This window comes from Schistocerca gregaria, chromosome 6 (assembly GCF_023897955.1).
Source record: "Schistocerca gregaria isolate iqSchGreg1 chromosome 6, iqSchGreg1.2, whole genome shotgun sequence".
Taxonomy (NCBI): domain Eukaryota; kingdom Metazoa; phylum Arthropoda; class Insecta; order Orthoptera; family Acrididae; genus Schistocerca; species Schistocerca gregaria.
Genome location: NC_064925.1, coordinates 103,766,812 through 103,910,990, shown reverse-complemented (window position 1 = coordinate 103,910,990; position 144,179 = coordinate 103,766,812). Strand labels below are relative to the sequence as shown.

Here is a 144,179-nt window from a genome sequence, read left to right as displayed (position 1 = left end):
CTAAATAAAAGATTCAAACTACGGAAGGCACTAACTACTGATAGGTATAGGTAGCAAATGAAAGATTTTAATAGAGAACAAACAATGTATTTACCTTAGTAGTCATAATATATATATATATATATATATATATATATATATATATATATATATATATATATATATATATATATCACTTCATGACACCAATTCTTACAAATTTCAAAACTTCGCCATCTCTCTCCCCACGTCCACCACTGCTGGCGGCTCACCTCCAACTGCGCAACGCTACGCGCTGTTAGCATCCAGCTGCCGCTGCCCGACACTACAATGGCAGACAACAATGAAAACTAGCCACAGACTGCGCACAACACAGCCAGTGATTTTTCATACAGAGCGCTATGTGGCGTTACCAATAAGAAAACCTAAACAGTCTACTTACAAAATGTCTGAGGAAAAGTTTTCTAATGGAGAGCTTATCAATAGCATTCTATAAATTATGTTTTTTCTTCATAAACTCGTATCCTCATAGATCCTCAGGATCACAAAATGTGATTATTATACAGTAAAATGGTGGAATGTTATGGCCAGTGAATGTGTGTGGGGAACTTGAAATTATGACATTTTTAACCATCGTTTCAAAATCGACATTGAAATAAACATGAATGTCTCATACCGTTTTTTGAAGGAAATACGTAGAATACACTGAGGTGTCAAAAGTCATGCGGTACCTACCAATATCGTATAGGACCTTCTTTTACCGGCGAATATTCCTCAGTAATGCGCATCAGGTGGGCGTGGCACATGAGACGTCACTCAGAACTGAATGTCACGTGAAAGTTTCTTGACAACAGACATCCACTGCCTCAATGAGGAATGGGGATGTAGTGGACGTCGCGTTCAGTCAGCACCAGTAATGAGAAAAGGTCTCTGTCAGTGTTACCTCACCTACTCGGAGGACAGGTATGGCAGCTGTCTTTCACGGCGCGCAGTTGCTACGCAATGCAACTGGGCCAAAGTCACCCGACTGACCGAGCTGACGGGGGACTCTGCCTTACAGTTAGCGACAGGAATGTATGACGTGAGCATTGCACAGTGAACTGTCGCCGCTGTGTACCTTGAAAGCTGCCCACTTCTGTCAGGCCGTAAAGCACGCCAATCATTGAGAGAAGTCTGAGGGTCGCCACCTTGATAGCTCTACTGACTCTGCTCCAGTCTCTTACAACAGATATTCACATGTGTTACATAATAACTATAAAACACCTACATAATTGCCTTAACAGATTACAATAAATACCTGAATATACACTGAAGCACCAAAGAAACTGGTACAGGCTTGCGTATTCAAATACAGAGATATGTTAACAAACGCTACGGCACGGCGATTCGCAACGCCTATACACGGCAACAAGTGTCTGGCGCAGTTGACAGATCGGTTACTGCTGCTACAGTGACAGGTTGTCAAGATACAAGTGAGTTTGAACGTGGTGATATAGTCGGCGCACGAACGATGGGACGCAGCATCTCCGAGGCAGCGATGAAGTGGGCATTTTCCCGTACGACCATTTCGTGAGAGTGAAATGTCTAGATACGACTCTGACAGATGACGCGGACGTAAGCATCCTAATCATCTGCAACCATTCAAGACCATTGTACATTCCGGCAGATTTAGGCAAGTGCAGAAGGACAATGCAACTCCCCACATGTCCAGAACTGATATAGAGTGGCTCCAGGAGCACTGATCTGAGTTTGAAGACGTATCAGGAATCCGATAAAACATCAAATATCCAACATCGCTGCGGCCGGAAACAGATCCTGAAGGACGGGACCAACGACCACTGAAGAGAATCGTTCAACATGACAGAAGTGCAACTCTTCCGGAAATTGCTACGGATTTCAATGCTGGGCCATCAACAAGTGTCAGCGTGCGAACCATTAAACGAAACATCATCGATGTGGTCTTTCGGAGCCGAAGGCTCGCTTGTGTGCCCTTGATGACTGCACAACAGAAAGCTTTAAATCTCGTCTGGGATTGGACTGTTGACATGTTGCCTGGTCAGACAAGACTCATTTCGAATTGTATCGAGCGGATGGACGTGTACAGGTATGGAGACAACCTCATGAATCCACGGACCCTGCATGTCAGCAGGGGACTGTTAAAGCTGTAAAGGTGTGGGGCGTGTACAGTTGGGGTGATGTGGGACTACTGATATATCTAGATACGACTCCTACAGAAGATACGAACGTAAGCATCCTGTCTGATTACCTGCATCCATTCAAGTCCATTGTGCATTCCGATGGATTTGGGCGATCCCAGCAGGACAATTCAACACTCCATACGTCCAGAATTAATACAGAGTGGCTCCAGGAACACTGCTCTGAATTTAAAGACATCCGCTGGCTACCAAAATCCCCAGAAAGTGTATCTGAGATGCCATGCAACGTGCTGTTCTGAAGAAACCGTCACCTCTCGTGCTCTTACGGATTTATAGACAGCCTCGCAGGATTCATGGTGTCATTTCCCTCCAGCGCTATTTCAGACATTAGTCTAGTCAATGTTACCTTGTGTTTCAGCACTTCTGCGTGCTCTAGAGGGTTCCATACAATATTAGGCTGATGTACCAGTTTAATTGACTCTTCGGTGCAAAAGAAACACGATAGAGCCTTATAAGCATGGCTAAAATGTATTAGAAAAACTGCAAAATTATTTACAGTCTCTTTAACTCTGAGTAATCTATCATAACGTAACAGAATCATCCACTTCAGAGCTGAATAAATATATATGGTTTCTAACTGGTAATGAAATCGCAAAAGTTCCTTGGATCTAAGTAAATACAGTTTAATACAAAGGAGAAAATACCCACATCAGAGCTTTACAGATGTGCATGGTCCCTAACCGATGTTGAAATTTCAAAACCCTTTAAAATCATAGAATGAAGGCTTTCACGGCAGGTGTTGTCATAACTTTAATTTAAAATAATAATGCACTAAATAAATAAATAATAATGCAATAAATGAACATCAGTACGAACGGAAAACAGAGCAACCACTACAAAGTTTTTACAAGTTCGAGTGTTCCCTAGCCGACAGTAAAAGCGCAAAAACGTTCCAGATCTCTGGAAATTTAAAATAATATTCATTCTACACAATGCTCCACATCATCTAGAACGATATAAATGTTGTCCCAGCAAATATAATTTGCTATTTTGTGTATAGGGCTGCCACAGCTAAAAATGTAGATTGTTAAGACTCTTCAAAACCGTTTTTTCAGAAAAAAAGAGTATTGTGAATTAATGGGGGGTCACAGTGAATGAAGATTCTTCAAGCCACTTCATCTGTAGTCTTTTATTGGGGTCACTATCGGTTTCGATCCGTTAGATGTGCAGCCTCAGGTGATGCAATATAGCTCTCAACCAACCGTCAAATAAGGATGACCAATAGTTCAGTTTTAAATCGCAAATGTTAATCCTTTATAAGCTGTTTCGGAGGTAAAATTGGCTTTAAGCAGCGGTAGGTGAATGTCAAACTGGACACATGTCATAATACGATATACACTCCTGGAAATGGAAAAAAGAACACATTGACACCGGTGTGTCAGACCCACCATACTTGCTCCGGACACTGCGAGAGGGCTGTACAAGCAATGATCACACGCACGGCACAGCGGACACACCAGGAACCGCGGTGTTGGCCGTCGAATGACGCTAGCCGCGCAGCATTTGTGCACCGCATCATGGTGTGGGGAGCGATTTCCTACACTGGCCGTACACCTCTGGTGATCGTCGAGGGGACACTGAATAGTGCACGGTACATCCAAACCGTCATCGAACCCATCGTTCTACCATTCCTAGACCGGCAAGGGAACTTGCTGTTCCAACAGGACAATGCACGTCCGCATGTATCCCGTGCCACCCAACGTGCTCTAGAAGGTGTAACTCAACTACCCTGGCCAGCAAGATCTCCGGATCTGTCCCCCATTGAGCATGTTTGGGACTGGATGAAGCATCGTCTCACGCGGTCTGCACGTCCAGCACGAACTGAGGCGCCACGTGGAAATGGCATGGCAAGCCGTTCCACAGGACTACATCCAGCATCTCTACGATCGTCTCCATGGGAGAATAGCAGCCTGCACTGCTGCGAAAGGTGGATATACACTGTACTAGTGCCGACATTGTTTATGCTCTGTTGCCTGTGTCTATGTGCCTGTGGTTCTGTCAGTGTGATCATGTGATGTATCTGACCCCAGGAATGTGTCAATAAAGTTTCCCCTTACTGGGACAATGAATTCACGGTGTTCTTATTTCAATTTCCAGGAGTGTAGTATAAAAAAATAATTGCAGGCATTAAAATTTATGACTAAAGCGTCTAAAACATTACGTGTACACAGTGCCCTGATGTCTAATATTTCGATCATGTGCTGTTCTTCGCTGCCATAATGAAAGCCCAGTTCTCGTTTAGTCGCTCATGACCCAGTCTACCGCTCGCAACCTACAACAGTTTTGCCACGGATGAATCCCGTACTGGTCCCACGTCTGTCGGAGCAAATATCTGTTTTAGCAATGCTTTTACTTGTTTTATACTTTTATGAAGGTTACTCTGCAAAACCCTTCGGTACATATAGTTGCTTTCATTTTTTGGCACTTGCCAAGTGGTTCGGTGGCGTAGGTGCATTCATTTTCATATTTTCCATGATTGCGAATCGCGTGATTTATGGCGTAAAACTGGGGGTAAACGTTTGTCAATATGAGTTTGTAGTACAACACCACCAATTACCGGTCTGTAGAATTGGCACAGTAAACTGTCGCTGTTTTCACATTTGCTTAGGGGTGAGTGATCCTTAATGCAATTAGTACTTTTGGCAGGTGATATTGCTTACTTCCCTACAACCCACTGACGTTACATACCACCAACATTTTTGGCGCCTTAGCCATAAATTTTAATGGCAGTAACTATTTTTTATACTAGGTCTTATCACCACATGTGTCCAGTTTGACAGTGACATACTGGCGTTTAATGCCAATTTTAGCGCTGAATACAGCCTGTGAGGGATTAACGCTTTTGCTTTACAACTCAGCTGTGGAACATCGTAATTTCACGATTGGTTGAGGGCTGTCCTGTGAGTAATGGTTTTAAAAAATCAAAAATTTTTCAGTTGCTGCTTTTCGAAAAATATTTAAGAAATTTTATAATTTTTTCCCCTTTTTGTTAAATATGATTCTAAAAATCGCATTTTAATTAACAGTGCATCACCCGAGCATGTACCTTTAACGATCCGAAATTGGTAGTGTTCGTAATAAAGGGCTACAAAAGAGCTAAAGCAGCTTGAAGAGACTTCATTCATTGTGAATCGCATTAACCGTTTTTAGTAAAAACTGTATTGAAGATTCTTAAATATTAACAATGTATAAAATAAAGACATAGAATAACAAACGAAAGTTTCAGTGGCACTATTCATCAGTATCAGGACACTCTGTAAAGAATTGTAATGTAAAACTAGCATCCCTACTCATTCGAGCACAGTGCACATCTTCTACAGACCAACAGTCACATGTTGCACAGTTAACTACAGAAGGAAAATACGTTCCATACATTCACGACTTCGTTGTCCTACTGCATAATCCAAATAATTTTAACCTCATACTACGAAGTACTACTAAAGTTCACCTTTACATACATGTAGTTACTACCCAGAGCTCACCAACTGTATGCAACACCATACATAGTCTATTATCTAATAGTCTAACCTATTTTCCCCAAAATAAAAATGGTTATTACCTGCTCCACTACAGAACTATATCGTACACAAGAAAAATATATCAAAGTGAGCCTAACAAACATATCATTAACAGAACTCAGTATTTCTCATGTAAGAAACTACACGTAATTCTTCCATGATCACTTACACCTATTACAGTATTTACCAGTGATCTTATCATTTACTGATTTTGAACTTTTCTCTGATCAGACACATCTGAGATTTTACCCGAGATTGCTTTCTCCTCTTTGTCTCACAAATGTAACAAAACCATCTCTTTTTCTTCTCTCTTCTGTAATCTTTCCATTTCGTTCTCACAGGACATCATTTCTCATAGTCTTTCTAATCGTCCTTGTCTGGTTTCCTTTGATTAACATTCATCTAGAACTCAACATCAAAATAACATTTACGTAAATGCACAAAAAAGGAATATCACACCATAATACATAGCATTATATAACTAGTTGTGAAAGACCAGCTTCGCAAGGTTTTCATTTTCATTTGCTTTCTGCACAGCTATCCCAGATCACTTGGGAACCTTTTGGAAAAATAGTAAACACAAACATTCAAATAAACATAAAACTATGAGTATACCACGCTAAAAGTGTTCTAGAATGTCCAAAAATACCCTCCAGTGCTCTTAAATCCACAGAAGTAGCCAGCAATACCATAACTTGCAAAAAAGTACTTTGAAACTGCTGTAAGGGCTCATTCACACATTTTGGCCTATCAGTTTCAGGAAGCATTGTGTTGATTTGCCTCGAGTCCAAAATTAGCCCTATTGTTGCATCCCGTTTTGGCGTGGTTACCAACGGACTTTTATAGGAAGACACCACACTTTCAGTCAGCTCTTGCCTCAGCATCCCCTGAGTCTCACTTTCTTCGTACTTCTTTTACGAGGGACTGTAGGGAACCTCATGAACAACCTTTTATGTTACTTGACTCAAAACCCATAAATAAAATTTTTGATAGCATCTGTCGTCTCTGAACACAACTTACCATACCTCTGTAGGACTAGGCATAGCTCCTCTTGCTCTAGTTAAGACACGCTCCCTACGTGACAAGTAGTCTGTCTTACAGTATCTGCTCTCGTATGTCTTCTTGTTGCACAGACAGCAGGGAATCATGGACCTGGATACGGCTGACAGTTCCCTCGGACTCCTTAGGCAAACTTGGTTATGCAGTTAATTCCAAAATACTCATCTCTAACTCTTTCCTCTTCATGAAATCTTCCAACCAGGTACTTACCATAGTGCTGCTCACATTCAGTCCAACCACTCCTCCAACCATGACCACTATTGCTTTTTGGGAAATCAGGAAATCTGTGCCCAAAATAATGTCAACACTCAGTTAAGGCACTATCAATAAATTAAACTGTAATTCTGTTCCATTACACTTAAAAACTATCCGCGTTTGTCAACACTTCTATCAGATTGAAACCTTCCCGTCTAATATTGGATGTACGTTTGCTTGCTGACTGAACGCTGCGTCTCTTAAAATCTTTTAACTGCTGCTCTGTCAAGACTACCTGCTGATTATTACGACGAAACATAAAATGTGTTGTCGCCGTGGCCCTCAGTCGTTACCTGAAATTATTAAGACTGATTCTTACCTTTAATTATTTATACTGGATCGCCATCTGACTGCTACAGCAAACTGTGGAATGAATATACTTACTTCTCTTTAACATAATTATAAGCTGCTGGTGGAGTTTCATAATACTTTGTGACTGGAATTCTTTAAGTTGAAGTTAATTTAGATTTGATAAAAGCTGAAGCTCAGTTTAGACTTTTCTTTTAAGATAACAATAAATTCCGTAAAGCATTTACGTGAATGATTTTGGGATAGAAAATTCTTAATGCATTTAATCTGGTAGAAGTTAACTATATTCTGAGAACGATCTTGACAAACAATTACAAGGGGTATAGTTCTTTACAAAAATTCTTAAAAAGTAGCGTTGCGCTACATACCTAATTTTCCATCAAAATTACATAACTATATTCTGAGAACGATCTTGACAAACAATTACAAGGGGCATAGTTCTTTACAAAAATTCTTAAAAACTAGCATTGCGCTACATATAGCGAGTGGCTGGCGAGCACACCGCTTCTTTCAAAGTGTTAATTCATACCTCGCTTACAGCGACCTCCTCTCATGTCTCGCTAGCTACGACTGCCTCGTCTCACATCTTACTCGCAACTGCTCGCTTCCAACGCTCAATGCTACTAAAGTGCGGTCTCGCCGCCAACAATGGTTTTTGGTGCAGACAATCCCTGCTACCATTACAGATGTATTACTGCGCGCTGTTTCCCGCTCTTTCTCAAAATGTATCTATGCGCGGTTTCCCGCTCTTTCTCAATAATACACAATGCAATTTAATTAACAAAACAATTTAAATAAGAAACAGTTCAGATAATTACATGCTAAAACAGTTTAAATACGCCTATTACATAATTACAAGATATTGGCCTTCTTACATGAATGCCCTGCAATCGTAACGCTCGCCATGTTCGTGCCCTTTCACATCTCTCAAATCCACTTTCGCTAATAATGGAGAATGGAACCCCCATGTCTAAAACACAGTGCAAAGCTAGTGAACCAACGGAGACGATATGCGCCAGACTCGTGGTTCCAATTCTGGTCACGTGAGTGTAGAAAAAAATCCTCCCAAAAGCCACCCTCTTGGATAATGGTAGTTGTGTCATCAGCTGACATCACAGCAGACATTTTGGATAACGGTACTCGCGTGATCAGCTGACGTCACGGCTTTCATCTTGGATAACGGTACTCGCATCATCTACTGACATCGCCCTTCCACCATCTTGGATAGCGGTACTTTGGGGCCGTGTCGCCCTTGCCCCACTACATACACGCAGATATTTTATACCTATCTGACAAGTTTTCCAAAGATTTCAGTGACTAATACACAACCTGGCAAGATCACCATGTATGGGTTATCTCTTATGGGTAGTATTACTTGCGTTCGAAGAACTGCACTAGAAAAACCAATGAGGTTGTTGCGGAAGAGTAATGTGACAATGTAAATAGACCAGACTTTCATCAGTAAACTATTTGTAAAGAGTGAATCGCCAGACAGTACATACTGCCGTGCATTTGATTAATGGCGTAAAACGGAAGAGACATTGCCTTTAGCTCCCCCTATCTTCCATTGATTGCACTCTGAATATGCACCAGACAGTTCGTTGGTATGCATGTATTGAATTCACTGAACCAATAATGTACCCTTAAATAAACTTGGGACTCAACGTTCAAATTGTTAAAACGGAATATTGATTGGCTTACGGAATCGTCAAATCGGATTCAAAGATTAGTGATAATTCAGACTTGGGGTTTATTCATCATTAACTCGACAAATATCATCACGCAATTAACATACATATTAAAATGAATAAAACTGGTTGGTTATAATAATAAACACTTACACAACTTTAAGTGGGATCATACTACTATCTCTGCACATGATCATGGCGAACATATACAGCATTGTTCGGATACTCGGTTGAGAAACATGTGAAAAACCAGACATTCGCACATGTTTTCAATGAATCACTTAGAAATAGTCGCTCTGTTATAGTTCTACGGCATGCGATACTATGAAACTAAGACAGTGAGGTACTACAGCACCAACAAAAGGAATAAACTAAATTTCTGAATATACAATATATCTAAGAAGACAGTGAGGTTGGTCCTCTCCCACGATTGCTCATGATTGATTAATAAATACGAGAAAGAGAATTATGTCTTACCATTGATACTACGGATGCCTGCGGATTGTCTGAAAACATGTGGCCATTCAGCGTTGCACTGTCGAAAGAAACTGGTTAAACTTCCTACATAAAATGCGTGATAGGATGTATCCTATGAATAACTTGAATTATTGAATTCTCTGCTAACAATTTATCCTCACTCAATATAATCCACACAGCAGCACTCATTAAGAACTGATCGTTTAAAGACACTGAATTTCTAAGTTCGATTAACCAAAAGGGAACATAAAGTGTGGATTCGACTGAACATCTTAACTCACATTAATAATTCTTAAGAAACGAGGGTGTACTTCATACAATAAACGTTGAACGAGCGTCCACTTCGTTTGTGTGATCAGAAACTCCGTAGTCTGAATGGTCACTACACATGGCCAACAGTTCGACGCACAAAATAATCTTACGAAAAAACCAAAAGTTCCCTAAACGCATTATTTATACACATCTGAACACTGAAACCTTGACTGATATGTAAACACTGAAAGGAGGGGATTAGGAAAGACGATAACACTAAAGTAATAATTCGAATGCCTTCACGATACAAAACATAGAGAGCAGCGTATCCATGACTGTCTAATCTAGAACCCAGGCGGCAAGTGCTGTTTGAACGCGGTTACCTTTCGCTGAGCGCTCACGGCAGTTGGTGGGTGGGTGGGGGTGGGGATTCAAAGAAGCTTAGCTCGCCCTGACCAACTTTCGGAAACACCCATTGCCTGCTACGTCTAACTAGTGTTTCTCAAAGTGTGTACCAGGGCGGACTAGTGCGCCCTAGAACATTTTCGGGTGCGCCCTATAATATTTTAGGAAAACATCGAACCAAATATAAAAGAACATGTAGATACTCAATTTTATCCATTGTACGACAGGTATAATACGAAAAGAGTTCTTAAGTTTTGTAGAACAGTTTGGTTTGGTTAAAGAAATAAGGTGGCTTATTCTCCATGTAGTGTAGACAGTATTCGTAACGTTCCATAACGACTGTCTTCTCTCTTCCATTGCTGCTGATCTTAGCTGTCTAACAATAGCGGCTGTTTGGGAACTGGGCAAAGGTACTTCAAAATAATGAGTGATGATAAAGCCGTTGCTGGCCCACCGAGAAGTGTAAGACATTCTAGGGAAAGTGTAATTCGCAGTGGGGCTAGAAAAATATTTATTCGGATGGCAGAATGCTGCGGTCTAGAGAAACAGAATGGTCAGATAATTGTCACCTTGCTACAATCATAACAATATGCATTGGTGGGAGTGATTAATTCTTTTAATAATGAATGTAACTGTATTTATAAAGGTAACACTTTATCTATGGTACAGTCTGGTGTGGCCAACACATTAACTTATTTTTATGTTGTAAAGACTTGCAGCCTAAGACTGGACTCATGGACTGCAAGTTTCTTACAACATAATGCTTCATGATAACTCATAATTAATTAATGCTTCAAATGACATTTACTTCAACTCCTTGCACTAGAACTGCGTTACAACAGCCCTACGGTCATTTTCACAGTTTTTGATAGAAATAATGCTCTTATAGCGAACCTTTTGTGTGTGAAATATAACTATCTTAGTCGCTTGTCAGTACCAGGTGCACAGACATCCCTGGATGACTAGTACTGATCGTGAAATTTTCCTAATCATCGCCCCTCTCACAATTCTTCGCCCTATAGGCGACGAGCAGATTATTTTCGCATGCCTCGTTCCGTGCCTTCTTCCTGTAACCAAACGGTACGATACATGTGCAATCTTGAAGTTTGTAAATGAACGCTGAATTAATCCACGGTGTTGTCAAGCGTTAATGGGTTTCTGGTCAGATCCAAAAGTTCAGAGTAAGGAGAAAACGGCGAAAAAATATTTGACGACAGACGGATTTTTCCGACAAAACACTTACTGATATTATCTGCTTTTGTTTCGCAGTTGATTTGGATATGGACGTTTTTCTTTAATGATGGTAGCCATGATGGAATTGAGCCTTGTGCGCTATGCATGTGATCACAACTTATGCATGGAATTCGGGAGGTTTCGTGTAGTTCCCAACGATTGCGAACCTGTTCCACCTAATTCCGAGTGGCGCTGCAATAGCATATAGAAAGTGAATAGCATATTATTATTATTGGCCATTATGACCTATTTAGGTACCTCGACAGTGTATAAAAAATTATAAATAACATCTGTAATCAGTCACTTTTTAATAATATTTTATTGAAAATGCATACCTTTCAGTTGTCAATAAAATATTATTATTATATAGAGAAACTGAGAGAGGAAATTATCTATGAGAGCCACTTATTGCTTGACCCTGAGCTGGCCGTGACTAAAAGAATTTCATTTCATATTCTTTGCTACAGACGATTATCACACGTGAACATGATCGTCATTGTTCATGAAACCTTGCTGCTTCTGACCATCATTACCACTGCAGTTTAGTGATCCAGCGGATTCATGACAGATTCTTCCACCACGCTTAACGGAACCTGAGCTTCGTCGTTGGCAACACTGTTAACCCATGGAGGCACAAGAATCAAAGTCCGTAAGGAAAACGCGTTTCCGTTGTTGTGCGCTTGACGTCATCGCACATGTTTCAGGTGATATGTCAGTGGGTGGTGTTAGCGTATGTGGGGCTCGTCTTTTGTGTACAGCGTACTGCTAATTTTCAAAGCGCAAAAAGTGAATCTTATATGTAAAATACAATCGAATAAAATGGACAGATTTCCGTAAAACAAGCACGCCGTCGAAAAATCTGATTCTGGAAGTGAACAAACGCTAAGCGCAAGAAAAAAGCAAAACTGAGGCCTACTCGTAATTACAATGAAAGCTACTTAAGTTATGGTTTCGCTTAGACCTGGAGTGAAGATTATCCTTTCCGCCTAAGGTTAATATGTGGGTATAAAACGGCAATTGAATCTCTGGTGCCTAGTAAACTGAGCAAACATTTTAAAACAATGCATTCACATTTGCAAGATAAACCAGCAAGCTATTTCAAGAGATTGTCTCAGCAGCAAACAAGGGCAGCAAATTCTTTTAAAAGTGTAGTGTCAGAGAAAGCTCTGATCGCTTCCTACCAAGTCTTGTACGAGACCTCATACTATAGGTGAGTCACTTATTTTGCTTGCTTGCAAAAAAAAAAATGGTCATGCCAATGCTAGGAAATGAAGCAGCTATGAAAATAAACAAGATTCCTTAGTCATGTGATACAGTTCATAGGGGTATTATAGAAATGTCTGCTAATATTGAGAAAAATGTACGCAGTAATAAACTCAAGCACTCAAACTTTGCACTGCAAGTTGCTGAATCAACAGACGTTACCAACCAATCGCAACTCTTAGCGTTTGTCCATTTCATTAATCAAAATAAAAAAAGTTTCTTTTTTGCAAAGAATGAAGTGTATCTGCTAAGGGTAAGGACGTTTCCAACATTTTAAATCATTATCTTAATAAGTAGCAGCTAAGATGGAGTCGTGTGTAGGCATTTGTACAGATGGCGCCCCTTCAATGATAGGCTGTGTTAAGAACCTTATTTCTTTTGTAAAAAGAAACAAAATAAAGAGGTTATCGTAACTTACTGCTTTCTTCATAGAGAGGCCTTAATAGCAAAAACAGCAGGAAAATTGAGAGCAGTCTTAGATGTTCAGATGTCCAATTTTATTAAAACTAGACCTATCAAAATCCGTTTATTCGAAAAACTTTGTATCGATATGGAGTCAGACCACAGACGGTTGTTTTTACACACAAAAGTCAGGTGCTCGTCGAGGGTGAAAGTACTTACTCTTGTTCATGAGCTACGACAAGAACTTCTCATGTTTTTCGAAGAAATTAAACATTTACATTTTTGCAACCTCCTTCAAAGTCAATTTTGGATTGCGAGACTACAGTATTTGGCCCATTTATTTCAGCAGTTCAACATTTTGAACAATAGCATGCAAGGGAAAGAAGAAAATATCCTCACATCCAGCGACAAAATTAAATGCGTTTCACAGAAAACTACAACTATGGGAATGATGTTCAAGGTAACTTGGAAATGTTCCTCTTGATGAGGAGCACTTGCATAAATGAAATTCTTCCAATAGTAGTAAATTATTTAATAAGTTTAGAAAAGAAACTGAGTTCATATTTTCCATCTGTCAACACTGAACAGTACGACTGGACGCCAAATCCATTCATGGAAACTTCAAGTAATTTCGTCTCAGCATTAACTGAAGAAGAGAAGAAGAAGAAGAACTGGCAGCTATATCTAGTGATCGTGGACTGATGATTAAGCATAAAGAACTGTCTCGAAGGCTTTTGGATTTCGACGTCATATTTGTGTGAATTAGGATTTTCTGTCCTCACCACAATTAAATGTAAAAAGAGAGGAGCTCTTCAATGTATTGACGAGGAAATGAGTGTCTGTCTTGCAAATATATCTCTAAACATTGAAGAAATCGCGAGGACACACCTGCCTCGTGTTTCACATAAACAATATGAAGAGTCTTCAACATCGCAGTTTATGGTGGGTCATGGACCATCGAACATAGACCGGTGTGAGGTGGAGCGTACACTATTAAGTTAAGTAGTGGTTTTCACTTTGTACATATGTGCTGTTTGTGTTTTCCTTTTTTTCGTTTATAAATGTATAGCTATGGTGTTCTTTTAATCATTGACAAACGTGTTCTTAGGCACTTGTTGGTTTTATTGTTGTTCTGGAGAATGTGTAGTTATCTACGCCGAAACCTGGGTTAAAATTTAACACTAGGTGCTTTTTTCGCAATCTAGGCGGATTTTTAGCTTTTTAACTATTAAGAGTAGACGTAAGGTACGTTTCTTTTGTATTGCATTATTACTTTTCTCTATAATTTGAATTAATGGTTAGTTTTATTGGATAGTTTCATTTCAATACGTTTCACTTGGTAGTTACTCTTGGCTTTCGTCTTGGCAGGGTACGAGTCAAAAGGACGCTCGGCCACCGCATTTGGGTGACAATCGAGCTTCACGAATATCTCACATTTTTATAGAAAAATTATTTCTTCATATGTATTTTATTATTTTAAATTGTATTTTCTGTTGTCTGGACGCGAATTTCAAAATAAATTGACTTAATTTTTGTTTTATCACAGTATTTCCTGTTTTGACTATTATAAAATATTCCTCAGAAATGTGTACATAGTGCGCCTACAGTTATTTGCGGCATTTTAAATGCGCCCGAAGCTTATAAACTTTGAGAACCACAGGTCTACGCACCAGTGCTCTAAGACTGGGAAATCTGTGTAGCAGAACATACTCCAGTCAACCATACAAAGCACGCTTGAAGACTTTCAACATAAATTGATGATGAAATCCCATACTCCTCGGCAGAGAGTAGGGGACAATGCGGGAGACCCGCACAGCTGCACTAGGCAAAGTCCTAGCGCAGGTGGTTTGCCATTGCCTTCCTCCGACCGTAATGGGGATGAATGATGATGATGAAGACGACACAACAACATCTAGTCATCTCGAGACAGGTGAAAATCCCTGACCCTGGGATCGAACCCGGACCCCGTGTTCGATAAGCGAGAATGCTACCGAGAGACCACGAGGTGCGGACCAAGACACATTGATCTCCACAGAAACACGGGAGGTTGAAAAGTGGGAATAAAGATATATTCATTCACTCTGTAATACATTCATATTTACATACGCACCGATATGGACAGTACTAAACATGCTTATAATATTCATATCGGATCTCCAGCCTGGACATAACGCCATCATGACGAAATATTTCGGCGGTCCACTTAGCCGCCGTCTTCAGGTGATTAACCCGTCGCGCTAATTCGCCGCAACAGAAGTCAAACCACAGCGGCGGTTCCTTTGTATACCGCCCGTAAGTCCACCGCGCATGCGCTGACATAACTGCCCTCTAGCGCAGAAACCCAAGGCCCAGCAGCGCTCTAGTCTTAGCTGACGGACGAAATACACTTTTAATGTCAAATTTCTTTCAAATTCTTCCACAACCACGATCCCTCCCGGTGCGTATATGCCTTCAATGTTTCCTCAAATCTGCTCTCTGATCTGTGTTTCACAGTGAAATTCCCAATGCACTCCTAATGTAGATGCCCTTGTACTTTTCTATATCGTGATCAGTTCTTCCCACGACCATTTCTTCATCGATTTTTTCATATTTTTCCTGAGCCATTTCGCCTTGGAGATGTGCTTCCCGCGAAAGATTGGAACGCCACCGATTTGCCTGTATCTCCTTTTGGTTCCTATGAACGTTCAATTTGTACAGCATGACTGATTTGTCGGTATAACCATTCTGCTTGAATAATGCTTTTAAATGATCCAGTTCTTTTGTCAAACTACCTGCATCTTAGATAGCATAAGCTCTTTTTACTGACGTACGTAGGACACCTTTGCTTTGGTACGATGGATGACAATTTGAGGCATAAAGATGACCGTATGATTGGGCTTCAGATAATCACTGTGTCCTAATATACCATCATACCTCTTGTAGCCCAAACAATCTAAAAATGGAAGATTTCCATTTTCAAAAATAGGAAGAATTTTAAAGGGATGTGATATTAAAAGTGTATTTCGTCCGCCGGCTAAGACTAGAACGCTGTTGGGCTCAGTGAAGGATGATTTGGGTTTGAGGAAACCCATTGCCTACAAAATTCCCTGCCATTACGGGAGAGCCTATATTGGGCAGACGATTCGTACTGTCCAAGATCGACGCGGGGAGCACCATAGCCGCACGCGTCTATTTCAGCCAGAAAAATCTGCGATACGGAACATTGTCGTACTGAATGTTGTCCAATGAGACAAGTGGTTCTCAGTGCATGGTTCTATAGTATTATAAACAGAGACAAGAGAGTATCCATTAGGTGAGACTGAGAATCCTGTTTTGTTTTACATTAAAAAAACAATGCTCGTTCTTTCGGTCATCACAAGGAGTCAAATTGATATTGATTTATCGTTTCCGTGAGTTTTCAACACCGGTGCGGTGTCGTGCTTTGCGCTAGAGGGCAGTTATGTTCTCTCAAGCGCGGTGGACCTACAGGCGGTAAGAAAAAGGGGGGGGGGGTGTTCGATTTTAGTTCAGCAAGATAATGCAACGGCTTAAGCACTCAAAGACGGCGGGCAGGTGGAAAGCTGAAATGTGATAAGGTGACAGAACGCAGCATGTCATTCTCAATGGAGAGAAGTCTTCCGAAGTAAGAGTGATTTCAGGTGTGCCGCAGGGGGGTGTCATAGGACCGTTGCTATTTACAATATACATAAATGATCTGGTGGATGACATCGGAAGTTCACTGAGGCTTTTTGCAGATGATGCTGTGGTGTATCGAGAGGTTGCAACAATGGAAAATTGTACTGAAATGCAGGAGGATCTGCAGCGAATTGACGCATGGTGCACGGAATGGCAATTGAATCTCAATGTAGACAAGTGTAATGTGATGCGAATACATAGAAATATAGGTCCCTTATCATTTAGCTACAAAATAGCACGTCAGCAACTGGAAGCAGTTAATTCTATAAATTATCTGGGAGTACGCATTAGGAGTGATTTAAAATGGAATGATCATATAAAGTTGATCGTCGGTAAAGCAGATGCCAGACTGAGATTCATTGGAAGAGTCCTAAGGAAATGCAATCCGACAACAAAGGATGTAGGTTACAGTACGCTTGTTCGCCCACTGCTTGAATACTGCTCAGCAGTGTGGGATCCGCACCAGATAGGGTTGATAGAAGAGATAGAGAAGATCCAACGGAGAGCAGCGCGCTTCGTTACAGGATCATTTAGTAATCGCGAAAGCGTTACAGAGATGATAGATAAACTCCTGTGGAAGACTCTGCAGGAGAGACGCTCAGTAGCTCGGTACGGGCTTTTGTTAAAGTTTCGAGAACATACCTTCACCAAAGAGTCAAGCAGTATATTGCTCCCTCCTACGTATATCTCGCGAAGAGACCATGAGGATAAAATCAGAGAGATTAGAGCCCACACAGAAGCATACCGACAAGCCTTCTTTCCACGTACAATACGAGACTGGAATAGAAGGGAGAACCGATAGAGGTACTCAGGGTACCCTCCGCCACACACCGTCAGGTGGCTTGCGGAGTATGGATGTAGATGTAGATGTAGATGTAGCCAGATCGCTGGTCGATCATCAGCGATCGGCTTGTTATCTTTGGCGCGTCCCCGGTCATGAGCATCTTTGCGTTTTCGGCTGGGGCCAGCGTATCGGCGAGAGTCAGTCGGTTTGGGGCGGCCGGTGAGACTGGTGGAGTTGTGTGATGTCTGTTACTCTGGGGCTGTTTGCTAATCGTGAAACTCCTGCGGCTGTTACTGGTTGCCTGGAAGGCATTTCATAAAAACTGTGCCAAGCCTCGCAGTGAGAGGGTAGTCCGGAGTTGGTGTTGGCCTAGATGATTGTGCGAATTGAGGAGCCTGTGTGAGAAGAACGGCGTCGGCCTGTTGTTTGCTTCGTCCTTCTGGCAGCCACTGCAAGCGATGTTCGGCCAGAATGTCTACAGTTTGTGGTGAGCATAGTGTGAACAAGTTCTCGTAGGATGTGCTCCCAGCCTGACTCTTAGCCTGTGTTATTTGTGGACGCAGACCCCTTGTCTGTTACTGCTTCCAGGTGTCCTGTAAGATTTCACAGCAAAAATGTGTGTTTGGGGATTTCTGGCTCAGCCTCTGCCTAGAAAGGGGAAAAGAGTTGTGCCTCAACTGAAAAGGGGGGGGGGGTTAGATTGGACATCTTTTGGAACTCCTTAATGCTGTAGTTAAAACATATAAAAAAATTGTTCTTCCAGAATAAGCGCGGGTTTCTTTGGGACACCGTAGTTCAAACAGGAGTGGCGAAATGTTAACGAGTATTTGTTATTCGTCAAATGGTGTATTTAATGTCTTACTGTTTTCTGGGGCACGCAGCTGTGTTATTGAACTCATTTTGAAGTGTTCTGTCGCGTAAATGACTGCTCCCCACTTCAGTGTATTCTTTTGAGTAGTATTGTACGGATTTTTTGGATATTTGTCAGTGGGGTGTATTGATTCAATTTTGCTTTTCTCTTTTAAATTTATCTGGTTATTGGCTTAACTGGCGCTTCACGCACTAAATCAGCTGATATTGAAATTTTTTTTATTCCTGTTTATTGTCAGGCAGATTCAAATGTAACTTTATTTATGTTATTTGAAATAAATGTGTTGAATTGACCTTAATGAATTATGTGCAATCGAAGTAAGGGATCCAGTCCTTCATTAGTGCTTAACAGCGGCGCGTGGTTCGGGTTGTGAGCCCCGTGCTCGGACGAGTGACATTATTTTACTGCTGGAGAATCGATATGAATATCATTTACTACGCCGGAAAAGTTTACGGAGCCACAATGCTGCTGGTACTTTTCATAGAGTGGAATGAACCACACTCCTTTTCTGCAGGTACGCTACTGTCACAATTGGGCAACGATGGGCAGAAACGACTATACAGAACGCTTAAAAATTATGAAAGAGTTCTAAAGGACATAACTCAGTCTTAGGACATGTCATATGACGTGTCCCTTCTTGTTGGCGGTATTTTCCATATTTTGCTTTCTTAGCCGATTTTTCGAAGAGCCTCCTCATTCCTCAGATTTTCAGTCTACCCCTAATATTCACCATCGTTCTGTAGCACCATTTCGATGCTCTTTTATTCCGGTACGCTCACAGTCCATGATTCACTACTATACCACTGTCGGGTTCAAAACGTACCTTCTTCAATTAAGCCAGACTTCACTTTTGGCCAGTAACGGTCTCTTTGCCTGTGCTAATCTATTGTCGTCCTTGCTCTGTCCGTTATGTATTACTACATTTCCAATGTGGCGATTCCTCAACTCTGTGGTCCTCACTATTGATTTTGTTTACGGCGAATCTCGTATTTCTGATTGCTTTAGTTTCCTTTTTTTATTTTACCCTGAGTCAATTATCTCTACTCATTAGTCTGTTCTTTCTATTTAAAACGTCCTGTAATCTTCTTTGCTTCCTCTATGGTTAGAAGTGCCAGCAAATCTTATCATTGATATCTTTCGCCCAGATCTCTTTTATTTTATTTCTGTCTTTGATTTTTCTAAGTATAAACTGGACGGTAGGAGCGATGGTTCGAATCCCTGTCTTAAACTATATTTAATACGTACACTTTCTTCCGGATATTCGAGTCTTTAATGTTCCTCCTTGGTTCTTGTACGTATTGTGTATTAGTCGCCTCTCATTATAGCTTGCTCCTCATTTCGTCAGACCTTCGAACAGCTTTCACCATTTTCCATCGTCGAATGCTTTCTCCATGTCGACAAATCCTATGAACGGGTCTTGAGTCCTCTTACTTCTATTAACAACAGCAACGTCAGAACTGCCTCTTTGGTGCCTTTACCCTTTCTACAGCCAAGCTGACCGTCATCTAACAGATCCTTAATTTTGTTTTCCATTCTTCTGTATATTCTTGTCAGAAACTTGGATGCATGAGCTGTTAAGCTGATTTTGCGATAGTTCTCGCACTTACCCGTGCTACCTGTCGTCGGAACTGTGTGGACGATGTTTTTCTGAAAGTTTTCTGGTATGTTTCCAGACGCATTGACTCTGAATACCGACTTGAATATTTGCTTGGTTGGTACTTCTCCCAGTGACTTTAGATATTCCGAAAGAATATGTAGCCTTCCGTGTTATTTGAGTGCAATCCTTTGTGGGTCGCTATGTCTTTCATATCGACTCCGTTCCTCCCTCAGTCAGATCACGCAAGTCCACACCCACGATCCTTCCCGGTTCGTAGATGTGTTCAGTGTATGTTTTCCTCAAAACGTCTCTCTCATCTGCGCTTAACAGTGAAATTGCCAATGCACACCTAATGTAGATGCTCTTGCACCGAATGTTTTGAGTTTCCTGTATGCTGAATAAATTCTTCCAAGACCATTTCTTCCTTGATTTCTTCATATTTTTCCTCAGCCACTTCGTCTTGACATCCATGCACTTTCTATTTGCTTCATTACCAAGTGACATATTTCTGTATTCCTCAATATCCCTGAACATGGCCGGTCGCGGTGGTCATGCGGTTCTAGGCGCTCAGTCCGGAACCGCGCGACTGCTACGGTCGCAGGTTCGAATCCTGCCTCGGGCATGGATGTGTGTGATGTCCTTAGGTTAGTTAGGTTTAAGTAGTTCTAAGTTCTAGGGGACTGATGACCACAGATGTTAAGTCCCATAGTGCTCAGAGCCATTTGAATCATTTTTGAACCCTGAACATGTATTTTCTTCCTTCTTTCGTGGATAAAATAAAGTATTTATTCTGTAACCCAAGATTTCTTTGCAGTTCACGTCCTTGTCTATGTCCATCAGCACATCAAGGACCCTCTTTTTTGCACATTGATTCTTCGTGACAAGTCTATTACACTCTAGCCTACTCTTCATCATTACTAGCTAGTCATCAGAGGCTACATCTGCTCCTTACAATTTCAGTGTCTGATTTCGTCTGAAGCGTAGTCGCATTTCTCAATTAGGCATTCTCTTCTTCCATTCCTGCTACCAAATCCGTATTCGTCTGCTGCTCTTTCTCCTATTCATCCTCCTACTAAAGCGTTCCAGTCCGTCATGTTTGTCAGACTATCATTTACTTTTACGTACGGAAATACACTTTCAGTAATCTGACATTTTCTCCACCTGTTGATCTCCTTGTGACGTCGGCATACGTACCCGAACAGTTATTGGCGTCTGTTTGCTGGCAATTCTGAACAGAACTAGCCTATCACTGAAATCTTCTCAGTAACGCCCTCTGTGCACTACTTTCCCATTCATACCGAATCCTACTCTCGTTGTACCATTTTCTGTTTCTGTTGATGTGTTGATGTTACCTTTTATTCGTCTGACCAGAAATCCTTATGTTCTTTCCATTTCACTTCACCGACCCCCACTATATGTAGACTGAGCATTTGCATTACCCTTTCCAGATTTTCTAGCTTCCCTACTACGTTCAAACTTCTCCGACTCTTAGTATGTTACTATTTCGTTGGTTATTCAGTCTTCTTTTCTCGATCACTTCCCATTTGGCAGCCTCCTCTTTGCGACACTAACAAGGAACTAAAGTGGAATCTTTTGCCAGTGGCGAGATTATCATATCACTTTTTCTATTGTAGAGCACAAGTCCTGTGGATGAACATTGTGCGTCTTTGCTTCCTGCATCCTCGTGTGGCTGGTGACTGCCCACCCGTGGGGCAAATGTTCGCCCTGAAACTGTAACCGCTACGCCGTCCTCTTGACACGGCCGTTTGTAAAATGACGCTGACTGCTTATATCAGGAGTCTTTGGCCGCTATTGCTAGAAATTTTTATTAAAATCTGTAGCAGTGGTGTCTTCGAATCAGGGACTGATGCGTTGTGATCGTTTGTCAAAGACGTTTCCCCTATACCGTGGGTTCTAGCCCAGTGGTCGTCAAACCGCGGCCCGCATGAGGCCCGAATCACGTATTCGTGTGGCCCGCGATTCTCGGCCGTATTTTATAACAATATGCATCTGACAACTAACAGCCGAATCCAAACCGCCACCTAACGTTAAGAGCTGTAATTTTCCTGCTTAGTAACGAAAAATACTTGCACAGCGAGTTCCGATTTCAAGATATGATCAATTTTAACCGATGTTCATGAATTCGTCCATGAGCTAAGTAAATCTGACCGCTTACCTCAGGGGTACAGGGATCAAGCAGCGCGGCCACTGCTGTGTTACAGAGGGAAATTTTAATTGTTTTGTCTTGCAGTACCGATAACTCTCATGTGCGAGCGTCTCGTAGCGATCAGCTGCTACGGTATTAATTTTGAGATGGGAGTAACATGAATTTGCGAATGCTTGTTACAGAGACTGTCATCTTCAATTGTGATACTTACCTGTAGCGAGGAACAGTACATTAAAGATCTTATAATACACTGCAATGAGTAGTGGAAAACTGACACTCAAATCATGTCATAGTGTCTCATATTGAATAATGCTTTGAAACATAAGTACAGTTAATTTTATTAACCAAATAACCATACGTTCACACAGAAAGCACAAAGGAAGTGGTCCGAATGGTGCCGATTTTTAACGATCACTGCATGGGGACCAGCTGTCAACTTATCGCGCCCTTACCACAACTACTCTACTGCACGCCTGCAACACACCAATGTGTATAGCTTACCATTTAATAATAAGATTGGTACATATGCGGCCCGAGGTGTCATTTCTCAATGTTAATCCTGGCTCTTGAGCAAAACTCTTTGACGACCACTGATCTAGACTTTTACGTAAAAATGAACGATGGTGTCACTACATCAAAAGATAAAAACTCGAACAATGGTTGTTACTAGGCACACGATAACAGCGCTTATACTTCCTTTGTTCACCTGTATGTAGCTTCTTCATCTCCAAATAATTAATTTTCGATTGGTTTTCTGCTTAAATTAGCGAACACTAAGTAAACATTTTAAATATGTGATTGGGAGGAGGGATATTTACTAAATCTACTATTAAGCTCTAAATTAACGCAGCAGCAGTTGCCTCAGTATTGAATTGCATGAGGAAGATAATCACGCAATCTGAATCGCAGAGGTTTAACGTGATAGCTGAGCTCTTAGTCGTGCAGCACCCGCTTTGGTGAGCCGCCCTCTGCGGTAAATGCAACTTAATACCTTACAATTTACATAATTTCTCTCCTTTCGTTCGCTTGCAACGTAATTGCTGGCGTGGTGTCGGAAACTCTGTCTCATACTCTAATTTAATTGAACAAGTTTAGCTATGGCTTCCCGCATTGCAGTGTCACACCACATATAATAATTCAACTATTCGTTTGTTATATTGTAGCTTGGCATGGTTTTGAATCAGAATAAAACAACGATTTCCTATCGTGAACATTTCTGTGTTTAATTTATCATTGCTCATAACTTCGACAACCGCCACCTGGAAACTAATGCTTTCGCATTTACCGGCGTGATGTGTGGCTTACGAGCAGCCGCTCGACCGTGAAATCCGAGCTTCCTCACCTCCCGCCTAACTGTCGGAGTACTTGCAAGGATTTTGATGCAGTTAGGAATTCCTATGTGAAGGTGTGGACAGATGTCTGCCTATTATACATTGCGATCCTCTACAACTGTCGACGGTCTCTGTCAGTCAAGAGACGAGGTCGGCCTGTAAGCTTTTGCACTGCACGTGTCCCTTTACGTTTCCACTTCACTGTCACATCGGAAACAGTGGACCTAGGGACGTTAAGGAGTGAAAACCTCGCATACAGACGTATGACACAAGTGACACTCGATCACCCGACCACGTTCCAAGTCCGTGAGTTCCGCGGAGTGCCCCAGTGTGCTCTCTCACAATGTCTAATCACCACTGACGTCGCTGATGTGGAGTACCTGGCAGTAGGTGGAAACACAAGGCACCAATATGAAAAACGTATGTTTTTGGGGTGTCCGGATACTTTTGATCACATAATGTGCGCCGTTACACGTCTAGTAATATTTATAAGGTAATACATACAGTCTCCTTATCTAATCCATTGTTTTGTCTTCTCTCTAGGTACCAATGTACCTCACAAGTAGCTGTTTGTCTCTCCTCCCATGCTTAACTGTTACAAGGCTTTCTTGAAGAAATTTTTTTCCTCCCTTTATGTTCTTATTTATGCACAGTGTTCGCTATTTCTTTGCCCAGGTATTGTAAAACCCGAAGCTTACACGCTTTTAAATATTTGCTTTCAAGCAAAACCTACGAAGTCCTCATGTAACTATTTAAATTATTAAAAAGCGCAGAAAAATAAAACAAAGATTAAGAAGACACAAAACTAGAGTGAGTACGGCGGAAATGGGTAACTTCTGATGTTAGTAGACGACATCAGTTTCCCCACCAACATCAAAGTCAAAACATTTTTCCAGATGCTTCTCGACGTTCGCGTCCCGTTTCGTTGACGGTATGTGTGAATGCCGACGTTTGAAATGCATTGTGGAGCGTTTTGATAATCAATTACGTTCCGTTCAGATCCTTGACGTCTTGTGCGAATCGACCTCAGTGGATAAAAGCAAAGATAAGTTGGGTGAACGAAGAAAAAATCAGCGTGGACCAACAAGAAATACACTCCTGGAAATTGAAATAAGAACACCGTCAATTCATTGTCCCAGGAAGGGGAAACTTTATTGACACATTCCTGGGGTCAGATACATCACATGATCACACTGACAGAACCACAGGCACATAGACACAGGCAACAGAGCATGCACAATGTCGGCACTAGTACAGTGTATATCCACCTTTCGCAGCAGTGCAGGCTGCTATTCTCCCATGGAGACGATCGTAGAGATGCTGGATGTAATCCTGTTGAACGGCTTGCCATCCCATTTCCACCTGGCGCCTCAGTTGTACCAGCGTTCGTGCTGGACGTGCAGACCGCGTGACACGACGCTTCATCCAGTCCCAAACATGCTCAATGGGGGACAGATCCGGAGATCTTGCTGGCCAGGGTAGTTGACTTACACCTTCTAGAGCACGTTGGGTGGCACGGGATACATGCGGACGTGCATTGTCCTGTTGGAACAGCAAGTTCCCTTGCCGGTCTAGGAATGGTAGAACGATGGGTTCGATGACGGTATGGATGTACCGTGCACTATTCAGTGTCCCCTCGACGATCACCAGAGGTGTACAGCCAGTGTAGGAGATCGCTCCCCACACCATGATGCCGGGTGTTGGCCCTGTGTGCCTCGGTCGTATGCAGTCCTGATTGTGGCGCTCACCTGCACGGCGCCAAACACGCATACGACCATCATTGGCACCAAGGCAGAAGCGACTCTCATCGCTGAAGACGACACGTCTCCATTCGTCCCTCCATTCACGCCTGTCACGACACCACTGGAGGCGGGCTGCACGATGTTGGGGCGTGAGCGGAAGACGGCCTAATGGTGTGCGGGACCGTAGCCCAGCTTCATGGAGACGGTTGCGAATGGTCCTCGCCGATACCCCAGGAGCAACAGTGTCCCTAATTTGCTGGTAAGTGGCGGTGCGGTCCCCTACGGCACTGCGTAGGATCCTACGGTCTTGGCGTGCATCCGTGCGTCGCTGCGGTCCGGTCCCAGGTCGACGGGCACGTGCACCTTCCGCCGACCACTGGCGACAACATCGATGTACTGTGGAAACCTCACGCCCCACGTGTTGAGCAATTCGGCGGTACGTCCACCCGGCCTCCCGCATGCCCACTATACGCCCTCGCTCAAAGTCCGTCAACTGCACATACGGTTCCCGGCCACGCTGTCGCGGCATGCTACCAGTGTTAAAGACTGCGATGGAGCTCCGTATGCCACGGCAAACTGGCTGACACTGACGGCGGCGGTGCACAAATGCTGCGCAGCTACCGCCATTCGACGGCCAACACTGCGGTTCCTGGTGTGTCCGCTGTGCCGTGCGTGTGATCATTGCTTGTACAGCCCTCTCGCAGTGTCCGGAGCAAGTATGGTGGGTCTGACACGCCGGTGTCAATGTGTTTTTTTCCATTTCCAGGAGTGTAATTCAACGTGTAATCAATGTTCTAAATAGTGTAATGCAGAACTTTCACAGCCTAAGCAAAACGATCTCAATGTCAGAAGGGGCTTTTATGGAACGCGGGGCAGGTCACGAAGCATCGACGTTGAGTCATCGTGTCTAGCAGCGCTTGCACAGCCAGTGTCCACGGCAGCTGCCGCGTCGTGCGTGCGCCGGTAGCAGCCACCGGCGACTTCATTGTGTGAGTCTGCTCCAGTGACGGCCTTTGTACGCAAGCGCCCGCTCTCCGTAATTAGGCAGGCAGAAAGGGCGACCCGGAGTGGCTCGCAGCCTCTTACGCACTTAGCGGCGCTCTGGAGGCGACGGCCGGGATGCGGGCCGCAGTAAAGTAGCGTGTTTAGAGGCTCTCTGTTTAGTTGGCCGCCAAAGGCCGGCTGATCCTCTCGGCTGCCTGCTGATCTTTAGATCTCACCTTTGTGACGTTGCCGCGAGTATTACGTGGTAACTGCTGTCCTCTGTTTACGGTTAACGCTACACCTGTTAAGTGTTGAGAGTAATGAGATAGGTGCTTAACAAATTAATATAATATAATGTGGTGTGCGTACTGTAAGACCTTCTGTACACACACCGTCAGATTATTTGACTTGTCGCTCTAACGAAGTAGGCGAGTGTCAGCAATATGTCTCGTGGTCTTATCGTGGCGTGTTTACCTTCTGCCGTTAGGTCAGACGATAGAAATGCCACTTGCACGCTTAGAGTAGCAGATTGACGGTGACCAACTTTAAACAGAACTTGATTAATTTTCACACACATTTATTAAAATAATAACAAGCATAAAAATAACTTAACTTGGTTCTGGATGCTATTTACAATTGACAACCTGAAGTTCCTTTGGTCTTGGTACGTTAATCTTATTCTCACATATCTCTGATACTTGACAAATGGTCTATACATTTCTCTTCAAGGCTTTGTACAGGAATATGGTAATCTTATTCGGCGCAGACTGAAACTTGACTACAGACTGGTGCAGACCAATGCAGACAGGCTAATCGGAGGTCTGTACACTCGTCAGAATACCTCGCGCGTTCAGGCATCACTGCGCGAGTGTGATCCGCGAGGAGAAAAGGTTCTACGTTAGTAGCAATCTCATTGGCTGCGTTACATATTAATACGCGGATCGGCGGAAGCAGAATTTGGTCCGTCTCTAAGATAGCGCCATCTCGTAATGCGGAGATGGGCGAGCGCTGCGCCTGCGCTGTTGTGCTTAGCGGGGCGCGCTCTATTGGGAAAGTTGTGTACGCGCTGACTACGCCGAACTATGTACACAACATACAATAAAGGGCATATGACATGAGTTTCCTACAGTGACGAAAGTACTAATAGAAACCCAGGAAACACTCACCAATCTTCATCAACAGGTCACACTTTTTCAAGACAGTTAATGGCAGAAGTAAGGCTGTGAGGACGGGGCGTGAGTCGTGCATGGGTAGCTCACAGCCGGCATGGTAGCTCAGCGTGTTCGGTCAGAGGGCTGCGTGCTCTCTGTAATAAAAAACCTGAGTCAAGGAACCAACGATCAATTTGAACGATGTCTTGTGACGTGACGTCCGCCCCGACCAAACGCAACGAACTATATCGAACAAACTGAGTACCAAAAAAAAAAAAAAAGTCGTTAGAGCACTTGCCCGCGAAAGGCAAAGGTCCCGAGTTCGAGTCTCGGTCCGACACACAGTTTTGATCTGCCAAGAAGTTTCATATCATCTGCAGAGTGAAAATCTCATTCCGGAATTAATGGACCAGATTTTTGATAGGTTATGGAGTAAACAAGTGGCCTGTAATGTAACTAGTCATTGGCATTTTCATCACTCTTCAGTAACAATCTGCTTACCTCCAGATTGACGAACGAGTAACCTTTAAACGAAGTCTGGACATCAAAATGTCATCAGTGTTAGTTGCTACACTCCCCTTCAGACTGAACTTACTCAAGCAAAAGAACATTGTTAGCTGAAATCAGCAGGTATATCGCCATGACTTTGCCACGCAGAGGGTTGTCAGTTGCAGCATAGAGATAGTGCTTACCGTTGGGCAATTTCATGACAATAGGAAGTATATCAAAGGAGACACTGGTAAGGTGGTGCGTAAACATCATGTGCCGATACAGGATTCACTGTAATTTTTTTGCCTTTTACTACACTGCCTTCTCTCTCTCCCCCCCCCAAAAAAATGGAAAAAAAAGAAATAAGCACCCAACCCAAAAAACGTGGTCGAATGTCAGTGTAACTTCATAGTCATACACACCATCGGCCTGTCTGTAAACAGTTTTGACAGGTAGAAAGGTATATAAGTGGGGTGAACAGTGTCAGATGTTGAGTGACCGGTGTGTAGGACATGAAGAGTCTGCGAACTTATTGAGAGACAGCGTTAGCAGCATCTGATAGAAGTCTGCAGGCTCTCGTGGCCGTTGTCACTGAAGTTGAAATCTTCTTGGTTATTAGGCCGCGTCATGTTCCTTCTAAAATTTTCGACGTTTCTACACCTCCGCTGGGACCTTCCTCAGGATCTTTTGGTATCTACTACTGCTAGAACACTGTAGAGTGTTGCTGGCCCAGACACTGCATAATCGAAAAACTTTGCAGGGAGGGCAACAGCAGTTGAGAGAAATTGTGAATAAGAGGCGAAGCACTCAATAACCAACCAATTATCACAAAAATTGTAACAACTAAAAAAGTCAAGAATGAATGTTTGTTCCCAAAAACCGCATAGCTGAAACCCTGTTCACATTTGCGTCCTATTCACTAATTGTTTTTTCCCTCGATTTTTTCCTAGGTCTAACTCGTTTAGAAATTTTCGACAAACGGCTTTTGTTTGTACTCAATTGTATTATGACAAACCACCAGCGTGGTTTGACTTTTAGCGTGGAAGCCCACAGTGAAGCTGGTTAAGTCATGTTTAGCACCAGCATCCTGTCTCAATATCGGAGGCCTCTTATCGGTGCCGAGAACAGTTTGAGGGCTGTGCTGTATCGGGTAGGGATCCTCCAACATATTGTTCAGCCATACGGTTAATATTCCGGCAATGTTTTTTTTTGTTAAAAAAATCTTTATTAACAGAACAATACTAGTTATACATATTTGACCCTCCTCCTAACATGATTAGTGGGCTATTAATTGTTACATAGAATTAAGTTATTATGCAGCTTGATATTACAATTATGTTAGTGAACTACAGTTTAAGTTACTACAGTATGGTTAGTTTTCTACAACAATGGGCAGTACGTATTCTTGGTCCCTCAGGTAATCTGTTAACACTTTTCGTGATACCTCATCTGCCAGAGCATTCAGAGTATGGAAAGTGTCTTCATGTCTAAGTAAATTGTATGTCTCGTTGTTCTGAAGTCTGTCTCGGAGTGTTGTCGCGACGTCATTGAAGAGCGGGCACTCGAAAACCACATGGTCGGGAGTTCCCTCCGCCGCGCCACAATCACACTCGGGGGTTGCCCTTTTCCCAAACCGACATAAATATGTTGGATAGGGCCCATGACCAGTGAGAAAGTGAACGAGTCCTCGTGTAGGTTCGAAGTATTTCATGACCCCGCGCTCTTTTACGTCAGGTAAGAACTGGAATGTTCTTCTCCCCGTTTCATCTTCCTCCCAAATCCTCTGCCAAAGTTCCTCCCCTCTGTTTCTTATTTATTTATTTCTTATCCTCTACTCTCACACCCATGATCTCTATTATTTTCTCCCCATTCCCTTTTTTGGCCCAGTACCAAGCCGCTTGTTCGCGTATCTTGATATCTAACGGGCAGAGCCCCATTATGACTAACAGAGATCCCCCTGGTGATGTCCTGTAGGCCCCTACTGATCTTAAAATCGTGTTTCATTGGACTCTTCTATCATGGCGGGCACGACCCGCGTGAGCCTGTGCAGCCAGACTCCCGAGCCGTAACCCACTACTGAGGTTAGGATACTATTATGATAAAGTTTGATGAGATGAGGAGGGAGATGAAAACGTAAATGTCCAATGGAAATGAGACTGTTTAGTAGTTGGAGAGCTCTCTGGGTTACGGTTTCTATTTGCCTTCCAAAGTTCCATCTCTCTTCAATTATGACCCCCAGATATCGCGCCTCCCGTCACCGAAGAACTGGTGAGTCATCTATTCTGACAGTGGGATTCCTGATAAGCTGACCTTTTAACAGTAAGTATGCAGATTTGCTCGGAGATATTTTCATCTTTGTGTTTAGGCACCATTGGTGCAGTTTCTCTATGGCCCTTTCGATCTTTGGCTCGATGTCCTCTCGGCTGCGACCGCCGACCAGCAGGAGGAGGTCATCTGCGTAGGCTATCACCTATAGCACTTCTTCACTTTGTTGTAGTCCGTCTAGCAATGGTTCCATATGGAAGTCCCAGAAAAGGGGCCTCAGAACAGCCTTGGGGACACCCCTTGGCAATTACTTTTCCAATTGTCCCGAAAGGGGATGATAGCCAAACCTCCCTGTCCTTACAATAGCTCCTCAGGCACCCATATAGCGGCCCTGGACACTCTTTCTCCCGTAGACAGGAGAAAAGCGAAGGCCACCACAGGTTGTCGAAGGCGCCACTCATATCCACCATGATGCCGACGACGTACTTACGTGGGGTTGAGCCACAGACCTCAGTTGCCAGAGCGATAGCATCAGATGCCGACCGCCCAGGCCTGAAGCCAAACTGCCTGTTGCTCAACCCACACAGTACACGGTGAGCCGTCAATCTGTGAGCCAGCAGTTTTTCCAGAAGCTTCCCGAACAGCTCCAGTAGGCAGATTGGCCTGTATGATTTGACTTCGGCCGGATGTTTTTCTGGTCCCTTTTTTATAATGACCACATTACCGGTTTTCCACCTCTTGGGGAACCTCCTTTGTCTGAGGCACTCGTTAAAGAGGTGAGTCAGCGGCACGATTAACTGGGGTGCCAGAAATTGCACCACCTCAGCCACAATGCCATCTGGTCCTGGAGCTTCCCCGCTTTTTAGAGATCTTATTTGTGCAGCCACCTCCTCTTCTGAGAATGGGTAGACTGCCGTGTCGTTGTTGTAATCTTCTAGGTATGTGTCTAGCAGTAGCTGCTGGCTTACAGTTTCTTCATACGCATTGTCGTCAGGCAGCAATGATTGGAGAAGGATCTCAGCAGTTTCCTGCCAAGATTCCGTCATCCTGTCCCCCTGCCTGGCTGTTGATAGCTCCAGGGGAGAGCGGATTTTTTCCCTTACTAATTTATAAGGGAGACCCTACGGGTCTAAGGCCAACTGGTTCAGCACGTAGGTTTCCCAGCTGCGCATTCTCATTTTGCGTAACTCCTTCTGAAATCTCTGCTTGGCCTCCCTAGATTGCAAATGCCATCTTTGCCTTTCCAGCCAGACGACACTGTGCTGGTAGTTCCTCCTTAGCCTCCTGACAGATTGACGTAATTCCTCTAATTCGGCCGACCATGGTGACGGCGAGGCCGCCACGGCCTTTGTCCTGGTTGGTACAGCGGCCCTCACCGCTCTGTGTACTGTGCCCACCAGTTCATCAGCTCTTTCGTCCACGTCTATGGCTTGATGTACGTCACCTTCCAGTAAGGTTCAAAATGGTTCAAATGGCTCCGAGCACTATGCGACTTAACTTCTGAGGTCATAAGCCGCCTAGAACTTGGAACTACTTAAACCTAACTAACCTAAGGACATCACACACATCCATGCCCGAGGCAGGATTCGAACCTGCAACCGTATCGTTCGCTCGGCTCCAGACTGTAGCGCCTAGAACCGCACGGCCACTCCGGCCGGCCCTTCCGGTAAGGCAGGAATGTCGCACTCCCTTGCAAGGCGTTCCCAATTCGCTTTGTTGTACATCCCACCCCATGGTCCAGCGGCACTCAGTTTCACCTGAAGTGAAGGTTATTATATAGTGGTCACTCGTGGTAGCATTGCTTACGACTTTCCAGCTTTTTATGAGATTTGCTGCATTATGAGATGTTAGGGTTACGTCTATATTCGTGCCCTGTCCTCCTGCTGTGTAGGTAGGAGGACGCCCGGCTTGCTGGCCAGCACGAGGTGTGAAGCCATGAGAAACTCTTCCACTTTATCACCGTTTGTATCTCTGGTGCCGCTGTACCACAGGGGGGATTTTGCATTGATGTCGGCTTTTATGATTATTTTCCGTCCCCGCAAAACCGTGGTAACTCTTGCCAGGTGTTCTACGTGCTGTTCAATCTCGTCTCCGTATTGGAAGTACATGTTTATGAAAATAATTACTCTCACCGGGGACTGAAGCTCCACGACGTTGCAGTGACTGGTTGTAAATTGTGAGAGCGTGGTGACCCTCAGGAGTTTATTTGTAACTGCTATCGCCGCTCTAGGTTCCTCACCTCTGCTGACAATTTGCCATGTTGCAGCAGCAAAAGGTATTTTTCCAGCTTGGGAGTACGGCTCCTGTAGGCAGAGCCCATCTAGTCTCCTCTCCTCCACCTCTTTACGGAGCTCCTGCATAACAAGTAGGCTGCTGTGCGTATTTAATTGTCCAATTGTTATTTCAGTCGTCATGGGAAGTATGTGTGCATGTGGTCGTCCGGCCAGGTCTTACTCCACTCAAAAGCAATTCGTCCGTTTTCCAGTACAGCCTGTTCATAGATGTCCTGAAGGTCGAACTTCTCACCACGTCTCTCACAAACTTTTTTCAACATGTCCTGCAGGGCTCCAAAATCAGTGGGGAGATTCACTGACTTGAGCTAAATTCTGTCCACAGCCTCCATTACCGAGAAGGTTACCTTTCTACCCTCTTCGTGTCCTACACGGACAACATGTCGTAAGGCAGTGGCCAGGGTAATCGGCTCTTCCAGCCTGGCCAGTTGCATCGTGTACTCGATGTTGGGGTACACCCTTACCGGGTCCACAGGTGGCAATCTGACCCCTGGAGTGTTCTGCGTTGTGGACTTCAGGCTTGTACTTGTGACTGCGTTGTCTTGGATAGGTTGGTAACAAGTCATAGGATGCCCTTGCCGCTTCAGATGGACTGTCGGCTTCGTTCCCCGGCGTTGAGGTGCGGGATCTATGCTCAGTGCAGAGAGATCTATCTGTATACTTATATCAATCATATAAGGCTCTGTTTGGATGGCCTTGTCTATTACTTCTGTCTTAGTGGCGCCCGAAAGCGCCATCAAGAAGTTCTTAAGTCTGGTTGCCTTCAAAGCGTCCCGCCTCCTCTTGCTCGGGGATTTGCACTTTGGCATCTATTTTGTCGGCTGTGATCAGCCATAATCGATTTTGGAGATCAAACGTTGTCCAACATTCGATATGTTGCGCAATTACGTCCTGTGGCTCCACATGACTTTTTCCCACGGCTTTTGCAGGGAATACAGGCCACTGCTGCTTTGCAGTCTTTGCAGTTATGTCCGTTTGTGCCACACTTCGTACAAGTCGACTCCCTGGTACAAAGTCTTACAATGTGGTCCAGGTCACCACAATTCTGGCAGCGAGGTACCACGATGTAGTCTCTGACGTTGACCGAATGGAATCCAACATATAATCTGCCCATTGCTGTGATCTTCCTCCACATTGGTGCCGTGACCTCAGCAATGTGATGAACCACATCACACCCCCGAGGCCCCGTCTTGAATCTCAGTATAAAGCAATCTGATGTTTTCTTTCTCCAACTCTTCCACCCAACCTTCAAGTTTTGCATGAGCGATGGCCCAAGCTGTAAGTTCATTTTTATGATAGACAGAGCCGCTTCGCTTATTTTACCATTTTTTACATTCTGCTCTAAGAGCAATGAAATTCTGGCGTGCCTCTGTGTTACTGTTTCGCCCTCTGCCTGTCCCAGCTCGTCCTTGGGAGAGGGATCAGGCGCAGTAGAAGCGCGTTTGGACGCACACGAATCACTCGTTTCAGTTGCCGCCATGATGAGTAAACGAGTGATAAAAGATGGGAGCCCGTCTTTTGTCCCAGACCGGCTCCTCTGCCATGGGGGGGGGGGGGGGGGGGGGAGGGTACAAAAAGCAGCTCGCCCACCGGCCTGGCCCCAAGGCCAAGGGAGCTCTTCGAACTGCAGGGTTCAGCGCGCCGTTGCCAGCGCACTGGTCCCCATCGGTGGCTCCGTCATCGTCGATTTCACCCGACGCTCCTTGGCAAGTGCACTCCGCACTCTGGAGAGGCGGATGCACCTCTCGCCCTTCGCCGCTTGCTAGCCCAAGCTTCCACCTCTCGGCCTAGGACCCACTCCTACTTACATGGTGGGTCGGTCACCCAGTCGTTCAGCGCTCTGGACCCATCTAACCTGGCCGAGGCGATGTCACCACCTCCTGGGTTTGGCAGAACACGCCCCGCTTACCCAGAGGCGCGGCAAAGCACCCTTGCCGAATCGCGCCGGGATCCCACGCCGACGAACGAGGTCTCCGGCATGCAGAGCACCTGCTGGTCTGTGCCCTGCGAACAGAGAGGGATTGGTGTTCGGTCCCTCGACACAGCTCCCCCTGTGCCACGCACCCTTCGCTTTCGCATCGGGTTGGGTCGCAGCTTTCCCTTTTGTCGCAAGGCAAAAGCCAAGCTTAACGTCTGGCACCACGGGAAGGCGGAAAGAGCCACTTGGGAAGGAGAGGCTATAAGAGACACGTCACTCCCCCTGTGAGGATTGCCGCGGCACGCCCGACTGGAAGCGATACGCCCCAGTGCGAGCCGTGCCGGCGACGGGTCGGCCCGCGCCGAACGCGCCGTCAAGTGACCGACCTCACGCCAGACTTCCGGCAATGTTTACGAGACGACAACGTACGAACATATCTCGGCCACCTCGTGGACGCCTTCCTCCACGAATCATGGATAAAATAAATGGAATATCTCGCGGCATCGTCAGAAATGAATACTTTTAAACGTGCTTGAGCCAAATTAAAGCAAAAAATAAAATAAAGTACAATAAACTGTCCTTTGAAATGGCACGGTCGATTTCCTTCCACGACTTCGAAATATTTCGAGCTTATGCTCCATCTCTTCCTCTTTTACACGCTAAAATTGCCAGTACGTCGTTCAAGGAACCTTGCAAACACACACACACACACACACACACACACACACACACACACACACACACACACACTGGGTGATCACAGAAGCACGCTACCCAACAGAAGGCAAGGTGGAACAGCAACGTCTCAAAAATCTTGTTTACAGCATGCCACTGACGATCCCAGCAGGATACGATGGACGGGATATGGCAACACATTGTAATATGACCACTACTGTTGTTTCCTTGTTCACTGGATGTCATATATGAAGTTCCCAGTACCTAGCGGAATTACACGCTACTTTGAAATGTTACCATGTCAGAGACACTTCAATACTTTACTGGCCGTCCATGATTGAATAATGGGTGGATGGTTTGTTTGTTAGCTCCTCCATAACTATGCTGCCTGTACTTCTTTTATTTTTGCAGCGTCAGCCTATTTGAGAAGCATTAGCTATAAAATTATTAACTCGAAATCCAGTATGTGTAACTTTAAAACATTTATTACAGATTTTTAGCATCACGAAACACAGTCTCGATACAACAAATCGTTTTACAAAACTGCTTCCAATCGTAGATTATATGAAGTTGCAATAATGAATATACAACAATACATTGTTGTTTACTGTATCATCACAAATTGCAATTAAAGTTATATAATTTTAAATAATTGATTAGTAAATGTAGAAGAATGTTTATATGAACTTTCGTACGTAATACGTTTAAAAGAAATGCACTGGGTAACTTGTGTAAATATGAGATCTAAGTTGTGTGAACAGTACAGTAAAATGTTTATTACTTCTCTATAATGTAAAAGTTCCTAGTGTATATTTCCTGTACTCTTCTTATGCGTTATTTGATGCTAAATTACTCTTCTGCCGGTTTTTTTAAAAATCTTATGGGACTTAACTGCTAACGTCATCAGTCCCTAAGCTTACACACACACACACACACACACACACACACACACACACACACACACACACACACACACACACACACACACACACCCATGCCCGAGGGAGAACTCGAACCTCCGCCAGGACCAGCCTCACAGTCCACGACTGCAGCGTCTAAGACCGCTCCGCTAATTCCGCGCGGGTCTGCCGGTTTTGTAAGTATATGAATAACTATGTTTTTTTACATTACTGGCATCAACAAAGAGCCTTACAGTACAGTATGGAGGCAAATTCATTGAAATAACTGACTATATTATTTACATCCGAAACTGTTTTTTGTGAGTAATTGGAAACACAAAACTTGGAAGTTGTATACGGGCACAGCAACTACTGAGGTATCACAAATTTCAGTTAACCTGGTGTTGATATGTTCTTAATGTATATTACAGAATCTATCCTTCCTTAATACATGCCTGTGGATGATACTGATTTGCTTATTCTCCATCTGCAAACTTATGGAACAATAGCGAAATCCATATTATTTCACATACCTGTTGACACTTTCCATTGAAGCTGCAGCATTGCTCTTATGCTTGTAACCTACTGCGCAGCATCTGTTGTGTTGTTCCGTGATATTTTGTGACTTTCATACTATGTAGCAGAACGACTGTGGTTGAATAAGTGGATATTCTACTCTTAGTGGTGTCAGTGGTTGAGGTGGACAATAAGTACAATAATCTACGGAAAGGTAACACATTAATAAGTTTGTTTACAGTTTACACTTAATAACTGAGGTATACATAACTTTATATATCTGTGAGCTTCTTTTGTGGTACTGACAATGAGAGTAGTGTTCTTGGTAGAAAAAGTCGTGCACGCTTGTAGAATGGAGTGAGATACTGCCAACTAATAATTCTTTGTAGACTTGTACTACGTCGTCATAGTTTTCTGACTGTATTCTTCCTCACTGAGGTCGATCTTAGTCTGAAAGTTCACTGAATCTCAGGTGAAACTCTGAGTGAAGATGTTTGAAAAGATGCTCCAGCCACCAGCTGCCATGAAAGGCAGTGAGCTCACCAGAATTCTTCGTCCTCTGGCGGCGTTTACGCCTGACGCCCTCCGTCGCACACAATAAGCGATGCTAGAGCGATCTCGCCCGGCGGTGTGCCGTTGGGAGACTTGGAAATGCCGTCTCTCTTCCGTATAGCTGTGAGTGGCAATGAAGACGCTGGCGATACCGCAGTCACAACAGAACACTTCTTTGTGTATGACACACATTTATTCAGGCTTGTGTCTTATGATGCAGGCAGTTCAGTATCAACGTCAGTTCCAATATACACGGAATATATATAATCGCGTCATCAAATTAACATACAGAATTCTGTTCGTGATATTATTTGCACATATATTACAGACTTAACTGTCTTAAGATGAAAAATTCAGATAATACTTCTGTTGTTTGCAGAGGCCACAACTCGATTACATTATGTCCATCATCTCATAATTCTGAGTGCCACTCTGAAACCTCTAAATGTATATTTTTTTACTTAAACTGAAATAACTGAGAAGGTGCAACTGAACCTTCTAAAACTGCTGAGTGAAACTGGATGTACTATCACTTTGCTTGTCTTCATCGTTTCAACATTTTTACCTGACAAATGCAGTTCAAACTTACTCTATTCATTTATGACCCACAACATGCAAACGCAACGCAATCTGACTATTAAATAACACAAAAGAATGGCCCTGAATCAGAAGAAATCCTAACAATAACCCATACATTTCATAAGTCACTTACCTCACATAAAATCTTCATGACACGAACTACAACAAATACAGCAAGTATACAGCCAGCTAAATAAAAAGATTCCAACTACTGTAGGCTCTAACTACTAACAGGCATGTGGTTAGCAAAGGAAAGATTTTGTTGCAGAGGAAACAATGTATTTAATAGATTTTACCTTAATCACGTGACAGCCAGTTCGGAAAATTATATATTCGTCAATAATTGCATTACCCATATTTTTCAATCCATGTCCAACCAATGACAGCCACACGTCCAGACCGTCCGCTCGCGCTAACGCTGCTTCTAACCTTCATTACTGCTAAGTATTAACTTCTAACTGCGAGTCCTACCAGCCACAGAATCTCTTACAGGGAGTCCACAGCGCTGTCAGTGATATAAATGCAGTCTAAAGTGTTGCCATTATACAAACATATAAACAGGCTACTTACATAGCCCTCTGATCCTCTCAAAAATTTTACAAAGTGTGTGGGCAGTGGCCAATACTAATTTGTTAAAATTTTTTATATTAACAATATCAAATAGATCAGATGTACACAATTAGTAATATACTGTTGGTCAATACAGCAAACATTGTCCTCACAGTCCCTAAAGACAGTTAAAATCATTCATCAGAAGAGTAGTCTATAACAGTTTTATGCACAAAGTCTGAGCAGTAAAAGAAAATGCATGTCTCAGTAGTGGACCTCCAAGCAGTCTTGACGGAGTATTGTTATCCTCCCAACAGAAACACAGTGCTGACTCTTGACATTAAGACTGCAGTTGAGAAGATTGGGAAAGGGCCACAACAGAGCAGATGCACAGCAGAGTCAGTCGAAGTCTTGAAGAATATTGGTAGAATTGCTAGGTCACCACAGAGCAGACCCAAGTATTACTTGTAGAGATTATGGTAGTATTGGGCTACCAAAGGTGCAGACCAACTGTAGTCCATGTAGAAAGTTTGGTAGTAATGGGTGACCAAAGTGCAGATCCACTGTAGACCTTGTAGAAATTTTGGTAGTAATGGGTGACCAAAGGTCCAGATCCGCTGTAGTCCTTGTAGCGATGGCCAGCAGGCATCTGTTGCGACTGTGAGGGTGCACAATCACAATTGACGAGTCTTGAGGATAATATAGCAAGTCTACGAACCACCACTTGTGCACTCACTAATTTTTGTACTATCCTCAGAACCAGCAATGCTGTTAACCAGTCCCTTGATGAATTACCAACACACGTCCGAGCACTAACACAGTCATATAATCTTTGAGATTTTATACATATTGTATGACCAACAGACAAATGTCTGCAGTGAAATGAATCCCTAATATTTAGTTAACTTGGAGGACTGGTGTCTATACAATTACAATTTTACAGCATAAGAATACAATTACAAAGGTAAAGAAAACATCATTACAGTCAAGTACATGATAATACAAATAACATTTGCAGCAATACAGGCTTTACAAAAAGAATGAAAATAAACATATACATGAGTATTACAGGACCTATCAAATAACCAAATAAATGAAAAATGAGAATATCCTTAGAAACATTAACTTGACACATGAGCATTAATAGAAAACATAACAGAATAAATACTGTCTGAACACCTTCCCAACGAAAAGAATATGTTACAAAAACAGATTATATTTAAGGATAACGGTATTCCTCATCACAGTGAATGCAACTTAGTATTAGAAGGAAAAAAATTCTACCAAAATTATTTTATCAGGTAAACACACAGAGACACGAAGAACACAAAAACACAAGGGTACACATAAACACATAGCGTAATAACACAAAAGGAAAGGACAGGGTCTGTTTTCAGTGTAACATTAGATACTGCAGTACTTGTGGTGAGTATAGTATACCTCTTTTTCATTTTTCCCCTTTAAATAATATACTTCATCCTGATTCCTCTATAACTTTCAGCCGAAAATACTTCATTTAGTTCTCAGAGATCTCCCCCAGTTCAACAATTGTTCGAAAAAAACGAAACTTTCACGTACTTCTTACCTCGCCGTTATTTTTGAAGAAAATCCTACCTAAACCTGTTGTCACTATTCTCTACTTGCATCCAATCATTTTCTCTTTCAAAATAATTATTCCTAATTGTACAATACTCTTTGTCCAAACCTTTTCCTTATAGCTTGTCAACGCATTTCTTCCCAACTGATCACAACTCATTTTTTTATATAGCATACTCCCTCTTAAGCTAAAAGCTCAGATACATAAACTAGAGAACAAGGCAATGCAGCCATAGAAAACGATTAACACAAATAACAATGATAAAAAAATGCAAAGTGGCATAGCAAGCAGGATATCTAAATTAGTAAAGAAAATGCAAGATTATACACTAGATCGCGTGTTATTCGAAAAACAAGAAAAATAATTAAGTGGTAAAAATGGATTAACACAGTAGTACAATGTAAAATTCAGTAGGGCAATGTCTGACAAACAGCAGCAGCAAATGCAGTAACTTCTACGTAAACATGAGAAAGCACAAGCAGAAAAAATATTACAGTAAAGACAGCAATGCAGATAAGGGAAACATCTATTGGCATCTTAATGTCTGTCATATTATAACACTAGAGTGGTGCACCACAACAACTAATTCTACCAAAAAATTACCAAGTCCTTGAAAAGAAAATTATGTATGCAATTCCTGTTACTAGTCGCTTATCCTTCTTATTGTTCTTTCCTTTCCAAGTGCTCTTTTTTAGGGATGAGTATTATAAAATTATTATTTAATGGATCTGTTGACAGAAAGTGTTTACATTAGCATATGTATTAAATTTTATTTTATAAAACTAAACCTGTAGGGCACCTAGAAAATAGTTATTAAATAAAATAAGCAAATATGTGTAAAGCAAAGCATAAAAACCCCCATTCACCAGCCATATAGCATTTCACAAGTCAGTAAAAATTCTCTCAACTCTCGTATAAAGGCACTTGTCATAATTGAACCGTGAATTTACTTTCAAAACCTTTTCTTAATAATTTATTTTATTTACTAGCGATCCATCAAGAACATTACCACATTAAATGACACTATGTGAGCGTGGAAGTTGTTACCAGTGGGTAACTGATGAAAACAACTTAAATTTCTTTCAACAAATGGAAATTATATTCTTAAAAGCTCTTTTTTAAACAGATTTAAAATTATAATCAGAAAGCATCCTCTAAATATCAAGTTACAATTTATTCAAAGGCAGAAAGAACAAATTTTGACAGTATGAGCTTTCGGGCTGAGAACCTTGCCGTTCCCTTTTGACACGGCCATAGTCACGACCACTCACAACAACCTCTGAAAGACTACACTGGTGTAAATCTGCAACACAACAGATTACTTTAGACTAAAAATTTTAACAACTAACACAAGGACATAAACTATGCACCCTGTAGGAGGGATGAAATTGGTACAAAACACTAACATTTAAAAAATTAACTTGCCACCGAAGGTGCAAATAGACTAAAAAAATCTCTTATGGTGGAAGGGTGACAACTTTATATACTAAAATGACCTTTTAAATAAAAACCCATGAAATGAAGTCTTACATAAAATATACAAACATGCTTTACATTACACTTATTCCGCCTCTCAAGATGATAGGCAAGATAAAAATATATTTCACTTCAAGCAATAACTTCGTTAACACCTAATCCGACAAACATGAGAGGCAGCTATTCACGTATGGCAGACCGACAGACAGACAGACAGACAAACTGCCTAACCAATGCGGACGAGAGACAGACTAGCTAGCTGGGGACGAGAGACTGACCCAGACTGAGTCCTTACTCAGACTGACTGACCGACTGGCGAGCTCATAGCCCCCTTAAACGGAGCCCCAGAAACGGAGGGCCACTGCTTCACACTACGTGCTGCGGAGTGCTCTTCAAAACAGCAATTTTTACCACGGCTCAATAATCAGGTGTGTAGACGAAAGAATATTTCTCTTCTCATCAGTTCATAAGAATTTCAGTAAGTAGCACAAAGTACAAGCTACAAAGTGTAATCATTTGTTTCCATGGAATAATGTGTCATGATTGTGGTGTGTTCTGCAAACAAATATCAATAGAAAGGTCAAAGGCCTCTCTTTTCTACAGCTGTGCGACCGCTTGTGGGAGTGACATTAGCTTAAAAGCTGCTTAAGCAACACCATTAAATTTGAAAGGCAACACAAGAATGGGTTTTTCCAGGTGGCTAGCTCGCAGCTGGGCGCAGCAGAGCATTATGTCAAGGTTACATATTTACGACAACAGTTTCAGCTACAACGACAGTTTCATACAAATAAAAAAAATTCACAGGTTGAAAAATTATGGGAGAAGTGTGTAGAAACAAATTCTCATGAATAACAGTGCCCAAAAATTTCCGTCGGCATTGTGGTACTCTTGTTCACATTTATACTCACATTTCAAAACTCTTGAAGTACAATTCTTGGTTTCCAACATCCTTTTCCACAAAGCAGAGTCCCTAACCCCTACTCATTATTCATATACATATATGTCGATACTGCTTCAATACTTCATCATAATAAACATGTAGCATAACCACATTCCTCATATGGCATCGCCTTATTGATCATAAACATATCTCAACACAATCATAACAGATGAATCAAATCTCAGAATCGTCGTAGCTTCCTTCAATAATCTCAAAACCTCTAAAAAAATCTCTGCTGGTTTCAATACTTTAAACGTACTTCAATAATCATGATTCCATGCAAAATACATCTCTCAAAGCTCTCACAGAATCACAATGGTTCCAAAAATATATGAACTGTTCACAAAGTACAGACAAAGTACAATTTCATAAATGCAAAGTAATCGAACTGTGTAATTACGCAAATATGTGTCAAATGGTAGTAAAATATTTATTTCTCTCAGTTAAATGACCCGGTAGCTGTGTAATTCTGTGGTAGAGAATTATGGTACCGATGTATACAACTGTATAAGCAAATTCTATATCAGCTAGGGCTCGTTATGCTATCACATGCATGGTACACAAAGTAGGCGTACCCCCATGAGGGATAATGTAGTTATACCCTAGATGTCACAGATTAAAACTGTGGAATCAGATGTATGGCCAAGAACCTTCGCTCTACCATTGTAACTCCAAAATATTTTTAAAAATGTTCCAAGTACAAAAATTAATCACTCAAATGCGAGCCCTGTAGCGCTAAACTATGTTCTTGCTGTAAGATAATTTCTGTCATTGACTAACGGTAAAAATGTACCAAGTGTCGTAGTTATAGTCGTTCATAAGCAAAGTTCTCAAAAAATCACTGTACTTACCTTTCTCATACACAAAAGCAAAGTACTATGCATATAAAGGTCATAGGTATTAAGTTCATTGCCGTGACCTTGAAAGTACTATACTGTAACGTATTGTTCTGTTATGAAAAATACCTGTCTCGTTGTACCTGTGCCAAAAAAGTAATTACCAAAACATGTTTTACTTTCCAGAAAAACGTAGAAAAACTGTGCAGGCAGAAAACAGATACAGCAGAAAAGCAGTAATGAAGATTGTGACACTACTAAGTAATGTCGTACTATAATCGTGTAGCTATCAAACAAACCAAATACTCTATCATCTGTGACCCCTCAGAAAGTACTTTAAATAAAAATGTCTTTTCAGGTAAACCAAAATGTTGCAATAAAACCTCATTAGTAATATATCTTCTAAGAATGTAAACCTTATAGTCATTACAAAATCGTGCAACTAACAAGAAAAAATGTACACACAAGGAGACTTTGTCGTCTGTTCCCTAGAAAAGTGAACTCGTGAATTTACTGTATTAATTGATATTCATGCCTGGTACGTCGTCAGTTTCATAGGTACGTTTTGTGGCTGCTTGCGGTGTGAGTCATGGTATATTATCTCTTTGCTGTCGCTCGTCGTTACTGGGATTTGGAGGTTTCATTTCTACAATATAAGCTTGTCGAGAGACTCCTGCCCTATTAGAATCGCGCCATTCCTGATTAAATTCAGGTCTGTTGTCACGACTATAGCGTCTGTTGTCGTGTCGGTAATTTCTGAAATTTATTTCTTGTCGAACACGTGGTGGAGAGTCTCTCCCAGAATCGTAATTACGAGGTGGGCTGTTGCGTCTGAAGTCATTTTGTCTCCGTTGATAATAATTGTTCTGGTTCCCATTATTGTCTGTTTCTATGGTTGTCTCTGTCGTAGTCAACGCCATGGAAATGTGATCTTTCTCTGTAACTATTACTATTTTACAAATGGTTGTCATACGAGTGGTGTCTGTTTTGATCACGAATTGCGTTATAAGAATAGCCTTGTCTTGTCCGGTTATTATTTCCGTTGTCACTGAATTGTGACTGATGTGACCTGTAATTTTTGTTTTCCCGTTTTCGCATCATGCGATTGTCAGTGTCAATTTCCAATTCTTGCAAAAATCCCTGAAAAGCTTCGACATCATCTTCACAACGTCCTGCCAAAATAATATGTCTTAAATGTTCAGGCAACTTAATGAAGCAAATGCCAATAGTTTCGAGGGACTGTACGCGTTAGACAAATACTGATTCTTGTGCCCCATATCTTCAAAATATTTTATAGGGCTGGAAAATTCTGACTTTTAGAAATGCTTCATCATTATAATGCTGTGTTTTACTCGATCTTGAGTAGCCTGAGACCAATATCAAGAAAATAAGGCACGATAAAAATCTTCTTCATTGTCACAGTTACGAATAACCGAACGCACTCTTACAGCTGGTTCATTTTCTAAATAACCACACATGAATTCCAATCTGTGCTGTAATGACCAATTAGGAGGAAAAAATGAGAATACTAATGGAGACAAACTTGCGGATGAATGTCATTACTGGAATTCTTGAATGTTTTAAATCTGTGCGTTGTGATGAAGAGCTTATAATCAAAGCCATCATGTAAGTGAGTCGCAAATCGGTCGTTCTTACTTCGTGTTGGCGGTTCCATTTAAAGGCTAGCTGCACCTTGCCGACCCCTTTCAGAATCTCCGAAATATCCTGTGTTATTGCTTTGTGACTTTTCCGTATTTCTAAATCCCACTTCCCGTGTCGGAGCGAATAACCTCTGAAATATTTAATTCTTGTGTCACATATGCCAACTGATCTTGTACTTCCCGCATTTCTCTTTTGTGTAGCGTATTAATTAGATTCTGACTTTGTTTAAATTTCATAATTTGCTTGTACTCCTGCGTGTCAGTGAAGGCTACCGATGTTGTATCATTCAAATCATCCTCTACCTTAGTATATAAATTTGTTAACTGGTCCGTAAGTTCCGCTACTTTTTCCGATAATATGCTGATTTCATCCGTGTGTTTTTCTAAACCAAGTTTAGAGTATCTACTGTGTCCTTTAAGTTTTCCTGATCTTTTACAACTTACGCGACCATCTCGGTAGATGCAACTGAGTCAGTTTTAGCCTGCAAAGTTTCGTGATTTTCGTGAACAGTGATCTGCAGTTCTTTTATGGCTGCTTTACGATTCTGTAATGCGTTTTCATGTCGCGAAAAAAATTAGTGTTTTTACATCAATTTTTAGACGTTTCGATTCGATTTTGGGTAACTCAGCTTTTAAAACTTCACGTGTTTGTTCCAGCGTCCAGGGTCAGTGAGCCACGAGCCTCGTAGCAATGCACAGCACCACACACTACAACACTGCATAGAGGCTGCCAGCAAGTCCGTCCAAACTACGCGCCAAGAAGATTTCCTCCCTGCTCCACGCCAACCGACAAACTGCCCGCACAAAGCCCAGGTGGAAACTGTAAGCGCCAGGCCACAGGTAGTCCAAGGTGCGAATATCGTTACACAGCGCTGCTGCCACCCGCGGAAAGAGGGATAACAGAATGATCGCGATAACCACGGGAGACTAAGCACAGAATAGCAACAAAAGTTTAATCCAATGTATAGCATGAGGCAGCCACTGCTCTAGTACCACTGATGGTTCTGAGGTTCAAACTATCGACTCATGCTGCATTTCCACGTGGTGTAGCCTCCACAGCGGCAATGCAGGCATGTACTGTGGAATCCAATCAATCGTACAGTTGACTAATACTGTCTTGGGATACATTACATTACGCCTGCTCGACCTGTCCACGTAGTTCTATAAGAGTTGTTGGTTGATGAGTAGCAAGAGTCACTTCTCGTCCCATCATGTCGCACACACGTGCTCGATTTGAGACAAGGGCGGAGATTGTGCTGGCCAGGGACATTGCAGCACGTCTTGCAGAGCACGTTGAGCTTCACAGGCGGTGTGTAGGCAAGATTTATCCTGTCGGAACAACATACCACCTTGCTGTTCAAGAACGGAGAAAGAACTGGTCTAAGAACAGTCTGCTTGAACCTAGTGGAGGTCAGCATCCCATCCAGAAACACCAAAGGTGAAAGAGAATTGTAGCTTACTGTACCTCAGATCATAACTCCTGGGGAGGGGCCAGTATGTTTTGGACGAATGCATCCTTAAGACGGCGCTCATCATGTCTGCTTCTAAGACGTTGTGGTCCCCAGACCTTCAGTGCTTACATATTTCGCCCTCACACTCATATTCTGGACATCAAGACGCTTCATTTGCACTAAAACACAAAGTCAGTGTTGTATGAATTCATGTAAACGATATGCAAATAAGAAGTAAGCTCACCGTGGTTGAAATACTCGAGGCTGGCGTACACACATACATTCCAGACACGATGGTCACAGGAGCTTTTAGTTCGAGAGAGGCGGACCACACGCCGGGAGGCCGGTCCCTTCAGAGGACGATCAATCTCGGCCGCCCGTGGAGCAGACAGCATTTGGCAGAGTGAAAGGAAGAACGACCCTGTGTTCGGCTTAAAAGCAAATACCGCTACATTGTGTGGGAGCGCCCAGCCTACGCATTCATTACAAACAAGGCACTCAGTTTCAGAGGTTTTAACAGGGAGACAGCAAACGCCAACCACCGATGCTACAGATTTCCGGATTGGTCACCTTAAACGAAACGTCATTCTCCCGTTTTAGAAGAGCAACGCTGATTGGCAGACGGTATTCCTGACGCCTTGAGCTGAAAGAGTAATGGAAGAGACCGAAGGTTTACCCCTTCACGTCTGGTGTGGAGAGGGGCCGTTCCATTGTTGCTCTTGGTGCGAGAACACGTAATGAGATCGTGTGTGCACATATGTATATTCAAAGAGCGAGGAACAAGTCTCTCCTCAGTACTTCACTGGGAGATCACCTCTGTCCAGAGCAAATCGGAGTGCGACTCTATATTGAGTCCTTGCGATTACACTTATTGTGCGGTGTGAACCGACAGAGTTATAGTTAAAAGCCTGCAAGTGAATTTTTGAGTGGCTTCGCGGTCGACTGGTTATCTGACTGGTGTACCACGCCAATAGTTTGATAGGGGCGAATAGGAGTCCTTGACTTCATCAAGGTGTAGGGAGAGTTTGATTGGCGAGATAGAATGAGAGTTATCTTCTTTGTCAACAGCGAGCGGCGCAGACAGCAGTCATTGCAGCTTACGGTATTGTGCGCTACAGCTCTTGCGAGCCCCATATTTCCTCCACAACAATACACTTCACTGCATATCACACGCGACAGCCTCGACCGTACCTAGCAGCATTCTAACGGATAATTATTCAAGTTGAGTAGGCACAGCTCTCAGCCATTCTGCCAAGCCAATAACAATTTTAAACTTTGTATAGAAATTTCATTAGCGAATGTATAGAAATTTCATTAGCGAATGCTATCCTTAAGAGGTAACTTCACATTCCGAAAAGAACCCAGAAATAACTTGTTCAGTTCATCACTAAAAGTGCCATCGTGATTTCCCAGAATTTTTGCAAAATAAATAATAATTTTCGTTAGTTTCATGTTTTTCTTACACTAACTAGAACTACTCCAGTACCCAAGTATCCCACTAGTTACTTAAGACATTTTGCGAATTTTTGTGTCATTTCCTTACAACGAACGACTCCAGAGGATATTTATTGCTAAAGGTTTTTCAGGCATTTCTCTTTAGAACGTTAGGAGCGTCTGTCTGACTTCTGTAGTAGTGTGGGGGTGGAAATTGCATCTTGCAGGAGCCACAGAGTAAAGGGTTCATCTCAGACTAATCCGTTGCGCAGAATGACAGAATAGCACCCACACGTTTACATACTTCGCATGCGCAAACGACCGTCACTTGCTTGCAGGCAGAATGTGCTTTCATTACTGAAGACCACGACAGGCATTCCGTTTTCCAAGTGGTCGTCTGACAGCACCCATCGAGCTATGCACGTCAGTTTTGTGGTGTGAGTGGGAGAGGGCAAGAGGTGTGCGTGCTCATAGTGTAATGTTATGTGTGCCTCACTCATTTTTTAAATACAAATTCGTGTCTGATTTTATTCTGAGAAGCTCAGTAACGTATGTAAATACCGTAAATGTAAATTATATTCAATAAGTACTTGAAGTTAAATGAAGTGCAGCTGGATAGCAACAAATTCTTTAGCGCGCAATCCCCGCAACGTTAGTAGTTGTGAATCTTTGAGTTGTTGTTGTTGTGGTCTTCAGTCCTGAGACTGGTTTGATGCAGCTCTCCATGCTACTCTATCCTGTGCAAGCTTCTTCATCGCCCAATACCTACTGCAACCTACATCCTTCTGTATCTGTTTAGTGTAGTCACCTCGTGGTCTCCTTCCACGATTTTTACCCTCCACACTGCCCTCCAATACTAAATTGGTGATCCCTAGATGCCTCAGAATATGTACTACCAACCGATCCCTTCTTCTAGTCAAGTTGCGCCACAAACTCCTCTTCTCCCCAATTCTGTTCAATACCTCCTCATTAGTTATGTGATCTACCCATCTAATCTTCAGCTTTTTCTGTAGCACCACATTTCGAAAGCTTCTCTTCTTGTCCAAACTATTTGTCGTCCATATTTCACTTCCATACATGGCTACACTCCATACAAACATTTTCAGAAACTACTTCCTGACACTTAAATCTATACTCGATGTTAACAAATATCTCTTCTTCTGAAACGCTTTCCTTGCCATTGCTCCCCAAATAGCAAAACACCTTTACTACTTTAAGTGTCTCATATACTAACCTAATTCCTTCAGCGTCACACGACTTAATTCGACTACATTCCATTATCCTCGTTTTGCTTCTGTTGATGTTCATCTTACACCCGCCTTTCAAGACACTATCGATTCCGTTCAACTGTTCTTCCAAGTCCTTTGCTATCTCTGAGAGAACTACAATGTCATCGGCGAACCTTAAAGTTTTCATTTCTTGTCCATGGATATTAATACCTACTCCGAACTTTTCTTTTGTTTCCTTTACTGCTTGCTCAATATACAGATTGAATAACATCGGGGTGAGGCTACAACTCTGTCTCACACCCTTCGCAACCACTGTTTCCCTTTCATGTCCCTCGACTCTTATAACTGCCATCTGCTTTCTGTACAAATTGTAATTAGCCTTTCGCTCCCTGTACTTTACCCCTGACACCTTCAGAATTTGAAAGAGAGTATTCCAGTTAACATTGTCAACAGCTTTCTCTAAGTGTACAAATGCTACAAACGTAGATTTGCCTGTCCTTAATGTTTCCTCTAAGGTACGTCGTAGGATCAGTATTGCCTCATGTGTTCCAACATTTCTACGGAATGGAAACTGATCTTCCCCGAGGTCAGCTTCTACCAGTTTTTCCATTCTTCTGTAAAGAATTCGCGCTAGTATTTTGAATCTGTGGCTTATTAAACTGATAGTTCGGTATGTTTCACATCTGTCACACCTGCTTTCTTTGGATAGGTATTATTATATTCTTCTTGAACTCTGAGGGAATTCGCCTGTCTCATACATCTTGCTCACCAGATGGTAGAGTTTTGTTAGGCCTGGCTTTCCCAAGGCTATCAGTAGTTCTAATGGAATGTTATCTACTCCTAGGGCCTTGTTTCGACTCAGGTCTTCCAGTGATCTGTCAAACTCTTCACGCAGTATCGTATGTCCCATTTCATCTTCATCTACACCCTCTTCCATTTCCATAATGTTGTCCTCAAGAACATCGCCCATTCTATAGACCCTCTATATACTCCTTCCATTTTTCTGATTTCCCTTCTATGCTTAGAACTGGGTTTCCATCTGAGCTCTTGATATTCGTACAAGTGGTTCTCTTTTCTCCAAGGGTTTCTTTAATTTTCTTGTAGGCTGTATCTATCTTACCCCTAGTGAGATAAGCCTCTACATCCTTACATTTGTCCTCTAGCTATCCCTGCTTAGCCATTTTTCCCTTCCTTTCGATCTCATTTTTGAGACGTTTATATTCCTTTTTGCCTGCTCCATTTACTGCATTTTTGTATTTTCTCCTTTCATCAATTAAATTCAGTATCTCTTCTGTTACCCATGGATTTCTAGCAGCCCTCGTCTTTTTACCTACTTGATCCTCTGCTGCCTTTACTATTTCATCCCTCAATATTACCCATTCTTCTTCTACTGTATTTCGTTCCCCCATTCCTGTCAGTTGTTCCCTTATGCTCTCCCTGAAACTCTGTACAACCTCTGGTTCTTTCAGTTTATCCAATTCCCATCTCCTTAAACTCCCACCTTTTTGCAGTTTCTTCAGTTTCAATCTATAGTTCGTAACCAATAGATTGTGGTCAGAGTCCTCACTTACCCTTGGAAATGTCTTACAATTGAAAAACTGGTTGCTAAATCTCTGTCTTACCATTATATGATCTATCTGAAACCTTCTAGTATCTCAAGGGTTCTTCCATGTATACATCCTTCTTTCCTGAATCTTGAACCAAGTGTTAGCTATGATTAAGTTAGGCTCTGTGCAAAATTCTACCAGGCTGCTTCCTCTTTCATTTCTCAGCCCCAATCCAAATTCTTCTACAACGTTTCCTTCTCGTCCTTTTCCTAACGTCGAATTCAAATCACCCAAGACTATTAAATTTTCGTCTCCCTTCACTACCTGAATAATTTCTTAAATCTCATCATACATTTCATCAATTTCTTCATCATCTGCAGAGCTAGTTGGCATATAAACGTGTACTAATGTAGTATGCGTGGGCTTCGTGTCTATCTTGGCCACAATAATGCGTTCACTATGCTGTTAGTAGTAGCTTACCCGCACTCCTATTTTCCTGTTCATTATTAAAGCTACTCCTGCTTTACCCGTATTTGATTTTGTATTTATAACCCTGTATTCACCTGACCAAAAGTCTTATTCCTCCTGCCACCGAACTTCACTAATTCCCACTATATCTAACTTTAACCTATCCATTTCCCTTTTGAAATTTTCTAACCTACCTGTCCTCTTGAGGGATCTGACATTCCACGCTCCGATCCGTAGAAAGTCAGTTTTCTTTCTCCTGATAACGACGTCCTCTTGTGTATTCCCCGTCTGGAGATCCAAATGGGGGACTATTTTACCTCCGAAATATTTTACCCAAGAGGACGCCATCATTTAATCATACAGTAAAGCTACATGCCCTCGGAAAAAGCTTTGAGTATGCACTCTAAAAAAAAGACAATTCATTTATTAAAAAAAAAGTGAACTGTTAATCTGTATCTTGTGGAAAGAGGACGTGTTGCTAGGCCGTCGCTCAGAACGTATTGTTACATTAAATGAAAATTGATATTTTAGTGATAAAACCGAGTAATGTATGTGTAAGAGTTGCCAAACATTTATGTATACAAAGTTTCTGGAAGTGAAGAATAGAAATATCTTGTTTTTGGAAAAGAAAGTGAAATTCATTGTCGTCGCCGTCTATCAATCGACAGTATTGTAAGTGTACACAGTTCACTAAAATACAGGAAAAGGGATGCCTTCTCTATAGTTTTCATTCAATAAGTAACAACCTCTCATAATTTCTTAATTACAGTAATTGGATTATGTTCTTGTACAACAGTATGATGCTGAACTTCACTGACCAATTTTGATGTAGCTGGACGTGTAGTTTGAAGGAAGTTTGTGTGCCAAGAAATCTCCTTTTCTCACGAACAGCAGATTGCTGTTTGATCTTATTTACTCACAACAGTGGTCCCTCTGGTATGAAAAGCTACGAAAACTTGGGCTCAAAGCTATCCGCAATACGGCCAAGTAACTAACAGAGTTGTGTCTTAAACCTTAAAGAACAATAACTTCCTCCAAACTGTAATACGTCACCAACTGGTGCAGAAGGTGATCGTTCAAGGAGGCAGCAACCAAAATTCAGGTACCAGTTACGACATAAACGTAAAAATCTCAATCAAAAATCAATCTCTCTCTCTCTCTCTCTCTCTCTCTCTCTCTCTCTCTCTCTCTCTCTCTCTTCTCTCTCTCTCCAAACACATATATAAATATTCATATTATTAAGATGAAAGTCATTTTATAGTAGTCCCAATGCTAATAACCTGTTCTAAACAGCTCGTGTTGACACGTCTGCGCCACAAGCCTTCTTATCTGTGCTGTGGTAGCTGTACGATGTGCCACGGATGTTCTTACAATGCGAAGATTTTGGCGGGCGTCAGTACTGTCTGGATGTTCAGAACTTTGTGTACGGGTGTGAGGATGTTCACGTGACCACTCACACTAGCATCGTTGCACAGCTTACGCAGCACGTTCAACTTGGTGGCAGTTCTCTGAAAGGAAAATACCACCACTCGGAAGGCCACAATTTGGTCCCTTCCACACTCTCTCAGTTAGCTGTGGGAAGCACGAGTGCGTCTCTATTACGTGGTCGTCTGCTTGCTTCAAACGTTTGCACCACACCGAGCCTTCTAGCTGCGAGCTTTCCCTTTTAAAGAGTAGACGCAGATGGCGCTCTGTAAGCTATGTCACTAAGCTGTCGGTTGGCGGACAGCAATAAAACTACTATCGCTACATCTCCTAGTTCCCAAGTGGCATATGCTGTCATCGGATCAAAATCGACGTCGTCTTTCCCGGTGCGCTAATTTGTTTCCGGCAGTGTATTTTCCGTAGCTCGATTTCTTCGAAGTAGCACTCCAACATACTTATTATATGAGCTGATGGAACACAATCTGGATGTCCTTAGTTGTAACGACAATAAAATGTACTCTATGCTGTGGTGACACTGACATGATTATAAAAATAGATTTCAAGCTTATGGTTGTCCCTGACTAATCCATACCTGTAATGATGAATGATGATGCATCAGCCTTAAACAACTGACAGCCTTATAGATCTAAAAATACGATTAATGTTCCCTTTTTCTCTGTTGAACCACGTGCCTCGTGTTTTTTCAAGTCATCTACTTTACGCCCCAGTAGACAGTTACATAGCAGTACATCCCTTGTAGCTGGCATTATGCACAACAACTATGTGAGGACAATACAAAACATCAAACTGGTGGAGAAAATACTTGTTAAAATTCATACCAAACGCCATGGTACAGCACAGACCTATTACTCTTTTGTTACTGCCATCTTCTCTTAGCAAGCGAAGGTAATTAGAGTAAGTAAATTAAATATTACTTCCATTAAGTAGTTGGTGAACTCTATCACACTATAAGCAGAATATCTGGTAGTGATGATCGGGGCTTGTTCGAGACCATTTTTCCACACAAGTACCTTATCATTAGGCGTCTGACTAACTCCCTCTACCCACCGGTCTCCCTCTTTTCCCTCACGCAATTTCACCCATGTAAATTTTCGCTGCTGTGATACGCACTGTTTTACATGTCTTGCACATGGACTGTCTTGGCGCCTGTGTCAACTTGGCGCCCCTCACAGCCACTGCTAAATGTTGTATGTTCTGTAGGTAAGCCTCTGGCACCACTCTCAACTTGGCGCCCCAAGGGTCAGCTTTTGTCGCTTGTGCCTTAAACCAGCGCTGCTGACGACACCCTAAATTTTTCAGCCTAGCCTTGGATTTTCATGGGGGTTAAAAAGCTGTAATTTTAAGCTGACCACCAGAAAACAGTAGTTAACCATCCTTGCTAGAACTGCAGTAAATATTGCATTAACCCTCTTACATTTATAAGCATAGAATGAGATACCATAAATACCTTTAGTCTCTATGTATACCTGAAAAACATCCATACACTACAAATTTCTTTAACGACCCAATAATATATTTAATGTAAACTCTGGTACAGTATCTGCTGAAGAGGAAACACATTTATTACATCACTATTTAGAGTTTTACAGTAAAAGTTGGGAATAATGAGTAATGATTTAATAATCTGATTGTGTTAGTTACAATCTCATTACAGTCAGAGATTGTGCTGTGACTATAACAGAAAGTTTCTTTCCTTTTAAATTTAGTGTTGGAGAATCAATTTTAGCAAGATTCAGCATCTTCAGGTACCACACAATTGTTTCTGCTATCTAATTTTTACTGCTGTTGAGACAGTCTGTGAAGACGGAAAGCAGTCATGCTCAGTCCTGCTGCAAACACGTTCGTGTAGAGTTCATTACATGCATAATAAACAGATCTTGGCAGTTCACCCTGACATAATGTTCCAATCTAGTCTAAGACCTAAAACTGTAAATTCAATATATCCATCGCGAAAGTATACCATTTACAGGTTTTCTAATAATACACATTCTGAGAAAAGTGATGTTCTTCATTCCATCTATATCTCTACTCTGTAGCTATAAAAACTCAAGTATTTGACATATGTAAGAGGATCCTTCCAAAACTGAAATGGCTTTGTATGTCAGAAGGTTGGACAAGCTATGATATCCGAGTGTATTAAGTTGTTTGAGTTTTTTTTACCAAGGTAATGGAACATGTGATTCTGTTTGTGAATAGATAAGATGATTGGTATACAGGCATGCTCAAAATGTAACAGCATCAAACGAGATGAAAGCGTTATGACTTGGAAGACAATCGTTGTGCACTAATATAGGGAAATGAATGACTTTAGTTTCTTCCATTTTTAACTTGTTGCATAAAATGGTACATAGATAGTATTCACTGGAGTAAGAGATAAGGAAATATTTTGTTATGTTTTCTAATGTAGATTGGAATCTTCTGTATTTTGACTTCATAATCCTTGCTTCTTCAACACAGCTGTAAACGAAATAAAATGATTTAGTTGGTGTAGCATGAGAATGGTTAAAATGTTGCTCTCACCTCTTTACTATATCTTCCTTTTGTTTTGGTACTGTGAATGACTTGCTCAACTGTATAACAATAACATTAACATATATTAATCAAATAATTTAGAAAGCTTTTTTATTTGGTATGTCGTAAGCTACTGATGTGAGGAAAACACATTGAAAATTTATGTGTAGCAGCTAAGAGACCAATGAAATAAGCATTAGTATTACATGCTACCCAACTCTAAACTGTGTCTTAAGAGAGAAATTACATTGTTATTTCAGTAAGTAAGGAATGTAATTATTTTATGTTGCTTTTCCCTTCATTCAAAGAATGCTGTAAGTTTATTGATTGCTATACACTCATGGAAATGGAAATCCAGCTTTATTTAAATTTTTATTACACAACAGACAGCAAAAATGTTACATAAGAAATGTTAGTATTCTAAAAGTATTATTTACTACGAATACACATGGCTGCTACCATCAACATTTTAACTCTGGGCAGCACTGCGGGTATGGCAAGTTGGGATTTGGCGTGTCCAATACACATCCATCCGCAACACCTATACTACCACATCTGCAACAAAATAGCAAATTTTTAAAGAGAATATAATAACCATGATTTAACAGCATAAAATATATAAAGCAATGAATGCTGTTGACCAGCAAGTGGAGCTAGAAATGGAAGTGGTGATGTCCTAAAATTTAAAACATTAAAAGAAAATATTTTTAACTGTCTACATTACATACACTATAAAACAATAACGTGTGATGACAAGTATCAGTTGACTAAGCAAGCATCTTCAGCTCTGAGAACAACCTAAGAACAGAAAGCTGCCTTAAGATAAATTTTACAGACAAACAATGAGCTTATGACAATTTTGAAAGTGAGGAAGTAAATAAGAGTTAACGTACCACTCATGAAAAAATATTTGTCTTCAGACAGCGTACTGAAAAACCCTGCATCGTGTATGTCGTTGGATCTACTTAAGAGATTGGAAATGACAGTCAGATAAGCGTGGACTTCATATAAATTAACAAAGTTACATCAAAAAGGTTATTTAAAACGTGCCGTGTCCATATGTATGACACTTTCAATTAAAAACGGAATAACCAGCAACATAAAACCAACTATTTCAAAACCTTTAATAACAAGAGAAACAAAAAATATTGTTCTAATCTGACAATGACTACAACGATAAAAAAACGGTAATATACAAAAAGAAACCCACCATGTCTAATTAGATTGCAGTCAATCAAAACTTGTGTCAAGTTTTTACAAATCTAACCAGACAATAAACTGAGGTAGCACGAGAACATGAATACATACGTTACCCAAAAAGCTCAGTTCTGCCTGCTTTGCACTTACAAATCTTTCTCACTGTGTGGAATTGCAAACAGATTTCCTGGCATATGTAATGATAGCTGAATACCTTGAAAGTAGCTTTAGGGACCGAGTGATTCTCATACTTGAGTGGCAACACTCCTAATCGTATTTGTACTAAATACTGAGTGGATTTAGCACGAAGTATGAAACGCACAAGCACTATACCAGAACTGGAAGCTTTATCCATTATTCTCCTTTGGGTGACTGTTAAGGATGTGTTTTACGCTCCATATCAATGTACTTGTGTCATCAGCCAATGTCACTGGTCTCGAAAAGTCATCCACTATCTTTAGGAATCCATTCACTAGAATGTAGGTCAAGAGCAGGAGAGCGCCAAGCATCATACTCTGTGAGGAAACCATTTCAGAGTATCTTCTTTCCGAATACGTTTTTCTTCTGGAACCTGTTTCTGTTTTGAAGCTATAACCCCATCAAAGCAAGAGAAACGTCTTCAAAGCTGTACCATTTTAGTTTCCATACTAGATTTTCTTATTTAGTTTAGCTTAGTTTCAAGACAAATGACGGATATTTACAGTAAGACGTATACCACTGACAAACTGCCTGCTGGCTTCTGCCTCGGGTTCTTTGGCGGACGTTCGTCACATGATTTTTCTGACGTTTCGCCAGCACGAGGGGATGGCATTGTCAAAGTTTCACCCTCCATCGCTGGTGGTGGAATGGAACAGAGCTCCCCGGCCGCAAACTATATGTACCTGGCGCGCCAACGTCCAAGGGCTTCTCCGCAGTAATTTCCGGTGTGGTTCTCCTCTTGCTATCTGCGACGATCGTTCGCTACACCACAGGAAGCCAGGATCCGTACCTTGAAACTTTCTTCTTTGTCGTTGAAGCGGTTCTCGTGTTTATGTATTTCTATAGCTGCTCTGAACAACGGTTGTATTAGTTCTTCTCTACAGCCAGAACTTCCGTTTCGGCCGATTTTACTACGTAGTCCGTCTCACACAGCGCGTGTTCTGCCACAGCCGATTTCTCCACCTGACCCAACCTGCAATGTCGCTTATGTTTTGTGATCCTGGTGTTGACTGATCGTACAGTCATTCCGACATAAACTTTTCCGCATGTGCATGGTATGCGGTATATTCCCTACATTGCAAGTGGGTCCCTTTTCTCCTCTGCCGATCTGAGACACTCATCTTCTTTGTCGGTTTGTAAATAGTCTTCACGCCGTGTTTGCGCAATATACGGCTGATTCTGTCCGTCTTTCTTTTTCTTATTTGTCACTTTGGCTCTGTTTTATTCTAATAATGGAGTACCCACTGCTTCTCAGAACGCTTTCCAAGTGTTGAGTTTCGCGATTGAAGTGCAGTGGCTCACATATTCGTCTTGTTCGGGTTACAAACGTATTAATCATTCCATTTTCCTGGGCCGGTTGGTGATTTGAAAGTTAGTTCAGGTCTCTGTCTGTGTGTGTCGGTTTTCGGTGCACGCCGTGTCTCAGGCTTTCACCATGTCTTGTCTTGTGACCGGCACATCTAGAAATTGCAGTTTTTTGCCTTTTTCTACTTCTATGGTAAATTTTATGTTGACAAGGAGTGTGTTCAAATATCTTAGGAAGTCACTGAACTGTTGTTCACCATTGCCCCAGACGACGAAGGTATTATCGACGTATCTCTACCATATCTTAGGTTTACAAGGTACCAAATCCAGTGCCTGTGTTTCGAAATGTTGCACAGGGAAGTTGGTCACCACTGGACTAAGATGACTGCCCATGGCGACGTCTTCCAAGTGTTTGTAGAACTTGATATTTCACGTGAAATAGCTCGTGGTGAGACATGCATGAAAGAGCTTTATGATATCTTGCAGGAAAGTGAACCGATTGCTCCAGAGTGTTACTGAGTGGCACTTTCTTTAAAAAAAAAAAAAAAAAAAAAGAACTGACCAGCACGTCGTTTGGTGCAAGTTCGAATTCCTTCTCAATGAAATGCCCTGAGTCATTTATGTATGCGCCAGTCCTCCCCACCTGCAGCTGGAACAGAGAAGTCAAGTGTTCTGACAGTTTATACGTCGATGAGCCAGGAGCGCTAACAATCGGTCTCAGTGGAACGTTATTCTTACGGATCTTAGGTAATCCATACAGCCGAGGCGGTTGGGCTTCTGTGTTGTGCAGGTTCCTCTGTATGTCCGCAGGCAGAGATGACGCCTTGATTAACCGATTCGTATTCCGTATAACACGCTGCGTATGATTTGCGGATATTTTTCGGTACGTTGTCGGATCCAATAGGTCCCAGATCTTCTGCTCATAATCTTCGGTCTTCAGCACTTCCCTTATCGGCAGGCAGTACCATGCACTCTTGTCTTAAGGTTCTTGATAGCTTGTATCTCTTCTTTCTGCAGGTTGCAAGCTGGTGGATTTGCTCAACCCAGTATTCTGGCTGTTCCATTGCATATTTCCTCTGCTCTTTCACAAGGAAGGCCCTGAATGGCCATTTCGGTTTTAGCAATGATATCCTTCATAGGTACAGTTCTCGGGATAACAGCGAAATTAACTCCTTTTTGAAGGACGGACACTTCCTCTTCGGTCAGTTGTCGTTCAGTGAGGTTGACCACTGTGCGTGACATGTTGGGCATCACCTTGTCAGTCTGCTGCCAGCATCTTGCAAACTTCTTCTTATTCTGCTGCTCAGTGCACGCTCGACTTCGTTCTGCCTGCTCCTGTGGGTGATGCTGTCGATTTTGTCCCAGTCGTCTCGATGCATAATGCTGCATAGTTGATAGAAAATGTCCAAAAGTTCCTGATCCGTTCTTGCCAAGTCTCTCCGTGTTGTATGAATTCGCTCATGAAGAAAAGCTTATTCCATTCTGTCGTAGATACGATGTGCTTGATCGGTAGTGAATAGGCGCCTAGATTTCAAGAACTTCGGTGTAGCACCTTCATCCCGGCATCGCGACAGAAAGGCGAGAGAGGACATCAATCGCGCTTCCTTCTTCCGTCATTGGTCAAGGCTTCGGTACAATTTGCAAATCTCTTCCCCGTAGAGGCGTAATACAAAATTGTTAAGGCTTTCATCGCCACTTGCTGACAAACTGCCTGCTGGCTTTTGTCTCGGATTCTTCGGCCGAACGTCTCAGATATCAAGAGAACCGCGCTGGAAATGACCGCGGAGGAGCCCTTGGACATTGGCGTGCCATGTACGTATGGTTTGCAGCCTCGAGATCGGCTCCAGTGAACCACCAGCAATGGAGGGTGAAACTTTGAAAATGCCAGACACTCGCGGTGGCGAAGTGTGGGAAAAATCATCAGACCAACGTCGGCCGAAGAACCCGAGACAGAAGCTAGCAGCCAGTTTCTCAATAAGCGGCCACGAATGCCTTAACACTTTTTACATTTAACACTGTTAGTTTTTATTCCTATGAGCTAAACTGAACAGCAGCGTGGTAACAGTGATACCAGGTTTGCAAGATCCTATTGAGATCTAAAAGGTATCCCAAGCATGGAGTACACAATATGAGAAACGGTATAATAATTCCAAGCGATATTTCATTTACGTTTCCCCTAAGACATTTCTGGCAAATATTGTAGCGATTTGTTTAACAAGACCACTGCTGATTCCTTTCTTTCCTTCCTTCCTCCTCTTGTGAAGTTACCCGTAAATTAGACGAGCTAAACAACAGCCCAGTACTGGTAAGAGATGAATTTACTTGCACGCCTGAGCGCTGGTGGACAGATCCTCAAAGTGCCGCAGCTGGTCGAGAGGCAGCGGTCATTGCTGGCGAGCATCGATCGCTTAGCGGTCCGGTTAAGCTCACAGCAATGGTGGGCTGAGACAAACTGAATGATTTCCTCTTTCAGCTCTTTGAGAATCTATAATAACTCACAGTCAAATATTAGTGAAAACCTGAACATATCTTCGATCTCAGAAAAACTGAGGCACGTCCAATGACACAATAATATTTCAATATCTTTAAAACTGCAGAAGCTAATGTTTCACAGCGAATAAACATTTTCACAATGACCTTCCGAATTAACAATTTTAATCGCTTCAAACGATATATTAGATGATATCATTGATCGACAGCTATCATACCTGAAAGCCACTCACCTGGATCTATTTGTATATTGACTTATGACGTCTTTATAAGTTTTTTGTTACGCAAATGTTTGTCAGAACATTGTACTCTCCACATTTACACAGCAAATGAGGCAGCAAGACTACCTCACATTTTGTCGTACTTGAGAATTTATTTAATGAACTGTGTGTACTATTTTTGCCAGTAACTTCACTTAAATCTTGATTGTAGTTACTATTAAGAGAACTGTGCTAATTTAATAATGGCCAGTCCGGTGTTCAAGTCGAGACCACAATTGAACAGAGAACGAAAACGCGCTAGTCTCAAGCAGGCCTAATAGTACAGAAGAACAATCTGTTGTCATTTATCGTGAGCACCTTTTTACAAGAATAGTGGCTTATTTATTTATAGAGAAAACTTGATTTATAATTACTTTAAATTTTCTGAGTGTGACAGAATGTTTATGAAAGTCCTTAATTTAAATGTTGCGGTCATACGTTAGTTTAGTCCGGGAAGTGAATTCTGGCGTTTCCCAAGGTAGTGTTATAGGCCACTTGCTGTTTCTTTTGTATATAAACGATTTCGGAGACAAACTGAGCAGCCATCTTAGGTTGTTTGCAGATGACGATGTCGTTTATGGACTATTGAAGTCATCAGAAGGTCAAAGCAAATTGTAAAACTTTTTAGAAAGGATATCTGTATGGTGCGAAAATTTGCAATTGACCCTAAATAGCCGGCCGGTGTGGCCGAGCTGTTCTAGACGCTTCAGTCTGGAACCACACGATCGCTACGGGCGCAGGTTCGAATCCTGCCTCGGGCATGGATGTGTGCCTCATTTGATTAGTTAGGTTCAAGTAGTTCTTAGTTCTAGGGGACTGATGACCTCAGGTGTTAAGTCCCACAGTGCTCAGAGCCATTTGAACCATTTTTTGACCCTAAATAACGGAAAGTGTGAGGTCATCCACAAGAGTGATAAAAGGAATCCGTTAAACTTCGGTTACACGATAAATCAGTCAAATGTAAAGAGCATAAATTCAGCTAAATACCTAGGAATCACAATTAAGAACGACTTAAACTGGAGGGAACACATAGGAAATGTTGTGGAAAGGCTTACCAACGACTGCGTTTCATTGGCAGAACATTCAGAAAATGTAAGAGATCCACTAAGGAGACTGCCTACACTATGCTTGTCCGTCCTGTTTTAGAATACTGCTGCGCGGTGTGGGATCCTTACCAGATAGGACTGACGCAGTCCATTTAAATAGTTCAAAGAAGGGCAGCACGTTTTGTATTATCGCGAAATAGTGGAGATAGTGTCACTGAAGTGATTCTTGGATTTGGGATGGATATCATTAAAACACAGGCGTTTTACGTTGCGGAGGAATCTTCTCACGAAATTCCAAAGACTAACTTTCCCCTACGAATGCGAAAATATTTTGTTGACGCCGACCTGCATAGGGAGAAACGATCACCATGGTAAATGAAGAGAAATCAGAGCTTGCACGGAAATATATAGATGTTCGTTCTTTACGCGCGCTATACGAGGCTGGAATAACAGAGAATTGTGGTAGTAGTTCGATAAACCCCCTTCCATTCGCTTGAATGTAATCTGCAGAGTATCCTTGTAGATGTCGAAATCGTGTCTGTAGAACTTAAGGACGGTGTATTTTTGGTGGGGATGGCCTTCAGCCAGTGGCAAATCAGATAGTAGACGAACACTGCGGCAGTCGATTTGAGACCGGAACTTCTCAAATGAAGAAGTCAAGTTAGAGATTCTGGACACTTTATGTCGAGGGTTTGAAGAGGACAGACCTGCCTGCGGTAACGTACGTGATTAGATCAAGGAGATGTTAGATTCTGGGTGGTGAGTGCCCGCTATCATATTTGTGAAGAGACCTTATATTTCGGGTGGTCTGAATGTGCTCCCGACTACGACTAACTTCTGCTCGTATCACGAAACTGACGATAGGCAGAGCATGAGTAACTATTCTTTGCTTCGCGTGTGTCAATTTGTGAATCATCTTGCTGAACTTTCAACTGTCTGAGCTGATGAATATTTAGTGTGATGTGATAACGAAGAGGCCGTTGTTTTAGTGAGTGTTTCATCACTATTTGCTTTGGGCATTACGCTACCATCCTTGTATTGCTATCAACGCAGCTTTACTGCATTTGATAAGGATATTTCCTGTCTGCATTTTAACTATACAGGGTGCAAACGGTATAAGGCCCGAAAACTATACAGGTGGCACATCTCGCAATGTTTGACAAAAAAGTCTAGTGACATGTTTGCGTATTTCCTACGGTTGTCCCAGAAAAAAAAAACAGTTCGTCTCAGGATAATGGTTTTGGAAAAGTAGATACTTGGCCGTGCACGTACGTAAGCAATCGGTTCCTGTTATTGCCCACTGCGCGTATTGACATCGCGAGCGTACATCGTAAACACATAGGCAACTGCGGCCTGAGTGGCTACGTCATTGTAATACACCGAGCGACGACAGTAGACGAGTAACCTGTGCAGATGTTATTGCAACCCTGTTAACTGTTAGGATTGAAAGGAGATTTACTATAGCTGAACTATGCGATATGCATTTAATTCATGACGAGGCAAAAGGTGTTGCGAGGGCAGCTGTACGAATTTATCCAGAACGCTTCCCACAACGACGACTTCCTGCACGAAAGACATTTGCTGCTGTGCACCAAAGGTTTGTGTCATTATAATTCTCTACTTGTATGCTATTATTGTGCATTTACATCTTAATCAAGTACAGTAGCACCTTTGTAAATTTTCGTCCGTATGCGAAACGTATCTTCTGTTCTGATATGCTTTCCGTTTTTGTTACATCATGACAGAATACAACTGACGAGTACATATTTAATTTCCTTAGATTGAGAGATACTGGCTCTTTACTGCCCCGCGCAGAAGGCAGAGGCCCACTACGCGCCGATCGTACATTGGAGGCTGAGGAAAGAATTCTGGACCGCATCCAGGAGGATCCTTCTCACAGTACTAGAAACATCGCCCGCCACATGGGTGTATCGCACACTGTCGTTCATCGCACTTTGCAAGAGAAGCGTCTGCGATCTTACCACATTCAATGCGAACAAACACTGGAAGACCAATATTTCCCTCCACGACGTGAATTCTCAGAGTGGTTTTTGTTACACAGTACGCCGCATAATTTTGTCAACAAAATACTCGTCACAGATGAAGCGTGTTTCACTCGCGACGGAATAACTAATTTCCATAACATGCACACTTGTAGAGTACACAATCCTCGCCACGTAGTGGCAACGCATTTTCAGCGACGATTTTCCGTAAATGTGTGGGCGGGTATGTTCGATATTATTGGGCCCTATGTTTTACGTGCACGTTTGACTGGTAACTATTACCGAACGTTTCTAGAGGAAACATTGTTACCAACGTTGTCAGAAGACATTCCGTTAGGCATACGTCATAACATGTGATTCCTCCACGATGGTGCTCCACCCCACAGAGTACGCAGATTTTTGGATAGTCGATTTCCAGGACGATGGATCGGGCGTTCGGGTCCGCGTCGATGGCCAGCTCGCAGCCCTGCTTTAAATCCACTGGATTTTACTTTTGCGGCCATATGAAGGAACTTGTTTATGCTGAGCCAGTAAATAATGTGGAAGAATTGACGCAGAAGATTTTAGATGCTGCCGACACCAGAAAGGCCAATGTGCATGTGCGTGAACGAGTGCGACGAAACTGGGTTCGCCGTAATGAAGCATGTGTAGAAGCGAATGATGGTCATTTCGAACATTTATTGTAGTATTGGTGTAAGAGGAAACGATGTAATGGGTTTTTTTTTCGTTACGATGTTGTTGTACAGAAGAAAAATAATGTGAATTTAGTATTCGTGATGGCATTCCCGTAAAACGGTGAAACAGTTCATGTAATTAATGCACAACTATCTACTTGGTAATTGATTGAATTTGTACTAATGGAAATACATTGTGTTTGATATTAGCTTGTCATTACTACTACGACCTTTGTTATCGACTTGTTGAGAAACAGACTGGTTGTATTCAATTCACGTAAAGCGAATTACACATTCTTGACAACCCAAAAACCGTTTACATTCCTTTTTTCGGTACCACCTGATTATCACACAACGTCGTTGTACACGTCTAATGATTTCAATCCTCTGGTCGGCTCGTTGCCTTTCTCTGGCTGCCCCGTCATTGTAGGCAATAAGCTCGGTACGCCGTGTTCTGTCGGTTGACTACGTAAACAGAATTGCGTATACTATCTATCCTACGAACATCAGGTTTTAATAATACAAAAATAAAGTAGATGATACAAGAAAATGTTATTAGACTTTTCTGTCAAGCACACCGAGATGTACCATCTGTATAATTTTGGCGTCTTATACCCTTTACTACGGCCGTAATTTTTCCCGAGGGAATGCAGCTTTACTGTATGATTAAATGATGATGGCGTCCTCTTGGGTAAAATATTCCGGAGGTAAAATAGTGCCCCATTCGGATCTCCGGGCGGGGACTACTCAAGAGGATGCCGTTATCAGGAGAAAGAAAACTGGCGTTCTACGGATCGGAGCGTGGAATGTCAGATCCCTTAATCGGGCAGGTAGGTTAGAAAATTTAAAAAGGGAAATGGATAGGTTAAAGTTAGATTTAGTGGGAATTAGTGAAGATCGGTGGCAGGAGGAACAAGACTTTTGGTCAGGTGAATACAGAGTTATAAATACAAAATCAAACAGGGTTAATGCAGGAGTAGGTTTAATAATGAATAGGAAAATAGGAATGCGGGTAAGCTACTACAAACAGCATAGTGAACGCATTATTGTGGCCAAGATAGATACGAAGCCCACACCTACTACAGTAGTACAAGTTTATACGCCAACTAGCTCTGCAGATGACGAAGAAATTGAAGGAATGTATGATCAAATAAAAGAAATTATTCAGATAGTGAAGGGTGACGAAAATTTAATAGTCATGGGTGACTGGAATTCGGTAGTAAGAAAAGGGAGAGAAGGAAACATAGTAGGTGAATATGGATTGGGGCAAAGAAATGAAAGAGGAAACCGCCTGGTAGAATTTTGCACAGAGCACAACTTAATCATAGCTAACACTTGGTTCAAGAATCATAAAAGAAGGCTGTATACATGGAAGAAGCCTGGAGATACTGACAGGTTTCAGATAGATTATATAATGGTAAGACAGAGATTTAGGAGCCGGGTTTTAAACTGTAAGACATTTCCAGGGGCAGATGTGGACTCTGGCCACAATCTGTAGATTAAAACTGAAGAAACTGCAAAAAGGTGGGAATTTAAGGAGATGGGACCTGGATAAACTAAAAGAACCAGAGGTTGTACATAGTTTCAGCAAGAGCATAAGGGAGCATTTGGCAGGAATGGATGAAAGAAATACAGTAGAAGAAAAATGGGTAGCTTTGAGGGACGAAGTAGTGAAGGCAGCAGAGGATCAAGTAGGTAAAAAGACGAGTGCTAGTAGAAATCCTTGGGTAACAGAAGAAATATTGAATTTAATTGATGAAAGGAGAAAATATAAAAATGCAATAAATGAAGTAGACAAAAAGGAATACAGACGTCTCAAAAATGAGATCAACAGGAAGTGCAAAATGGCTAAGCAGGAATGGCTAGAGGACAAATGTAAGGATGTAGAGGCTTATCTCACTAGGGGTAAGATAGATACTGCCTACAGGAAAATTAAAGAGACCTTTGGAGAGCTCAGATGGAAACCCAGTTCTAAGCAAAGAAGGGAAAGCAGAAAGGTGGAAGGAGTATATAGAGGGTCTATACAAGGGCGGTGTACTTGAGGACAATATTATGGAAATGGAAGATGATGTAGATGAAGACGAAATGGGAGATACGATACTCCGTGTAGAGTTTGACAGAGCACTGAAAGACCTGAGTCGAAACAAGGCCCCCGGAGTAGGCAACATTCCATTTGAACTACTGACGGCCTTGACAAAACTCTACCATCTGGTGAGCAAGATGTATGAGACAGGCGAAATACCCTCAGACTTCAACAAGAATATAATAATTCAAATCCCAAAGAAAGCAGGTGTTGACAGATGTGAAAATTACCGAACTATCAGTTTAATAAGTCACAGCTGCAAAATACTAACGCGAATTCTTTACAGACGACTGGCAAAACTAGTAGAAGCCGACCTCGGGGAAGATCAGTTTGGATTCCGTAGAAATGTTAGAACACGTGAGGCAATACTGACCCTACGACTTATCTTAGAAGCTAGATTAAGGAAGGGCAAACCTACGTTTCTAGCATTTGTAGACTTAGAGAAAGCTTTTGACAATGTTGATTGGAATACTCTCTTTCAAATTCTGAAGGTGGCAGGGGTAAAATACAGGGAGCGAAAGGCTGTTTACAATTTGTACAGAAGGCAGATGGCAGATGGCAGTTGTAAGAGTCGAGGGACATGAAAGGGAAGCAGTGGTTGGGAAGGGAGTGAGACAGGGTTGTAGTCTCTCCCCGATGTTATTCAATCTGTATATTGAGCAAGCAGTAAAGGAAACAAAAGAAAAATTCGGAGTACGTATTAAAATCCATGGAGAAGAAATAAAAACTTTAAGGTTCGGAGATGACATCGTAATTCTGTCAGAGACAGCAAAGGACTTGGAAGAGCAGTTGAATGGAATGGATAGTGTCTTGAAAGGAGGATATAAGACGAACATCAACAGAAGCAAAACGAGGATAATGGAATGTAGTCGAATTAAGTCGGGTGATGCTGAGGGAATTAGATTAGGAAATGAGACACTTATAGTAGTGGATGAGTTTTGCTATTTGGGGAGCAAAATAACTGATCATGGTCTATGTAGTGAGGGTATAAAGTGTAGACTGGCAATGGCAATGAAAGCGTTTCTGAAGAAGAGAAATATGTTAACATCGAGTATAGATTTAAGTGTCAGGAAGTCATTTCTGAAAGTATTTGTATGGAGTGTGGCCATGTATGGAAGTGAAACATGGACGATTAATAGTTTGGACAAGAAGAGAATAGAAGCTTTTGAAATGTGGTGCTACAGAAGAATGCTGAAGATTAGATGGGTAGATCACATAACCAATGAGGAAGTATTGAATAGGATTGGGGAGAAGAGAAGTTTGTGGCACAACTTGACCAGAAGAAGGGATCGGTTGGTAGGACATGTTCTGAGGCATCAAGGGATCACCAATTTAGTATTGTAGGGCCGCGTGGTGGGTAAAAACCGTAGAGGGAGACCAAGAGATGACTACACTAAGCAGATTCAGAAGGATGTAGGTTGCAGTAGGTACTGGGAGATGAAGAATCTTACACAGGATAGAGTAGCATGGAGAGCTGCATCAAACCAGTCTCAGGACTGAAGACCACAACAACAACAATAATACCGTTTACACGCAATATATCGTAGGACCACTTCCCTTTTATTTGAGATATCCTTTCTTTGATAACCATTATTCAACATAATCAATTACAGACCTTAGAACAGAACCTTTGTTATTAAGTTATTCATCTAACTCTTATTTTGTATTTACGTACATTTCATAAACTTTCAATTCTATCCAATGCATAGATTGTTTGACTGCAGAATCACAGCTGCAGTTTATTATTTGTGGCGAATTATCTGCGGGGCATCAAAGGAGACGTGCGCAGCTCGACCCTATGACTACATCGAGCTATTCTTTTTAAACAGAGCCGGACATAGACCAAGCACCTAAAGTAGGAGTACCTACAGGTAAAAAGACAACTGGTCTCTTCGTATGGGAGGCTGTTTTGAAGAGCAACTACTTCGCAGTAACCATTAGGTACCTTCACACGTTGTTCACATAATACTCTGCCTCTTGTAACTGTAATGTGAAAACTCTTGTTTTGCGTTTTAAATGGGTAATAAACCTTGTGCACTTACCCACACTGATGACCTTATCTCTATAAATTTTCTTCAGCACATTTTGGGTTTATTCCGATGACGTGACATGTTTCCAACTGTGGTACACCAGTATTTTAAGAGACCCAAAATCTTACGTTGTTCCAGCTTAATTTTTTTTACTTGGCCATGGAATATTACTTTATGTTCAACTACTGAAATACTAAGTTAGAAAAGTACTTTAACTCTGTATTAAAAATTGATGTTGCTCGGAACGCACTTGGTCATCTGCATGTGGGCAGAACTGGATAAACAGTTTTGTGACAACAGGACTTACCACGTAATTCAGTGACACTTGCTACAGTTTAGCAAGAAGTGCTACTCTATCTGTTGTAGTTACAGTTGAAATTCAACCCCTGAACTTTCACTTTCTCTTTATAATAAAAAGTATAACAAAATTTCTAAAATAATCCACTACATAAGATATATGGGAACGCTCAAGATATATGGGAATGCTCTTCTGCATTCAACAATTGTTTGGTAGGTTAGAGCTCTGTTAAGAAACAAGATGTGTTATACAATACGTTGATCTGTAAGATAGAAAGGATCTGTTACTCATTGTTCCTACTTCATACATCTAACATTTGATGTATTTGTGGGAAATAACTTTCGTGTACAGAAAAGGTAAATTAAAAAAATGTTGATTAGCAATTACCTTCGGGAGGTCAATTGTAAGCATTGATATCCATATGAAAGTACGTACTCTATTCTAGCCTGCGACAATATGGACAACATGCGGTCTACTATTATTTCACTGAAGCACGATGTCACAGAGGTCTCAGAGGCAAGACGTAGCTACGGGGCTTAATATTTCAGAAACGTAGTAGCTACCATCCAAGTTACTGGCTATACATATCAGAAGTGACTGTATTGTATACCCAGTGGCAACACCTATAATCTTTCCAGAATGCGATTTTCACTCTGCAGCGGAGTTTGCGCTGATTTGAAACTTCCTGGCAGATTAAAACTGTGTGCCCAACCGAGACTCCAACTCGGGACCTTTGCCTTTCGCGGGCAACTTAAAGTTTTTTATTTATTATTGTTGAATTCTAATTATTTTCCATTTTTTATTTCCTTTATTACTGCATTGTTTTCCTTTTCTTTAGTGAGTCATCAGTCTTCTGACGGGTTGATGCTGCAGGCTAAGAATTCCTCTACTGAACCATTTTTACCGAGCGAGGTGGCGCAGTGGTTAGCACACTGTACTCGCATTCGGGAGGACGTCGGTTCAATCCCGTGTCCGGCCATCCTGATTTAAATTTTACGTGATTTCCCTAAATCGCTCCAGGCAAATGCCGGGATGGTTCCTGTGAAAGGGCACGGCCGACTTCCTTCCCCGTCCTTCCTTAATCCTATGACACCGATGACCTAGCTGTCTGGCCTCCTTCCCCAAACAATCAACCAATGAACCACTTTCTTCGAGTAGCACTTGCAACCTATATCCTCAATTTATTTGCTGGATGTGCTCCGACCTCTTTCTTCTGCAGCTCCCTCCAGTACCATGGAAGTTATTCGCTTATGTCATGACAAATGCTATCATCCTATCCCTCCTTCGTGTCAGTGTTTTCCATATGCTTCTTTCTTCGCCGATTTTGCGGAAAACCACCTCACTCCTTACCTTATCAGTTCAACATTCTTACGTTGCATCACGTATCAAACTCTCCGATTCTCTCCTGTTCCGGTTTTACTACAGTCCACGATTCACTGCTATATAATGTGTTGCTCTAGAGTACATCCTCGGAAAGTTCGTCTTCAAATGAAGACCTAATTTTGAAACTAGTAAACATCTTTGGGCAGAGAGTGCCCTCTTCAATTTAATTAGTCCGCTTTTTGTGTGCTCGTTGCTTCGTCGGTCACTGGTTATTTTTCTTTCATGGAAGCAGAATTCCTCAACTTCGTCTATTTCATGATCTCCAATTCTGATTTCAAATTTGTCGTTTCTGCTATTCCTCATTACTTTCGTCTTTCTATTACTTTCGCCTTTCTTCGAGTTACTCTGTCATATTCTGTACTCATTAGACTGTTCATTCCATTCGACATCTCCTGTAACTCATCTTTACCTTCACTGACGATATCAGTGGCATCGGCGAATCTTATGACTGATAGTCTTTCACACTGAACTTTAATGACACACTTGGACTTTTCCTTTATTTCATTCATTGCTCATATGTTCACTCTTGGTTCTTCTATATATTTTATATTGCCCGTCTTTCCCTATAGCTTACTCCAATTTTTCTAATAATTTCGAAAATTTTGCACCATTTTACTCTGTTGAACGCTTTTTTCTTGGCCGATAAATCCTAAGAACGTATCTTGCTTATTTTTTTTTCAGTCATGCTTCCGTAATGAAACGCAACGTCAAAAGTGCCATTCTAGGGCCTTTATCTTTCCTAAACTCAAACTGACCGTCATCTAACTGATCCTCAAATTTCTTTCTCATTCTTTTGTATACTTGGCTACAAGAGCTCTAAGCACAGACTAAATTGCATGGGAGACAGGGTACAACGACAAGACTGAATTGAATGGGAGACAGGCTGTAACAGTGACTAACTTCCTATCAGTTACTATTTCCCTTTCATATCCTTCAACTCTTACAAATGCTGTCTGGTTTCTGTACAAGTCTTGAATGACGTTTCGTTCCCTGTATTTGTCCCTGAACGCCTCAGATTTTTAAAGAGTGTTTTCCAGTCATAACTGTGCAATGCATTTATAGATCTAAACTATTTACATAACATAAAATTGACTGAGTAATTAACCACTACAACAGCCACATTAGTACTCACGAGCTGAAGACCAGCTGGAAGCCAGTGTCGGTGGCCCCACACGAGATGCGCACGCAGTCTCCTTTGGCGGGAGCGCTTTCACCTGGGGCGAGCAGTAGCTGATTGTCAGGGTCGTAGCACTTCCCCGGGTGGTCTATAAAGTATGAAACAAGCTACTTACAAGTTGTTAACCACACTGCTTCGCAGCTGTCAGGTAACTACGAGATATTCGTATTGTTGGTGCATCAGAGCGAAGAGTACGCCCTACATTACAGGTAGCGGACAATGACAATCAGTCTGTTTACAGAATTAAAATCCTCTTCAGTTGCAAGTAATTTTCTTAATTTGTTCCACGACCGGTTTCGAAGCTTAAAGCTTCATCTTCAGGTGACACAAAATAATTATTGAAACATAAATGTGTGGTGCAGCAGCCAGCGAACACACGACAGTGACTTCGAGACGCGGCCCCCCTTCGCCATGCCTCATCATGTCCGTGGTGTCCGCAACGGAATAAAATTGGCCACACTGCGAGAGAAAACCAGCGTCTTATTCATATGACATGTGCACCGGCTACCCTCTTGTTGACAACCTACCCTGCGGGTTTGGACTATATTTGGTGTTTGACTGCCTAGATTTCTCTTAGCAGTACGACAGACTAGGATTTTATTCACGGACTTGCTGTATTTCGTAGTCTTGATTACTAACATGATAACAGTCATCCACAAGTTTGTGATGTGCGATGAACTTTCAACCAGTACCGTACTTGTAACTACTGTTTCTCTTCAAATTAAGAGGATAGAGGCACCATCCTAACATTTGGATTTCTTGCTACTTGTATTCGCAACACGTCTGCTATGTTTTGGAAAGCATATAATCTCCTTCTGTCTTCTGGCTGGCGCCTCTTATTGCCCACATATGGGAGGGCTGTTAGCTACTAAAACCCCCTCCTTAGTCACCATGTTCAACAAAAGACTTACATAGAACTAATAAAGCAAAGTCTGCTTTTTATGAACACACATAAATGAAAAAAATGATGACGTTGATGCTGTTACCTTATACTGCTGATGCTGCTGATGCTGCTAATACCTCAAAGTGATCATGTTATCGATAGAGATGACGTGTGAGTCCTACCTGTCGAACTGCGGGAGGCAACTGATAGTTACTCAGGGGGGGGGGGGGGGGGAGGGGGGGGGCAATATGGCTCTGAGGACTATGGGACTTAATAACTGAGGTCCTTTAGAACGTAGAACTACTTAAACCTAACTAACCTAAGGACATCACACACATCCATGCCCGAGGCAGGACTCGAAACTGCGACGTAGCGGCCGCGCGGTTCCAGACTGTAGCGCCTAGAACCGCTCGGCCACACCGGCCGGCGGAGGTTCACCAAACATATGCTTGCACACTCTATTCCACTTCGTGATTGAAAACGGAAACCACGTGTGTATGTGTACCTCACCCCTCATGGTAATGTACACTCCTGGAAATGGAAAAAAGAACACATTGACACCGGTGTGTCAGACCCACCATACTTGCTCCGGGCACTGCGAGAGGGCTGTACAAGCAATGATCATACGCACGGCACAGCGGACACACCAGGAACCGCGGTGTTGGCCGTCGAATGGCGCTAGCTGCGCAGCATTTGTGCACTGCCGCCGTCAGTGTCAGCCACTTTGCCGTGGCATACGGAGATCCATCGCAGTCTTCAACACTGGTAGCATGCCGCGATAGCGTGGACGTGAACCGTATGTGCAGTTGACGGACTTTGAGCGAGGGCGTATAGTGGGCATGCGGGAGGCCGGGTGGACGTACCGCCGAATTACTCAACACGTGGGGCGTGAGGTCTCCACGGTACATCGATGTTGTCGCCAGTGGTCGGCGGAGGTGCACGTGCCCGTCGACCTGGGACCGGACCGCAGCGACGCACGGATGCACGCCAAGACCGTAGGATCCTACGCAGTGCCGTAGGGGACCGCACCGCCACTTCCCACCAAATTAGGGACACTGTTGCTCCTGGGGTATCGGCGAGGACCATTCGCAACCGTCTCCATGAAGCTGGGCTACGGCCCCGCACACCGTTAGGCCGTCTTCCGCTCAGGCCCCAACATCGTGCAGCCCGCCTCCAGTGGTGTCGCGACAGGCGTGAATGGAGGGACGAATGGAGACGTGTCGTCTTCAGTGATGAGAGTCGCTTCTGCCTTGGTGCCAATGATGGTTGTATGCGTGTTTGGCGCCGTGCAGGTGAGCGCCACAATCAGGACTGCATACGACCGAGGCATACAGGGCCAACACCCGGCATCATGGTGTGGGGAGCGATCTCCTACACTGGCCGTACACCTCTGATGATCGTCGAGGGGACACTGAATAGTGCACAGTACATCCAAACCGTCATCGAACCCATCGTTCTACCATTCCTAGAACGGCAAGGGAACTTGCTGTTCCAACAGAACAATGCACGTCCGCATGTACCCCGTGCCACCCAACGTTCTCTAGAAGGTGTAAGTCAACTACCGTGGCCAGCAAGATCTCCGGATCTGTCCCCCATTGAGCATGTTTGGGACTGGATGAAGCGTCGTCTCACGCGGTCTGCACGTCCAGCACGAACGCTGGTCCAACTGAGGCGCCAGGTGGAAATGGCATGGCAAGCCGTTCCACAGGACTACATCCAGCATCTCTACGATCGTCTCCATGGGAGAATAGCAGCCTGCATTGCTGCGAAAGGTGGATATACACTGTACTAGTGCCGACATTGTGCATGCTCTGTTGCCTGTGTCTATGTGCCTGTGGTTCTGTCAGTGTGATAATGTGATGTATCTGACCCCAGGAATTGTCAATAAAGTTTCCCCTTCCTGGGACAATGAATTCACGGTGTTCTTCTTTCAATTTCCAGGAGTGTACATGTGCGTCAGTGAAAAAGACCAATGAAAAGGTGCTAGCATGTGGACGTAATGTTCTGTTCCAGTCTCTTCTGTACCTAAGGTCCATCACGCTTCCCTTTGGATCCCTACGTAATTCGGTGCTCTCCGATACACACGATCGAACAGCGGAGGAGTGGTACTCAAGCATCAACTTTACGTTACAATATCTCCGGATGTAATTAACATTTACAATGCAATAAACGGCACTGAATAAGTATTTATTTATATGTTCAGATGTGCTAACAGAACTAATGGGGTTCCATTAAAAAGAAACGTAGGTTTGTGTTAAAAAACATACTTCCGTGCATTTTTTTATGGTTTGTATTATCCAATTACACTAGCCCCTCTTCTCACGTTCGGTCTGTGGAATCGATTCGTCAGTATTTGATGTGGTTTACGAAATATATCTAGCGGTAATGTTAGATGACTCACCCTGTATAGCACCGTTTTTAGACGTAATCTGTAGCGATCTACACATTGCATTGCTCAAAATATTCACATCCATGAAAATTAATTAATTATGGGCGATAAATGTTAATAATAATTTGCAAACAATGTAAACTATTGCAAGTTAAGTGTTTAGTATAACTTAACTAGTTTAAAGTACGTGTGATGCCAACCAAAATATTATATAGTGCCGTTCTTTACGTCATGAATTTTCTATTGAGTTGTATAAACTATTATCCATCAAACTTTATCTATTGCTCTGTACGAGCTTGATTATTTATGAATCTTAAGATATGACTACGGCACTCAGTCCGATAGACGAAACGTTTTTAATAAGTGCTCGATCACCACTGTAAGTTGTTATTTACTATTTCTATTAATCTTTGAGTAGTCGTGATATTATCCGATTTTGAGGTTACTATAACATTTGCGTATCGTGACCTGAAATAAAGATCGATCTTCCAGAAGGTGCATATTGCTGACCACAATCCACTGCCACATCGCTCGTCACCGTAAGTTACATAGGTTTTGTGTAATGCGCGAGAAACCAAACAATGCCCCAAGCTGTGGGCCACGTGGCCGCCCGGCGGCGGGGACATCCCACCGACCGTCACAAATCTCGCGCGGGCGCGCCACACGCTTCTGTGAATGGCGCACCATGTCCCGCGCTCGCTCTCCACAAAGCAGTCCTTTCATACTAGAGCTATTCATCTAGTAACGGGGGTTTGTACCGTCACATCGTCCATACTCCTTTGGTGTGTAGAGACAGTAAAGGCCTACGCCACACATTGGTCCAATACGGCAAGGAACGTATGCAGTGGCTCCCAGATACGACAGAATTGTTACTACATGATTCTCTGGGACCTTATGTAGCGCCCACTGTCACCAAATGTGAGGCCCAGGTTCAACGCATCATCGCTAAGATCTTGGCACTTATAGGTGCGTATTTGAAGGTGTGGTTGTCCAAGCGCAATGCCAAGACAGCATCAATGGAGTAACACCTCCAGTGCGTGACGTTGCAGATCTCAGAGGCCATCAACAGGCCCTAGTACGTTCTTTCGATTTACCTGACGACCGACGGCTAGTATCACAGCGGACATCGCAATAGCCTTTGAAGCCCACCGTCGCCACTTCTGATGTCAGGAAAGCTCTAAGGTTGAAGCATTTGTAGATATACTACAGATTGTTCATCGTAGCCTTTGTGGCCAGGCGGTGAACTCTCTTTCCAAAAACATCTCCATAGAAAACATCACTGATGCGCTCACCAAGGGGGCTCCCAACCGATCACCAGGACGAGACTGCCTGCCGTTAGAATTTTATAGGACTTAATGCTGCTGCGATTGATCAAAATGTACCAGGAACTATTGTCCCCTACAACGCTGCCACAACCGGAATTTCTGAAAGGTCTAATTGTTCCGATACACAAAACCTCTGGAGGCACGCGAGCAGACAGCTATTGGCCACTTGACTGGGATTTTTAGCTTTTTACTCACTTCCTCGTGACGCATGTCACACTTGTCCTGCACCAGGTCCTGTTAGCTGCCCACACGTCATTGGGCGGAGACACTAATATACAATCAACTTTGAGTGATTATAGGGACGTCATCGCGATTGCAACAGTCTGACGACTGCAAGGAGCCATGATTTCCGTCGACTTCGATCCGGCATTCGATCGCGTGAATCACACCTTCCTCGCGAAGTATATGGTACGGATGGTTTTCGCACCTGGCCTAATCCTCGTTATCATGAACTTCATAACACCTCGTCAAGGGTGATGGTCAATGTATGGATGACGATATCCGTATCGATGTAGGTCAGTGCTCCTTTATCCGGATGAGACCTTTTCCCCACCATCAAAGATGCATGCAGTCACCTGTACGAATGGTATGACTGATCTTTATCTTTTCAGAAATGGCCCCACGAACATGATCGATATCTGGACGTTTTTGGTGACACGACACTACATAATGAGACGACACGCCAAATGTTAGTCCACTTCTGCTACCTACTAATGGAGCAATTAGCAGTTGTAAACTCCACGGTAAGCTGGATAGACAGGTGAAGCTCTTTTCTGATGATCATCAAAGGCTCGGCGCTATTTTCGGAAGGTATGTCCCCAACCGGCGCTTTGAAAACAGGCAGTCGCCGATTTGTCTTCGCACGACGGGAGAACCTTTTTCTGCTATTTCCAATGTTAAGTAAATCAGTTTTCTGTTACTCTTTTTCGCTGGATAACTAAAAATAATAAAATAACAACAAAAACTCCACTCAAAATTGTTTCCTTCGTAATCTGTATTCTGTAATTTCTAGTCAATGGGTAAAAGTTAATTGTAGAGAAAGTGCCGTTGCATTTAAGAACGTTGATTATTATCTTCATGTACATAAATTTGTTTGTTATCAGCATTCCTAATTGAAATATTGTACTTTGCTTTACTGGAGAACAATTCTTGTAAAATTGAATTTCAAATTAAAGGCCTAAAAAGTTCGCCAATTTTGGCGGCCAACGTTAGTGACGATTTTTGCATGTTACACAACTCTCTCTCTCTCTCTCTCTCTCTCTCTCTCTCTCTCTCTCTCTCCCTGTCTCTCTCGCTCTCTATCGCGCTTTCTCAGTTATTGCTGTTCGAACGGTTTGCACGTTTTGAGGACGATGATGTTAGACAAGGTTTTTATTTCTTAAAAAACGTGCTGAGTTCCCCGCATTGTTCAGGTAAGTATTTATTCTACGCTTCAATTAGTCCATCTTCTCCTCTCCCCCCCCCCCCCCCTCTCTCACCACCTCCTCCACCCACAACTCTCCGTCCACGTGCTTCTTCCTCCTCTATTTGCCCCCTCCTCTCTCCTCATTGTCACCCCCACCTAAATAGAAGTTTCCTAGCTCTTACGGCAACAGTATTTATTGTCAGATAGTAACATGTGTATTAAGTTTGGTTGAAACCGATCTAAGGGCCTAGGTGGAGCTTTTTACCCCCGCACACTCAAATATCACATGTATTTAACATATTACACACATCGTTGTAGACGTATTCCACCCCGCAGTTCCACTTTCACACAGCTCAATGTTAATGGCATCATATCTCCTAAACTATGTGTCGTACAATGATATAGTTCATAAGTCCATTCAGTGGTATATGTGAATACTGTCAGCAAAATGTGTTGCAAATCGAATTTGTAATACAGAAGTAATAAAAGGTCATGCCTAATGCGTCAGTTCTACAGCGTAAAAAACGAAAACGTTTCATTTTGTAGCGGTGTCATCGAGAAAACGTCTCTTAAAGGTTTTAAATTATGGTTAAATTTGGTTGCAAGTCACTAAGTGCCCTCATTCGAAAAAACTGTTTGGATATACTCTGTTTTCGCGTCGTGAGGTGCGCTCCTTTCTCAACTACCCTATTGAGAGTTAGGTACTTCTTAGCGCCACAGTGGTTCTTTCCATACATTAAGTGATACGTGTAGCAAGTTTTCTGAAACAGATCCAATAGTTTAGGAGGAGTTGTGTATCATACATCCATACACACATATATTTTTATACACGGTAAAATCACGCTACACGCTAATGAGACCACCGCTTACATTCGACGTAAGCAATTGGGGGGGATATTGTAGCCATTGTCGTCATGGGGATATGGGGCGATTTATCTGCGTCCAAAACGACATAGCTTTGAGGTCACTGTGGTAACATTTTCGAAACGGCTAAGTTTTTAATCCGTTTTCATGCCGCCGTGGTTCATATACAGCTTGCATGTATAATGAATCTTCTCAGAACTTTCGTACTTCAGTTGATTGTTCGATTCCGTATACATTTCGGCCTGACTTGAGTTAATTTTTATATTTAAATTACACATTCCACATCTGAAGATTTCATATATATACATCAAAAAAAGTTTTGCATCACCTCGGTTCCGAGAGTTCCGGAACCTGTACAGAAAACTGGAATAGACATCAACACAAACATCATTTCCACCCTTTTTATTGCTCATGAAAACCACACACTGCATGTTGTACCACCATACAGCGAGACCTTTAGAAGTGGTGGTCCAGATTTCTGTACACAATGGTACCTCTAAAACCTCGTAGTACGTCCTCTTGCGTTGATGCAGGCCTGTATTCGTGGTGGAATACTATCCACAAGTTCATCAAGGTGCTGTTAGTCCAGATCGTCCCACGCCTCAACTGCGATTCGGCGTAGATCCCTCACAGTGGTTGGTAGGTCACGTCTTCCATAAAGAACCATTTTCAATCTATCGTAGGCATGTTCGATAGGTTTCATGTCTGGGGAACATGCTGACCACTTTAGTCGAGCGATGTAGTCATCTTAAAGGAAGTCATTCACAAGATGTGCACGATGGGACGCGATCTCTAGTCCATGAAAACGAATCCCTCGCCAATATGCTGCCGATATGGTTGCACTATCGGCCGGAGGATGGCGTTCACGTATCGTACAGCGGTTACGGCGCCTTCCATGACCACCAGCGGCGTACGTCGGCCCCATATAATGCCACCCTTTGGCAGCAGGGAACCTCCACCTTGCTGCACTCGTTGGACAGTGTGTCTAAGGCGTTCAGTCTGACATGGTTGCTTCCAAACACGTCTTCGATGATTGTCTGGTTGAAGGCATATGCAACTGTAGTGTCACCGCCAGACACCACACTTGCTAGCTGGTAGCCTTTAAATCGGCCGCGGTCCGTTAGTATACGTCGCACCCGCGTGTCGCCACTATCAGTGATTGTAGACCGAGCGCCGCCACACGGCACGTCTAGAGAGACTTCCTAGCACTCGCCCCAGTTGTACAGCCGACTTTGCTAGCGATGGTTCACTGACTTCTACGCTCTCATTTGCCGAGAAGATAGTTAGCATAGCCTTCAGCTACGTTATTTACTACGACCTAGCAAGGCGCCAGTATCCGTACTATTGATATTGTGAATCATGTACCATAAAGAGCCACGTTCGTCATTAATGGATTAAAGTTAAGTATTCCACCAGCTACGTCCGTTTTTCTCAATTCTAATTCCTTTGTCATGTTCCAGACCGCACGCCAGCCTGCGTGAGATAAAACGCGTGCGTTTCGGCCTCCTTTAGGAACACGGTTGGCTCTCCTGCCAACCACATCTACATCTACATCTACATGACTACTCTGCAATTCACATTTAAGTGCTTGGCAGAGGGTTCATCAAACCGCAATCATACTGTCTCTCTACTATTCCACTCCCGAACAGCGAGCGAAAAAAAGGGACACCTAAACCTTTCTGTTAGAGCTCTGATTTCTCTTATTTTATTTTGATGATCATTCCTACCTATGTAGGTTGGGCTCAACAAAATATTTACGCATTCGGAAGAGAAAGTTGGTGACTGAAATTTCGTAAAAAGGTCTCGCCGCGACGAAAAACGTCTATGCTGTAATGATTTCCATCCCAACTCGTGTATCATATCCGCCACACTCTCTCCTCTATAACGTGATAATACAAAACGAGCTGCCCTTTTTTGCACCCTTTCGATGTCCTCCGTCAATCCCACCTGGTAAGGATCCCACACCGCGCAGCAATATTCTAACAGAGGACGAACGAGTGTAGTGTAAGCTGTCTCTTTAGTGGACTTGTTGCATCTTCAAAGTGTCCTGCCAATGAAACGCAACCTTTGGCTCACCTTCCCGACAATGTTATCTGTGTGGTCCTTCCTACTGAAGTTGTTCGTAATTTTAACACCCAGGTACTTAGTTGAATTGACAGCCTTGAGAATTGTACTATTTATCGAGTAATCGAATTCCAACGGATTTCTTTTGGAACTCATGTGGATCATCTCACACTTTTCGTTATTTAGCGTCAACTGCCACCTGACACACCATACAGCAATCTTTTCTAAATCGCTTTGCAACTGATACTGGTCTTCGGATGACCTTACTAGACGGTAAATTACAGCATCATCTGCGAACAATCTAAGAGAACTGCTCAGATTGTCACCCAGGTCATTTATATAGATCAGGAACAGCAGAGGTCCCAGGTCGCTTCCCTGGGGAACACCTGATATCACTTCAGTTTTACTCGATGATTTGCCGTCTATTACTACGAACTGCGACCTTCCTGACAGGAAATCACGAATCCAGTCGCACAACTGAGACGATACCCCATAGCTCCGCAGCTTGATTAGAAGTCGCTTGTGAGGAACGGTGTCAAAAGCTTTCCGAAAATCTAGAAATATGGAATCAACTTGAGATCCCCTGTCGATAGCGGCCATTACTTCGTGCGAATAAAGAGCTAGCTGCGTTGCACAAGAGCGATGTTTTCTGAAGCCATGCTGATTACGTGTCAATAGATCGTTCCCTTCCAGGTGATTCATAATGTTTGAATACAGTATATGCTCCAAAACCCTACTGCAAACCGACGTCAATGATATAGGTCTGTAGTTAAATGGATTACTCCTACTACCCTTCTTGAACACTGGTGCGACCTGCGCAATTTTCCAATCTGTAGGTACAGATCTATCGGCGAGCGAGCGGTTGTATATGAGTGCTAAGTAGGGAGCTATAGTATCAGCGTAATCTGAAAGGAACCTAATCGGTATACAATCTGGACCTGAAGACTTGCCCGTATCAAGCGATTTGAGTTGCTTCGCAACCCCTAAGGTATCTACTTCTAAGAAACTCATGCTAGCAGATGTTCGTGTTTCAAATTCTGGAATATTCCATTCGTCTTCCCTGGTGAAGGAATTTCGGAAAACTGCGTTCAATAACTCCGCTTTAGCGGCACAGTCGTCGATAACAGTACCATCGGCACTGCGCAGCGAAGGTATTGACTGCGCCTTGCCGCTTGTGTACTTTACATACGACCAGAATTTCTTCGGATTTTCTACCAAATTTCGAGACATTGTTTCGTTGTGGAACCTATTAAAGGCATCTCGCATCGAAGTACGTGCCAAATTTCGCGCGTCTGTAAAATTTAGCCCATCTTCGGGATTTCGCGTTCTTCTGAACTTCGCATGCTTTTTCCGTTGCCTCTGCAACAGCGTTCGGACCTTTTTTGTGTACCACGGGGGATCCGTTCCATCTCTTACCAATTTATGAGGTATGAATATCTCAATTGCTGTTGCTACTATATCTTTGAATTTGAGCCACATCTCGTCTACATTCGCATAGTCAATCCGGAAGGAATGGCAATTGTCTTTTAGGAAGGCTTCTAGTGACACTTTATCCGCTTTTTTAAATAAAATTATTTTGCGTTTGTTTCTGATGGATTTGGAAGAAATGGTATTGAGCCTAGCTACAACGACCTTGTGATCACTAATCCCTGTATCAGTCATGATGCTCTCTATCAGCTCCGGATTGTGTGTGGCTAAGAGGTCAAGTGTGTTTTCGCAACCACAACAGCAACACTCATCGGTGAAGAGAACGTGATGCCAATCCTGAGCGGTCCATTCGGCATGTTGTTCGACCCATCTGTACCGCGCTGCACGGTGTCATGGTTGCAAAGATGGACCCCGCCATGGACGTCAGGAGTGAAGTTGCTCATTAGGCAGCCTACTGCGCACAGTTTGAGTCGTAACATGACGTCGTGTGGCTGCACGAAAACCATTATTTAACATGGTGGCGTTGCTGTCAGGGTTCCTTCGAGCCATAATCCATAAGTAGCAGTCCTCCAATGCTGTAGTAGCCCTTGGGCAGCCTGAGCGAGGCATGTCATCGACAGTTCCTGTCCCTCTGTATCTCCTCCACGTCCGAATAACATCGCTTTGGTTCACTCCGAGACGCCTAGGCACTTCACTTCACTTGTTGAGAGCCCTTCCTGGCACAAAGTAACAATGCGTATGCTATCGAACCGCGATATTGACCATCTAGGCATGGTTGAACTACAGACTACATGAACTGTTTACCTCCTTCCTGGCGGAATGACTGGAACTGATCGGCAGTCGGATACCCTCCGTCTAATAGGGGCAGCTCATGCATGGTTGTTTACATCTTTTGGCGGGTTTAGTGACAACTCTGGATAGCCAAAAGGATTGTGTCTATGATACTATATCCACAGTCAACTTCTTCCTTCAGGAGTTCTGGGAACAGGGGTGATGCAAAACATTTCGTGATTTGATCACCAAAGCCCTATTTTTCTAACATAATTTTATTTTTCATATCGATCCATTTAGCGACATCGAATTCGTACCTTTAAAATTGGTAACGACAATTGTTAAGTGAGTCCAAAACAACTTTACAGTGAAACTACTATGCTTTAGTTCTGACACAAGCAATACCCCATTGATAATTCAGTGGATAATAATACAAAGACGGGAAGCAGAATTTTTTTATATTGTCAAAATATGGAACTTTCATTATTAATTATTAAAAGCATAAATTTATATGTTAATAATCAGTCCCAGAAAACATTATGTAATTTGTATCTGAAAAATAATTTCAATTAAAACGTTCAAAATAAAATCCATTTGAACCACACCCTGTTCTAGAAGAATCTGGAAGCTACGTTCGTAATACGTACAGAAAATTTAGGTGCCAAACGCGCCATAACAATGTCAGTTGTCGAGATTGGTCAACGTAACTATCACGTCCTTGTGCTGCGTTTTATCACTAAATACTAACGATGTCAAAAAGCAACAATTTTCCAGCGACTTCCACTGAAACAAAAAAGGTTTGAGTCTATTAATTGGAAAGCATAAACAGGAACCGACATTCTAGACAACGAGACAGGCATAGATAGATAATTAACGTTCATCTGCTAGTATAATATTTCTGCTCTTACGAAATTATTTATCTGTTGATAACACTAGAATAGTTGTTCAACGCAGGATGTTTATTGTAGAATGAAGGCTTTCACGACCGGGTGACATGGCTGTTGATATACTTTCCGGGATGTGAGGTCGTGGTCCAAGAACTTTTTCTGCTCCTTACGTTTCGTCCAGGACTGCGCTGGACTTCCTCAGAGGCGCTGCTCCGCTGAGTCTTGCCGACTGACTGGTCGGGTGTCTGAGAGCGACTTATATATTGTGAGAAAGGGGGGCGTGCTTCAACTAGTAACTAGCGTTTATCAGTGCAACATTTAGAAGTTGTTATACATGTCTTAGAACAGTGGTTGAACCACGCCCCCTTTTCTCACAATATATAAGTCGCTCTCAGACACCCGACCAGTCAGTCGGCAAGACTCAGCGGAGCAACGCCTCTGAGGAAGTCCAGCGCAGTCCTGGACGAAACGTAAGGAGCAGAAAAAGTTCTTGGACCACGACCTCACATCCCGGAAAGTATATCAACAGGCAGGATATTTACTTTCTGTGTATCTACGATCATTTCGATAGTACGTGATATGTAACATTATACATGGCAAAATGGCCCCATCCAGAAGCGGATCTGAGGCCACTATGGCGCATCACAGCCATAGGGATGAATGACGGTTGAGGACATGTGAACAGGGAAATAGATGCGAAACTCATTAAATTATCTTTCATTAGGGAAATGAAACGCGCTCGAAGATTGTGATATAACTTTCGAAATGGCAAAGAGCAACAATTAGTGTTCGTTTCCGTTCTAGCTTTATTAGAGGAGATACAGATTTCGACTAGTAACTAGCGTTTATCAGTGCAACATTTAGAAGTTGTTATACATGCCTTAGAACAGCTACACCCGTTGTTTACGCTCTTGCCACACTTTATTAAAGGCTCGAGTCTTTAATGAACTGTGACAATAGCCTGAGTAGGTGTAGACGTATTAGAGCATGTATAACAACTCCGAAATAATGCACTGATAATGGCTAGTTAATAGCCGAAATCTAGATCTGCTCTAATAAAGCTAGAACGGAAAAAAAATGTTCAAATGTCTGTGAAATCTTATGGGACATAAGTGCTAAGGTCCCTAAGCTTACACATTACTTAACCTAAATTATCCTAAGGAGAAACACACACAACCATGTCCGAGGGAGGAGTCGAACGGCCACCGGGGCCAGCCGCACAGCCCATGACTGCAGCGCCCATGACCGCTCGGCTAATCCCGCGCGGCTAGAACGGAAATGACGACTGATCGTTGCTCTTTACCATGTTGAAAGATGCATAACTGTTGAGTCTGTGACAGCCCCGATGAACCAAGGGGCTACCAGTATTGTCTCTTCAACGCCCATTCAGTAAGCGTTCCTGCATATAGGCCTCCGCAGCAGGCGTCTGCTTTCGTGCACCTACGCTGACCGCTGCTCATGGGCGACAAAGACTGGAATTTGCACGCCAATACCGCAAATGCATGTCCACTGAGTAGCGACAGGTGGCCTTTTCAAATGAATCACATTTTCTGCGCACCCTATATATATGTCCCTTGGCGTATGTGACACTGCAACAATCGTCGTAAGTGTCTAGGCCCGAGGAGGGAGCGTCGTGATATGGGGGATGCTTTCGTGGCATTCCCTGGGTGAATTCGTCGTTCTGGAAGGCACAATGGATCAACACAAGTAAACTACTGGCCATTACAATTTCTACACCAGGAAGAAATGCAGTTGATAAACCGGTATTCACTGGACATATATATTATACTAGAACTGACATGTGATTACATTTTCACGCTATTTAGGTGCATAGATCCTGAGAAATCAGTACCCAGAACAACCACCGCTGGTCGTAATAACGGCCTTGATACGCCGGGGAATTGAGTCAAACAGAGCTTGGATGGCCTGTACAGGTACAGCTGCCCATGCAGCTTCAACACGATACCACAGTTCATCAAGAGTGACTGGCGTATTGTGACGAGCCAGTTGCTCGGCCACCATTGACCAGACGTTTTCAATTGCTGAGAGATCTGGAGAATGTGTTGGCCAGCACAGCAGTCGAACATTTTCTGTATCCAAGAAGGCCCGTATAGGACCTGCAACATGCGGTCGTGCAATATCCTGCTGAAATATAGGGTTTCGCAGGGATCGAATGAAGGGTAGAGCCACGGGTCGTAACACATCTGAAATGTAACGTCCACTGTTTAAAGTGCCGTCAATGCGAGCAAGAGGTGACAGAGATGTGTAACCAATGGCACCTCATACCATCACGCTGGGTGATACGCCAGTATGGCGATGACGCTTCCAATGTGCGTTCACTGCGATGCCGGCAAACACGGGTGCGACCATCATGGTGCTGTAAACAATACCTGGATTCATCTGAAAAAAATGACGTTTTGCCATTCGTGCACCCAGGTTCGTCGTTGAGTACACCATCGTAGGCACTCCTGTCTGTGATGCAGCGTCAAGGGTAACCGCAGCCATGGTCTCCGAGGTGATAGTCCGTGCTGCTGCAAACGTCGTCGAACTGTTCGTGCAGATGGTTGTGTTCTTGCAAACGTCCCCATCTGTTGACTCAGGGATCGAAACGTGGCTGCACGATCCATTACAGCTATGCGGGTATGATGCCTGTCATCTCGACTGCTAGTGATACGAGGCACTCGGGATCCAGCACGACGTTCCGTATCACCCTCCTGAACCCACCGATTCCATATTCTGCTAACAGTCATTGAAACTCGACCAACGGGAGCAGCAATGTCGCGATACGATAAACCGCATCCGCGATAGGCTACAATCCGACCTCTATCAAAGTCGGAAACGTGATGGTTCGCAATTCTCCTTCTCACAAGAGGCATCACAACGACGTTTCACGAGGCAACGCCGGTCAACTGCTGTTTGTGTATGGGAAATCGGTTGGAAACTTTCCTCATGTCAGCACGTTGTAGGTGTCGCCACCGGCGCCAACCTTGTGTGAATATTCTGAAAAGCTACTCATTTGCATATCAGAGCATCTTCTTCCTGTCGGTTAAATTTCGCGTCTGTAGCACGTCATCTTCGTGGTGTAGCACTTTTAATGGCCAGTAGTGTAGGCATCTATCTTTGGGGACCATGTCCACTCCTACATACAGTGTCTCGTTCCCTCGGCACGACGGCACCTACCAGCGCAGCGTTTGTCATACTGCTCGCAGTGTACGTGTGTTATTCGAAAAGCACCAGCGACCAGAATGGGTTTCCCGCACTCCCCTATTCAACAAACTCCCCGAATTTAAACCGAGTCGAGAATACATGGGACCACCACGGTCGGGCTGTTTGCGCTATGGTTCATGAAAAGATAAACCTAGTGAAGCTGCCCATGGCACTAGTGTCTGTATGTATCCATACTCCTGTCGGAACCTTCCAGAACCTACATCTACATCTACATCCATACTCCGCAAGCCACCTGACGGTGTGTGGCGGAGGGTACCCTGAGTACCTCTATCGGTTCTCCCTTCTATTCCAGTCTCGTATTGTACGTGGAAAGAAGGATTGTCGGTATGATTCTGTGTGGGCTCTAATCTCTCTGATTTTATCCTCATGGTCTCTTCGCGAGATATACGTAGGAGGGAGCAATATACTGCTTGACTCTTCGGTGAAGGTGTGTTCTCGAAACTTCAACAAAAGCCCGTACCGAGCTACTGAGCGTCTCTCCTGCAGAGTCTTCCACTGGAGTTTATCTATCATCTCCGTAACGCTTTCGCGATTACTAAATGATCCTGTAACGAAGCGCGCTGCCCTCCGGTGGATCTTCTCTATCTCTTCTATCAAACCTATCTGGTGCGGATCCCACGCTGCTGAGCAGTATTCAAGCATTGGGCGAACAAGCGTACTGTAACCTACTTCCTTTGTTGTCGGATTGCACTTCCTTAGGATTCTTCCAATGAATTTCAGTCTGGCATCTGCTTTACCGACGATCCAATTTATACGATCATTCCATTTTAAATCATTCCTAATGCGTACTCCCAGATAATTTATGGAATTAACTGCTTCCAGTTGCTGACCTGCTATTTTGTAGCTAAATGATAAGGGACCTATCTTTCTATGTATTCGCATCACATTACACTAGTCTACATTGAGATTCAATTGCCACTCCGTGCACCATGAGTCAATTCGCTGCAGATCCTCCTGCATTTCAGTACAATTTTCCATTGTTGCAACCTCTCGATACACCACAGCATCATCTGCAAAAAGCCTCAGTGAACTTCCGATGTCATCCACCAGGTCATTTATGTATATTGTGAATAGCAACGGTCCTATTACACTCCCCTGCGGCACACCTGAAATCACTCTCACTTCGGAAGACTTCTCTCCATTGAGAATGACATGCTGCGTTCTGTTACCTAGGAACTCCTCAATCCAATCACACAATTGATCTGATAGTCCGTATGCTCTTACTTTGTTCATTAAACGACTGTGGGGAACTGTGTCAAACGCCTTGCGGAAGTCAAGAAACACGGCATCTACCTGTGAACCCATGTCTAAGGCCCTCTGAGTCTCGTGGACGAATAGCGCGAGCTGGGTTTCACACGACCGTCTTTTTCGAAACCCATGCTGATTCCTACAGAGTAGATTTCTAATCTCCAGAAAAGACATTATACTCGAACAAACCTCACTGACTCTCTTTCAGCACGTCCACGTCGCAAGAGGTGGTTATTCAGGCATTTTACAGGTGGTCACTTTAATGCGACCGGACCGTGTAGTACGTTTGGACATGAGTTCAACTGTGGAGGGAAAGGAGAGTGTCCTCCAAGGCCCCTGTCTTAATTCCGCTGGTTTCTTGGTATGTGGTTCTTGTTTTCCTGTTCATGACCCTGGTTTTCCACTGTTGCTGGCAATTTAAACTACTGTTTGGTTATTGTGCTTGGTGGCATAAATCATTCAGTACAAGTATTATGTCTCTTTAAAATTTAAAATTATGATAAATCGTGGTGACGGTTGTGATTTATATATCCAGTGCAATGTAACCTACAGCATGATGTACTTCTGCTATAGGCTCCCAGGGATAGGCTCGCAAAATCCGTCACAGTTCGATGTTTTGGATCTGTTGTAATTGGCTAAGTTGGGTTTTTAAATGTGATTCCATACACTGTACACCCATATAATATGATAGGCAATTTTGTCATTTTGTAGAGACCTAAGTTATGTTTGTAAGTAAGCTGTTTAGGTTTTTTTATTGGTAACGCCACGTAGCGTTCTGTATGAAAATCACTGGCTGTGCTGTGTGCAGTCTGTGGCTGGTTGGCATTGTTGTAATACTCGCCATTGTAGCGTTGGGCAGTTGGCTCTTAGCGGCGCGTAGCGTTGCGCAGTTGGAGGTGAGCCGCCAGCAGTGGTGGACGTGGGGAGAAAGATGGCGGAGTTTTGAAATTTGTAAGAATGGATGTCATGAACTTTTATATATATATATAGATTACGACTTTTGAACACTATTAAGGTAAATACATTCTTTGTTCTTTATTAAAATCTTTCATTTGCTAACTATACCTATCAGTAGTTAGTGCCTTCCGTAGTTTGAATCTTTTATTTAGCTGGCTGTAGTGGTGCTCGCTGTATTGCAGTAGTTCGAGTAACGAAGATTTTTGTGAGGTAAGTGATTTGTGAAAGGTATAGGTTAATGTTAGTCAGAGCCATTCCTTTGTAGGGATTTTTGAAAGTCAGATTGCGTTGCGCCAAAAATATTGTGTGTCAGTTTAAGCACATTCGTGTATAATTGTTCAAAGAGGACGTTTCATGTTATCGTTTTAAGCTCTGCTCTAAGGAACGATGGCGACGTGTACTGGCGTTTTGCACACGCAAACAATTTTTGATCTGGTATGTTACCTAAGTATTAACCGATGATCACCATGGGATATTTGCGTCTAATATTCAGAGATTTAGTCTTAGTTGCGGACCTTTTTCTTTTCTTTTTTGAGAAATATAGCGCTGTGGTTATGTTTGCATTTAATTTCGTTCTGTTTTTCTGTCCTAAGATATGGTAAGTGACTCTGTCTTTTCCGGTTTCAGTTGTTTCCAGAGTGCGCCACGCTTTGTCGTATACTCTATCCCAGTTTGGGAAAAGAGCCTCATCATTTCTTGATTAATTGAAATTGATGGTTATCTGTTACCTAAGGCGAAGAAACTATATTTCTGCGACAGTTCTCTATTAAATACGAACAATTTTGCACATTTATTATTTTTTAATTAGTCCTTAAAAGATCTTGCTCATTGCGTTTAGAAGGCTAATCGGACGATAACTGAAAGGTTGCTCCAAGTCTTAGCCTGATTTTGGACTAAAATAACTTTAGCTATCTTCCACTTATTAAGAAAATATGCTGGAAGTACGTAAGCATTCTTAATAACTAATGGTTTTCGCGGTAATGCCTTTAGATGATTCTTGTTTACGCGAGAGACACGGGATGAAATTTGACGGAACTGTGATTGTTGCCAATACTTACGGTTTTTCGTACAGTTTTCATAAAGAGACAATTGAAATTAGTTTGGGAGATAACTCGATTAATTGAGCCAATGGGTTAGCTCTTAGCAGGACGGGGAATCCTGTACTACCTGGCATCAAAACAGAACGTTCTTAGGTGCGGCTAGTGCGAGTGTTCGAAAATAGTATCTGAGTGCGATATATCGTTGTCGCATATGTTCTACCAGTCCGGCGCTACCTGTCCAGTCTTGGAGGACAGCAACTGTGGTAGGAGGTGCATGCGCAGTGTACGAACAGTTGATCGCCGAGATATTCAATCGGGTTTGTTTTAGGATCCGGCAGCAAACTCCAAGAGACTTTTATGACGCCAGGAAAGCCTACGAAGGCACATCCTTAACGTGTCTGTGATACCGTTCAATCTGGATACCAGACTGTAGCAGGTTGTCGTCGCTTCCGCCTTATTTCTTCGAACGATGGTTGCCAAGCTACACTGAGGGTGGAACCCCTGTGACAATTCACAAGATTTGGTATCGCACGTAATTCAATTGCCTCCTTAATAAGACTGACCAAGAAAAGAATCGTAGGACACGTAACAGAGGTCTCGTCGATTAAGATCTCCTTAGCCGATGACGAATTACGTACCAGGCTTAATCTTACGTTCAGTGCAAACTGCGCTGTGTCTATCCGACGCAAGACTTGATGCAATAGCAAGGAATGCGATAGAGCTAGTTGTACGAAGCCCTATATTATTTCACATAATGCCAAAACTATTTTCTATTTTTGCAACTGGCCAGCATGCGTCAGGAAGGATATTCCCCGATCTCTTTCATTGCTCTTGCCTCATTGTCCTCAGTGTCTTCATAATGTCAGCAGAAAATCACCGGTGGTGCTGAAACTACGTAGAGTGAAGCCTCCATGTAAGGCAACCAGTCAGAATTGTCCCTGCCCCGCGATCTGCTAGTCGCATCTGCGGAAGACTGGGACAAAATAAAGACAGAAATTGTGCTCATCCTCGTGGAAAGGGTTAAAAGCATAACCAAATTGTGAGTGCTGTCTGCTGGATTGTATGGAACAATACTTCCCGTACTGTGCAATCTAGCTGAGTCGGCAAATTATCCTTACAAGGAGTCTACCGCTGTGGCCGAGCGGTTCTAGGCGCTTCAGTCTGGAAGCCCGCGACCGCTACGGTTGCAGGTTCGAATCCTGCCTCGGGCATGGATGTGTGTGATGCTCTTAAGTTAGTTAGGATTAAGTAGTTCTAAGTTCTAGGGAACTAATGACCTCAAATGTTAAGTCCCATAGTGCTTAGAGCCATTTGAACCTTACAAGGAATGTTTGTCATTCTCTCCTTCTCGAATGGAGGCCCTAGTTGAAAAATAAAATTTTACAAGATCGGATTCGGCCCTTAGGTCATACTGAAGAGTTCGAGTCTGACTATAAAAGACAGACAAGTACCTCAAAACAAGACACCAGCAGCTATTTTGAATAATGTTACTAACAACTGATCATAAGTAAAATATGTGTCCAAGTAGTTATAAGTAAAATGTATGTTGACAAATATATAACACTTGGACAACGGGATCCCTTTTGTCAGTTGAAGGGCTCAAAACACACTTGACGTAGTAGGATAAGCTGTTATAAAATAATGACTAAAGGTAATTGCCTAGAGAGCCAGGAGAGGGCAGAGAAGTCGCTCTAAACAGCAGCTGAGTGCAGATAAATCATAGGAACTACAATTTAAAATCAAATAATTTTACAGTAATATAATAGAGAGTGAACCCGAACCACAATGACAAAATTTCGGTGGCTGATGAAGGCTATTTTCCGAATATCTTGGTATACGGAACCCGTGATCTCCGTGGGTCGTTTATCATGCCAGCGGCCTTGCCGCAGTGGTAACACTGGTTACCCTCAGATCACCGTATTTAAGCGCTGTCAGGATTGGCTAGCACTTGGATGGGTAACATTCAGGCTGCCGAGCGCTGTTGGCAAGCAGGGTGCCTATTCAAATGGTTCAAATGGCTCTAAGCACTATGGGACTTAAATCTGAGGTAATTAGTCCCCTACACTTAGGAATACTTAAGCATAACAATCTAAGGACATCAAACAGATCCATGCCCGAGGCAGGATTCGAACCTGCCACCGCGGTTACGGACTGAAGCGCCTAGAGCCGCTCGGCCATAACGGCTGGCCAAGCGGGTTGCACTCAGCCCTTGTGAGGCCAATTGAGGAGCTACTTGATTGGGAAGTAGCAGCACTGGTCACGAAAACATGCCACTCCTTATCCGCTTCCAGTGACGCCCGTGGGCTAAGGAGGACAAGGAGATCGGCCGGTACTGTTGGGCTTTGAAGGCATATTCGTACTGTTGGGCTTTGAAGGCATATTCGGAAGGAGCTTGGTTGATTTACATTCCTCATTTATATCTGTGTCTGTAATGCACTGAAAATATACGTATAACAATGCAAATGTCGGCGGTACACATTGTGTGTCCCGTTTGGTAAAAGGCATTCCGTTCACTCACGGTGTTTGTTGACAATAGTCAACCCTACAATGTGACACCTAGACTGCATTTAGTACTGCTACGTTCTGTCTCTTCCTTTCCGACTGAGGTAGTTGTTCGTTAACAGCGGTACACAACAGCACGGATAGTTTTACTAATGACAAGTTTGCCAAAATGCATCTCGTTGTGGGCTCATTGAATGCAATGGAAGAGCGACACAATGTGATGTTATCCCCTCGGCCACAACCTCATCACCCTATTTCTGCATGTGTTTGGCTGTTGTTGCATTATTCTTTGTCTTGTGCTATTGTATTATATACTTTTTACTGTTGTGAAGATATTTTCCCATAAATAAAGATAACTGAGGTAATAAACCGAAAAAAATTATACGAGTAATTAAATCATTACTTCGCAACCAGCCATCGGAGACCGCGGTCCCTTTTACCAAGATACTCGAAAAATACCCCTGAACAACTTTCTGAATTTTGACAGTGGAGTTCCGGTTCACCCTGTATAAATCGTACAGTGTTTGAAAGTAAAATATCTATATCTACATCTACATAGCTACTCCGAAAGCCACCATATCGTGCGTGGCGAAGCATATCCTGTACAACTACTAGTTATTTCCTTTTTTATTCCATTCGTAAATAGAGCGAGAAAACGACGACTGTCGGTACGCCTTCGTACGAACCCTAATTTATCGTATCTTATCTTCGTGGTCGTGTGACTAGGGCGTCCCATGCGGTAGACTGTTTGCCGGGAGCAAGTCTTCCGTTTTGACGCCACTTCGGAGACTGGCGCGTCGATGGGGATGAAATGATCTTGATTCTGACAACACAACACCCAGTCCCTGAGCGGAGAAATTCTCCGACCCAGCCAGGAATCGAACCCGGGACCTTAGGATTGTCATTCTGCCGCGCTGACCACTGGGCTACCGGGGGTGGACATCTTCGTGGTGAAAAATGGAAATGAGCGTAAAGCATTGTGGGCCGCGCGCCCCCATTCGGGGAAGCTCTGGCGCTGAGGGCAGGTACTTACTGCTTGCGATGTCAATTGGGCGATTTGTGCGTCGGAGATGGGAATGGAATGATGAGGACAACGCAACACCCATTCTCTGAACGGAGAAACTCTCCTGTCCCAGCCGAGAGTCTAACTCGGACCCCTTCACGTGGCAGTCCGCCGCGTTAACCACTCAGCTACCGGGGGAGGACTTATCTTCGCGGTATTTACGTGCAATGCATGTTGGTAGCAGTAGAATCGCCAGTCAAATTCAAATGCCGGTTCTCTAAAATTTCTCAATAGTGTTTCTCGAAAAGAAAGTCGCCTTCCCTCCAGAGATTCCCATTTGAGTTTCCGAAGCATCTCAGTAACACTTACGCGTTGTTCGAACCTACCAGTAACAAATGTAGCAGTACGCCTCTGAATTGCTTCGATGTCTAAACAGAGACGTTACATGTTAAAACTGTACATGATCCATATGAAAAAAGCACGTTCAAGGGAGGTGTATCAGTGAAGACGAGATGTCACGCTACATCAGTGCTAATTATGCCACAAATAACTGAAAGTGCATTTCTTTAGGATATTTCTTTTCGAAAATAACAGAAAGGATAAAGAAGATGAGGTCAGCCTTCTGCATGACGAGAGAGATATACAATAAAAAGAATATATCCACAGAGGCAAAGATAAGCCACTGCAAGGCAACGGCGAGAAATGCAGTATTATATGCTGCTGAGACGATGACACTGGAAAGAAATGGGGCAGAACAGCTAGAGAAAGAAGAGGGAAAAATACTGAGAAAAATACTAGGTCCCAAAAGAGGTGGAGAGAGGCCGATGCGAAGACCTAGGGAAGAATTGTACCGGAACATGAGAACACTATCCGAGGAAATCAGGCTGAGGACAGAATGACGAAGAGAGTGTGGGAAGCAACAGGGAGGACAAGGGGAAAGACAGGAACCAAGTGTGTTTTTGAACTTCGGAAGGACTGGCTGGAACTGGGGATCAAGGTCGAAGGAAAGGAAAATTGGAGGAATAAATATACACCGACCAATATGCCTGAGATCAACGACAGAGAAGCATACAGGAAAATATTAGAGTGTCACCAGTGGAGCCGACAGGGGAAACGTACACTGAAGATCTCGGAAGAAGAGCGGGATAGAAGAGAAGAAAGAATGAAGAGATTCTGGGTGAAGAAGAGGAAAATGCAGTCCACGAAGGGGCTACACGTGGTCCTACAGAGGCCGTAACGCAAGAAGAAGAAGAAGAAGAAGAAGAAGAAGATATTTCTTTACTGCCTTTTGTCGTCTGATGCGGACAAGCAAAAATTGCAATAGGGGGCAATAACCGACTGTATAAATTTTTTTGGTGCAACTGGAGCTGGCATTCTCAAAACTGTTACGGTATATTGTGGATGTCCTGTGTCTATGGGAAAAGAATGTTGGACACAAGAGTACGTTTCGTTCTTTGAAGAACGAAACTGTTTACCGCCAAGAGCTGCTAATAAAGTTTCTTTATTGAAAAGCTGGTTTAGGTCCACGGAATGTCATCAAATTCATAAAACATTGATGTTGCGAACGTTTTATGAATCTGATAACGGTCTGTGGACCGAGACTCCTTGTTCATTAAATACGTTTTCTGAGCAGCTCTTGGCGGTAAATCACTATGTTCTTTAAATGTTTACGAACTAAGAGGCATTAAAGTGTTTCACATTGTTATGTTATTGACTTCAGCAATAAGGCGAAGAGAGTGTCTGTGAAGCATCACGATAGTATTTTTCATGCTCTTAGTGACTTTAACAAGTCGCCGCGGAGAGTGTAGCTAGAATTCTCAGACGTGGGGTTTAACAGTGAAATGCTGCTGCGATCAGCATCTAATAATAGCGAAGGTCAGCTGTTTCGAAGGTTGGCGCCAGTAACTTGACGGCTTGTGGAGAGCAGAGGTGAGTCGGAGAGTAATAAATCGTAGCTCCCGGTAATACCCACTACAACATCTCATTATCAACACATATGTACACGCCATCTTACTCTAAAGATAAAACGAACGTTGTGAATCTAATAACCAATACCTCGCCACGTGACAAACAGCTCTTCGAGAAACGAAGGCTGAGGTTTAACCTCCCGTCGACGGCAAAGTCATCACAGAAGAAAATTCCATTCCATGTCTTGGCTCATAGGCTAGCTTCAGTTCACGGTAGCTGCAGGAATTACGTATATTTGTGTCTCTTGATTGGAATGATTTGAGAGCTAAATCTTATAGAATCAGAATCACGTTCAGTAGTAACTATATTCGAAGACTCACACTTTTTCCCTGAACCGCTTAACTCGAATCCTGAGACATTTGAACAAAAGCATTTGTCACTAAACGTTTGTAGTGCAAATTATACAGTGTCTACAGCATTTATTCATAATGCTGTAATTTTTGTGCATTGGTGTCAAAGAAAATAGGCGTGTTACAATGACTGTAGTGAGTAGTATCGCACCATGGACACCTCGACCGAACGTTACTAAACTAATGTTGCAGCATTTCCATGTCTGATATGTCTGTTAATTAAAATTTCATCCCTATGCTAATAAATTTTCAGTATGGAAGTTGAACATAGATGATTGTGTACATAGAAACACGCGACGTGTTCTGCTCGGTACTTCAGTCTAGTGACTCATTCTAGAATCATATTGGCTGAGTACCCAGCATTGACTGGGTATGTATTAGCGCATCTCCTTCCCCATCTCTGTCCATCTCCTACTCACCATGTCTCTCTCCTTATATTCCTGTCCACTCTCTCTGTCTGTAGATCTCCTGCAGCTCTTCTTGCCCCGTCTCGTCCTCCCTTTGTTCATCTTCTATGCCTTTTCTGTATCCATTTTCTCCTCCCCATCTCTCTAACCATCTCGTGCTCCCTCTCTCTCTGTTTGCTCGTCGTCCTCCTCCTCCTCCCCATCTCTCTATCCTTGTCCTCCTTTTTACTTCCTCTGTCAATCTACACTCCTGGAAATGGAAAAAAGAACACATTGACACCGGTGTGTCAGACCCACCATACTTGCTTCGGACACTGCGAGAGGACTGTACAAGCAATGACCACACGCATGGCACAGCGGCCACACCAGGAACCGCGGTGTTGGCCGTCGAATGGCGCTAGCTGCCGCACCGCCGCCGTCAGTGTCAGCCAGTTTGCCGTGGCATACGGAGCTCCATCGCAGTCTTGAACACTGGTAGCATGCCGCGAAAGCGTGGACGTGATCCGTATGTGCAGCTGACGGACTTTGAGCGAGGGCGTATAGTGGGCATGCGGGAGGCCGGGTGGACGTACCGCCGAATTGCTCAACACGTGGGGCGTGAGGTCTCGACAGTACATCGATGTTGTCGCCAGTGGTCGGCGGAAGGTGCACGTGCCCGTCGACCTGGGACCGGACCGCAGCGACGCACGGATGCACGCCAAGACCGTAGGATCCTACGCAGTGACGTAGGGGACCGCACCGCCACTTCCCAGCAAATTAGGGACACTGTTGCTCCTGGGGTATCAGTGAGGACCATTCGCAACCGTCTCCATGAAGCTGGACTACGGTCCCGCACACCGTTAGGCCGTCTTCCGCTCACGCCCCAACATCGTGCAGCCCGCCTCCAGTGGTGTCGCGACAGGCGTGAATGGAGGGACGAATGGAGACGTGTCGTCTTCAGCGATGAGAGTCGCTTCTGCCTTGGCGCCGTGCAGGTGAGCGCCACAATCAGGACTGCATACGACTGAGGCACACAGGGCCAACACCCGGCATCATGATGTGGGGAGCGATCTCCTACACTGGCCGTACACCTCTGGTGATCGTCGAGGGGACACTGAATAGTGCACGGTACATCCAAACCGTCATCGAACCCATCGTTCTACCATTCCTAGACCGGCAAGGGAACTTGCTGTTCCAACAGGAAAATGCACGTCCGCATGTATCCCGTTCCACCCAACGGGCTCTATAAGGTGTAAGTCAACTACTCAGGCCAGCAAGATCTCCGGATCTGTCCCCCATTGAGCATGTTTGGGACTGGATGAAGCGTCATCTCACGCGGTCTGCACGTCCAGCACGAACGCTGGTCCAACTGAGGCGCCAGGTGGAAATGGCATGGCAAGCCGTTCCACAGGACTACATCCAACATCTCTACGATCGTCTCCATGGGAGAATAGCAGCCTGCATTGCTGCGAAAGGTGGATATACACTGTACTAGTGCCGACATTGTGCATGCTCTGTTGCCTGTGTCTATGTGCCTGTGGTTCTGTCAGTGTGATCATGTGATGTATCTGACCCCAGGAATGTGTCAATAAAGTTTCCCCTTCCTGGGACAATGAATTCACGGTGTTCTTATTTCAATTTCCAGGAGTGTATTTCTTCCCCTTCTCTATCTGTCAATCTGCTCGTCTTCCCTTTCTCTGTTCTGTCATAGTGTCCTCCCTCCGTCTTTCTGCACATCTCTTCCTCCCTCCCTCTCTCTCTCTCTCTCTCTCTCTCTCGCTCTCTCTCTTTCTCTCTCTCTCTCCATGTCAACACCCCCAGTACAATAAGAGGTATATGGTTCTTGCTCCCGAAGTATTTCTTTCTGGATGGTAGGCAATACGTGTAGCAAGTTTGGTTGAAATCGATACAGGATCTTAGAACGACTTTTTTTCGCATAGCTTTCCTCGCATAGGCACACATCATGTAGCTTTCACACATGTTTCACGTGTATAGCTAGCGAATATTACCCAGCAGTTTCGTTTTCTCGCAGCTCAATGTTTATGACGTTATATCTCCTAAACTATGTGTCTTACAATGACACAGTTTTGTAAGTGTCCTCCTGCTTAGATGGGTGGTAACGTGCTCGCCTCCCGTTCAAGCGGGCCGGGGTTCGTTTCCCGGCCGGGTTGGAGATTTTCTTCGCTCGTGGACTGGGTGTTGTGTTGTCCTCATCATCATTTCATTTTCATCACCGGGGCGCAAGTCGTCTCATGTGGCGTCGACTGAAATACGACTGGCACTTGGAGCCGAACTTCCCCGGATGGTGCCTCACAGCCAACGCTTATTTCATTTCGTTTTGTAAGTATATTTAGAGGCGTATATGATTACAATCTGCAAAACTTGTCGTGATTAGAGTTAGTAGTAAAAAAGTTAATAAATTTAAATGTCACACATAATACGGCAGTTTTCTGCATGACCACGAAAATGTAGTAGGCTATAAACTTTTTTGCTTTCATCATTTTTTGGATGTTATCGTCGAGAAAAAGGTTTCGTAATTGTTTAAAATTATGCGTAAAATTTGTTCTAAGTCAGTAAACCCACTCATTCTAAAATGTGATGAAATGAAATTATGAAGAAATGGGTCAGTGGTCGAAAATCCTGCTCGAATGAGGAGATCATTGTTGCGATAAAGGTGCTTTTTAAAGTGCTTGACGCTTTCTGCTTTTTATTGAAAAGTTAAAACAATAGTTGGGGTATCTGAAAGTGTATACAGTGTGTTTACTGTAAGTTCGGGGATAGGGACCACAGACCTGAATATGTACATTGCCCAGCTAAGTTTAAGATTGACTTTTTCGAAACCCCATATTTGCCTCCCATTTCTACTGTAATGGTAGAAAAGCGTAGAATCCTGCGAACTCACCCTCGGGTTCGACAGTGCTTCAACAGCAAGATGGCGACACTTGCGAAAAAAAGGTCACAGATCGGAAATTTATGTGAGTTGTAAGGTGGGTTGTTGATGTCAGATTGGCACCAAATTTCACCATAATTCTGTCCAATGACACTGTGGACGTCACTCTAGGATCAGGTCGTCACAACCCCTCTTACCTAGATTTCATCCCTTCTTTTAACCTCTGTGCCATAGAAGTTCGACCAGCTTAGAAGTCATGCGGTTTACTAATGGGTGGCAGAAAAATACATCTCAGACATACTACCGGTTAGAATCGACACGAAAAGGCCTGAGGGTGTGGCATAAATGGCGTCAATGAAACCACCACTTGCCCTGGGGCGTTGTATTGAGCACATTTCGTGGTTGAAAACGACAGTTCGTAGTGAGTTGATCTAATGGAAGAAGTTCTTGACAACCTCTGACATTTCAGCCTTTGTCGAAGGATATTGTGAGGCTGCATCCTCATTGCTATTTTTGCTCTCGTGTAAATGACTAAGGACCGTTCAAAACGAACCAACGAAATGTTAACGTGATCCGAAGCAGCAAAGGGCACTTAAGCTTCTTCGATCTTCCTGTGGCGTGATCGCACGGGTGTGAAACATTAATTTGTGAGTGAATAAAACGTCATAGGTTCCCTCTAACACCGCCCCCCCCTGTTCGATAACACCCACGCCCCTTTGTTGAGCACGTTAGAAATGTACCTTCAGGAATTTCGACAACAAATGGCGTGGTTTCAGCAGTGGCGCCTGATGATTTGGCAGCCGATACCGCTTTGGTGAGTTTCGCCATAGCAAAGCGGATAATACGAAGGCTGAAAAATCATAAGTACCGTTTGCCGCTTCGGATCACATTAATATTTCGTTGAATAGTTTTGAACGCTCTCTAGTGGTTCCAGCCTGTACACGAGAGCAGAAATTGTGAACACGTTCAATTAGAATGCACCCTCACAATGTCTTTCGAGAATGGTTGAAACGCCCTAGGGTTTCATCAGTGCCAAAAGTTGTAAAGAACATCTTCCTGTTGCACAAAACTCTGCGAACTGTTGTTTTAAAGTGTGAAATGTGTGGGAACCAACGCCCCAGGACAAGGGGTGTTTCATTGACGACATCTATGCCACCTTTTGAGGCCTTTTCATGTCGATTCTAAGCGGCGGTGTCTCTGAAATCCTTTCCTCTTCTGCTCATAAGCAAGATCCGTCGCTTCAAGACTGGGTGTCGTTGTTCGGACCTCCATGGAAGATGTGAAATGGGTGTAACAGGAGCTCTGGCAACTTTCTCGTCGTGTGACATATGTACGGTGGCGTTGGGCAGAATTGTGGTAAAATTTGGTGCAAATGTGACATCATTAACCAACCTTACAGCTCACATGAATTTCCGAGCTGTGGTTTTTCTTTGCATGCGTCGACACCTCGCTATTAGAAGCATTGAATAGGACGAGGGTGCGTTGCAGGGCACCACGCTTACAGAGAAAGATATTCGGAATCTTTGACCCAAAATCTATACGTCGAAGGGTTCATTTAAGTGAGTGATCCTTTAATTTTGTTGCGCAGTATAGAAGTCAGCAGACCTCGGAAGGCTTTGCCAGGTGATCATTTATTTTGCTTACAGCCAATATTACCTAACTGACGCTACCGTGTGAGGTGGACTATATTGTGTGTTACTGTTCTGTAGTACACGCTTCGCGTATTAGTTCATGAGAATAGGACAATGATATGCTGAGGACCAGTTGGCTAAAAGAAGACACTCGTCGCCTTGTAATTGCGATCTAAACGTAACAGAACTAGCATAGGCGAAAAAGAAAAGCCATGTTAGGGTGCGCAACATATCAGGGTACGTGTCTGCCGCAAATGTACGGAGTCTCGTAGAAACTTCATTTCCACCAGTAACTGCTGAAGATGGTGACGGATACTGTAAAAAGCGTGCAAGAGACGCTGGGCGCTGGATGGTGTTGTCGATATTATTGTCGATGAATTTATGATGGAAACAATCTCATCTGAAGTAAGTGATTATGAGACACACACACACACACACACACACACACACACACACACACACACACGCACGCACACACACACAAACACGTGGATGACGGTAAAAGTGAAACGAAACTTATTGGAATATTAAAACTTTGTGCCGGACCGAGACTCGAAATTGGGAATTTTTTCCTTTCGCGGGCAAGTGCTCTACCGTCTGAGCTACGTAAGCACGACTGAAAGTGAAATGGTTGTGCAAAGCTACCAGTATGTAAAGTATGACAGCTTCAATAGAAGGGAAAACGTCTTCCTTACACTGTGTTGCAAGTTTCACCTCTGAGGAAAGACATAACTCATCAGGATGTACTTAAAATAGAAGGTGTAACAGGTCTAAGTACAGATATTTTTATACGTGGTGCCTTAATATGGCCTGCCGTGGTGGCCGAACGGTTCTAGGCGCTGCAGTCTGGAACCGCTGGACTACTACGGTCGCAGGTTCGAATTCTGCCTAGGGCATTGATGTGTGTGATGTCCTTAGGTTAGTTGGGTTTAAGTATTTCTAAGTTCTAGGGGATTGATAACCTGAGACGTTAAGTTCCACAGTGCTCAGAGCCTTTTGAACCATTTTGAAGCCTTAATATGTACGCACATCAGTGTGTTAGTTGGTCTTTCTCGAAAAGTCGTTACATAAACACTTCAGAAACTTCAGGACCTGACGTTTTCTGCACTGCCGAAACTACACCTCTAAGTAAGTTTTGCGTACACACGTCCACATTTCAATACATGACCTTCTGTCCATGGGAAAACAAGCCTGTGCCAAGCGTAAGTGTAGGTACTATCCAACCTAAAAACAAAACTTGTAATAGCTGTAATTATTAGTCTGCAAACGGCGTAAATACTGGTGTAATGTTGTCCAAGACACCGGCCTCAGTCATCATTAGAAATATGTACATTTATATGCATTACTTGTTTCGGGATGTCGGGATAACCCTGGAAAAAATGATAGTTTTACTTCTATATGGTACTGTTTCCTTTCCTCTTGGTAAGTGCATGTAATTGTTGCAGTTAATAAATTCGCTGATCGTGTTTATGAGATAATTTCAGTTTAGATTACGAACAATATGTAAGCGATCTGTATTTCCGTTTGTGACTTCTGCTTCCATGAAATCAGGTTTTGATTCCTGCTCACAGGGGGCTCTGTGTATCTAGGGGCCAGATTTGCTTCTTCTGCTTCCTACAGAAATCCTCACTGGTAGTCGCCAAATTACAGTTAACACTAGAATTACAGGCTGCATCGGGTATGATGCAAGTGCTATGTGAGGCATCTGGCGGAGTGGCATTAGGTGGGAAAAATTTCCAGAGGGGGAAGGGTGTGGGGAGGTGCTGGCAATAGCTGGAGCGACTTGCTGGGAACAAAAGAGGCAAGCATGGCCCCTAGACAGACGGCGGCATGGTGAGGAGCCTTGCACGGTGGTTACCACTTGCCTCCCTTTGCGCAAACACTGGTACTTCGGTGTTTGTTGCATGTATTCCAATCTCTGTCTTCCTCTTCAATTTTTACTCTCTACAGCTTCCTCTAGTACCATGGAAGTCGCTACCTAGTGTCTTATCACTCTCTCCCTTCTTCTTGTCAGAGTTTCCTCGAAGTTCCTTCCTTTCCTTGTCGATTCTACAGAGAACCTCCTCATTTCTTACCTCTGCAGATCCGCATAATTTTCAGCATTCATGTCTAGCACTACATCCCAAATGCTTCACGTCTCTTCTGTTCCGGTTCTCCCATAGTCCATATTTATGTGCTCCAAACGCACGTTCTCAGAAATTCCTTCTTCAAATTAGGGCCTGTGTTTGATGCCAGTAGACTTCTCTTGGCCAGGTACGTTCTTCTTGCCAGTGCTAGTCTGCTTTTTATACCCTCCATGGTCGGTCAACCATGAGTTATTTTGCTGCCTAGGTAGCCGAATTCCTTAATTTCGTCTACTGCATGATATATAATTATGATGTCAAGTTTCTCTCAGTTCTCATTTCCGATACTTCTTATAACTTTCGTCTTTCTTCGGTTTACTGTCAATCCATATTCTGTACTCATCAGACTGTTCACTCCATCCATCATATCCTGTAATTCTTCTTCCCTTTAACTAAAGATAGCAACGTCATTAGCGAATCTCATCACTGATACCCTCTCACCCTGAATTTTAATCCCACTTTTGAACCTTTCTTTTACTTTTGTCACCGTTTCTTCGATATATGAGTTGAAAACAGTAATGGTGAAAGACAACGTACCTGTCTTATACTCGTTTCAATCAGAGCACCTCGTCTTTGATACTGCAGTCTCATTGTTTCGTCTTAGTTCTTGTATATGTTGTATATTACCAGTCCTTCCCTATAGACTACCCTTACTTTCCTTAGACTGAGAACATCTGACACCATTTTATGTTGTCGAACGCTTTCTTCCAGGTTGACATATCCTATGTACGTTTCTTAATTTACCTTATGTATCTCTACCATTATCAGCTGCAACACCACAACTGCCTCTCTGGTGCCTTTACCTCTCCTAAAGCCAAACTGGCTGTCATCGAACAGATCAGTTTTCTTTTCCTTTTCTGTATATTTTTCTTGTCTGCAACTAGGATGCACGCGCTGTTACACTGACTGTGCCATAATTTTCGCACGTGTCTGCTCTTGCCATCTTGGGAATTGCGTTGATGATTTCTAAAAGTCAGTTGGTATATAGCGAGACTCATAGAGAAACGTGAATAATCGTTTTGTTGCCACTTACCTCAATTATTTTAGAAATTCTGATAGATTTTTATCTATACCTCCTTACTTGTTTGATCTTAAGGCATTCAAAACCAAAATAATACTAAACTCCGTCCGAACAGGCCTTGGAAGGCCGAACAGTACCGCCCGGCCGCCGTGTCATCCTAAGCCCACAGGCGCCACTGGATCCGTATACGGAAGCGCATGTGGTCAGCACACCGCTCTCCCGGCCGTATGTCAGTTTACGAGACCAGAACCGCTACTTCTCAATCACGTAGCTCCTCCGTTTGCCTCACAAGGGCTGAATGCACCCTGCTTGCCAAGAGCGCTCGGCAGACCGGGTGGTCACCTATCCAAGCGCTAGCGGAGCCCGCCAGCGCTTAACTTCGGTGATCTGACGAGGACCGGTGTTACCACTGCGACAGGGCCGTTGGTGCTAAGTCATTCAAAGTTCTTTGAAATTCTGATTGTGATACTAGATCCCTTATCTCTTCGCTATCGCCCGCCGCTGTGACCTAGCGGTTCTAGGCGCTTCAGTCCGGAACCGCGCGACCGCTACGGTCGCAGGTTCGAATCCTGCCTCGGACATGGTTGTGTCTGATCTCCTTAGGTTAGTTAGGTGTAAGTAGTTCTAAGTTCTAGGGTGCTGATGACCTCAGATGTTAAGTCCCATAGTACTCAGAGCCATTTGAACCATTTTTTCTTTTTCTATCGAGTCATCAGACAGGTCCTCCCCTAATGGAGGCTTCCATTGTAACCCGTGCATCTGTCCACTCTCTCCTCTGCATTTAATAGTGGTATTCTCACTGCACTGTTAACGTTACCACCAATGCTTTTAATTTCGCCGAAGGTTGTTATGACTGACACACTATTTGTACAAATGTATTCAGACACCCCTACGTAGCGCATATTGGCGCATGTGGTGGTACAGAAGAATGCTGAAGATTAGATGGCTAGATCACATAACTAACGAGGAGGTATTGTATAAAATTGGGGAGAAGAGGAGTTTGTGGCATAACTTGACTAGAAGAAGGGATCGGTTGGTAGGACACGTTCTCAGACGTCAAGGGATCACCAGTTTAGTATTGGAGGGCAGCGTGGAGGGTAAAAATCATAGAGGGAGACCAAGAGATGAATACACTAAACAGATTCAGAAGGATGTAGGTTGCGGTAGGTACTGGGAGATGACCTTCCACAGGATAGAGTAGCATGGAGAGCTGCATCAAATCAGTCTCAGGACAGGAGACCACAACAAAGACAACAGCAACAACTGAGCGATGCTTGACGTGGACGCCACTGAACGATTTATGGCTGGAAGTGAGTGGTTTGGAATGGCGAATCACGCTATGCCCTGTAGCACTTCAACCGAAGGTTTCGGTCTAGGGAATGCCTGAGAAACGTTATTTGGCATCGTGTGTAGTGCCAACTGCCAACAGTGAAGTACGGAAGGCGTAGTTTACTGTATGGTGTGTTTTCGCGGTCTCAAAAATTGCTTAAGAAAACGCTAAGTGCCCAACGATATAATGACAGTTAATAGAACAGTGTTAAGTGTACGGTAGAGGAGACAATGACTGTACTCGAATCAGCGTGATGACGCTTCATGCCGTAGAGCAGCACCTGTAGAGATTTGGTTTTTAGACATAATGTTCCTGAAATGTACTGGCCTGCGCAACTGCACATATTCCAGCCCACGACACTTTTTGAATGAGTTAAAACGTCGACTTTGTTCGCGAAACCGGCTTGCAACATCTTACCTTCACTAGTTTTGCTTTTGAGAAATAATGGGCTTTCATTTCTTCATAGACATTCAGCAGACATCTCGTTGAAAGTGCCTCCAGCACAGTTCAAGCCGTTATAAATGCAAGGGGTGGAGAGGCGCTACATTAATGTCCACTAACAGGTGTCAGGATGCATTTGATCAGATAATTTACTGTCATAGAGGCATCTGCAGTGTGTGCTCTTGCGTTGTACTGCATGAAATAACGGCAGAAGTTTTAGTCAGTTGTTAGTTTTTTGAAAAAAGTGGCAGGTAAACAGCCCTCACCTGCATTACCGGAATTAAATAAATCAGTCACCTATGGCAAAGTTTATGCAGTGCAGCGTAATTAACAGGACTAGCAAATATGAACAATGTTTTCCAAATATTTTTCTGCGGCAGGATTAATCCCATGAAATAAGAGCTACAGTTAATGCCACAGCTCGGTCTTACAGTGACAATATTTTCAGATCACCACAATGAATTCTTACTTGTTTCAATATTTTTCGTCTTGTTACAACTACATAACGATCCTGATAACGCTACAATCACTAAGAACTGCGTACTATCTGATGATCAGTCGGTCGGCGACTCGAAACCCATAATGGCAAATTAAAAACTGTAGCGTCCAAAGGGCGGCTGGCAGCACTTTCAGCAGTGAGAATCTGTACAAATGTACGGATTTTTGCAGAAAAATGACATCGTCGGTTGGAATAGTTGCGCACAATGTATTTGCAGTAGTATGAGATACAGTATACTGACTAATGTAGTCATATAGTATCGCATTTGATGTCAGTAGTACAGTACACAACAAGACATTAATGATTTAGATGGCAGAACGTGGAACTTAGTGTAAAGGCAGTCGGCTCCGTGCGGTGTTGTGTGTTCGTACATGCATTTCTTGCAAATAGGAAACAGACACCATTAGTCACATTGCGTATTGTGTACACAAACAACGCTTGTGACAGACCCAAAAGGAAAACAGTTATCATGTAATGGAAAAGCAAGAATCGGTGCTTGGAAGAAAATGGGACTCTTTGATCACCAAATCGCCATGAAGTTGAACTGTTCAAGTACAGCGGCTTATAATTTGGTTAGATTCGGCCCACGATACTGACAGAATGGAAAATATGTGCAAAATAATAAATTGTCTGAAGCATCGAAACTGTTATTTTTGCGCAAAGTAAGCCAACAAACCGTTATTCTTCTCAACTTGTTGCTCATTTACAACTACCAGTAACTGCCTTACGTGTACGACAAATTTTGTCAGATGAAAACATCTTGCATTAATAAAACGTTCCAGAAATCTAGTATTACACCAAAAGTAAACAAGTTGGATTGAAGTTTGCTGAAAAACGTATGCCTTGGACTCCAAAATGAGAAAACTTATCTTCAGTGATGACAAGAAGTTTAATTTAGATAGGTAGGACAAATTTCAATATTATTGATGTGATTTGTGGGCAGAGTAGCGGATAGAAAAGAACAGTGAAAGTGTTATTACTTCAGCATCATTCTGCACCAAATGTAAATCACGAATTGCTTGTGTGACCACTAAAATGAACTGTAATATGTACTGAGATTCTGTAGACAGAATGTATTAGAATGTAGAAGAACCTAAGGGACGAAAATGTAAGTTTTCAACAAGATAATGCTTCTCTACAGATTTCTGTACAACAAAAACGTGGTTTGAACATAAAGATATCGATGTCTTGTACTGGCCTGGATACGAAACACGTAGCAGACCTTTGTGAAATACTTGCAAGGCGCGTTTGTCGCAGTAAAAGACAATGTTAAGCCGTATGTGAGCTGAAGTGAGCGACACGAGAAAAGTGGGTGATGGTTTCACTACCTTCACAAAATTCAATATCGAAGAGAATTTTTGCCGTAATTAGAAAGAACAGGTGGTGGACAAAGTACATCTACATCCATATGGATTCTCTGCAAATCACATTTAAGTGCCTGGCAGAGGGTTCATCGAACCATCTTCACAATTCTGTTATTCCAATATCGTATAGCGCGCGGAAAGAACGAACACATATATCTTTCAGTAAAAGCTCTGATTTCCGTTATTTTATGATGGTGATCGTTTCTCCCTAGGTAGGTCGGTGTCAACAAAGTATTTTTGTATTTGGAGGAGAAAGTTGTTGATTGGAATTTCGTGAGAATATTACTCCGCAAAGAAAAACGCCTTTGTTTTATTGATGTCCATCCCAAATCGTGTATCATTTCAGTTACACTCTCTCCCTTATTTCGCGATAATACAAAAGGTGCTGACTTTCTTTGAACTTTTTCGCTGTACTCCGTCAGTGGTACCTGGTAAGGATCTCACACCGCGCAGCAGTATTCTAGAAGAGGACGGACATGCATAGTGTAGATTTGTTACATTTTCTAAGTGTCCTTCCAATAACACGCAGTAATTGGTTAGCCTTCCCCACAACATTTTCTGTGTGTTGCTTTCAATTTAAGTTGTTCGTCATTGTAATTCCTAAGTATTTAGTTGAATTTATGGCCTTTAGATTTGACTCATTTATCGTGTAACCGAAGGTCAACGGATTCCATTTAGCACTCATGTGGATGATCTCACACTTTTCGTTATTTTGGATTAGTTGCCAATTTCCGCACCATACCGATATCTTTTCTAAATCGTTTTGCTATTTGTTTCGATCTTCTCATTACTTTGCTAGTCGATAAATGACAGCGTCAGCTGCATACAACCTAAGACGAATGTTCGGATTGTTTCCCAAATCTTTTATACAGATAAGGAACACCAAAGGGCCTATACCACTACCTTGGGTAACGCCACAAATCACTTCTGTTTTGCTCGATGATTTCCCGTCAGTTACTACGAAAGGTGACCTCTCTGACAGGAAATCGCGAATCCAGTCAAATAACTGAGACGATATTCCATAAACAAGCAATTTCACTGCAAGCCGCTTGTGTGGTACAGTGTCAAAGGCCTTCCGGAAATCCAGAAATACGGAATCAATTTGAAACCCTTTGTCAAAAGCACTCAACACTTCGTGCTAGTAAACTACTAACCAGAATGAGATTTTCACTCTGCAGCGGAGTGAGCGCTGATATGAAACTTCCTGGCAGATTAAAACTGTGTGCCCGACAGAGACTCGAACTCGGCACCTTTGCCTCACATGGGCAAGTACTCGGCCACTGAGCTACTCAAGCACGACGCACGCCCCGTCCTCACAGCTTTACTTCTGCCAATATCTCGTATCCTACCTTACAAACCTCACAGAAGCCTCCTGCTATGAACCGTGCAATAACGCAGCAGGACAGTGAGTGCCTTTATATCAATTTCCATCCAGGAAATGCAAAAAACTTGTTTTATGAAACGAACTACGAAATTCCGTCATGATTATTTAGTTCTTAAGTTTATTTACTACTTTGACAATGAAAAAAAAGAAATGATCGTGCGGCGTTGTGGGCCGGGAGGTTCCATTCGGGTTAAGCCGCCAAGTGCAAGTCTTATATCAGATGGCGGCATATTGGGCGCCTTGCAGCCGATGATGCGATGATGAGGACAACACAACACAGCAGTTAGCACACGAGTGGTGAAAATCTCCAATCCGGCCGGGAATCGAACCCAATCCCGCTGCATGGTAGGGAAGCACGTTACCACCTAGCGAAGCAGGCGGCCACTTTCACAACAAATTCGATACATGTATGCTTCAGACATTGTGTATTACGAGGCTGACTCCAAAAGAAATGGACACTACTTTATTAAAAATCTATCAGGCGGCCACTTTCACAACAAATTCGATACATGTATGCTTCAGACATTGTGTATTACGAGGCTGACTCCAAAAGAAATGGACACTACTATATTAAAAATCTATCTTTTATTCCTCACGTTTGAAAGTTTTACAATGTGTAGATACATCCTTTAGGAACAATATTTTCATTTATCCACATAATTTCCATCCCTCTCAACTGCCTTACGCCATCTTGGAACCAGCGCGTGTATACCCGCACGCAAAAATTCTGGATCAACCTGTTGGAGCCACTGTTTGGCAACGTGCACAAGGGAGTCATCACCTTCAAACCTTGTTCCACGAAGAGAGTCTTTCAGTTTGCCAAAGAGATGATAGTCACATTGAGCCAGGTCAGGACTGTATGGCGGATGTTTCAGTGTTGTCCATCCGAATTTTGTGATCGCTTCCATGGTTTTTTGACTGACATGTGGCCGTGCATTGTCGTGCAACAGCAAAACATCCAACTTTTGCCGATGTGGTCTAACACGACTCAGTCGAGCTTGAAGTTTTTTCAGTGTCGTCACATATGCATCAGAATTTATGGTGGTTCCACTTGGCACGATGTTCACAAGCAAGAGTCCTTCGGAATCGAAGAACACAGTAGCCATAACTTTTCCAGCAGAAGGTGTGGTTTTGAATTTTTTTTCTTGGATGAATTTGCATGATGCCACTTCATTGATTGCCTCTTCGTCTCTGGTGAAAAATGATGGACCCATGTTTCATCACCTGTCACAATTCTTCCAAGAAATTTATCTCCACCATTCTCGTACTGTTTCAAAAGTTCGCTGCATACCGTTTTCCTTGTTTCTTTGTGAGCAACTGTCAAAATCTTGGGAACCCACCTGGACAAACCTTCTTTATCGCCAACACTTTCAGTATTCTGCAAACACTTCCTTCCCTAATCCGAACGTAGCGTGACAATTCGTTCACTGTGGTGTGCAGTCACCAATTCGTTAACTCTCTGCTCATTGTCTGGAGTGTGTGCAGCACGGGGCCTGCCACTGCGAGGACAATCCTCAGTATTGCCGTGCCCGTTTTCATCATATAACCTGCTTGCCCACCGACTAACTGTACTGCGATCGACAGTAGCATCTCCATATACCTGGGCCGGCCAAACTCTGCACAGTGTGCAGACGTGCAGAAGCACTGCACATGTGTGCACGTTTGCGACAGCGAGCGACAGCGATATCTGTTATTAGACATTGTAATTATGTAATAGGCGTATTTAAACTGTTTTAGCATGTAATTATCTGAACTGTTTCTTATTTAAATTGTTTTGTTAATTAAATTGCATTGTGTATTATTGAGAAAGAGCGGGAAACCGCGCATAGATACATTTTGAGAAAGAGCGGGAAACAGCGCGCAGTAATACATCTGTAATGGTAGCAGGGATTGTCTGCACCAAAAACCATTGTTGGCGGCGAGACCGCACTTTTGTAGCATTGAGCGTTGGAAGCGAGCAGTTGCGAGTAAGATGTGAGACGAGGCAGTCGTAGCTAGCGAGACATGAGAGGAGGTCGCTGTAAGCGAGGTATGAATTAACACTTTGAAAGAAGCGGTGTGCTCGCCACCCACTCGCTATATGTAGCGCAATGCTAGTTTTTAAGAATTTTTGTAAAGAACTATGCCCCTTGTAATTGTTTGTCAAGATCGTTCTCAGAATATAGTTATGTAATTTTGATGGAAAATTAGGTATGTAGCGCAACGCTACTTTTTAAGAATTTTTGTAAAGAACTATACCCCTTGTAATTGTTTGTCAAGATCGTTCTCAGAATATAGTTAACTTCTACCAGATTAAATGCATTAAGAATTTTCTATCCCAAAATCATTCACGTAAATGCTTTACGGAATTTATTGTTATCTTAAAAGAAAAGTCTAAACTGAGCTTCAGCTTTTATCAAATCTAAATTAACTTCAACTTAAAGAATTCCAGTCACAAAGTATTATGAAACTCCACCAGCAGCTTATAATTATGTTAAAGAGAAGTAAAGAATTTTTGTAAAGAACTATACCCCTTGTAATTGTTTGTCAAGATCGTTCTCAGAATATAGTTAACTTCTACCAGATTAAATGCATTAAGAATTTTCTATCCCAAAATCATTCACGTAAATGCTTTACGGAATTTATTGTTATCTTAAAAGAAAAGTCTAAACTGAGCTTCAGCTTTTATCAAATCTAAATTAACTTCAACTTAAAGAATTCCAGTCACAAAGTATTATGAAACTCCACCAGCAGCTTATAATTATGTTAAAGAGAAGTAAAGAATTTTTGTAAAGAACTATACCCCTTGTAATTGTTTGTCAAGATCGTTCTCAGAATATAGTTAACTTCTACCAGATTAAATGCATTAAGAATTTTCTATCCCAAAATCATTCACGTAAATGCTTTACGGAATTTATTGTTATCTTAAAAGAAAAGTCTAAACTGAGCTTCAGCTTTTATCAAATCTAAATTAACTTCAACTTAAAGAATTCCAGTCACAAAGTATTATGAAACTCCACCAGCAGCTTATAATTATGTTAAAGAGAAGTAAGTATATTCATTCCACAGTTTGCTGTAGCAGTCAGATGGCGATCCAGTATAAATAATTAAAGGTAAGAATCAGTCTTAATAATTTCAGGTAACGACTGAGGGCCACGGCGACAACACATTTTATGTTTCGTCGTAATAATCAGCAGGTAGTCTTGACAGAGCAGCAGTTAAAAGATTTTAAGAGACGCAGCGTTCAGTCAGCAAGCAAACGTTCATCCAATATTAGACGGGAAGGTTTCAACATGTGTCCTAAATGAACGGCGGCCGCTCCACTTCCCTGTGGTTCAAGCAAGAGCGCAACATATCCAGTCTCGTTTACCCCTGGTGACCGTAACCTTAACAGAGAAGTTCTGAGAAGTGGCAAGTACTGTGAAAAAGTAAAGGACGGGAGATCTATGTTCTCAGTCGATTAAAAAGGACTAGGAACTGCAATTCTTTTTTGTAGCCTTTGGTGAAAACTCACAGTGTTTGCTCTGCCACCAAATAATATGCGTCCAGCGTATGTTTTCAATTGAAGGACAATAGAATACATATCACAAAGACGAGTGTAGTGTACTCAACAGTGAAGAAGGGCTAGCAAAATTAAATGTCCTTAAGAAAATGTATGAGACACATCAACTCGATTTTACTGTACGTCAAAGTACCTTATACTTCTTGAACTCTTAGTTTCTTGTGTTACATTTACGTCTGTTTTACTCTGCGCTGTACAATGTACTGTTTTCAATTTTCCAGAATGACAAATGTTCGCTGCGAGGAAGTTTTAAAATCGCATTGAGAATTGCACAATCTGGGAAACTATTTTCCGAAGGGGAGTTTGTGAAAGGGTGTCTGATTGATGCTGCAGAACTTGTCTCCCATGAACGTCAGCAGGTTTCAAGAAATCAATCTATCCAAACAAACAGTGGCAAGAGGTATCAGTGCTATGGCCGGCGATCTGCACAGGCTGCTAATAAATAAGGGTAAAGACTTCGTAGCTTTCTCTGTTGCGCCCGATGAAGCAACAGATCTTACAGATACAGCCCAGGTTCTGATATACATAGCCGGCCGCGGTGGTCTAGCGGTTCTAGGCGCTCAGTCCGGAACCGCGCGACTGCTACGGTTGCAGGGTCGAATCCTGCCTCGGGCGTGGATGTGTGGTATGTCCTTAGGTTAGTTAGGCTTAAGTAGTTCTAAGTTCTAGGGAACTGATGACCACATATGTTAAGTCCCATAGTGCTCAGAGCCATTTTTTGAATCTGATATACATACGAGGTGTCGATAACGCACTTTGTGTGACAGAGGAGCGACATCTGTGCGTAGAAACATGCACTACATGAACGCTCTGACCCAGAAGCTGCACATGTGCAAGAGCACAGCACGCGTGCAGAATTTCTGGCCGGCCCTGCCATAGACCTTTTTCAACCTCTTGTGGATGTTTGCCACTGTCTCGTTTTCACAGCACAGGAATGCTATGACAGCACGTTGCTTCTGACGAACGTCAAGTGTAGCAGCCATCTTGAAGACATGCTGTGACGGCGCCAACCACTGGAACAGTTTGAACTAAGTTTGAAAACAAGTGGGAAGGATGTGTCTACACACTGTAAAACTTCCACAGATGCAGAATGAAAATTGTATTTTTACAAAAATAGTGTGCATTTCTTTTGGAGAGACACTCGTACATGCATAGGAACCTGGCCGTTACATTGATTTCCACTACTGTGTTACTGAAAAAAAAAATTGTACAGTCGTTTCTTTCTCGCTCCATTTGTAAGTGGAACAGTAAAAGGAATGACTAGCAGTGGTGCAAGGTACGCTCTGCCATGTTTGCAGAGTACGTGCAAAGCGCATTGGCAGGTTAGGTTGTGGTTTTACTCGTAGCGTTAATCTGTTTGTGATCGGTACGAGTGCCGGTGACTCACCTGCACTGGGCGACAGCGGCTTGATGGCCTGCGCCGCCTCCGACACGGCGATCGCCGCCACCAGCAGCGCCAGCGCCGCCACCAGGACCCGCGATGCGCGCATCGCTCAGCCGGTGCTTCACACGATAATAATGACCAGAGGGCACAGCGGCGCGCGCTTTTAAGACCGCAGCAGCAGCAGCAGCCATTACTGCAGCGGCGATACTTTCCCGTCTTCTTATTTTTTACGCAAGGTGGCTGGCCTTGAGGAGTTCTCGTACCTGGGACCGCGATGACACCGCAAGTTAACTCCATCACCTTCGACGTTTCTTGTTGTTTCTTCTTTTTTTTCTTTTTCTCGGAACAGAGCGGAGAGTTAGCGGAAACGGATGCTGTTAAAAATATACGAGAACTAGCGACTCTGGCCCAGCTTCACACTGGCAATATTAAGTATCTACGACCAGACGACCTGTGTGCCGTAGCGTATTACGTTTTCAGGCCTTAGCGTAGAGTGAGGAATAACTTTCACAGAACAACGTCAGGTAACTGGATATCACCAATTTGGACTACACGATATAGTTAGTTAGTTAGGTGTTCCATTGATAAATAGCACGGAAAAACCGTTATGATGGAGCACGTGTCAAATGCACAAGAAATGGGCATTTTTTTCTTTTTTGTTTAAATTATGGTATTACACCTAAATATTTCCATTATCTACCCCATTCCCTTAACTGGCACAGAATGCATGTATTATATCTCCAGATTTATTTACTCATATTCAAGAATTCACCTATGCTATAGAAGGATTGTCAAGTAGGTATGATTCCAATTTGTTTTTGAAACTATTACTGCTGTCCGTCAGGGCATTTTATTTCAACTGGTAATTTATAAAAAAAGTTTTATAGCAGCATATTTTACCCCTTTCTGTGCCGAAGATAGCTTAAGTAAAGGATAGTGTATTTCTTTCTTTTTTCTGGTATTGTAATCATGAACGTCGCTGTTAATTTTAAACTGGTCCATGTTGTTGAGAAAAAATTTCATTACTTGTAAATGTACTGTGAAGCAGTTGTAAGAATTCCTAACCTTTTAAACGGAGGCCTACAAGATGTGCGACTATGAACCCCGCACATTATTATAACTACTTTCTTTTGAGCAGTGAATACCTTTTGCCAAGTGTTGAGTTGCCCCAGAATATTATTCCGTATGACATCAGGGAGTGGAAGTATGCAAGGTATGTTAGCTTACTAATTTCTACATCCTCAAAATTGGCAATTATTCTGATTGCAAAAGTTGCTGAACCTAGTCGCTTTAGGAGATCTATAATATCAATTTTTCAATTAAGATTCTCATCTATATGTACACCCAAAAACTTAGTATCCTCTACTGACTTCTTTTGATGTACTATGTTTATTGAACGAATTTCATTTTTTGCTGCAGAAAATTGGATGTACTGTGCTTTTTCAATGCTCAGAGCAAGCCCGTTCGCAGAAAACCAACTAATAACTTTTCCAAAGACATTACAGGTATTTCCATCATTTTCTATCGAACTTTCTTTTACTGGATTAATAATTATGCTTGTATCATCAGCAAACAGTGTCAGTTCAGCATCTTGTTTCACATAAGAAGGGAGGTCATTCACATATATCACAAAAGGAAGGGACCAATGATCGAACCTTGTGGAAAACCTAATGTAATTTCACCCCAGTTTGATGAAGTGGCAAACTTCTTTGAATCACTTGAAGCATATAAAGAAACTTTTTGCTTCCTGTTCTGTTGATATGACTTAAACCACTTATATGCTGTTCCATTTATACCATAGAATTGTAATTTCTCTAACATAATGTCATGGTTCACACAATCAAATGCTTTGGATAACTCACAGAATATTCCTATTGGTGACATTTTACTATTTAAAGACTCTATTATGTGGACAATGAAATTTTATATTACTGCCTCAGTCGAACAGCATTTCTGAAATCCGAACTGTGATTTACTACACTAAGTATCCCATTACTGTTGAGATGGCTAACCACTCTTGAGTACATTACTTTCTCAAAGAATTTTGAAAGAGCTGTAAGCAAGGATACTGGCCGGTGATTATTGACATCTGTAGTTTGCCCCTTTTTTGTAGAGCGGCCTGACAATGGCATATTTTACCCTGTCTGGAAAAATACCCGGAGTCAGTGATACATTACATATGTGGCTCAAAACATTAGCTCTAATTGTTCCACATTGTTTTAATAACTTGTTAGAGATATCATCTACTGCAACAGAACATTTATTTTTCAAATATTTAATAATTTTCCTTATTTCACTAGAGTTTGTTAGATGAAACTTAATCTGACTAGAATTTTTCGAAACTGACTCTTTCATGTACTGCCTGGCTTTTTCTTTTCAACTGTTCTCACCAATTTCTTCACCTGCACTTAAGAAGTGATTGTTAAATACATTGGCTACCTGTGTACTGTTGGTTAGGATGGTCTCATTCTCTTTAACAGTAATACTAACTACGCCACATTAATGTGACCTCCGGCTATGTTCGATCTCAGTGGGCAGTAACCACTGCAGACAGCAGGTAGCAGCGCTAGCGGTAGAGGGTACATAAAGCGAGTCATGGAAGGGGGGGGGGGAGGGGGGGGGACGCGGAAAGCAGTGCAGTCGTTGTCGGAATGCGCAAATGGAGAGCTTTATCTGATGTCCAAAAGAGCATCATCATTGGCTTTCGGGCCAAAGCTGCAAGCATTTCCGAAATGGCTACGTTTGTAAACCGTTCGCGTGTCGCCGTGGTTAAAGTCGACGGTGCAAGGCGAAATGGCGTTACCTAAAACTAGCGCTGGGGTAACTGGGGTGCACGACAGTCTATAGATGACAGGGGATAACGGCGTCTGCGGAGATGCTGTAAGTTCCCCACTACGTCAATAAAATTCTTCTGCGTTTGAGACCGCATTGTGAACTATAAAATTCCGACGCTTCGGCGACTATTGCAAGACACCTCCCTCAGGGTGTACTGCTAACTGCTGAATGAGCACTAGTTTGGTTACTTGTGGACACATGTTATGTGGACATGTGTCCGGAAACGCTTAATTTCCATGATAGAGCTCATTTTAGTTTCGTCCAGCTACTCTCAATGGAGCACGTTATCATGATTTCATACGGCATACTCTACCTGTGCTGCTAGAACATGTTCCTTTACAAGTACGACACAACGTGTGGTTCATGCACGATGGAGCTCCTGCACATTTCAATCGAAGTGTTCGTACGCTTCTCAACAACAGATTCGGTGACCGACGGATTGGTAGAGGCGGACCAATTCCATGGCCTCCACGCCCTCCTGACCTCAACCCTCTTGACTTCCATATATGGGGGCATATGAAAACTCTTGTCTACGCAACCCCGGAACCAAATGTAGAGACTCTTCGTGCTCGTATTGTGGACTGCTGTGATACAATACGCCATTTTCCAGGGCTGCATCAGCGCGTCAGGGATTTAATGCGACGGAGGGTGGATGCATGTATCCTCGCTAACGGAGGACATTTTGAACATTTCCTGTAACAAAGTGTTTTAAGTCACGCTGGTACGTTCTGTAGCTGAGTGTTTCCATTCCATGATTAATGTGATTTGAAGAGAAGTAATAAAATGAGCTCTAACATGGAAAGTAAGCGTTTCCGGACACATGTCCACATAACATATTTTCTTTCTTTTTGTGTGAGGAGTGTTTCCTGAAAGTTTGGCAGTACCTTTTTGTAACATCCTGTATATCGGGTGATCAAAAAGTCAGTATAAATTTGAAAAGTTAATAAACCACGGAATAATATAGATAGAGAGGTAAAAATTGACACGCATGCTTGGAATGACATGTGGTTTTATTAGAACAAAAAAAATTCACAAAATGTCCGACAGATGGCGCTGGACAGCAAAACGTCAGTGACTGTGCATGACAATCGTGTATAAAATGAGCTGTAATGAGAGAGACAGTCAGATGCGCCAGCAGTCGCAGCATGTTGACGTTACCTGAAAGGGCGCTTTTAGTGAAGCTGTATTGTCAAAAGGGGAATGTGCTAGTTCAGCGTTACTGTCCTATCGCCATGGGAAGTGGATTCGAACGGGTAAAGGTCCGTTGACAAATGCAGCTGTGGCGAGAATGATTTCGAAGTTCGAAGCCACAGGCTGTTTAGACGATAGACCCCGTTGTGGCCGACCGAACACAAGGCGTAATGCTGCTGAGACAGTTCAGGAAGAAATGGAGACTGTAGCGGGTTCGTCTATGCACGGGGAAGTCAGCGCTTGTGCAGTCGAACGTCGCACCGGCATTCCATGCACTACTGTTCGGTTGGCGATTAGGCGTACCCTCTGGTGCAATCCGTACAAAATCCATCGGCATCATGAACTGTTACCTGGCGATTTAGTGAAGCGGAAGGCATCTGCGGTGTGGGCGTTTCAAAAAATGGCCGAAGATGACGGTTGTTTGAGTAAAGTATTGTCGACCGACGAAGCTCATTTCACGCTCCGAGGGTCTGTCAACACCAATAACTGCAGAATTTGGGCTACCGAAAATCCTGGAACTGTCGTGGATACTCCACTGCACGACGAGAAAGTGACGGTATGGATTGGATTTACCACATATACCGTTATCGGAACGTTTTTCTTCGAGGAAATGCGTGATTCTGGTTTTGTAACTGCTACCGTAACGGGTGAGAGGTACGCCGATATGTTACAGAATCGCATCATCCCCAGCGTGGCTGATAAACACCTGATGGAACGTACGATGTTTATGCAGGATGGCGCTCCACCCCATATTGCCAGACGCGTGAAAGATCTCTTGCGCGCGTCGTTTGGTGATGATCGTGTGCTCAGCCGCCACTTTCGTCGTGCTTGGCCTCCCATGTCCCCAGACCGCAGTCCGTGCGATTATTGGCTTTGGGGTTACCTGAAGTCGCACGTATATCGTGATCGACCGACATCTCTAGGGATTCTGAAAGACAACATCCGACGCCAATGCCTCACCATAACTCCGGACATGCTTTACAGTGCGGTTCACAACATTATTCCTCGTCTACGGCCATTGTTGAGGAATGATGGTAGACATATTGAGTATTTCCTGTAAAGAACATCATCTTTACTTTGTCTTACTTCGTTATGCTAATTATTGCTGTTCTGATCAGATGAAGCGCCATCTGTCGGACATTTTTTGACCTTTTGTATTTTTTTGATTCTAATAAAACCCCATGTCATTCCAAGCGTGTGTGTCAAATTATTCTGTGATTTATTCATTTTTGAAATTTATACAGACTTTTTGATCACTCAGTACTATGGAGGAGTGCTGTAATTGGATATGAGGGTGAGGAGGAAGGGTATTAGGTGTTCTTTTATTGGACTTTGCATTGCGTGTTGTCACTGGCGGAAACTGGCGTTTTCCATTGGAGTTTCCTTTATTGCTTGACATTGGTGGAAATCGGCGAGTAGGAAACTGAATGGCGACTGCACCGTAGCGTAATTTACTAACTGCCTAGTATCGACTAGGACGCGTCAGCACTCTGTGTACCGTCCAACGCTGACGCGCCCTAGTCGATACTAGACAGTCGCTGCAGTCGCCGCTCGGCTAATTTTTCTACTCGCCGATTTCCACCAATGGCAAGCAATAAAGGAAACTCCAATGGCAAGTCGCGTTTTCAGATGAATGACGTTTGTGTTCCGTCGGACAGAAAGCAGACACCCTGGAACAGCGGTCGGAAGGGGTCTTGCTGCAGGAGGGAGCGTTGTGGTTTGGGAAATGTTAAAATGGCATTTCCTGGGTGATCTCGCCATTCTGGAAGGCACAACGGATCAACACAATTACGCATCCATCCTTGCAGCAATGTCTACCTCACTAGTGTGACATTGTATGTTCCAGGACAATTTTTATCCGACTTGCGACTTGACTCTTGACCCGTAAGAGGATAACAACCTTGAATAATTGGTTACTAATTGGTCTCTTACGTAACGGCACACACTGTCTTTTCTCCTCTCAATCACTCCCTAGCGTTTTTTTTGGGGTGGGGGGGAGGGAGCGGTGTCCAATAGTGTTTGAGTATCGGCCAGTGGATTCTTGACCCCAGGGACTTCGCGTGGAGAGTAACATTTCACACTGGTGACCGGATGAGTGCTGATAGTGCCAGTCGTAAGTCAGCATTATCAGCAGCAGCATATCTGCATATTTTATAGCACTAACCGATGTATTACCCCAACCTTTAGGCAACATCTAATCTTAAGAGTCCTTGCCATGTAAATGTTTGCTCTCATAATCACTTTTCCTCTCTCCCTCTCTCCCTCTCTCCCTCTCTCCCTCTTTCCCTCTCTCCCTCTCTCCCTCTATCCCTCTCTCCCTCTCTCTCCCTCTCTCTCCCTCTCTCTCCCTTTCTCCGTCTCTCTCTCTCTCTCTCTCTCTCTCTCTCTCTCTCACTCTCTCTCTCTCTCTCACACACACACACACACTTTTTCTCTCTCTCTCTACCTCTCCTTCTGCCTCCAGCCCCTCACTTCACACCTGTTTATTAATCCCAATCAAAGAGTGTAATGTATGTATGACTTTACTATTGTGGCCAATATGATCATTGTAATTTAAGTCTGTAACATTTCACCTAATTGTTATCAACAAGTATGAAGTTTAAGCCATTTTAACATTTCACCTGATTGTATGAATGTTTATCGGTTTTAACTTGTCAGAATTGGATTTATATACCAACTGAAGTACACACACATACATTTGACACCTCAAAACAAACACCGCCAAATGCTTAAAGCAATTATTCTGTAATAATGTTGTTACGATTCATACTCATTGCACTTTGCGATTATGTCTTCTCTTCTGCTATACGATCCTTACACCCAGCTAATTTCTGACGCCATATTTGTTTACAAATGTGGCAGTATACATGTGATGTCTTACGACCGCAAAAGGAACCTGTGACCACTGAAGGTACTGTAGTTTACATATTTAATGTTTACCATTAGATATCAGTTTAATTTTTTGTCAAAAGTAATCCTAAACCATATTCTGAAATAGTGTCTTGTTTCTGCACTAGGCAGTGTCACAAGTTCCTCCAAAAATCGTAACACAACACACACACACACGAATGTAATACTTACTAATGCAAATCCACCCGATGATGGAGGTTTAAAACTTCGAAACGCGTCGTGGAAATAAATAAAACGGTGACTAGTAACAGTGAACTTGTTGTTTCATTTAATAATAGTGGTCATATTGTTGATACTATCATTGTTTCTCATTGATGCTGTTGCTATTATAATTGTTTACTTCAGCAGTTTTGCTTCCAACAGCAGCAGCGCGATGTCAGAGCTTGAAGCATCGACAATACAGCCGGGCTAGCAACGAGATGCATTGCCTGCAATTTACTATCGCGACAATATGCAGTGTCCTAGCCAGGTGGTTGGTATTTCACTACCTGTCATAATGCGACTGTGGTGCTGGCAGGTAGCTGAAAAATTAATAGTCTTTCTTATGACAGTACTCCTCTCATGAGCAGTAATGCTAACGCACAGTGGGTTAGAAAAAAAAAAGTGCCTCAAGGGCAGAATTATTAGGCGTTCTCTACTGCAATTGCGTCTTTGTGTCAGGCAGTGGTCTCACTGTTGGGCAATGCTGTGCTACCAGTAGACACGAACTACTAGCAGCAAAAAAGGTCCAAATGGCTCTGAGCACTATGGGACTTGACTTCTAAGGTCATCAGTCCCATAGAACTCAGAACTGCTTTAAACCTAACTAACTTAAGGACATCACACACATCCATGTCCGAGGCAGGATTCGAACCTGCGATCGTAGCGGTCGCGCGGTTCCAGACTGTAGCGCCTAGAACCACTCGGCCACTTCGGCCGGCCTACTAGCAGCAATAACTGTTATAAAACAGGACACTCTGGAATAAGGGAGTGTAGGGAGGGGATCGGTAAGTGTCTGTTTGTTGTTAATAACAGATTACACATCACTTGAACTTTAGTACATCATTCGAGGCACCAGGCAGAAAAGTAAATACTCCCACAAGTTTACATATTTAGTCATAGCGCCATCCTATATACGCTAACACTGCAGTTGAGAGTCCATATGTTCGACAATACTATATCAAAAGCCGCTATTTACTAGCAGTAATAGCTGTTACATCCCAACTAAAAGGATACTCTGGAGCAGAACAGCATATGGGGGAGAGGATCAGACTTTGTCTATTACAAAATACGTAACTTGAGTTCTATTACGCCATTAGAGGTAGCAGGTAGATGTGCAAGTATTCACAACTATTTTACGTACTCTTTTTCATGCCAAAAATTCTATAAGCACTATCGCAGCAACGTCGTGTGTGTACCAGTCTGCTCCGTATTATTGTGGCAGTAATAGCGACGAATTACTAACGGTAGTAACTGTTCTAAAACAAGGGCACCCTGGGGCGGGACAGCATAGGAAAGTGAGGATCAGATTGTGCCTTTAGCAAATTAAGTCATTCGAGGCATCTGGCAGGTGTATAAGTACTCTCACAATATTTTTTTTATGTATTTATCCATGTTTCTTTAATCCCCGTGGAGTCGACGCATGTAGTTCATTCCACTCCACCCAGTGCCACTCTCCCTAACAGTGACTGTGTTCGTCCCAAAAATAGTGTGCGTCGACATCGCAAGTGATTATGTACCAGTGTCAGTTCACGTCGCTCTTGTCGTCAGCAGGAAATTAAACTTTTTGTAGACTTGGACATTAACGGCAAAGTGATACCATTCCATCTCGATACCGGAGCTGCCGTTTCACTGATCAATCAAGACACTTACAAACTGCTGGGCACACCTCCGTTGCGTGCCGCAAATGTTACGTTAAGTAGCTATTTGGGACAAAAGATCCCTGTGTTAGGAGAGTGCAGCCTTCTTGCAACATACAAAGGACAAACAAAACTTGTGTCATTTTACATCCTTCGTTCTTCTTCTGCAGTGAACTTGTTTGGTTTTGATTTATTTCAGTTGTCTAACTTGTCTATAGTAAATCAGGTGTTATCAGTTTACCAGACTGTGCCTTCAGACAGTGTTTCTCGTCTGTGTGAAGAATTTACAGACATTTCTGCACCGGGCCTCGGTTGCGCTAAGAACTATGAAACACATTTGGAACTGAAAGTAAACGCGCAACCGAAATTTTTCAGAGCGCGCAATGTTCCCCACGCATTGCATGATCAGGTCGCAAAAACATTAAACGATTTGGAATCACAAGGTGTAATTGAACGTGTGCAGGCTTCTCTCTGGGCATCACCATGAGTAATTTTGCCAAAACCTTCCGGAAAATTGAGACTTTGCGTGAATCCACAACTAGTGATTGCAACTTTTCCTTTACCCCGCCCGGAAGATCTTTTTGACAAACTGTGCCCGGGTAAATATTTTTCGAAGTTGGACCTAGCAGATGCATACTTGCAACTACCGGTGGGCGAAGAATCCCAGCGCGTTTTGGTGGTTAACACGCATCTTGGTTTGTATCGATTCAAACGACTGCCATTCGGGTGTGCATCCGCCCCTGCATTGTTTCAGCAATATCTAAAAACTGTTTGTGCGTCGGTCCCTACTGCAGCAAATTTTCTGGACGACATTGTGATCTCTGGAAAGACGGAAGAAGAACATTTGGCCAATCTCAGAACATTATTTCAGATCTTGCGACAAAATGGTCTTGGCTTGCGGAAGGACAAATGTGTGTTTTTTGCTCGGGACTTGCCATCCTAGGGACATGTATTCAATGCCCAAGCCATACATCCCAGTCCCACGCACCTTCGTGCCATACAAGACTTGCCTTCGCCGCAGAATTTGAAGCAGCAACAGAGTGTGCTGGGAAAAATTAATTATGATCACCGTTATATTCCGCATGCCTCTTCCATTGCAGCTCCGCTTCATCGCTTACGCCGTAAGGGTGTTCCGTTCGTCTGGACGACGGAATGCGAACGCGCCTTTCGCCAGTTGAAATCGGCGTTGCTTTCCAATAATTGCCTTACGCCAATCGATCCCCAGAAGCGCCTCTTGTTGATGGTGGATGCATCGGATTTCGGGATCGGTTCTGTGCTTGCGCACAAAGATGGAACGCACTATCGCCCTATTGCCTTTGCGTCCAAATTGCTCTCGTCTGCTCAAAGAAGTTATTCACAGTTCGAGAAATAAGCATTGGCTCTCGTATTTGGTGTTACAAAGTTTCATGATTTCTTGTATGGTCGTCACTTTACCATAATCACAGACCACAAACCTTAGACGTCGCATTTTCATCCGACCAAGCCTGTACCTCCACGTACAGCGCAGAAATTCATTCGCTGGTCTATTTTCCTCTCGCAGTACCGCTACATCTTGTATCGATCCACTGTTAAGCACGGAAACGCCGATGCGTTGTCCCGCTTGCCTGTTGCAGAGGATAGGGCATTAGATTCCTCCGAACTTGCTTGCATGTTCATTGATGAGGAAACCGATGACGTGGTCGAATCGTTTCCGATTGATTTTCGTCGTGTAGCTACAGCCACAACTGCCGACCCTGTCCTTGATCCCGTTCTGCGTTTTGTTTCTACGCAATGGCCCTTGTCAAAGTCACGGATCGGGGACCCGTTGGTTCGCCGATTTTTTGCTCACAAGAAGAGACTTTTTGTACGACGTGGTGTTTTGCTGTTGCGTTCTGATAATGATTGTCCATGGTCGTGGTACCACGTCCGTTAAGTCCTCTGTCTTACAGCTTCTCCACCAAGGACATTGGGGTATAGTGAGAACGAAACAACTTGCTCGTCAGGACTGTACTTGGTTCGGAATCGGTGCCGCGATTACGAATATGTGCTCTTCTTGCATGGTGTGTGCCGAACAGGAATCAGCGCCACCGTGGAAATTCTTTGAATGGCCAAAAGCCACTTCCCCTTGGCAACGCTTACACATCGATTTTGCTGGTCCATTCTGGAATGCTCGATGGTTGGTTGTGGTAGATTCATTCAGTAATTTTCCTTTTGTTGTCCGGATGTCTTCCACGACGTCATCTGCCACCATCCAAGCGTTATCCGCTATCTTTTGCATTGAAGGTCTTCCACAGACTATTGTTTCCCACAATGGACCACAATTCATGTCCGCAGAATTTCAGTCATTCTGCAAGGCCAATGGTATTCAACATCTGACGTCCGCGCCGTTTTCGCCACGGTCAGTCGGTACCGCTGAACGATTGGTTAGGACTTTCAAGTCACAGATGTTGAAGTTGAAAGAGTCGCATTCTCGGGAGGACGCGTTATTGCTCTTTTTGTCCTCGTATCGCTCTCAGCCCCGAGATGGTCGCTCGCCGGCTGAGTTACTCCACGATCGCCCTCATCGAACCTTGATGTCTTTGCTACATCCGCCGCATCAGGTTCCTGTGCCGCGGCAGACACCTGCTGTTGCTCCAGGCGACGTTGTCTACTATCGCCACTATCGACTTTCACGGCGTTGGCTCGAAGGGTGCATTCTTCGCTGCCTCGGACGCGCTATGTATCTGGTTTTGGGGCCCTCTGGTGAGGTGCGTCGGCATCTCAATTAGCTGCGCATCTGTCGTCGCACGGGATCTGCCGCTCGCCGTCTGCTTTCAGCGACGGTGCCGTCCGGTCAGCGCCCTGGGGACCCATCTACTGTCTCCCCTCAGCCCCAGGTGTTACCGACGCTGCCTTCCATTTTGCCCCATGGCGACGTGCCGCCGCCAGCGCCGCCGCCGCCGCCGCCGCCGCCTGTTCTCCCGCCGGCGCCTGTTCTCCCGCCGGCGACGCCCGCAGTGGACGCGTCGCTGCAACCGCAGGGCGCCTCCCTGGGTCACGCGCCGCCGATCGCTTCCCTTGACCAGTTGTCCTCCGACATGGAACTCTTGCCCGCTCCGGACCATATGTCGTCTTCGCCCGTCGGGTGCCCCGGACCGATGGAGGTCGAACCTTCGGCCCCTCCTGTCTCTCTACGGGCGGATACACCGCATGTTAGGGTGCACCCTGGAGCAGGTTTTCAGGCGTTTCCTAGCACCCTGCGGTCCGAATGGCAGGGTGTGGGTGGTACAGCCTCGCGTGTTGTTAGGCTCCCCACCTCGTCGCATACGTCAACGTGTATCCTCCCCACGGCGGGCACAAGCCTTATGCCACAACCGTACGCCGATATGCGGGGGAGGAATGTGGTGTCACCGCCAGACACCACACTTGCTAGGTGGTAGCCTTTAAATCGGCCGCGGTCCGGTAGTATACGTCGGATCCGCGTGTCGCCACTATCAGTGATTGCAGACCGAGCGCCGCCACACGGCAGGTCTAGAAAGACTTCCTAGCATTCGCCCCAGTTGTACAGCCGACTTTGCTAGCGATGGTTCACTGACTTCTACGCTCTCATTTGCCGAGACGATAATTATCATAGTCTTCAGCTACGTTATTTGCTACGACCTAGCAAGGCGCTATGATCAGTTTCTATTGATATTGTAAATCATGTACCGTCAAGAGCGACGTTCGTCATTAAATGGATTAAAGTTAAGTATTCCACCAGCTACGTCCGTTTTTCTCAATTCTAATTCCCTTGTCATGTTCCAGACCTCACGCCAGCCTGCGTGAGCTAAAACGCGTGCATTTCGGCCTCCTTTAGTAACCCTGTGTTGGCTCTCCTGCCAACCACAACACTGTAAACACTGTGTTGGAGATTTTACAAGAGCATTTCGACATGCGGATCATTTCTCTCAGGTTTCAGGTCGCTTCAGTGACGGACAAAATTGGCCTCCCAATAGCCCAGACCTCAACCTATATGAGTTTTTTCTTTGGGGATACCTAAAGGAAAAAATTTTCCCGAAACGTCCACATGATTTAATGGAGCTCAGAACACTTATTCTTGAAGCTTGCAGTGAAATTACGGAAGACATTTGTCGTAGGGTAATCACTAACTTCAGTGTTCGTTTGAAGGAAGTTAGGAAACAAAATGGTGGACATATTGAGCATGTGCTGAGTTAGAACAAATCCCCATGGACGGCTCTTCATTGTAGTATATGTTCCTTTCACATTGTATAGACAATAAAGTTTATATCCAAAAACAAAATGGTAACACATTGCGTGCGCCACCACGTATTCAGTCAGCCCTACTGTCTTTCCCTAGTCATAGTATAGGACGGGAAATACAATTTGTTAAAAAAAAATTCACAGTTCCTATTGGCTAGCTGGCTGGAGAGAAACTGACGGGCTCAGCTCGTCTGTGGACCCTGAACTATCTGCCCCCTAGCAGTGCCGTCAGAAGTGGTCTTGATGCTTCTGGCCTGAAGAAGCACGACGGGGCAGACGTGAACGTATACTGTGTTAAGACACTACTAACTTCTTATTACAAAAGCACCTTATTTCTCACACAAAATAAAACGAAAACAACACATTGTCGCTGCTAGAATAGTCTTCTTATAGTCGATAATCGAAGCCATGTCCTGAAGAATGTATTTCAGCATATGCATCAATCATAGTGATTCAGAGGGGAACATCTAGCAGAAATATTATAAAACGATGTATAAACTCTTGCAAAGCCGTCCCTTCGGTAGTAGGATGTGTTAAAGAAACATGCTCTTTCTGAAATCGTCTGGGAATTTAAAAAAGAAATCTTCCACTTTCTATCGAAGATACTGTTTGTTGCGTCTCACAGCGCTACAAAATACGCATCTAGAGAGATGAACAGCATCTCAAACAACCCTGCTAGGTAGTCAACCCTTCGAATTTTGACGAACACTGAGCCAGAAAGTTGCGTAGTTGTAGACATCAACTGACGATTGCTTCCATTTGTATTTATTATAGGACTGACAAGTTACTGACACTGACAACACAACCGTCTATGACTATCAGCTCTGAGACCATGGCTGCGGTTACCTTTGACGCTGCATCACAGACAGGAGCGCCTGCGATGGTGTACCCAACGACGAACCTGGGTGCACGAATGGCAAAACGTCATTTTTTCAGATGAATCCAAGTTCCGTTTACAGCATCATGACGGTCGCATCCGTGTTTGGCGACATCGCGGTGAACGCACATTAGAAGCGTGTATTCGTCATCGCCACACTGGCGTATCACCCGGCGTGATGGTACGGGGTACCTCTGGTTACACGTCTCGGTCACCTCTTGTTCGCATTGACGGCACTTTGAACAGTGGACGTGACATTTCAGATGTGATACGACCCGTGGCTCTACCCTTCATTCGATCCCTGTGAAACCCTACTTTTCAGCAGGATAATGCACCACCGCATATTGCAGGTCCTGTACGGGCCTTTCTGGATACAGAAAATGTTCGACTGCTGCCCTGGCCAGCACATCCTCCAAGTCTCTCACCAACTGAAAACGTCTGGTCAATTGTGGCTGAGCAACTGGCTCGTCACAATACGACAGTCACTACTCTTGATGAACTGTGGTATCGTGTTGAAGCTGAATGGGCAGTTGTACCTATACACCCCATCAAAGCTCTGTTTGAGTCAATGCCCAGGCGTATCAAGGCCGCTATTACGGTCAGAGGTGGTTGTTCTGGGTACTGATTCCTCAGGATTTATGCACCCAAATTGCGAGAAAATGTAATCACATGTCAGTTCTAGTATAATATATTTGTCCAATGAATACTTGTTTATCATCTGCATTTCTTGTTGGTGTAGCACTTTTAATGGCCAGTAGTGTATATAACCAATTTATACATCAAATCAAAAACCTGGTAGTGAGAAAAGTTGTCGGTAACCACCTGATAGATTTTATAAAGTTAAAGAAACTTCTATGTCCTCCTCTGCTCAGAAAAAGAACGTGGTATTACCCACCTGAGTTGTATTTACAATGTACTCCAAGTCAATTGCTTCCAGGTGGCGTCAATGAACAAATATCTTATAGAACAGCTGCAGCACGGTGTTTAATAACGGTCTGCAGCTGTAATAAGAAGTCACGAAAATTGACTGGTATGCACATACCAGATAAGCTTATAAATTATGACTGCCGCCAGTTTTAGTTATCTACATGCAGACTACTTGGAGATTCAGCTCCAACAAAGACGATATACGTACTACACAGAACTGATATATTAAAGCAGGGGTGGCATATTTCTCTCAGTTTAGAACATTGCTTACCACCCTACCATCAAATATAGACGTTTTCGAATTAGCTCTGGCTACCACAAGAAATGTTAGTCCTCGAGTTAATTTGTTATGTGCACGGAAACAAAAACTGGCGTGTGTGTCTAGAGCGGTGAATATAAACTGCAATTAGAAAAAAAGAGACACCTATTGAAGACGAGGCTTACATACTACTTTAGACGCAGCGTATGTAGAATTCTGACTGTGACTGGGGAGTACCAGGTATCTGCATTTGCACTGAGCAGCAACGGAGACTGATCACATGTCGGAGTACCTGTCGGAATCAGTCAGTGGCATTGGGAACGTTAATTAATACATTAAAGGACGCAAAAATCCTGTGTATAAAGCTCCATTCTCACCCGCATCTGCTTAAAAGGGACGATATTAGTATTTATAAAAATGTTGTGGCCATGAATAAATGCACCTAGCAACAGAACTGCCATTTACAGAGCTTAGACTGATAAAATAACTACATTTAATGGACAACCGTTTGCAGAAGTTGTAAACTTAAAGTTGTATAGGGATACTCCTCAAGAATGTACAACAAAAGAGTTGGCAGCGTGGTGTGCTTTAACAGCTCTACTATGCAGGAGGGTTGAGGGTGAATTAAACTTACCGAATGCTAGCGTTTATAAGATTTGCAAGGAGGAGTGAAACTAACTGTTAAAGCTATAAACAGGTAGTTCGTGGGAAATACTATAAACAGCAGTGGTGAGCGGCTATATGTTAGTGCACTAGTGAAAAGTGTTGAAAACTGAGACCATTTACCACATTTAGGTACATATACGAAACTTGGTTTTAAATGTTCCACACTCATCTGGACTTGCTCAGATGTTGTAAATGTAAAAACATAACAACCGTTTGCAGAGTTTAAAAGCCGATTGATAATGCTGTGGTGACCTGTCGTCAGCTGTTGTTTACATTCCTCCAACTAGATATTTGCCCTTATTCTTAACAGTAGCAAAGAAAACCAGTAATGCTTTTGCCAGCTTTAGTAGCTGCTAATAGACATACATTAGATTACTGTTCGCAATCCTAACCGTTTAGTACCTGCAGGGGCATACGAGAAAAAACAATTTATCCATGTAAACGTGACGACGATCTTGTTGTGGGGATCAGAGTGCGTCATGTATTAGGCCCTGTGCAAAGATAGAAAAGCACTAGTTGCAGTTACACTGTGTGCTAATTAAAACTGTTGTAGTCGAGACCATTTACTGGATTAAGGGACACTATAAACACTACAGTTGGAGGGATCCAATGCAGATTTACATTCTGGTCTGGACACAGGGGGGAGAGGGGGGGTGCTGGGGTGCTCGCATTTAATGTAAAAAAATGGCATTGGTGTATATCATACATTGGATTTGCATGCAGAAATCAATTGTATGTAATTCTCTGTAGGAGATGACGACAGATGATCTTCTTCTGGTCACACCTTCTAAACGTGAATGGTCATGAAAATCCAGTTACACGCTATTTTGTGTGTGTGTTGCTACGATACAGGTAACCGAATATGTGCCTAATATTTTCTCCGTGTTGTGCTTATGCAAACACTAAGCTGTCAGTAAATAGACTCGATGGAGGCAGCCCACTTACATTAATCCAATCTGACAAGTGTATTAGACTGCTGATCAAATCAAGTATTTTGTCTTAACACACCACGAAAATCCTAAGGATGTAATGTAACTGTGGACTCTAAGGTATATATTTACAGCATTATATGGACATTAGCATATTGTCGTGACGTTATAACGCACACCTGTCAGTCATAACTGCGGAAGTATCGACATCTATATCATACTCCGCAAGCGGAGGGTACTTTCAGTATCAGTATCTGATCCCTCCAACCCTGTTACACTCGCCAATAATGCTTGGGAATAATTATTGTCGTTAAGCCTCTGTATTGGCTCTAATTTCTCACATTTTCTCCTCGTGGTCGATAGGCGAGGTGTATGTGGGGGGAAGTAATATATTGTCTGACCCCTCTTGAAAGGTGCTGTCCCGAAATTTCAATATTAAATCTCTCCGTGATGCACAACGACTCTCTTGTAACGTCTGCCAGTGGAGTTTGTTTAGCATCTCCGTAACGCTCTCTCGCCAGCTAAACGATCCCGTGACGAAACGCGTCGCTCTTCGTTGGATCTTCTCTATCTCCTCTATCAGTCCTACCTGATAGGGATCCCATATAGGATCAATACTCAAGAATCGGGCGAACAAGCGCCTTATAAGCCACTTCCTTCGTGGATGAGCTACATTTCCTTAATATTCTCCCGATGAATCTGAGTCTTGTGTCTGCTTTTCCCACTACCTGTTTTATGTGGTCATTCAACTTGAGGTCGCTCTGGATAGTTATGCCTAGATATTTTACGGCAGACGCTATCTCCAAGTGTTTGTCATCAACAGTGTAGCTGTACAGTAGTGGATTTCTTTTCATATGTATGCGTGGTATGTTAAATTTATTTCCGTTCAGGGTCAACTGCCAGAGTCTGCACCATTCATCAATTCCCTGCAGTCGTTCTGCAAATTCTCACTATCTTCTGGCGTTGCTACTTTGGTATAAACAACTGCATCATCTGATCATCTACAAATAGCCATAAAGAGCATCTGTCGCTTTCTACTACATTATATTGTGAACAGCAGCGGTCCTATCATACTTCCCTGTGGTACTCCGAATATTATCTTTACATCTGTCGATTTAGTTCCGCTAAGAGAGACGTGTTGAGTTCTATCTGCAAGAAAATCTTGAATCCAATGGAAGGTCTGTTCCGATACTCCATAAGCTCGTATTTTTTCATTAAACGGCAATGCGGGTCGGTCTTACTGAAATCAAGGAACACTGAATCAGCATGAGCGCAGTTGTCCATTGCGCTGTTGATCTCATTGAGGAACAGAGCGAGCTGAGTTTCGCAGGATCTCTGTTTGCGGAATCCATGTTGATTTTTATAGAGGAGCTGTTCATTTTCGAAGAACGTCATAATTCTTGAGCATAAAACATGTTCCATAATTCTACAACAGATTAACGTCAACGACATAGGTCTATAATTGTGTGGATATCTTTTACGGCCTTTCTTAAAATGGGAATGTCCTGCGCTTTTTTCCAGTCGTTAGGTACCTTTCGTTGCTCAAGCGATCTACGATAAATTACTGCTAGAAAGGGAGCAAGTTCTTTCGCATAATCTTTTAGAATCTTAAAGGTATCTTACCAGGTCCTGAAGCCTTTCCACTACTAAGCGATTGTAGCTGATTTTCAATGCCGCGATCAGTTATCTCAAGGTCTGCCATTTCGACGCATAGTAGTGCATGTTTCCCAGTTTCAGCTATACAGGAAGTAACAGATCAGACGAAATGATTCAAGATTAGGACTACAAAAAGAAAATTTTAATAGGTAATGGGTTAAGCCTATTCGACAAACAAACCCTCCTTTACGAATTAGGAAGGCAAGACAGCTGGGGCTCACCTTGGCCTTGTCAGAATTACTGTTACTAGAATCTTTCATATTCTTAGCATTCGTTTGCTTAAAATCAAATAGAACTTTCATTCCACTGTGTGTGTTTGTGTGTCTGTGTTTGTGTGTGTGTGTGTGTGTGTGTGTGTGTGTGTGTGTGTGTGTGTGTGAGTAACCCAGGACCAAGCACTCAAGTTTATAGTACATTTGATGTTCTAATGAATCGATGCTAACCAGTTTGTTCCACAGTCGAATCTTACAACGGTACACAGAACGGATCGTACGTTTAAAAAGCAAACTCAGTTAAAGGATAAATACACCTACGTAGATTCTGTTGCAAAAAATGACATTTTTATTGCGCGTCGGCTGCTTCTCTCCCTCTCACCGTTTCATTTTGTGTGAGAAATAGACTTCTGCAATAAGAAGTTACTAACGTTTTAATACAATTTATGTTAACGTCTGTAGCGTTGTGCTTCTTATGACTGGCAGCTTCGTGCCCACGGCCAGGGAGCAGAGAGTTCTGCGTCCACGGACGGAGTAGATAGCATCAGTTTCTCCACAACCAGCTTGCCAACAGGGGCAGGTGAGGATTGCGACGTACATACGAGGTAGGTCAAATAAAAGTGGCCTGCACGAGTGGATACGATTGGACGTGAATTTGTGGCAGCATTAACGGAGGAAAGAAAGACCTATAGTTATTTCCAACACGATGGAGCAACTGCCTATGCACCCGGCCGAACCTCGGAGAACATTTACACAATATTCACCCCTGAAAAGTTGTTACCTGAGGTCTGTCTGGAAGCGGACCTAAATGGCCACCTAGGTCACCTGATCTGTCAGTGTGCGATTACTTTGTGTGGGGAGCTCTCAAGTCTGAGGTGTATAGCAACAGGTCTCATACTCTTCATGAATTGCAGCAGAACATTTCTGATGAGACTGCATCAATTCCAGCAGCCCAACTTCGATCCACCTTCGGCAACTTGCTGACCAGGGCCCAAAAGTGCCAAGAGACGAATGGTGGCCACTTTCAAAAAAATGGTTCAAATGGCTCTGAGCACTATGGCACTTAACTTCGGAGGTCAATAGTCCCCTAGAACTTAGAACTACTTAAACCTAACTAAGCTAAGAACATCAACCACCGTAGCGGTCGCTCGGTTCTAGACTGTAGCGCCTAGAACCACTAGGCCACCCCGGCCGGCAGGTCACTTTCAACATCTGCCATAGTCTGGTTAGTATTCTTGCCGGAGCATTTGATAATCTTTGGTGGCCCGCACTGTTTCAGAGGCTAAGACATCTGGAGGTACCGCAGTCACTGTACAACAGTTTTCTAGCCTACTGTAAAGACCGAGTAGTCGAATGTCAGATGCACAGCCGGAAAGTAATTAAAAGAATTACCAAAGGCTGTCCTCAAGGGTCGATCTGCGGCCCAATCTTCTGGGACATAACAATCGAACCTCTCCTACAACTTCTGGATGGGGATAACAGGTCAGATGGAATTGTCGCCTACGCAGATGACCTATTAGTTGTAGTCACTACGAGCAACAGGGCCCAGTTAGAAGAGAAAGCCAGTGGAATACTATAAACAATTACTCAGTGGTGTCACAGCTCAGGATAGACGAAAACAAAACAACATACACTTTACTGAAAGGATCACTCCAAAGGAAACCTTTGGTTAAAATTCGGGACACAAACATCAAACGAGCAGGCATTTCGCGCTATGTTGGGGTAGACATAGATGAAAAATTGAATTTCCACGAACACATAAAGCTAACAACAGACAAAGCAGAAAAAATACTCCACAAACTGGTGAGGCTAAATTCAAAACAGTACAGACTACTTCTACCAGTCATACGTACATACCACTGTGCGCTCTTCGAATCAGTACTCAGCTTCGCAGCTAGCACGTGGGCACATAGACTGAACGTGGTCACCAACAAAGCATCCGCCAGACTAATTCAGAGAAGTGTCCTACTTAGGCTATCTGGAGCCTTTGGTACCACCTCAGCGGATGCACTGTGTGTGGTGCTCTGAATATGCCCCATAGATATCACGATCAAATACAGAGCTGCAAGGTACTGGTTAAAGGTGGGGAGACTAGATAAGGTACACAAAATAACTGGTGTGCCGATAGACACGATATGTCACTTTAAAAAGTTGGCGTTTGTATACATGGCAAGGTGAGTGGGATGTAAGTGATAAGGGACGTAGACTGCACGACTTCCTCCCTGACATAAGGGAGCGGTTGACAATGAAACATATCGATACCAGCCGCGGTATGGTACATTTCTTAACCGGACACGGACCTTATCCCACGCATTTAAACCGCGTGAGTCTGAGGCAGGCACCTACATGCACATGCGGGGAAGAATGTTCCCCAGAACACACTGTCTTTTTCTGCGGGCAATACGCGAACAATAGACATACACTACACTTAGATTACACAGATACAGACATAGATATATACACAGCAATAAGAGACGAAGAACAATGGGCACAATTAAACGCACTGACAAACAGTACTTCAAAAACAACACATGAAGAGTATAAGCGGACACGACATTACAGACATGCCTGTGTGCAGCGTAACAGAAATCTCCAGAGGATGGACAGCGATATCCACAGTGACAAAAATAGTGACAAAGAGGAGGAACAGGAGGAGGCAGCTGAGATGTGACAGGAAATAAGCAAAAGTGCTGGCGATCTAGCAAAGAAAACACCAAATGCTGTACATAGATGGGCACCTAAAGTAGTTAATACGTAGGGTTAGTAATAAATAGCACAAGCAACGAAATTTCTCTACTAATAACCATTTGTGTGTGTGTGTGTTTGTGTGTGTGTGTGTCTGGCGGTCAACGGCTCGAAGAAACCATTCCGAGGTATTCACCGTCAGTCATATTCGGTGATGGTACTAACAAATCTCTCATCTATGCTATCTTCTTTTTATATTCTTCTTAAAAAACAACAAAATTTTATTTATATTTCAACCTTAAATTATTGTTATTTTGAAAAGTATCATTCTGTGTAAATGTTGTAGATAAAATGAAAAGAAAGAAAACTGTAAAAAGATGAAAAACGAAAATTATAAGATGTACGACCTGTTTAAAACATCAGGTAACAGGTCTACAATTTGGCAATAAATAAATAAAAAAAATAGTACTCTGTTTCCTTTTCCTGGAACTCTGTTCTTCAGGCCACCTTTAATTGCCTCACACCGTATTTTTTAAATGAAGTGCATTTCCTATTCTACACTGTGGCTGGGCAAAGAGGGCAACTGACGTATAATCCACGGAGAAAGGAGGAAGTGCGTATTTTGATACATTGCTTGTATTGTTTTCTGACTCTGTGCTTCCTCTTTTTTTCAGTCGAAGCCTACAGTGACTGCTTCTCTCTTTGTTTCTACAGCCAGATGCCTCCAGGGTCGTCTGTGGACAGCGACACATATATTCTTTTTTAAAATAAAGTGCATTTCATACCCTATTCTATGGTTGGCTACGGCTACAGCGGAGTACGAGTCAGTGCTATTGCATTGTGGTCCCGGGCAGACTATAGGACACAGTCTCGAGGCACTTTGCTTATGGTGTTTGTGGTACTGTTTAGAGAGGTGCCGCACCACTCTTTCACTTTAAAAACAATGTCAGTCAGATTAATATTCATATTTTGGATCATCGTTCCTGTGTTCCCCAGCACTACTTTTGGCATCTGTGGTTCACGACTTTTTTTTTACTTTAGGAAATTGTGGCAAGAATGGTAGTCTATACAGAACTTGTACCTTAGGAGCCATAGGGGAGGTAACAGAGAACAGGGGGAATGATGGATTGCGGGCCATATATGCTGAAGGCAGCGACCTGGCTGTGCGAGTGATTCTGGGAAGCGGCGCTCTGTGGATTGTATCTGGAGAGGGACTTTGGGCAGTGGTATTCTCTGCTTTCCACTTACTGTCAGAACTGGAGGGTGCCAACTCGCAAAACATTTTACCTACGCCAGGCGACAGTCTGCTGCGAAGATCGCCACTCTGTGCATTCTCACGTTAGAGAGTGGGACAATACTCACAGAGCAGTTGTTGCACATGTTCAGTGGAGACAAGGCTGTAACTCATCTGATGCCAGGAGGTCGTCAGGTCCTTTTAGGGACCGGCAAAAACATGTATTTCACGGGCATAACTGTCTGGGAAGCTTAACAGTCTTCTTTCAGAAACTTGAAATGGTCGGCCTGGAAAGATTAAATCTCTCCTTAAATGAGGGACTGTGGTTCCGTGTAGATAGACGTTTTCTGTCGAAAGATGGCCATGCTTACCGTGAGAACGACGCCTTCCTATTTTAAAATGTTACGTTTCAGAAAAGAGAGATTCTGAGTCGCTGGTCGGCTCCTCTAAGGATATGAAAAGTCTAGACTTGCTCCCCCGGGCATAGGAAACCCGGTACTGTGTCTGGATTGACTACCAGGCCAACAGAACAGTCAAGAACGGAGATTCAGTGTGTAGACGATAGTTCGATTGGCTTGTACAAAGTGGAAGCCTTTTCGTTTTTGCTAATTCGGCTCCCGTATCGAGGCTTGTTGAAAAATGGTTGTGTTTCTTTGCCTTTATTCGTCTTCTGGTCTTCCCATGGTGGAGAACTTTCACTGGTGGGAGAGAACTGTGGTCTGCAACTTGTGGTGGGCTAAGAGCCAGTGGCAGTTTCCAGCGGTACCGACAGTGGAACTGCACGTCATCTCGGACATGTTATGCGTCACGAGAGTGAATTTATTCGTCCTGAGTCGGCCGTCTGACTTTTGACAATTCCAGCACGTACCGTAGTGTGTATGAGTCAAATTGGTTTGACCACGTCAGCGAACGGATGCACTTAACACTGAAATTTGCAGGGATATCAAGGGTCTGAAAGTTTCCCGCTTTTTAGTAATCAGATCGCCAATTCGGGGAAGCCTTTGAGTTTTTGCGGACGTGTCAGAACGTTACAGCTGCCGTAGCGCGTCACCAATCGCTCACGGCACGCCTTTTTCTGCTGCCGCCTGAATCAAAGTGGAAGAGTAAAATACTGCTGCAGCAACGTAGAGTTGTTAAATGAGATTCACCGCTCCCTCTTCTCCAGTGAACCGTAGTTTTTTGTGTACTTGGTCGTAGTTGATTACATTTGAATAGAATTGGGCCGCACAGTGGATTCACTTAAACAAAGTCAGAATGCGTTGTAAAAGGGATTAATTCCGGGTATAGCTTCCACCCAAGGGAATGCTTTGCCAGTCAAGTAGCATCCCTTTTCTAATACGTGTTTGTCATTTTTGTAAGATTTATCAGCTCCTTGTAGTTATAAAAGGATTAATAAAAACTTGTCATTATTTTAATAAAGTTAAATACGCCACTGTTCTCGTTCACACTCCCTCAACTATTCACTGTTTTTATTTTATTGTGGTGATTCGTGAGTACACCAGCACTTCAAGGTTAAGTTTTATTAAATGAGTTAATTTGATTAGTAATTTGAATTCTGAAAGTGACCACAGTTGTAGGCAACAAAAGTGCCATGAGTAAATTATCTAATTTCATATACAAAAATTAAGGGTGTAGCTCACGATTTGAAGGTTATTGAGAAGATAAGATATTTCTTTCTGTAAAGATAATAACATTTAACAAGCGACGGCTTGCAATGTTTCTTCTCGTTTATCGGTGCATTTTTTTTTTAGAATCATGGAAAATAATACGGAAACGTGGATAAATACGTAAATAAATATTGTGAGACATCTGGTTAGTGCCTCGAATGATGTAACAGAACTTAAGTCGTGTTACTGAACGTAATTTGACAGAGAATAGAAAGGTGTGTATTTTCTCTCTAGTTCTGCGCTACGCAGCATCTTTGTTTGACAATCGGTAACTCGTTAAAGATCTGAATTTGCTGTCACGCAATCTAGCATTTTAGGGATGGCTTTGCAAGAAAAATCAGGCATAGGTAGTTCTTATACATTGTGTTTGGTTAGAAATCCGTAATGTTTATAGAAATTTGCTATCGATAAAAACGAAAAACTTGTCCTGCCAGTACTTATATACCTGTCTGGTGCCCCGAATGACATAATTTGTTGTAGTCACGAACTGATCCTTTCTCCTCTATGCCGTCCCGCTCCGAAGTGTCCATTTTTAAAACAGTTATTACCGTGAGTAATTCGTGGCTGCTGCTGGCACAATATTGTCGTACAGACCAGCACAAACGCTCACAGAGTTGCGGCGGCAGTGCTTATAGGATTTTTGTTGTGGAAAAAAGTACGTAAAATTATTGGGAGTGTTTACACATTCACGTGGTACCTCGAATTACGTAACATAACTAAAGTGATGTAATTTGTTGTCGACACACTATGCACAATATGATCCTCTCCGCCAATGTCTTTCTGCCCCAGAGTACATTTAGCTACAGTGCAACAGCTGCATCGAAGAATCATAATGTGTATCCACAGGATATGTGGCCTGTACGTGAACAAGTGTCATGATGATCTGTCCACTGGCAAGAGATTCTGCTCTCCGAGAGCGGACTGCCAATGGAAAGGGTGACAGTCTAAAAACCGGGACACGAATGTCAGAAATTTGAACGTGGTGGGAAAGGGAGAAAGTCTGGAAAGGAAAATACACAAGATCATTCTACATGTGGTAGGGGTCAGTGAAGTAAAATGGAAAGTCGACAAGGATTTAAGGTCAAACGAATGTAAGGTAATATCAACAGCAGCAGGAAATGGTATAATGGGAGCAGGATTCGATATGAATAGCAAGAAAGGGCAGTGAGTGAGTTACTGTGGACATTCACTTATTGCTGTTCTCATCAGCTTCGGAATCAAAACCAACAGTTGAGGTATATATGCTGACATTGCAAGCAGAAGATGAAGAGAGACAGAGAGAGACAGGACATGAGGACACTTAACAGGTAATTAAATACATGAAGGGAGATGAAAACCGAATACCGCAGTCATGGGAGATTGGAACGCGCTTGTAGGGAAAAAAAGACTGGCGACGGAATGTGGGTTTGATAAAAGGAATGAGACAGGAGAAAGAATAATTGAGTACCGCAATAAATTTCAGCTAGTTATTGAGAATACTCTGTTCAATAATTACAAGAGAAGGAGGTATACCAGGAAAAGACCAAGAGACAGAGGAAGATTCCAGCTAATTACATCATGATCAGACAGGGATTCCAAAATCAGATATGAGACTGTAGATCGTACTCAGGAGCAGATATAGACCCATGTCGCTATTTACTAATGATGACGAGTAAGCTGAAATTTAAGGGACTAGTCACGAAAAATCAATGCACTAAGAAGTGCGATAACGGAGTATTGAGGGATGAAGCCCCTCTATGAACATAGACCTGGCCTTTGGTGGGGAGGCTTGTGTGCCTCAGTGGTACAGGTATCAATGCCGTGGGTACAGCCACAACGGAGAGGCCCTGTTGAGAGGCCAGACAATCGTATGGTTCTTAAAGAGGAGCCGTAACTGAAGAGGCTGGGTGATTGGCTGATCTGAGCTTACATCAACCAAAATGGCTTGCTATGGTGGTACTGGGAACGGTCTATGAGCAAGGGGAAGCTACAGTCGCCATTTTTCCCAAGGTAATGCAGCTCTCCCATACGGTTAAACGATGATGGCATCCTCTAGGGTAAAATACTCTGGAGGTAAAAGAGTCCTCCATTTGTGTTCCAGGCAGGAACTACTCAGGAGGATGTTTGTCATTAGGAGAAACAAAACTGATATTCTACAGATCGGTGCATGGAAAATTAGAACTCTTCATTGGGCAGGTAGGTTAGAAAATTTAAAAAGAGAAATGAATAGGTTAAAGTCAGATGCAGTACGAAATAGTGAATTCGGTACAAGAGGAACAAGACTTCTGGTGAGGCGAATACAGGGCTACAAATTGAAAATCAAAAAGGGGCAATTCAGAAACAGATTTAATAATGAATATGAAAATTCTATGAACATCATTGTGAATGCTTTATAATGACAGACAGACAATATACCCACACCAACCACAGATGTACAAGTTTATATGCGGACTATCGCTGCAGACAATGATGAGGTTGAATAAATGTGTGAAGAGATAAAAGAATTTATTCAGGCAGTAAGGTAGGCGAAAATTTAATAGTGATGGGTAACTTGAATTAGAATGTAGGAATAGGGTACAGAAGGAAAGATAATAGGCGAAAATGGACTTCGGAAAAGGAATGAAAGAGGAAGCTGTCTGGCAGAATTTTATACAGAGCATAGTTTCATCGTCCGTAAGATTTGGTTTAAGAATCATGAAAGAAGGTTGTATACGTGGAAGAGACATGGGGCCACAGGAAGGTTTCAGGCTAATTACATAATGGTACGACAGAGATTTTGGAAGTTGCAAAAATATTGGAAATTAAGGAGATGGGCCTTGGTTAAGTTGAAAGAACCGTAGGTCGTTGAGAGTTCATGAGAGAAAATTAGCAACGCTTGACAAGCTTGTCGACCCATGGTGGTTAGGGGGAGAAATGGCGGGGAAAGGACTTCGACTGTGTCCAGCTGCTGGAGGGAGGAAGGAGTGTATTTTATTTATTTTGGAACAATTTAATTAGAAACAGATTTTACGTGGTTTATTTTTACACTTATACAAAACACTTACCATGGCGTGCTTAGGGTCACAATAAATAATCTACAGGCCTGCAAGCCACCCGTAAATCACTGAAATAATTCAGTACACTGATGTACAGACACGAAAAAACACGTAAATTGTGAAAATAATGCATGTGAAGTGCTCTGCGGACACGCTCACTAATTATAAACTGTCGAAATAATGCATTTCACAGCCCACAGACCTGTTCACAAATTAATGCAACAGACACGTTCACTGCACATAAAATTGGCAAAATAATGCATATAAAACCCTGTGCAAACACGCTCATAACATTGAAACAGCCGAAAATAACGCACTGCACAAACACTGAGTGCACGTAAAAATTCTTTCGAACTACCGTCAGTAGCGACATATCAGCGAACTGTTCCCTACAGAGGCCCCTAACATGCACAAGTAAGGGCGCTGCGAGCATGGCGGCCCAGCCAGTGAGATGCCTCCAGTCGCGAGCACATGTTTACCGATGCTGGCGAGATGATGCATAACCTTATTACCTGAAGTCCAGTAAAGGCCTAATTGCCGAGCAATTCACCATTGCAAGCTCAGCTAAATGTTTCTCAATGTTATACTAACGTCACATGTCTACGTAAATAAGAGCCAAGTCTCCCTCTGGATGTGCTATAGAAATCTTTTGCAGTGGTACCTAGAATAGCACAGGATGCATTGTCCTCAGTGATCCTAACAGCACATGAGAGGTGTGTCTAGCCACACACGTGTTTACTGTGGCTGACACATAACTTTTGTACCTGTAGTCCAATGTCAAGCGAGTGATGTCTGACTAGGTACTCACCATCACAGGTGCATCTGTAAGGTTCTCAATGTTACACTGATGTCACATGGCTGTGTAAATAAGAGCCAAGTGTACCTATCAGAAATGGTAAAGTGCTGCAGAAACAGTTAACAGTCGCTTTTGTAAGAGCTTTCGTGATGTCTCAGCATGTCTGCATGGAAGCTCTTGCCCCAACAGGAGCTGTTTTCGAGAATAGCTCAGAATAACACCGAATGCATCCTTCCTGATGGTGCTAACGACACATCCCGCGATACCCTTCCTAGAAATCATAAAGTCCTGCTTTCAGCATACGTCTGGGAAGCGGTAAACGTTCTCACCACTATGCAGAGGCTCCTACGTCGCAGCACAAAGGATGTCTCGTGATGAACGGAGCATTCTGATTGGCTTTTTCTGAATTTACCTGCCAAACTGCAGCTGATGCCAGTGCGGAAGCAATGACCGCCCTTTTTTTTTTCTTCTACAGACGACATTTCAGCACATGCACTTGCACATGCACCGTTTATATTCCTTGCAGCACTAGATATTTCGCATGATGTCAGGCAGTCATCCACTGCAGCAGAAGTTCACATGTCATCCGCCCCCAATATGTGATCAGACCGCCCTCAGAGGACCAAAGTTACTCTCCAAACTCTTGTACAAAGTCGGGGTCGGTTCCCCTTGGTCTTAACCTACTTGCTTGCTTGCTTACTTTCTACACCCACCCTCAGACTCTGGGATTACAAGAACATACGTAATTTCACATAGTTTTCTAGAATATCATACCATTTTCGCAATACTTCTTGATATCAGGCACTTAGCAATATCACTTGTATAGCAGTATCGCTTGTACAGTATAATTCCGAAGATAGACTGGAAATTATTTATCTAGAAACTCGAAAAAAGAGAGGTGGAGCGTGCTGTAAACCACTGAGTAGCTAGAAACTTATCTCATCTGCAAAGACTTTTACGTGAAACCTCGAAAAACAAAGAGGAAACTGATATTTCCACTCGTGAATACCGATGTCAGCGATATAACAGATTTCAAATCATCCTTACAATTTACAAACTCAACGAAGGTGTTTTTTTCATGTCTAGAGCACCAGCAATCGTTTATTCCACCCGTCCTTTGACCTGCTAGATGTGTATTAATTTGATTCTGATTTTGTTTGAATTTCCTAATTTGTTCGCACTCTTCTGTATCATTCAGATCATCATCTACCTTTGTAGATAAGTTAGTGAACTGATCTGAAAGTTCGACTACTTTCTCCGATAGTCAACACATTTCCTCAGTGTGTTTTTCTGAACCAAGTTTCAGAATGTCCATTTGTGTTGAAATCGAATCTACTGTGACCTTTAAGTTTTCCTGAGTTCTTGCAAGTTGCGTAACCGAATCGGTGGATGCAACTGAGTCCATTTTAGCTTGCAAGGTGTCGTGATTTTCACGAACAACAGTTTGCAATTCTTTTATGGCTGCTTCGTGATTCTGTAATGCATTTTCATGCCGCGAAAACATAGGTTGAAAATGCTCACAAATTTGTGTTTTTACGTCATTACAGATTTTTTGGCATTTCGATTCAATGTTATGTAACTCAGTAGTTAAATCTTCACGTGTTTGTTCAAGTGTGGTGTCTAACTTCCGAAGATTTTGTTCCATTGTGTCTAACTTTTGAAGATTATGTTCCATTGTGTCTAACTTTTGAAGATTCTGTCCCATTTGTTTCTGATTTTGTACAAGCGTTGTGTCTAACTTTTGAAGATTTTGTTCCATTGTGTCTAACTTTTGAAGCTTTTGTCCCATTTGTTGCATTAATTGTAATAACAATGCACTGGTGTCTGAAACATGTTCCTTAGTCCTATTCGGCAATGCATTTGCACCGGCAATATTCGCAGTTTGAAAAACAGAAAATGTGTGTTGACATATTTGAGAAAACGGTGAGGACGCAAAACCTGAATCTACAGTATTTGCAATATTGTGTCCTGTCATTTCGGAATCCTGAGGCGAGCTGTTGCCGACCGATCGATCGATAACGCTTTCCTGTTCACTAATTGTTTCACTGCCTACACCATTATTTGCAACCCGCTCCATTTCCCTATGCACAATTACCAAATTACTACTTTGAACATTAGTTAATTCACTACGTGGTGGCGCTAACACACTGCTTTCGTCTTCACTGTTATTTCTGTTTACTTTGGAGCCTAGTATTACGTTTTTCACTCGCCATTATTGTCACAATTTTTCACACGACAACACAGAAAAACACAATTTTGAAGAACAAAAATAAGAGAACACATTAACATAGCACTGAAAATAATATCTAGTTAATTGCAAGCGCAGCTGCGAAATACTTCGTGCAAAACTACATGCATGCCACAACTATTTTACTGTACAACAATGAAAGACTGCAACTACAAAGGAAATTCTCTCTATGATTACACGCTAGCAATAAACAAAAGCTACACTAATTACACAAACTACAAGGAAAAAATCAGAAGATTCCAGTGAGGTATCCTCGGCTAAGGGTCGGTATATGAAAAGTCCCCTTTGAAAAATTTATACAAAACTGTGCTTAAACTGACACACAATAGTTTTTAGCGCAACGCAATCTGACTTTCAAAAATCCCTACAAAAGAATGCCCCTGACTAACATTAACCTATACATTCCAAGAATCACTTACCTCACAAAAATCTTCGTTACTCAAGCTCCTGCAATACAGCGAGCGCCACTACTGCCAGCTAAATAAAAGATTCAAACTACGGAAGGCACTAACTACTGAGGCACAGTTAGCAAATGAAAGATTTTAATAGAGAACAAACAATGTATTTACCTTAATAGTATATATATATATATATATATATATATATATATATATATATATATATATATATATATATATATCAGTTCATGACACCAATTCTTACAAATTTCAAAACTTCGCCATCTCTCTCCCCACATCCACCGCTGCTGGCGGCTCACCTCCAACTGCGCAACGCTACGCGCTGTTCACATCCAGCTGCCGCTGCCCAACACTACAATGGCAGACAACAATGCCACCCAGCCACAGACTGCACACAGCACAGCCAGTGACTTTCATACAGAGCGCTACGTGGCGTTACCAATAAGAAAAACTAAACAGCC

At 43.0% G+C, this 144,179-nt stretch overlaps 1 protein-coding gene across 1 annotated transcript; it reads right to left on the bottom strand.

The window, feature by feature from the left end:
* Positions 1-55,030: 55,030 nt before the first annotated feature.
* Positions 55,031-113,332, bottom strand: LOC126278538 (uncharacterized). Its single transcript, XM_049978713.1, has 3 exons — positions 113,141-113,332; positions 70,787-70,919; positions 55,031-55,242 (listed from the first exon to the last, which is right to left on the bottom strand). Exons 1-3 carry the CDS (start codon positions 113,241-113,243, stop codon positions 55,149-55,151), a joined length of 330 nt encoding a protein of 109 aa, XP_049834670.1. The 5' UTR covers positions 113,244-113,332; the 3' UTR covers positions 55,031-55,148.
* Between the last annotated feature and the right edge of the window lie 30,847 nt (positions 113,333-144,179).

What these genes read in the sequence shown, in the direction of transcription:
- LOC126278538 (XM_049978713.1), bottom strand. Translation starts at nt 113,243, where the DNA reads ATGCGCGCATCGCGGGTCCTGGTGGCGGCGCTGGCGCTGCTGGTGGCG. An exon ending in GCCGCTGTCGCCCAGTGCAG is followed by an intron (nt 70,920 to 113,140) that starts GTGAGTCACCGG and finishes CATACTTTATAG; the next exon opens with ACCACCCGGGGAAGTGCTAC. An exon ending in TTCCAGCTGGTCTTCAGCTC is followed by an intron (nt 55,243 to 70,786) that starts GTGAGTACTAAT and finishes ATTTTGTTGCAG; the next exon opens with ATGTGGTAGTATAGGTGTTG.